Source organism: Elgaria multicarinata, chromosome 12 (assembly GCF_023053635.1).
Source record: "Elgaria multicarinata webbii isolate HBS135686 ecotype San Diego chromosome 12, rElgMul1.1.pri, whole genome shotgun sequence".
Classification (NCBI taxonomy): domain Eukaryota; kingdom Metazoa; phylum Chordata; class Lepidosauria; order Squamata; family Anguidae; genus Elgaria; species Elgaria multicarinata.
This window is the reverse complement of record NC_086182.1, coordinates 1286936-1430016: the sequence shown is the minus strand read 5'-3', so window position 1 is coordinate 1430016 and position 143081 is coordinate 1286936. Positions and strand designations below refer to the sequence as shown.

The 143081-nt window shown below is 46.1% G+C and overlaps 4 protein-coding genes across 6 annotated transcripts; 2 read left to right on the top strand and 2 right to left on the bottom strand.

Annotated features, from left to right (window-relative positions):
* Nucleotides 1–302: 302 nt before the first annotated feature.
* USP39 (ubiquitin specific peptidase 39) lies at nucleotides 303–14931 on the top strand. Its single transcript, XM_063139267.1, has 13 exons — nucleotides 303–573; nucleotides 2671–2740; nucleotides 4356–4450; nucleotides 5706–5842; nucleotides 7042–7194; nucleotides 7425–7650; nucleotides 9572–9649; nucleotides 10571–10638; nucleotides 10970–11158; nucleotides 11774–11916; nucleotides 12653–12788; nucleotides 14047–14133; nucleotides 14485–14931. The coding sequence occupies exons 1-13, from the start codon at nucleotides 348–350 to the stop codon at nucleotides 14533–14535; spliced, it is 1659 nt and encodes a 552-aa protein (XP_062995337.1). The 5' UTR covers nucleotides 303–347; the 3' UTR covers nucleotides 14536–14931.
* Nucleotides 14932–15918: 987 nt separating this feature from the next.
* Nucleotides 15919–29006, bottom strand: SFTPB (surfactant protein B). Its single transcript, XM_063139270.1, has 11 exons — nucleotides 28964–29006; nucleotides 25276–25409; nucleotides 24937–25008; nucleotides 23348–23473; nucleotides 22910–23050; nucleotides 22231–22320; nucleotides 21275–21458; nucleotides 20186–20346; nucleotides 18900–18980; nucleotides 16324–16434; nucleotides 15919–15985 (listed from the first exon to the last, which is right to left on the bottom strand). Exons 1-11 carry the CDS (start codon nucleotides 29004–29006, stop codon nucleotides 15950–15952), a joined length of 1179 nt encoding a protein of 392 aa, XP_062995340.1. The 3' UTR covers nucleotides 15919–15949.
* A 22426-nt stretch (nucleotides 29007–51432) lies between these two features.
* On the top strand, nucleotides 51433–52945 carry PBDC1 (polysaccharide biosynthesis domain containing 1). The gene is made up of 6 exons (XM_063139268.1): nucleotides 51433–51465; nucleotides 51562–51627; nucleotides 51713–51772; nucleotides 51958–52098; nucleotides 52174–52285; nucleotides 52542–52945. Exons 1-6 carry the CDS (start codon nucleotides 51448–51450, stop codon nucleotides 52658–52660), a joined length of 516 nt encoding a protein of 171 aa, XP_062995338.1. The 5' UTR covers nucleotides 51433–51447; the 3' UTR covers nucleotides 52661–52945.
* A 2651-nt stretch (nucleotides 52946–55596) lies between these two features.
* On the bottom strand, nucleotides 55597–138144 carry XPO7 (exportin 7). Of its 3 annotated transcripts, none has more exons than XM_063139263.1 (28): nucleotides 138033–138144; nucleotides 110470–110616; nucleotides 108245–108338; nucleotides 100074–100240; nucleotides 93822–93887; nucleotides 89902–90006; nucleotides 89172–89337; nucleotides 86575–86648; nucleotides 86206–86325; nucleotides 84810–84956; nucleotides 83413–83585; nucleotides 82911–83104; nucleotides 82147–82252; nucleotides 76743–76878; nucleotides 74042–74115; nucleotides 72110–72190; nucleotides 71599–71662; nucleotides 69569–69677; nucleotides 69143–69249; nucleotides 64518–64606; nucleotides 63549–63656; nucleotides 62647–62729; nucleotides 61764–61978; nucleotides 60774–60912; nucleotides 59185–59345; nucleotides 58550–58648; nucleotides 58285–58412; nucleotides 55597–56943 (listed from the first exon to the last, which is right to left on the bottom strand). In XM_063139263.1, exons 1-28 carry the CDS (start codon nucleotides 138048–138050, stop codon nucleotides 56850–56852), a joined length of 3264 nt encoding a protein of 1087 aa, XP_062995333.1. In that variant the 5' UTR covers nucleotides 138051–138144; the 3' UTR covers nucleotides 55597–56849. The 3 variants fall into 3 exon arrangements, with proteins under 3 accessions (XP_062995333.1, XP_062995334.1, XP_062995336.1); XM_063139264.1 differs by having other exon boundaries at nucleotides 71599–71673; nucleotides 72121–72190; XM_063139266.1 differs by lacking the exons at nucleotides 55597–56943; nucleotides 58285–58412 and having other exon boundaries at nucleotides 58560–58648; nucleotides 59185–59280.
* Nucleotides 138145–143081: the final 4937 nt, after the last annotated feature.

The window sequence follows — 143081 nt, the reverse complement described above, 5'->3', positions numbered from 1 at the left end:
AGGGCGGCAGCCCACGGGGGACACGGCCAGTTGCCAGCCACCCGCCAGCAGCGTGCCCGGTTACTCGGAGGTCAGCGGACCGGCTGCCCCCCACGGCGGAAGCGGCCTCGCGCAAAGGGAAGCGTGGAGCTGCGCGCATGCGCGGCAAAGGCCAACCGCCGCCCGCATGCGCCGTGCTCGACATGCCCGCAAAGATGACGCCAGACGCCCGGCCGCTGAGAGTGTACGTCATAGGCCTGCGCTGAAGACGCGGTAGACGCAGCCGCGCTCGCTTCCCACGTGACGACATCGCGATGCGCCAGGAGGCGGTCTACGCGTGCGCGGGCCGTCGTCGGGTCTCCGTGGAGATGTCCGGGCGGCTGAAGCGGGAGCGGGATTCCCGCCCGCCGTCCTTGCGGAGTTCCGTCTCCAGCCGCGCCCAGCCGCAGCCGGGCGGCGCGTCCCGAGGCACGGTGGGCCGCGCCACGTCAGCAGGCCCGGTGCGAGTGAAGCGGGAGCCCGACGACGAGCCCAGGATCAAGCGGGAGCCCGAAGAAGATGGCGGCGACGACGACGACGACGACGAGCCCACCGGTGCGTGCGGGGGCCCGGTAGATGAGGGGCGCGCGTTAGCCTGTGGAACTCACTGCCAGCGGACGCGGTGGCGGCTGCGGGGAAGGGCAAGGAGGGGGAAGCCGCTCCCTGCCGCGGGGGAAAGGCGCGGCCGCTGCTTGGCCTGCAGAAGGCCCCGAGCCCCGTCCCCGGCAGCAAGGATCAGGGCGCGGGGCGGGTCCTCGCCGCCGGAGATCCCGCGGGCAGGCGACCCTCAGGCCCTGCCGGTGCGCTTCCGTTGCGATGCCTGTCCAGCCGCCGGTGCCGGAGCCGCCGGGATTTGGGGTCGTAGCGGTGAAGCTGCGCTTGTATTCCTTTCCATTATTTCTTTAGAACAGCCTTCCTCAACCTGGGGCGCTCCAGATGTGTTGGACTACAACTCCCAGAATGCCCCAGCTGGGAGGTGCAGTCCAACACATCTGGAGCGCTCCAGGTTGAGGAAGGCTGCTTTAGAAGATTGATCTTGAAAGGTGGCTTTCAACTTTATTCACCTGCCTTGCTTTTTTATTTACAGTAGATTCAAATAAGAAGCACACATGCATCTAAACGCACACGATCCAGTAGCTGCTAGTTCCCTGGCCCATGAAGGGAGGCGTTGAGCAAACTCCCTGGCAGCTGCTGCTGCTTTGACCATGAGTGGGCCAGGATCGGGTCCCCCTTCTAGGCCTTAGACAAGTTGCTTTTTTGAACTCAAGAACATAGAAAGCTTCCTCATACTGAATTTGATCAGTGGTCCATCTAGCTCAGTATTATTCATACTGACTGGAAGTAGCGCAAGAGGGTTTTGTCTTTGTAGTCATAGCTGGAGATGCTGGGAATAGAATCAGGGACCTTCTCCATGAAGAGCACCTGCAAGGCCACTGAGCTACAGCCCTGCCCTGGAATGCAGCCACTGAACTGGCCACCATGCAGGGGGGTGGTGTGGGCAAATGTTAGACATTGTATAGCATTTCATAAATTAAAAAGGCAGTTAATGCTTATGCACGTCTCTAAAAATCAACTTTGGATTCCAGGCAATTGTGTGTTAACTAATTTGTCACTTAATCAAGAAGAGTTGTTTCACATTCATTCTCCATTTAGAGCTACACAGTTTTTGTTTTTAAATTATTTAGCTTGTTGACAATCCCAGCTGCCCCATGATTCTGATAAGAAGAGATCCATACTGTGGGATTTCCTTATTGTTAAAACGCAACATATGCTTTCGAATTACACACAGCCCTTTCTTGAGTGGATAAATAGACTCTCTGGGCTTTACCCAGGTTTTTCCCTCCAATGAAAACACAACTAGTAATCCATAGTTTGACTCTGATGAATTAAAAACAATTATATCCTGCATTTTTCCTCTTGCAAGGAATCCAAGGTGACTTACATGGTAATCCTCCTGTCCACTTTATCCACAAAGTCTTTTGAGGTAGGTTAGGCTGAGAGTCAGTGATTGGCCCAAAGTCATCCAGGGAGCTTCATGGCCAAGTGAAGAACAAAGCCTGGTTCTCCCGAGTCACAGTCCAGCACTCTTAACCACTGTGCCATACTGGCTCTTGACTACAATTTAATTGGCTAATGCTTGCATTCCTAGGCAGATGCTGTCCTGAACAGATGTACTTCTGCAGTCATGTATTCAGGACTGGGGTGCCAATTGACCGTTAGTGGAATTTCATCTTCGGCTCCCCCAGGAAGGGATAAGTAGTGGCAACTGCGAGTAGGAGTTCCATTATATAAAACAGGGTTGGGGAAGATCCCTTTCCTTGGAGGCCCTCTTAGAGAAGTTTGCACTGGGCATTCTAAGTGTTCTTTACACGGCTGTGTCTCTTTGGTTTGTTTAAATTTTATCCTGATGCTCTTAGTTTCTTGGTTGTTACTCTGTTGATGTAAAAAACAACTAACAGTGCACCTAGACTTTTCTACTTAGAAGTAAGCCTCGTTGAATTCAATGGGACTTAGTCCCAAGTATGTTATGTGGGTTTACAACTTAAGAAATCTTTAGCAGAGGAAATTATTTGTATTTAATTTACTGCATTCTTTTAAGATATTTCTATGTGATTATTTATAACTTGTTTTTCATCTGCTCACCCATTTCAGTGAAATATGGTCGATTTGACCCAGAGGACCGACGAAGCAGGCACTGCCCATATTTGGATACCATAAACAAGTCAGTATCAAGATGAAATAAAGTGGACAGGGGGTAGGGGAAGCAGTAAATTGATATATTGTAGAAAAGATGCACTTATGCAGCAATTGAAAAAGGATGTTGCTAGTAGCAGAAAGCCAGCTCAGATAAGGTTTTACTCCATAGTACTATAAAATTTCTAGAAATTCTAAAGCCAAGGGAAATAAACTAATTGAGATAATTGGAATATATGAAATATTTATTTCCCAATCGGATCTAAACTTAGTTGTTTACTTTAAAGGCATAAATTGTGGTATAATGATATGTGTGTTGTATATTTATGTGATTTAAGACTAAAATGTCTTAGTTTTATTCAAGTATTAAATCCAAGTGTTAGAACTGCTGCCTAAATGTATTTTAGCTTTTGACAAGGAGTAAAAAAAGAATAGTAAATAGAAAGCATCAACATAATAAAACGAAGCATTTTATTATCTGGACTTAGAAAAATCTCCTCTCTGAAAGTATTAGCTAGAAGCAGAAGAAACAATGCAAAAAGTCAGGACAGCTGTTGATCAGAGCCAACAACGGGATGAGTGTGCACAGCACACAGTGCCCACTTCAAACTGCTTCTAGAAAATACAGGGACTGAAATCTTTACACTGGGTAATATCCAACACATGTCCTACTTAGAGTAGACCCATTGAAATTAAGGTGAATTAAGTTAGTCATTAACTTTAATTCATTTGACTTCTTTTGGATTTTACCCATTATTTTGTAGAGTTATTACAAATCATTTTGAGGGAATAAAGGCTGTCTAAAACAGTATTTTTAAATTTAGGCATTTCATTCAACAGACTAAAAGAGAAAATAGTTGGTGAGCCAAATAGCTGGCTTTTCCAACTTCTCCCAAAATTCCAATTCTTCCATTGAGGGGGAAAGTCTTTGGGGAAGTCCCCACCCCATCCTGCCACCCACCGGCCTTCCCGTCTCTGCTGTTGAACTATTGGAGAGGAGATCCATCTCATTTGAAGCGCTGGGGTTAGAGGGTGGGGTGCAGGAGTCACCTGAAGTTTTTCTGCAAAGCGGATTCTCTCTTCAAATACTTGAAAGGTTGTCACACAGAGGAGAGTCAGGATCTCTCCTCAATCATCCCAGAGTACAGGACATGGAAAATTGGGCTCAAGTTACAGGAAGCCAGATTCCGGCTGGACATCAGGAAAAACTTCCTGACTTTTAGAGCAGTACGACAATGGAACCAGTTACCGAGGGAGGTTGTGGGCTCTCCCACCCTAGAGGCATTCAAGAGGCAGCTGGACAACCGTCTGTCAGGGATGCTTTAGGGTGGATTCCTGCATTGAGCAGGGGGTTGGACTCGATGGCCTTATAGGCCTCTTCCAACTCTACTATTCTATGATTCTGTGGTGACGTCTGAATGTCGATGCAGTAATACTGTTGAAAATTGGTGGGACCATACGTCTGTGGGAACACCATTGCCCTTAGGGAGGCATTCCATTCTTCTAGATGTGCTGTAAGTATCATCTCCTGTGCTAGTCATGTGTAGTGTGCTGCTGGCTTCCTCTCAAACTCCATGGAATAGTGTTGGACTGAGATACCTGGCTGTACGGGGACATTCATTTGGCCATTTTTGCCTTTGTAGGAGCGTTCTAGACTTTGACTTTGAGAAGCTGTGTTCAATCTCGCTTTCACATATCAACGTCTATGCTTGTTTGGTGTGTGGGAAATATTTCCAGGGTGAGTTTACTTCTATGTTTTATTCTTCCTTTTCTGACAAAAATAGTGTAATGTGGGAATGCTGTCCCTGTGGCAAATGATCCTGGGATATCCTAGTTGGAGTTGGTGTCATGTGAAGTAAAGAGCTGGAGTTCTTTATGCAGAATGCTGGGCTGGTGGTGGATGTTTTTGTTCTCCTTACATTGCCAGGAGCCTGCAACCCTAGCACTGGCTGGTCTGTTCAATCCAGTATCTCAAATGCAGCACATTTCCCCATGAAGTCTCTGTTGCCCTTTAGGGTGGCTTCTGACAGCAGAAGTCACAGTTGGTAGTTCTCCCATCAGGGTCTGGACCAGACTGCCCCAATCTCGTGCTCCATAGTATATGGAACTTCAATTGCCATCAGCCTCAGTCAGCTTTGCCAATATAAGGAAAAACTTTCTGACGGCAAGATCTGTACAACAGTGGAAGGTTCTCCCATCTCTGGAGGTTTTTAAGACGAGGCTGGACAGCCACCTCTCAGGGATGGTTGAATTGGTTTTCCTGCACATTGCAGAGGGTTGGACTAGATGATCCTTGTGGTCCCTTCCAACTCCACAGTTCTATGATTCTATGGCTAGGAATGCTGGGAGGTGTAATCCGAAGCATCTGGAGGGCACCAGGCTGGTCTAGATAGATGCTAGTCCTAGCAACTCTTTGCCTTCCAAGCCCGGCTTTTTTTCCACCATCCATTGTGGCTTTTTTATTCTTCCTTCATCCTTCTTGCCTTTGGGCTCTTAGTTTCTTTGCAACCTGACTTAGAAGAAACCTGAGAACCCGAGAGCACAGCCTGCCCCTGCATGAGTTTTTAACCCCAACCAAAATGACAACTTTCCCTTCCCTCATAGATTGCAAGCTATTTAGTTCCCTGAGCAATTAACTATTCCTTGGCCCCGTTCAGACAGCATGCTAAACCATGCTGCTTAACCACAAAATGGTTAATGGAATGCATTCTGTTAACCATTTTGTGGTTAAGCAGCATGGTTTAGCGTGCTGTCTGAACACGGCCCTTGTCTCCACACCAACCCAACCAATCCATTTCACTGTGGCTTCACTGTCATAAGCACAATAGAATACAGAGTACTATATCCATAGTCGTTCTTAAGATTATCCAGGGATGTTCTGGAACCGGCCAGAGAGCTTTGGCTATTGGGTGGTATAGACATTTATTTAATTAAGTGGTTAAATTCATGCCCCCATATTCACGGTATTTGTCTGCCTTCTGTCTCCTCTGCAGGCCGGGGCTTGAAATCTCATGCTTACATTCACAGTGTCCAGTTCAGCCACCATGTCTTCCTCAACCTTCACACCCTGAAGTTCTATTGTCTGCCAGACAACTATGAAATAATTGACTCTTCTCTTGAGGATATTACTGTATGTGGCTTTCCTGGTGAAAGACTGGGGTGGGGGAAGGCACTTGCATGCTGTCTAGGACTATGGCTGTGATCCAGTGAGCCCCAGTCTGCTCATACGCACTGTTGCACGTGCCGTGGGTCTTGTAACCGTGTTTTTGTCTAAAGTGGTATCCCTGTGGTGTTTCCGACTACTCTTCCGCCCCCCACCCCCACGCGCTTCAGAAACTGCTTTGAACTTCTGCGGTTGTTGTGCAGATGCTCCCTAGGCGTTGCAACCCCAGGGTTTATATATAATTCCCTCTGCTCCCCTCCCCCCAGAAAGACTGCAACGAAGAGGAGAGTTTCTGTGTTTGGTGTTCGTTCCATGTTAACCTGGAAGTTTCCTTTCCAGATGAGAAATGTAGTAGTATTTTCTCATTTCCATGCCCTCAACAGTCTTGAAGCTCACAGGGTTATTTGAGTTTTCTTTAATTAGTTTAATTTACAAATGTGTGTGCTATTGCATACCTAATAGCGCAGTTCCTTGAGTATGTAGGAATCACTTCCTTATTTTGGGTGGGCCATTTTGCATCCAAACTAATTCAGAACAATGCTTAAAATAATTTGATATTGTTTTGTTGGCATTCTAAATGTTTTGGGTGCAGAACTCCCGGGCCTTGGGGCACCCCAATCTGCCCTGCAGTGCCTTTTGGGGTTCCTCCAGGGCAAAGGCTTAGGCTCCAAGCCCCCCTCCCCTGGTTGTGTCCCCACAGATCAGAGATCGCAGTGTGGAGGTGGGTGCTTGGCCTCGGCCGCTCTGAGCTCTTCCCAGTCCCGGTGCTCCACAACCCTGCAATGATCCCTGATCTCACTGTTGCTCCTCCTGGCACTGGCTCTCCCCTCCCCCCCTTCAGCATGCTGCGAGGCAGCACGGATCTCTGTTCCTCCTTCCAGTACGGAGAAGAAAGAACAAAAGGGGGAGTCAACCAGGGGGGGGGCGCACCCCCGGCACCATTTGGCTGCAATGAGCTTGGTGGGTGCAGTCTGGCCCCCTGCCCTACCACCGTTCCACACTCTCTATTAAGATTGTCCCGTGAAAAGTAGCTGCTGCTATGCGAAGTGTGACAGCCGGTGCTCAGCTGATGCTCTGATCGCTCCACCGGTCGGCCATGCCGGAATCTTCAGCAGCAGATCCCCCCCCCCTTGCTCATTCCCTCCTTGCTGTCTCCCCCCTTGCAGTATGTTTTGAAGCCCACCTTCACCAAGCAGCACATTGCCAATTTGGACAAGCAGGCCAAACTCTCTCGAGCCTACGATGGCACCACGTACCTGCCAGGCATTGTGGGATTGAACAACATAAAAGCAAACGACTATGCTAATGCAGTTCTCCAGGTATTGTACCATCTTTGAAGTGGGAAGGAGGGTGTAACAGATGGGCTGCAATACTAACAATTCCACAGGTGCTCACAACAATCTCTGACAGATAACAGGAATCCGCTCTGTTATCCAAACTAACTCTGTTAATGCCACTAGAACATTCTTTGAGATTTTTGAAGTGGGAGAGGCTGTACATCAATGAAGTGGGGTGATTTGCCCCTGATCTCTCACGTCTGTGTTCTTAGGCACTCTCTAATGTCCCACCCCTGCGGAATTATTTTCTGGAGGAGGAAAACTACAAAAATATCAAGCGCCCTCCAGGGGACATCATGTTTCTGCTGGTTCAGAGGTTTGGAGAGCTCATGAGGAAGCTGTGGAATCCCCGGAACTTCAAAGCTCACGTCTCTCCCCATGAAATGCTGCAGGCCGTGGTTCTCTGCAGCAAGAAGAACTTCCAGATCACAAAACAAGGTGGGACGTGGGAGGGATTAGTGCGGGAGGGAAGGGGTGCTGCAGAGGCATTGTGCAGCAGCCTTTCTTCTTTTTCTGATCAATACACGTCAGACAGGATAAACCAAAATTATTTCAGGTGGATTCAGTTTTGTTTTTCTATGAAGAAGAATTAGTAAGGGAAAAAATCTTTGGATTCATTTTTAATTTTTTTATTAGAAATATACTTGTAACATTACATCAAAATATGTTGCATAAAATAAAAACATTTGTTGTTAAACAGAGCATTGCTAAATATTCTTAGCTCTTAATAGCTTAACAGGAAATAGAATTTCCTAAATCTTTTTTGTTCTTAGACTTCTATTCCTAATAGCTTAAAAAAGAGAGCTCTCAGGTTTTCCTCAATAGGCCGTTCAGCTGACAGGTTATGCAGGCTTGGTGAGCTTCTAATGATAAGCTTCCCTTTTTTCAGAATATTATCCGCTCTCCCATGAATTGGGTCTCACATCTTAATTAACCTGTTGTTACTAAACATCTCTAAAAAATTAAAACATACAAAAAAGGTTACACTTTCAGGCTAGGTATGATTAATTCTGAACCATACCTTTGAGAAGACAATGCCTTACTCCAGATATGCTAATTAAACCTGTCTGTACATTTTACACATCTGTACAACAAGCTGTTTGATGCATATATCTGATGCCGTATTTTTTGCCCATTAATAAGTGAAAATGTGGAAGTACACTTTTGAACTGGAATAATACTGTCTCGCACCTGTTTGTTACTCAAATAACCCTCAGGGCTTTAAGAGCATTTTTGCTTTGGATACCATCCAGGTCATCTTGACAATTGTTCTTTATGCCACTTATCCAGAATTCATTGTGTGTCTTCCCATTACTACAACTACTACCTTTTACAGTAGTTATTTACATTTTCAAATTCTTAATTATTTATCATGAAACAATTGGCATTGGTGTTCCATAGTAAGTCATCCCGTATTGTTCTGAGAGAGGCTCAATAGCCTTCCCAGCAAGTCCCATAAAGCAAAATTAGCCATTTCCTACAAATCCAGGCCCTTCCACCTTCAGTTTCGTCCTTGTCCTTGACTTTTGACATGCTTGCCCGACTCTGCCCACCCCCAGGCAGGGCTTGTTCCTGTCTTTTGATTCAGGTCCTCATACAGCTGAATGCTTCTGGAGGGGAGTCAGAGAGTAAATTAATAACAAGGGGGAGGGCCAGTTGTTCTGAGTGCTTTGCCCCTTTTTTTGCAAAGTCTCTTCACCATGTGATTGCCCACCTCCTTTGCCGCTTCTGCCCACCTCCTTTGCCCACCTCCTTTGCCGCTTCTGCCCACCTCCTTTGCCCACCTCCTTTGCCGCTTCTGCCCACCTCCTTTGCCGCTTCTGCCCACCTCCTTTGCCCCTTCAGCCCACCTCCTTTGCCCACCTCCTTTGCTGCTTCACCACGCCTCCTTAGCCCACCTCCTTTGCCCACCTCCTTTGCCGCTTCTGCCCACCTCCTTTGCCCACCTCCTTTGCCCCTTCAGCCCACCTCCTTAGCCCACCTCCTTTGCCCACCACCTTTGCCCCTTCAGCCCACCTCCTTAGCCCACCTCCTTTGCCCACCTCCTTTGCCGCTTCTGCCCACCTCCTTTGCCCACCTCCTTTGCCGCTTCTGCCCACCTCCTTTGCCCACCTCCTTTGCCCCTTCAGCCCACCTCCTTAGCCCACCTCCTTTGCCCACCTCCTTTGCCCCTTCAGCCCACCTCCTTTGCCGCTTCTGCCCACCTCCTTTGCCCACCTCCTTTGCTTCTTCACCACACCTCCTTTGCCCACCTCCTTTGCCGCTTCAGCTGCAAAGACTGGGGCCGCGTGCCCTCAAGGGGCTTGGTTCCAGGTGCCTTCGGAAGATCTTGTTTCCTTCATGGCCTCCCTCTTTCCAGGTGATGGGGTCGACTTCCTTTCCTGGTTCTTGAATGCCTTGCACTCTGCTCTTGGCGGGACAAAGAAGAAGAAGAAAAGTAAGTCAGAGATGTCGATGCTTCTGACTTCATTTTCATACTGTGTTTTGGGTATACAGCCTCCCAAACCAGTTCACAAAATTCCTAAAAATAAAATACATTCTCATAAAGTTTTAAACATTGGAATAAAATCCACGCAGATTCAGATTTAAAAGCCTTCAGTAAAAACATGGTATTCTGAAAGCCTTCACCTGGTGGTGAAAAGGTAAACTGGCAGTGTCAGGTGAGCTTCCCTGGGGAGAGCTTTCTGGAGACAGAGTGCGGTCCCAGACCATGTCATGCCTGGCCTCGCCACAGGGGGCAGAGACTTGCTAAATGACCTCCGTGAGGATCTGAATAGGGTGAATTTGTGTAGAAGGCATTCCTTGGGGCATCCTGCTCTTCATTGGCTTAGGACTTAATAGATATGAACGATGATTTTCTGGTATTGAATCTGCCACTTTCGGGCAAAGTCTTGGAGCAGGGAGTAACGTCCCAACTCCGGGTAGTTCTGGATGAACCCGTTGCCTAGATCCATTTCTGCCTGGTTTCTGGTGTGAAAATGCCCTAGTAGATGACCTGTACCTGGGAGATGGGCAGACAGAGTGTGATGGTGTTGATTCCCATGCTAAACAGCATAGTGGGGGGAGGGATCCCCGGGGTGCCGTTGTTTTATGCTGCCTCATAAACAGTTTTACGCTGTATTCTTAATTTTTTTATACTGTTTGGTTTTATATGGTGTATTATTATTATTATTATTATTATTATTATTATTATTATTATCATCATCATCCTGCGAATTATTTCAGACAAATGTTATTTTCACAACATCTGGGATACAGATGATTAAAATAAAAACACGAGTCAAGCACCCTTGGGGGAGTTGTTTGGGCTAAGGATGAAGAATAGTGACCTGTTTTGTTTTGCTGTGTATGTCTGCAGCCATTGTGACGGATGTCTTCCAGGGTTCCATGCGGATTTTCACCAAGAAATTGCCACACCCTGACTTGGTAAGTTTCGTGTAGGGGTTGGATTCTGGTTCTCAAGAACCAGGAGGGGGAGCCTCGGGGTCTTGGCCCCTGCTGTGCCTCCCACTGCAGGGAGGGGCACCGTCTCATCTCATGGGTGACGTCAGACACCTCCAAGCCACCAGGAAGCCCAGTCCTGTGTCTGCCGGGCTGCCAGCGCTGACACCCCCGGGGCCAGCCTGGCCTCCTCCTGGAGCCCTCGGCCAAGCCGTGCCTTCAGCAGTGCTGCTGTCTGCGCGTGGCAAAGGCAGGCCCCCCCGCTGTGGCTCTGCTCTCCTTTGCTAGCGCAGCTCTTGCTCTCTCGCCCTCTCAGCCAGCAGAGGAGAAGGAGCAGCTGCTCCAAAATGACGAGTACCAGGAGAAGATGGTGGAATCCACCTTCATGTACCTGACCCTGGACCTCCCCACAGCCCCCCTATACAAGGATGAGAAGGAGCAGCTCATCATTCCTCAGGTGCCGCTTTTCAACATCCTGGCCAAGTTCAATGGGATCACGGAGAAGGTAATGCTGTCCCTTCTGCCCCCTCTGCTTTTCTCATCTCCGCAACTAAGGGTGGCATCAGGAAGTCATGACTGTGACTGGAAACGACGTGCCGCCGACTCCAAACCTGGCACCGCTTGGCTGCTGCACGTCCTGCCGTGACAAACCTCTCCCCGCCTTCAGGGCCTGCATGTTTGGAAGGCGCGCCATTTGCGACCCGAAGCGAGGGACGCTGGGCAGAATCTCATGGCGCCACGGCAGGTGGTCTTGCAGTGAGCAGCAGCAGACGTGTCTTGTTTGGTCCTTTGGCCGCGCGGACATGCGGCCACCTTCCACGCAGCCTGAGTAGGCGTCCGGATTGCCCCACTTCTGCCCAAGTTGCACAATTGCAATAAGGAGGAAGATGCCCCACGTACCTCCTCCTCAGCACACTGAGCGGCTGTTTGGCGGGCTGGAAGTAGCACGATCTCTTCTGCTGGGGTGGAGAGGGGGGGGTCTGCCTTTCTCCAGCACGGTGGGGAAAGTCTTTGAAAGCCAGGATATGTATCTGGGGCAAGAGTGTGGGCAAAGGCTACCTGGACTAGGCTTCACTTCCCTATGGAAATATATCTTCAGACGATCCTTTCTGTCCTTCAGGAATATAAGACTTACAAGGAGAACTTCCTAAAGCGCTTCCAGCTTACCAAGCTGCCTCCTTACCTCATTTTCTGCATCAAGAGGTTCACCAAGAACAACTTCTTTGTGGAGAAGAACCCTACCATTGTCAACTTCCCCATCACGTAGGTGCCACCTTTCTCTATTGGATATGTATTTGCCCGAGGGCCTTGGTTGGACTGGACCCGTCGTGAGCTTGTGGTTCGGTGTGATGCTAGGTAGACACGTGCCTCGGGGCCGATGTTACTTTTGAAGGCATGTTTGGATAGCTAGATAGATGTTGGCTTCATGTTGGTTCCAACTCCAAAGGCTCCCTGGCTTCCAGGCTTTTTCTAGGAAGCTGCCTAAAACTGAGTCAGAGTGGTGGTCCATCTAGATTAGTATTGTCAACATTGACAAGCAGCAATGTTCCCAAGGGTTTCAGACAGGAGGCACTCTAGCACGGAGACGGAGCCTTCCAAATTTTGGGAGTGAGTTTGATATGAAAATACACATCTAGCTAAAACAGTTCCCAGAGGGGTAGCAGTGCTGCTGTTATCAGGTGCATCTGATGAAATGGACAGTGTCCACAAAAGCTTATAACAGAATAAATTCGTTCATCTTTTGGGTGTGAGGCTGAAGGCAGAGGGGCTCGGTTTGAACACAAATCTGGCCTGGCTCACTGACTTGTCAATGACTCCCTTCTAGATCTCTCTCACTTGCCCTGAGGTTTTGCAGGAGGTGCGCCCAACTGCTCAAGCTGCAAAAGCAGCAGATGGTGATCTTTGGGCAGAGCGCTCAGAGAGGCTCGCTCGGTCTCTGCCTTCTGCAAGGGAGGCTGCAGGTCCTACAGCCTCTGACTTGGCTCCTTTTTCACTGTAGGAATGTGGATCTCCGGGAATACCTGTGTGAGGAAGTGCAGGCGGTACATAAGAACACAACCTATGACCTCGTCGCAAACATTGTGCACGATGGAAAACCTGCTGAAGGGGCCTACAGGATTCATGTGCTGCACCATGTGAGTCCTTGGTGGGCAGAGCTCAGGCCTGCCATTGCTGCCTGCTGCGATCGTGAGTAACACTTGAGGTGTTTCTCAGCACCAGCGCCTCCAAAGGAGTGCCCTGTTTCTTGTTCCACCGGCCTGGTGTGTGCGTGCTCTCCTCTTGGGATTCCTCCTGGTGTTTCCTAGGTCTTCTGTGCCCCACGGTTGCTTTTCAGGCCTCACTGCTCCGTGGCCCATGTGGAGTTTTGCCTGGGCCCAAGTTGGAGCTGCACAGAAATGTGAAGGCCCGGAAAAAGACCAGAAAAATTCGGGGGGAAAAACTTTTTCCCCAGGTTTTTTCTGAAGCCTTTTTTGGCTTTTTCCCTGAAAAATTGAAAAAAATGAAGAAAAACTGGATTATGGGATGTTTTATTTTAGAATGATGGATAAAGTGTTTAAGACAAGGTGTTCAGATATTTACTTCTCCAAATGATTTCTAAAAACTATGTACAGTATCAGATTATTATAATTTCCGTGCACCAAGGACAAGCAAAGTCCTGGGTCCCAAACTGAGACTACAACTCTCAAATGCAAGAGCAGGATGCATTTCTGCCTCTAGGGGGCAGAGACTGAAACTGATAGTAATAGCTGTAGCGCAGAAAATGAGTCTGATTAAATTTCATGCATGTTGCTGAATCTTGGTTCCCCCTTTTTTCTCAGTTCTTTTTATGGGAATGGGGTCTTTATGTCTGCTTGACACTGTGGAGGACGAGGGGAGACATAAACAATGCTCTTTGTTATTAATGTTGGTGGTTTTTTATGTTGTTTTTTTAAATTGTTTTTTGCCTGCTCCTCATAAACTGTCAAAACCAAAGAGGTTCCTTACAGTCCAGGAGCTTGTAGCTCCATTTGTTACCAAAAGAAGTAAAACAAAGTAAAAAAGTAAATTCAATTTGTAATAATTTTTGAATACACTGTACTTTTAATATACCAAATGTAATGATTTTACGCCAAACCAACTTGGACATAATTACATTTTATGTTCCTAAAGTAACAAAGTGACTTTCAATCTGCAAAAAGTGCTAATATTATTTCAATTTTCCCAAAAATTTCTGTTTCCCCCCAAATCCCCCCCCCCCCCGGGGAAAAAACCCATTTTTTCCCCACGGCTTCAAAATTTCCGGAAATTTTACCTCTCAAGAGCCGCAGTGCAGCCCAAGTGAGCAGGAGCACATTGTTCTCTTTGCCAGCCGGTCTTCTGATAGGACTTTCCCTCTTGTCGTGATTCTGGCAGGGCACAGGCAAGTGGTATGAGCTGCAAGACTTGCAAGTGACGGACATCCTCCCCCAGATGATCACGCTCTCTGAAGCGTACATCCAGGTGAGTGTCGGGGGCCTTCAGAGGAGCCGCCTCAGGTCAGCTGAGCGACCCCCACTGGGAACCTCCTCTGCCTTGGGGGAGGCCCAGCAGCGAACTTGCATTTGCGTGAGAGGGTGCCGGGGCGCATGGTAACAGCAAACGCACGGGTGAGGCCCTCTGCGAGTGGAAGCCTTGCCAATCTGGCTGTTGGGATGAACTGCCAAAGTGGGCTGAAAGCAATATGGATGTCAGCGGGATATTTCATTTTTGATGACCATGGGCCTTGGTGCAGTTGCATGGACAGCCAAAAAGGCAAGGCAAAGGAGGCGTTCTCTATTAACAGGGCACCTACTGACCAGTTTCTCTCTCCAGATCTGGAAAAGACGAGACAGCAAAGAAGAGACCAACCAGGAAGGGGCTTGAAAGGCGGAAATGGAAGGCCAGGTCAGGATCAAGGGGGCTGTGGCCGCCCGTCCCCTCTCCTGCAAGCGGAGGGCTCCGATCACGAGCCGCCTGTCGCTGCTTCTGTCCCTTCAGCCGTCCAGTTGGGCACATGCGGACTCCGCCGCCACCCGCATCTTGCCTGTGCTCCCGCTGGAGAAGAGCTTGCAAGATGGCCGGGCAGCCATGTCTTTTTTAGACTTTTCTGGGCATTGTTGACCTCCAGCCCATTTCACCATGGCCTGGTGAAGAAGTCAGTTCAAGCAATCTCCGTGGTGTAGGGGAGATTGGAGGGGGCCCTTGTGGTCTTTCCCCACATATTTTGTTGGACACTTTGGGCTCTACGTCTGCATTAAATGTGTATACTTGGTTTTTTAAGATGGTCTGTCGTTTTTCAACAGCAGCAGCAGCGCCTTTGCTAGCCATGGGGCCGGCATTCAACACATGCTGTCACTTGTTCAGCTCCACTTGATTTGGATGCTATTTTGCTACAAGTTAAACTTGCGTGAGCCTACTAATGGAGTCCCGCCTCAGAAGCCAATCAGAAGAACCGTGTTACTGACGAGAAATGTTTGAAATGATGGTGCTCAAAGACTAATTTGGCCGCCTGGCTGCTTTTGCTGCTGCAGCACCTCATTAGTCAGCCATGCATAAGAGCAGACCAGGAATTTGACCCATCCCCTGCAAGGGATCCCCATGCAGGCATGCGACAACTTCCCTCCCTGCTCACATGTTGCTGTGCCTGGCTTCACACCTGTGCAGTTTCCTTTTCGTTGCCCTCAGCCGTTTGGGGATTGGGACTGTGGTGTGGAGCCAAGAGTCACTGACTCCCCTCCACCTGCCCCCCCCCCACTCCAGCTTTCCTCCTGATGCAGCCCCCATCCTGAAGGTGCCATTTTGACCAGTAAACCTTGGGAAGGTTTTTAGTTGGGAAATGGTGGGAAGGAAAGGGACCGCAGCCCCAGAGGCGCAGTTTCTAAAACAAGCCAAGCCCAGGTGAGGGGATCCTGCAGGGGACGCCCCGCCTCGCCCTTGGCCCCTTCACAGCCTTCTGCTCGTTCTGCGTTACGCCACCATACATGAGGACAAAGTGTGTGTTGGCTCATGCAAGGAAAAGACTCTGTACAACACAGTTTCGGGGTTACCTTTAATAATTGAGAATATGAGCACCTCTTTTAGGTCCGCCTTTGCCAAACTGCAGCCCTCCAGCTGTTTTAGACTTTTAATAACCAACGTTCCTGATGTTGACCGAGCTGGCTGGCCCTGATGGGAGTTGAGGTCTAAAAGGGCATGAGCCGTGGTCTTACACCCCACCCCCAGTCAGCAGGCAGGATCCAAGCATTTGGTGAAAGAGTAGCAGGATTTGTGACCCTTCGGCAGGACCCTCATGGTTTGGCTACAGCCATCCGTGGGCCTGGCAGTGGTGTACAGCCTAGAAGAAGATAACGGGGAGGAGACATTAGATCCCACCCCAAGAGGGTGATGCATGCCCCCTTGGAGGCCTGCTGTAACGCATGGCACTGTTAGTACTGGGGTACTTCAGGGTCTCTGCAACTTTCTGTAGTGGGGCCAAACAGTCTCGGTTTAACTGTCAAATGAGCTGAAGTTGGCCAGCTTGTGGGAAGTAGTGAGGTGGACGGGTTCCATGTGCCCCCAAGGCCTGAAAACTCCCTTTCTCCCTGTTGCCCTCCTTCCTGTCCTCTTGCATAGCTTGCAGATGATACAAGGAGCATGGCTACCACGGAGCCAGCCGGAGTGGACATTTCTCACCTTGCACTGCTCAGCTGCACTTGGGCTGGAGCACCAGTAAGTGGGGCCCTGGGCGCAGGCGGCTGCTGCTGCTGGAAAAGGCTTCTCTGCTGCCATGCAGGCGCCCAGTTCCTGTTGATAAGCACAGGCAGGAATAAGCAGGAGGCAGAGCAGGCTGCTGATTGACCCCGCTGACTTCCTGGGTGGGCGCCTCTGTTGAGACAGGAAGCCTGCAGCTGCTTGCCCCAGACGCTTGCAATGCCTGTGGGTCTATCAAACTGACAAAGGGGTGGGGGCACTGAGGTGATTAAATCAGCGCTAGGTTGCTTCCAGCATCTCCTGAAAACAATCATAGAATAGCAGAGTTGGAAGGGGCCTACAAGGCCATCGAGTCCAACCCCCTGCTCAATGCAGGAATCCACCCTAAAGCATCCCTGACAGAGGGTTGTCCAGCTGCCTCTTGAAGGCCTCTAGGGTGAGAGAGCCCACAACCTCCCTAGGTAACTGGTTCCATTGTCGTACTGCTCTGACAGTCGGGAATTGTTTCCTGATGTCCAGCCAAAATCTGGCTTCCTGTCACTTCAGCCCATTATTCCGTGTCCTGTATTCTGGGATGATCGAAAAGAAATCCCGGCCCTCCTCTGTGTGACAACCTTTCAGGTATTTGAAGAGTGCTATCATGTCTCCGCTCAGCCATCTCTTCTCCAGGCTAAACATGCCCAGTTCTTTCAGTTTTCCTCATAGGGCTTTGTTTCCAGACCCCTAATCATCCTCATTGCTTTCCTCTGAACCCCCTCCAGCTTGTCTGCATCCTTCTTGAAATGTGGTGCCCAGAACTGGACACAATACTCAAGATGAGGCCTAATGAGGGCCGAATAGAAGGGAACTAGCACTTCACACAATTTGGAAGCTATACTTCTATTAATGCATCCCAAAATAGTGTTTGCTTTTTTTGCAGCCATATCACACTGTTGGCTCATATTCAGCTTGTGATCCACACCTGCACCTCCAAGATCCTTCTAATTTGTAGTATTACTGAACCAAGTATCCCCCATCTTGTAACTGCATTTGCTTTCTTTTTCCTAGGTGTAGAACTTGGCATTTATCACTATTAAATTTCCTTCTGTTGTTTTCAGCCCAGCACTGCAGCCTATCAAGATCACCTTGAAGTTCGCTTTTGTCTTCCAGGCTATTTGCTATCCCACTCAATTTTGTGTCATCTGAAAATTTGATAAACATTCCCTGCACCTCCTTGTCCAAGTCCTTAATAAATTTTTTGAAGAGCCCTGAGCCCTGTTGTACCCCGCTTGTTACCTCCCCCCAGTTTGAGAAGGTACCATTGATTAGCACTCTTTGAGTCCAATTCTGTAGCCAATTGTGGATCCATGTAATAGTTTTCCCATCAAGCCCAGTTTTAATTAGTTTGCTGATCAGAATGGCATGGGGTACTTTGTCAAAAGCTTTGCTGAAGTGAAGGTATATTATGTAGTCGGACTGGATGAGGGCCAATAAACTGAGACTCTTGACCATTTGTTTATCAATCTCAAACTGCAATCCTGCCCCCTCAGCTTCTGCTTCACTTTTTCCAGGGGGGCCATAGACCCCCTTTTGGGAGAAGACTGAGCCAAAGTAGGAATTCAGCATTTCAGCCTTTTCCTGTTTGTTATCAATTTGCCATCCTCATTAAGCAGTTGAACCACCACTTCTTTCCTCTGTCTTTTACTATGCACAGACCTGAGGAAAGCTTTTTTGTTGCTTTTAGCCTTCCTCGCTAAGCCTCAGCTCATTCTCAGCTTTAGCCTTCCGGATGCAATTCCTACACTTCTGTGATACCTGTCTGCACTCTTCTTTTGTAGCCTGGCCTTCCTTCCACTTCCTATAGGTGTCCTTTTCTTGTTTTCAGGTCATCTCTAAACTTCTTCTAGGAAGCGTTCTTTGACTGACAGCCAAGATTTTTATTGGCATTTTGTGTGGTGTTTTTCTTTAGTATAATAATGGTGTTTAAATTATTGTATCTTTTACTGTTTTACTTCTTATGTTCACTGCTCCAGAATCTGTTTCAGATATGGAGCTATTTACAAATTTTGTAAATAAATAAATAATAAAATAACTTAAAATCAGGACTCCCCGTTCCTGCAGCTTCCTGAGGTGCGTAGAATAATAACGTCACTGTTGCAGCTGCCTCCACTCAGCTAGCTGTTCCTCTCGTCTTGCATGGATTGCTCTACAATTCTTCTGGGGTTTTTAGTATCTGACAACTTTCCATATCTGAATTTGGTTCTGCTGTCCATCACCTTGAGTACCTTCCAGAAAGTGGCAACAAGTTTGGTCAGCGTAGGAGTAAACAAGGTGGGGCTGCACTGAGGCAGCTGAAGGGCTGAATTTCAGATACCTTCACCGGTTGGCTTGAGTCTGTCCAACAGCTTCTGGACAGGACCCAAGCCAATGAGTGAAGCTGTCTGGAACGTTTTTGCCCCTGGTGTGCATGCGCACATCTGGCCAATCGCCCTTCTCACCAGTAGATGACAAGGGCCCCTCAACAATAAGAAGCCTAGGGCACTCAAGGTGGAGATCCGTCAAGAACAATTCCCTCATACCTGGCACGTAGTCTGGACACTCCAAGGCTTTGTGAGGGTCGTGAACAACTTTGGCTGGTGCTGGTTGATGAAGCTTTTGCACTGCAGAAGGGCAGGGAAAGATCATGTCAGCAGCCTCTAGCCAGTGACCTGGGACTCCGCTTCGTACCTGGCCTACCCAGCCCTCCCCTGGAGGAGTGGCCACCGGGGCACAGCAGGCGTCAGTGCAGCAGCCAGCACAAGCAGAAGTGGTGCTCATTGGCCCCTTCCTGTCTAGGGGAGGGAATCTCACAGTACCTGTTCTGGGTCCGCTTTGAGAGAGAGCCAGTGGCATTGCAAAAAAGCCTGAGTGCCACCGTAACACTTCCTGCAGCGTTAGGTAGCAGAAACTCCTCTGTCTTCTCACTAGCAGCCTGTCTTCCATCTGTGATGGACCATGTGTGTGTAACATGCCTTTGGCGGTGGTTTCCTAAGCCACCCCCACCGACAACCTCCTCCCAGTACATGATGTGCTGTACTTGCGTGCAGCTCCTAAGGAGGTTTTGGGAACGTGGTGGCTCTGCCCTTCTCCCCTTGCTGCCTCTTCTGCTGGGAACTGTTTCCCAGAATGCCTGTAAGGTGTCACCACTCTTGCTGCCTTCACATCCCTCCTCAAAAGCCACCTTGAGCACGACTCCTTTCCCTCCACGTCCTACTGTAAGCCAATGGGAGTGGAGCCATCCATGAACTGGCTCCCGCTCTGTGGACTTCCTGCGACTTAATGCCTGGCTGGCGCGGACCGTTTGTTTTCTGCACTGCTGAAGACATTCTTATTTCAACAAGCCGTCCCTGACTGGCCAGCCATGGTTTTATGGGCATACAGTCGTTATAAGTATTTAAATATTGTCCACCATTCAGGAATCTTGTTAGATGTGGAGCAGTATATACATCCTGTAAATAACAAGTGTGTGTAGCTTATTATTGGTTGGTTGCATTGCTGCAAGCGCCTCGTCCACCTCATCAGGCTGCACTTATAGATTGTAGGCTTATTGAGACGGGATTCTATAAAGCCTATTGCAAGCTAATCATTTCCTGAAGCGTCCCGTTGGTGCCAAAGGTGGAAAGCTCCCTTTCCTTGCTGCCGCTGAGCGCCGGCGCCAAAGGGACCCTTCCTCTCTCCTGCCACAGGGCCACCAACGGAGAGCACCGAGACCTTGGCATGGGGTCTCCTTCGGCCATGCTGGGGCAGGAGCAGAGCGTGAGCTTTGGTGAAGGGGGGGGCGGTCAGGCGGCAGTTCCGGCTCTTCCCCTGCCCTCGGCCTACTTGCCTCCTGCCAGTCCAGAAAGCTGCTGCTGCAGGTGGTGAGCAAGGCGGCCTCCACTTCAGCCCGGCTGCTGTTTGTCTTGAGAGCCGCCTTCGCTCGGCTGGTGATGGCGAGGCAGGCCTGGCAGCCGGGGGTTGGGGCTGGGAATGGGGCCGGAGGAATCTCTGCAGTGGGCGAGAAGCACAAAGCTCTGGTCAGGGGCCAGGAGGGGGCGGGGGGGCGCACGTGGCAGCCCCCCCCTCTGTGGCGCAGTGTGGAGCTTCCTGGCTCCCCACCCCCACCCCCTTAGGCAGCCTGTTCCCTCTCCCTGCCAAAGCTTCAGCCTGAGCAGCCAACCTGCTGCAGCTGCTTGCAACCTCAGCGCCTTTTCCGACCAACGCTTTAACAGGGAGATGAGCCTGGCTGGCTGGGGAGGGGCCTCTCCTCTGAGGTCTGGTCCTCAACCCCAGCAAATGGCGGTATTTATTCCCGGGGCGTCCCCCAGCCATTGCCGCTCCGGGGCTCCCTCTGCCTGTCCTGTGGCTGTGGAGTGCAATAAACTACGCCGCCCCCCCCCCCAACTCTTTTGTGAACCGCTCAGAGAGCTCCGGCTATTGGGCGGTATAGAAATAAATAAATAAATAAATAAATAAATAAATAAATAAATAAATAGCTGACCCTTGTCAGGCTCAACTCCAGGAGTTTGGGGGTGGGGAGAGAGTTCTTTGCAAGTGGCCCAAGGCGACTGGAGGAAATATGGACACAAAGAAGCCACGTGGAGCTCCAGTCAGGACTTGTGGGCCGCCTTTCTCTACTGGAAATCCAAGTACAGAGGGCCTTGTCGGAGCCTGTGTGTATTTACACCCACCAAGGGTCGCACGTGACATTAAATTCTGGAGCAGCCCAGCCCTTTCTGCCTCTGCTGCGTGGGCGTCACCCCCACAGCCCACACTGATTGCCATCTTGGCCTTCATGTTCTCTGAGGAGGCTCTGTGTGTACATGGGAACTGGCAACGGGGGGGGGGGGGAGAGAGGTTCACGAGGCACAGACCCACCCACCCCTGCTGTGCCCGTGCCCAGCCTGCTTCAGGAACGGCTCGGGAAGGGCTCTACCTGGGCCACAGTTCTCCTCAGTAGCACACATGAGCATCATCCCGCATATCAGCTGTGGCCCCAGCTTGCCCATAATCATGTCCACAATGATCACTGTGTATTTCTCCATCAGGCACTGGCACATTCCTGCGATGGCTCCAGGCGTCACGAGGCACAGTTTGGATATGGCTTTGCCAATAGCGGCCTAGGGAAAGAACAGGCAGGTGGGGTGACGTCGGAGATGCCTGCCCAGCATCTGGACTGCTTGGGGCGGAAAGCGACTTGGAAGCTGAATTGACACTGCAGTGCTGGAGAAGTTGCGGGTGGGGTGGGGGGCTCTCAAGGCTTTGTCCACAGCATCCATTCGCTGCAGCCACAAGAACCGCTCTGCTGGATCACAGTAAAGGTCCAACTTGCCCAGCAGCTGGTTTCCAAGTGCCTGCGGGACGCCCCCAGGCAGGGCGTGAAGGGGAGCGTGCTCCCCAGCGACCGGCATTCAGGGGCATTCTGCCTCCACCTGGGGGCTGCACACCCCTCCCTGCCTGCTCTTCCACAAACTTGTCTCCTCCCCCTTCTAAAGCCATCAAAGCCGTGGCCATCACCACCTCTCGTGACAGCAAATGCCAGAGGTTAACTATGCGCTATACGCCAAGTGCTTCCTTTTGGGTGTCCTGAATTTCCGGCAGATCACGTTCCGCTTCAGCTAGTCCACCGCCTGGCACCACGCCGCAGGAGGCAACGGCAGCATCCCTGAGACAGAGGGTGGCCCGGCCTCTGCTGCAGGTGCCTGGGGGAGAGAAGGGCCCCGGCTCTGCAACTGGAACCACCAGACTTGCACGTCCTCCCCATTCATGAGTTCCCGTTCACTGGGGGCAAAGGGCTGCCCTGAACGCTTGCCCTCCAGCCCCCTGGAGGGTCTGTTCTGCCCCCGACTCACACACGGATTGAGGCAGAAGGCGGAGGAACAGGCACGATACCTTGGGGATGGCAGATTCCATCTTGCCTACAAAGGTTCTGCACAGCCAGCACGTGGGCAGTGGGATGGGCAGCTGCTCCCTGGGACTGGCCTGGGGAAAGGAAGAACTGCAAGCGTCGAGCAACAACCATCTCCTGGCTGGAGAAACCCGCCCTAGCAGCCCCGTGAGGCGGCGCGGGCCTGTTCTGTGCAGCGCCGCCACTGTCGCCACCGCCACCACCTTTTATTTGACTCCTCTATGGCAACGATTTATATGCTGCCTTTCAGGAAGCAAATCCCACCAAAGCGGCTTACCATTAACCTAAAAAGAACAACATCGCAATAAACAGGAGTTAACCATCTCAGAAAACAACTACTTAAATAAACCATCCGGCTCCTCCCCACAGGGCAGTTGGTGGAAGATGGCCCTGGGGGGCAGGAAGAGCCCACCTGGGAGGAACAGGGGCCTGGCGCCGCCCTCCCCTCCCCTCCCCTCCCCTGGAATATTCCCCTCAGGAGAGTAGACGGCCCGGGGCAGGTGTGGGAGCACCTGGTGGCTCTCTGGACTCCGCGCCGCTGTCCCTCTCCTCTTGCCCCGGCAGCTGCGCTTCCGCAGGCCCGGTGCCATCCTAGACCGCTGCCTGGGCTCGTGCCTGGCCACAGACTCCCTGGAGTAGACGTGGTTGGAAGGGAGCCCTCACCTGGGCATGGCTGCTGGGCAGGGTGGGAGCCTGGCCCTGGAGCAGCTGCTCCATCACCGGTGCCGGCGCGGCCAAGATGTCCTCGCTCCCCAGTGGGTCAGACGGGCAGAGGCCTAGCTTGCCACAGATCTTGCCGGGGGTCTGAAGGGCAGAAAGGCCAGAGAAATGAGCCGCCCTGGCAGCCCGGGACCTGGGAAGTTCTCCCGCACGAGCCCCACCCAAGGGAATGGGTACTGGGCCAGCGGCTTGTTGCACAGGAGACCTTCTCAGTGGAATGGGCCAGGGGTGTACACTGGCTGCTCCGTTGCCTTCCAAGGAGCCCCTGGCCCCCGCCTGGCCTCCAGAGAGAGAGAGGGAGAGGGAGAGAGAAAGAGAGAGAGAGAGAGAGCAGCCTCCCCCACCCCCCAGCTCCGCCTTGCGGGGGACTGGGCTGCTTACCAGCTGTCCTTCCAGGCTGGTGATGAAGTCAGCATAGTAGGTGTCCACCAGATCCTGGCACCGTGGCACCAGCGTCTGCAAGGGCAAAGCCCTGCACTCCTGCTCCAAGTACTGCTGGATGGAGGTCTGCGCAGGCAGAAGAAAAGCGTGACGCAGCGGGGAGGCAGCGAGGGGAGACGGGGCAGGACCACGCCCCAGCCCTCTCTCCGGGGGTTATTCCTCCAACAGGCCTCCTGAGGGGTCAGGTTGACCACCCCGTTCACAACAGGCCCCACTGCTCCAGGGGCTCCATGCATCCCCCAGATGTGGCCCTTAACGTGCTTTTGACCCATTAAAAAGGCTACGGCTGATGTGTCACGTCGCAGGGTCTGGAGGGGAAAAGGCAACCCCCCTTCAGAGAAATGCAGATCAAGCCCCCGGCAGGAGGGCCAAGCTCCCCTTCCATCTCTCTCACCCAGGAGGGGAGCTCAGGCCTCCAGCACGGCCCCTCGCAACCTGGCTGGTGCTAATGGAAGCTGAAGCCCCAAACATCAGGATGGCAGCAGGTGGGGGAGGGGGAGGGGGAGGGGGAGGCGGATCACCTAAAAGCCTTTCATCCTCATGACTGTAGAGGTATTCCTATCAGGTATATACAGATCTCACGGATTAATTAAAATTCATGTGATTAACCCACTAATGTTTTTTAAACAGAGTACTAGTGAGAGTTATTTTACTATAAGTTTACAAGTTTATAGTTTTGGTTGAAACTATTATTATTTATTATTTATTATTATTATTATTATTAGGGCAGGATATCAATTAAATAAATAATATACTACGATCTTAAACTGCGCAGTAAAAAAACAATCTGGAATTTGAGTAATTATACATAAAGGCCGCATGCTGCATAGGTTCCCAGCTGTGGGAGTTGGAGGAATTGGTGTTTGTTCCGTTCTTCCTGTCTTCCTTGGTTTGGGACCTGGCCTGACAGCTTGGAACTCACACAATACTTCCTAGGGAGCGAGAGGTTGCAGAGGGGAGGAAGGTGAGGAGGCGTCCACCAGATGGACTGTGGACTGGCTAGGAGGCTGTGACGACATCCTGCCAGCCCGCCTCGGGACACACGCCCTTCCCTAATTTGGCACAAATTGTGCATTGCATAAGGACTAGAAACACAGAATGACAGGACGGTGGCACCCACTTTTGCCTTTGACCAAGACATTTCTGATGGGTGGGCCCACTTCCCCACTCCCTCCTGCAGTCTACCCCCGTACAGAGCGTGTGGCAGGCTTGAAAGCCAATACGTAGCCATCCTGACCTCAAGTACATATGTAGTATATGCCTTTATAAGTTGTGTTCTAGAAACCCACTGTGCCTCTATTTCAGATACATGAGTTTATTTTTGCTATGACTGCCTGCTCTAAGGGATGCTGAACTAGTCAGCATTCTAATAACTAAGGTTCGACAGGGGTTAACCTTGTAGTAAGGATGATGCCCCATTTGAAGCCTTTGAAGTTAAACTTCCCCAAGATAAGGCCAGCTGTGTAAGCTCCAACTCTGCAGGCGTGAATTCTGTGAGAAGCTTCTCTCTCTCTGGCTGCATTAATCACCTTAAAGCTTGACTCCTTGGCCATGCGAATGAGGATGGTGGCAAGTTGTTTGCAGTCTGCACAGGTGTCCTCCTGTAAGAAAAACTCAACTGGTCCGTCAGGATTGGGGGCAACCTCAAAAAGCTCTTGTCAGGGCACAGACCAGTGCTGCCCCTCCCCCGCCTTCCCATGCCCCCTCCCCCGTGGGCAGAGAGCCCTGCAGGTCCAGCTGCGGCTTTTCCCAAGCAGCTCCACACCCACCCACAGCGTCTTTCCTCCCCCCCTCCACTCAGCCAGGATGACCACCAAGCCATGGAAGTCCAGGCGTCCTGGCGGAGCGCACACGTAGCAGGTACCTACCTTGGTGGCGCGGTTCCAACCAGCCTCCACGCAGTGTTCCAATGCACCACATTGGATGGCTGTCATGAGGTTATTGCACCAGTACGTAGCACCCTTGATGCATTCGCTCTGGACAGAGATCTTCCTGGCCAGGGCTGGAAAGGGAAGGAGAAGGCCAGGACTTGGACACTGCCCGTACAATGTGACCCGGCCTGAGGTAGACTTGATACAAGGGGAAGGGAGATGTGCCACGCGGCTTGCCAACCCCCGACCGAGGCTGGGCAACGTGGGATGAGGCTTTTTATAGCTTCACCCCAAGCCCTGGTCCAAATCTCCCTTGCGATCCCCCCCCCCAATTCACATTTCCTGACTTTCAGTGGCCCAGGGGACTCAGCCATCGGACAGACGATGACGGGGCTCTTAGGCTGCTGCAAACGGGCCCCCTTGCTGCTACTGGGGTGGGAGGGGGCGTGGGGAAGGCTTCTGTGCCGTGGATGAGATCTGTAAAATATCCAGTGGTTCCTTCGTTCCTTTTAGATGGTTTAACGGCAGTGCAATGTCATACATACAAAGAGTCTAGCACTTACATATCCGAATTAGGATTTCCCCCCCAATGAGAACTAGTATATAAATAATAGGGCTGTGCTCTGCTCCGATTTGGATCCCCGAATTGGGAGCGGAGCGACCTGATCTGCATCTGCTAAGGGTGGATCCGAATCGGGTCGGGGGAGCTGTGGATCGTGGCGAAGTGGATCGCCTCGATCTGGAGCTCTGAACGCAGGTAAGTGGGGGGAGGGGGGCTTACCTGGCGCCACCGGTGGCGGCGCAGTCTGTGTGGCGACGGTGGCGGAGCCAGGTAAGGGGGGAGGGGGCTTATTCACCACCCATTTTGTCCCCACTTACCTGCCTCTGCCACCTGCTGCGGAGGCAAATAAGTGGGGAAGGGGGGCAAAATGCAGGGGGGAATCTCGATCCAACCCTTTGGATCTCGCTCTGGATCTGGTTCCAGAGCGGGTCAGGGGAGGGTCGGATCGACCCAAAGCGGTTCAGGAAGTTTCAGATCGAGCCACGAAGCGGTTCGGGGGGCTGGTGCACAGCCCTAATAAACAGTAATGATAATGATAAATAATAAGACATTATTTAAACCAGTATTTATTGAGGTACCATAGATGCCTGCCCAGAACAGCATAGCAGGATGCAAAACCCTTCTCTGCCCTCCCTCATTTTTATCCAGCTCTGTTTCCGAAGAGCACAGGGCAACTAGCTGCCTCCCCATGATGGAGAGATGGCGATTGGCCAGTAAGCTAAACAGCTGCACGGGGATCGGGGATCGCGCCCAGGGAGGCTCTCGGTACTTTCAGAGCACTTTGGAGTGTTCAAAGAACTTCACAGGCAAGGTCCCTATAAGCCTTACAACAGCCACCACCGCCCCCGCCCCCCCATTGCAAAAGGGGTCAAAGAGGCTAAAGGAAGTTCATACCCAGCCTTCCTGCAAAGTCAGTTTTCATGGAAATTGACAGGGAACCTGCTATTTAGAAATGCCTACAACCGTCACCAAGCCTGCGTCTACATGTATTTTAGCACCAATGAATTGTTAGGCTCAAAAATGAATACAAATGAATAAGAACAGCTATTTTTAAGATCAGAAGGTTTTACTTATGAGCACCTTTCTAAAATAAACAAATGCCTTCTGTAAAACGGTAGATTTACAGATGAGTTCATGCAGACGATAGAAAAATAAAGTATCACAGAAAACTGAAAACAAACCCCTCGGGCGAAACAAATTAGACTAATTCTATGCCTAATTTTCATGAAACCAACCAGGTCAGGATGTGTGCATGTCAGGGGTGAAGTCCGGAGTGTTACCACTTTGGGGGTGGGGGCAAGAGCCACCCTTGACAGGCAAAGATCATCATGACTATTCTGTTATGTTCATATTGTGCTATCAGTGCACATGGTGCTTTAGAGAGTATAAGAGGGCAGGTCCCTGCCCTGAGGAACTTACAATATGAAAAATCAGTGCAGAGCAAAAAAGCAGAGACAGGGGGTAGTAGACAAGAGAAGCAATATGTGGTTGTGCTCAGACTAAGTTATGGGCTCACTCTAGAGATCAACCCCACTTCAGAATTTGGATGAGTGGGGGGGGGGGCTGATTTGAGGTGATCTCTGGGTAGGATATTTATTTATTTATTGTATTTAAATCCCACCTTTTTGCCTCCAAGGAACCCAAGGCGGTGTGCATAATCCTCCTCCTCCTAAATCAGAAGATTGCGGTTGGGAAAGGTTTTTGGGGAAAGGGAAAACTGATTTGGGATGAGAGAGAAAGGGGGTGCCCCTCACAGATAACCCCGCAGGAATGGGCTGTCTGCAGAAAAAAGTTTTCCACTCCCCCCTACCCTGCAGTATTTGGGGATTGAGGTGTTGTGTCAAAGCCTCACAAAAAAAGTGGACTTTAAGGAGGGATGTGAAGGGAGCCAGTGGGAGGGCAGCCCAGAGGTGTTCTGGGTGGGAGGCAGAAGCGGGCCTCCGGATGGCGAGGAGGTCACAGGCAGGCATGTGTTGGGACAGATGAGCCGGGAGGACGGGTAAGGCCAAGTGGGGCCGAGAGCTGGGAGCTACCTATAGTCAGGAAAAGCCCTGCTGGGGCTGTGGATCTGCACTGCGTTGGTTAGATGACACAAGCGCAGGGTCACAGCCACGGTGGGGCTTCCCTGCGACGTCGCGTTTTGAAAAAGTTGGGAATTTACCTTGACTTTTTCAAAGGGAGTGACGTCGAGGCAGCGCTTCTGCCGTGCAACATCGCTCCCGGTGTGCAGACTTTAGGAGGGCCCCCTGCTCAGAGCAGTGGGAGAGGTGGACGACTGGGGCAGCTGAGAGCGAGACAGAGGTGACGGGACCGTGGGGAGAGAATGGAAAGCCGGAGAGGGGAACGTCGCTGTTGCCTTGGCGAGGGAGGACCAGCAAGGGGCCCAGTCTCAAAACAAATTCTTATTCTTGAAACTGTAAATGCTTGTTCTCTTTCAGCCACCACTTCAGGTGATGTTAAAGCACTGCCAAGGAGCAAGTTTTACAACTGAGGTGAGATTTCAGCAGATGGAAAAGGCATGAAAGGCGGCAAGGGCAGACACTCAAGGTGCAATGGATGGGAAGGTCTAAGCAGGAAGGGACAAGGATGCCAGTCGACATCTTTTCTGCATGGCTAAAAGGGGGCTTGACCCATGGGATCCTGCAAACGTCCTCCTGGCTGGATGCCTGCTGTTTGTCTCCTGGCTGGACGCCTGCTGTTTGTCTCCAGATGAGACATAAGCCAGGGCCTCTCCGTTCCTCCTCTCTCTAGTCTCTCTGCACAGTTGAAATTTAGATTTCAAGTTGCTAGGGGCAGGGAACTAGTTTGCTCTTGCTTGGCTACTCTGCAAAGCACCATGTAAATCGATGGCATTGCCTAGGGGCAGGTCATCCGGCTAAGAAGTGAAAACTTCATCGCTACATGCTCCATTCTCTCCCCTGATCCCTTTCTGATCTGGCACAGAAGGTGGGTAGAATTCTGCTTGTCCCTTGGCAGGACAATACAGAAGGCCAGTTCCAGAGGGGTTCTCAGGCACACTGTGCAAAGGGGACTTTTGATAAACGGCATCCACCCTGAGCCTTGGAGCTTGGGGAGCAAGCTCACTTCATTTCTCCCCACCCGCTGCCACCACAAGGTGCTTACCTGGGCCCCCACAGAGCAGGCTGAGCAGAAGCAGCTGCCACATGGTTGTGCATTGATGTGCAAAGACCTCTGACGGAGTCCCTTTTATAGTACTGCTGGACGAGGGTGGGGCTTGCGTGGGGCAAGCACATGCAGTGGGCTCAGCCAGTGGTGGAAGCCTGTGGGGCTCCCACCCAGGCAGAAGCAGCATGTTCCTGGCATCTTGAGTTTCACTTGAGGAGATTTTGGAGAACAGTGTTGCGTGTGTTTGGCAACGGCCTGAGCTATGACATAGTGTGACGATGCAGTGCTGGCTTTGCTGGTGCCCAGACCCGAGTTCCAATTTGCTGCCCATCCCTGCAGCCTCTCCAGTCCTGGGAAATTCTGGGGGGGCATGTTCTCTGGGTGCTTCCATTTTAGCTGGTTAGTCTGGAAAGGGTTTCGCTCACTCCCTTTTATAGAGAACATGTATCCCTTCTCTCTCTCCCACTAAGGAGAGATTGAAACATCCATTTTCTATTCTCATAAAGTGACTTTTCCACACCATTTTCTGGTGGCCCTCAATCTAGCCTGAAGATTGTCTGCAATCCCACGCGCTCTCATCTCGCTGCTCTTCGTAGCATATGAAGTGCAATGCTGATACGTAGCCTAGAATCCTAGAATAGGAGAGTTGGAAGGGGCCTCTAAGGCCATCAAGTCCAACCCCCTGCTCAGCGCAGGAATCCACCTTAAAGCAGCCCCGACAGAGGGCCATCCAGCCTGATGTGGCTGTGGCAGCCTGGGGTGCCCCATCTCAAGCAGGTGGGTGGGTGGGTGGGTGGGTGTGCCACCAACAAAGTCTGGCCTGGCCCAAGTTGTTTTGCTGCCTGAGGTAAGGGGCAGGATGGCTGCCTCACCCTTCCACATACAGGAACTGGTGTTTGAATCTTACTTCAACCCTGGTTCGGGGGCAGCCTCCTCCTCTGCACCTGAAGGCAGCTGGCTAGCTCTGGGGGCACAGGGCGAGCCACGGGGCGGGCACACACTTCTGTCCTCCAGGACCTTGCCATGACTTGCTACCCCTCAGCAGCTGATGCCTGAGGTGGCCACCTCACTCTACTTAATGGTGGGGCTGGCCTTCAACTAAGTGATATAAACCCAAGCTTGAATGTATGTATGTTATAAGGAGAGGCAAAGATCCTGAGATTCTAAATTTTTAGACACAGGGGAAAATGAAACTGACACATTCAGCCATCCCTAATTTCAGGTGAAGTATACGCACATCTTTCAAACGCTATGTGATTTGGGACAGAGGACTATAGGAAGCTGCCCTCTATTGAGCCAGATCCTTGATCCATCCAGCCCAGTATTGTTGACACTGACTGGCAGCAGCAGCTCTCCAGGATTTCAGGCTGGATTCCTTTCCTAGCCCTGCCTGGGAGTGGTGGGATGGATCCTGGGACCTTTGTCATATCAAGCAGGGGGCTGCTGTTAAGCAATAGTCCTTCCCACTGAGCCACGGTACCCCAAAAAGGATGCAGACAAGCTGGAGGGGGTTCAGAGGAGAGCCATGAGGATGATCAGGGGTCTGGAAACAAAGCCCTGTGAGGAGAGAGTGAAAGAACTGGGCATGTTTAGCCTGGAGAAGAGAAGATTGAGGGGAGACATGATAGCACTCTTCAAATACTTCAAAGGTTGTCACACAGAGGAGGGCCAGGATCTCTTCTCCATCAACCTAGAGTGCAGGACATGGAACAATGGGCTCAAGTTACCAGATTCCAGCTGGACATCAGGAAAAACTCCCTGTCAGAGCAGTATGGCAATGGAACCAATGACCTAAGGAGGTCGTGGGCTCTCCCACACTAGAGGCCTTCAAGCTGGACAACCATTTGTCAACTATGCTTTAGGGTGGATTCCTGCATTGAGCAGGGGGTTGGACTTGATGGCCTTATAGGCCCCCTCCAACTCTACTATTCTATGATTCTATGACCTGGGTGCCTGAAGGAATGCCTCTTCCCACATCTACCCACCCATGTGCTGAGACTACTGACCAAGGCCCTCCTCTGGGTCATCCTGCTACCTGACAGGAGAGAGGGCCTTTTCCATAGTGGCTCTCACTCATAGGAACACGCTCCTCAGGGAAGCTTGCCTGGCATCTACTCTGTTATCTTTTTAGTGCCAGTCTTAAACGACATAAATGACTTAAATTACACACACACACGCCAGTCCAGACTTTTAAAGTTCTGTCTCTTTATCTATCTATCTATCTATCTATCTATCTATCTATCTATCTATCTATCTAATGCTAAGGGTGCGTGGCACAATTCCAATGAATAACTTTTTGTTGCTAAGCAACAGAAGATATGAGAAGAACTTCGTGTTGCTAAGCAACAGGATATATAAACACAGCTGATACAGCGGGCATTGGAACGTATCATTGCCAAAGCAGTTCGCATGGAGGCTTCAGGTAAGTCTTGCTGGTCAGTGGGCAGGTGAGTGGGAGAGAGCGGCTGGGAGGGAGCGGGGCAGTGGCTGAGGGGGAGTCCAAGGGACGCTGGTTGGCCTTCTGCCTGGCTTTTCCAGGCGCTCGCTGAAAAGTTTGATACTGAGCAATATTGGCACGCAGATGGGCTGACCAAGTCAAGCTTCAATTAATTAATTAATTAATTAATTCAATACATTTATATCAGGGTGGTCAACTTGTGGGAGTCTGGAAGCTAATTCCACCCCCATGGCCACTAATTTTTGACAATAGTTTTTTCGTTTTTCCCGGGGTGGGTGGGGTTAATGGTAAACCAGACACACAAAACAAGAGAACGAACGAACACCTCAGCCATCTTCAAGGACATTAAACAGCAGACTGGTGTGTAAGCCTGGTGCCCTCCAGGGATCTTGGACTTCAACACCCATCACCCCAGGCAGCATGGCCAATAGTCAGGAATGCTGGGAGTTGCACTTGGAAACATCTGGAGGAAGCCAGATTGGAGAAGGCTGCCATAAAGTCCCCTAGGGAACATAAAAATATATCTAATTATACTATTTTGTTTAAATAACCAAATTATGTAAGAATGAATAAAGATACCAATGTAATAGATTTCTGCAATGCATGTACTGAATACTAGAAAAGTAAGGATCATTCTTCTATGGACAGAAAACATTTATTAAATACATTATAAGATAAATATCATTTACTGAAGTTAACTTGCTACATTGCTTGTATCATAATTTTGAATCCAATAAAGTGCAGATTAGAAAAACAAATTATTTGAAGTGTGCATTATTCTCTCCCTTTTGCCGATGAGGGGGCCATGGCTGAGAGGTTGGCAAAGGCTACCTTCTCAGGTGCTGGCAGGAACCAGAGCTGAAGTGGTGGCCCACTGGCCCACAGTCCACATTCTTAGAGGTCAGGCTGAGTGGGACAATTCCAATCTCCAAGGGGCCACAAGACTTATGCCCTGGGCTGGGTGCTTGTGGCGGGACTCCTTTTACCCCAATGATGCCAACGCTTCAGAGGTAGAAACTGCAGCATTCAACGGGGAGGTTGAACTTGGTGTGGGGGCAGCTCTGCATTCCAGACCCAGGGATGGGCTAACACATACACACACACACACCCTCCACCGCTGCGGCCGCCCCTGCCGCTGCAAACACTGGTTCCAAGCAGGAGTACCTAACTGGGGACTTGGGCCTCCCGTTTAGTTGAGTGGGACACTTGAAACAGACTTATGCAACTGCGTAAACAGCTCCTGAATGGAGCCATTCATCCCTTTGTGGGATGGGTGAGAAGGGCCCTCATCCTGGGAGGAATGTTCCGGGGCTGGGCTGTATTTGCAGAAGGCAGGGGCCCTTTCCCCTCTCGCTATGCCACCAAACTGCTCTCATGCTAGAACTGTGTATGCAATTACAACATCGTTTGTTTGTTTGTTTGTTTTGGTCATAGACCAGCACAGCAGAAAACATCATCACAATAATATTAAAAACCCCAATATACAATAAAATACATACATAAAATACATAAAACATGGCAGTCTCAGCCTAAGTCTAAGGTGCAATACAATTCTTCAACCTCAATTTCCGTTGGCTTATGGCAGCCGCACAAAAACCGGCCACTCTTAGAGTAACCTGAGGATTCCGATCTGATAGAAGATGTTTTATGATTCATCTGATCTACCGGGAGTTCGCTGCAAGATAGAGGTTATAAATGTTTGGCGCAAATCTTGATAAAAGGAACAATACAGCAGAACATGGCCTACTGTTTCCACTTTACCCATCTCACAGGGACATACCCGTTCTTGGTAGGGTATATTTCCAAACCTTCCATCCAAAAGGGCTGAAGGCAGAACGTTAAACCTGGCCAGAGTGAAAGCTTTCCAGAATTTAGGAATATTCAAGTCCACCAGATATTTTGCATAAGCAAATATCCTCCCAATATCTCTAAATTCAGGATACCTTGAAGCCAAACTCAAATGATTTTGCAATTCCATATCCCAAATACGTTGTTGAATTGTCACTTTAGCTTTTTCATAACCAAGAGCAACTAGGGCATTTGGCGAGAAGCCCAGAACTCTCAGTTTTTCATATAGCGTAGTTTTCCATTTTGTCTGGAATGTATCAATTAATGTCAGTGGGGCCTGGCCCGCTGGGGAGAAAATCAGTTTCAGCCAGTAATGAATCCTAAGGATCCATATTCGGGCCTCAATAGAAATTTGCCCTGTCTCTAAACGGACAATTACATTTGGAACACAACTTGGGACTCCCAACACTGAACGCAAAAACTTCGTCTGAGTGACTTCAAAGGGGGCAAAACTTTTGTATGCACACAAGTGTGATCCATATTACATCTGGGAGATGGCCTTCGCCTTGAAAACTTGAATGGCTGAAGGCATATATTGGCCTCCTTTCATATAGAAAAAGCAGAGGAGAGCCTTGATGCTTCTCTGTACATTCTCAATTGCATTTTTAGTTTGCAAACTCCGTAAGCCAGAAGAATGAAATGTTATACCCAAGTATCTAAAGGATGAAACTTGTTCAATGGGATGGTTGTTAATCTGCCATTTATGCTTTAACCTTCTTCTGGAAAAAACTATAACCTTAGATTTAAGATGGTTAATCAACAGTAATTCATTTTTACAATAGAGGTCTAACGCTTTAAAAAGATGTCTTAGTCCTACACTTGTTAAAGAAAGCAGCACAGCATCGTCGGCATACAGAAGTACTGACAAGGGCTTATTTGCCAATTTTGGGGGATGGGAACATACTTCCCTCACACTTTTAACTAATGAATTGATATAGAAATTAAATAGAGTTAAATAGAAATTAAACAAATTGGTGGCCATCACTACATCTTGTGGTAGTGAGTTCCATAATTTAACTCTGCACTGTGTGAAGAACTACTTCCTCTTATTTGTCCTGGATCTCCCACCAATCAGCTTCAGGGGATGACCTCACTGGGTTCTAGTATTTTGAGAGAGGGAGAAACATGTCTCCCCGTCCACATTCTCCACACCAGGCATAATTTTGTACACCTCTTTCATGTCTCCCCTTAGCCTCCTTTTTTCCAAGCTAAACAATCCCATTTGTTGTAACCTCCCAACATAGGGGAGATGCTCCAGCCCCTGAATCATTTTGGGGGGCTTCCACACAGTCTTCGGGGCACCCCGAAAGCGCTTCAGGGTGCCCCGAAACTCCTAGTGTAGCTACCTGGTCAGAAGAGACGGAGGAAGAGGTGGCGGCGTTGGCGGTGGCGAAAAGTTCCCAGGGCTCGGCGGCTTCCTTGCCGCCAAGCCCAACTCCCCGCCGGCCTCCTGCTGCCGGCGAAAGAGCCAACCGGGTTGGAGAGCTCGGCAGAAGAGCCCGCCTTCTTCCGCCGAGCTCTCTAACCCGGTTGGCTCTTTCGCAGCAGGAGGCCGGCGGGGAGTTGGGCTCAGCGGCAAGGAAGCCGCCGAGCCGTGGGAACTTTTCGCCGCCGCCTCCTCTTCCTCCGTCTCTTCTGACCAGGTAGCTACACTAGGAGTTTCGGGGCGCCCTGAAGCGCTTTCGGGGCACCCTGAAGACTGTGTATGGAAGCTCCCTTATTTGCCCTTTTCTGCACTTTTTCCAGCTCTTTAAATTAGGGTGACCCTATGAAAAGGAGGACAGGGCTCCCGTATCTTTAACAGTTGTATTGCAAAGGAAATTTCAGCAGGTGTCATTTGTATATATGGGGAACCTGGGCATGATCTACACTACTGCTTGAAAGCGCTTTATAACAGTTTTGACAACTGTCGGGGCCTAGGACACACTCCATATACGGTTGTCAAAACTGTTAGAAAGCGCTTTAAAGCAGTAGTGTAGATCCGGCCCCGGTGAAATTTCCTCTTCATCACAACAGTTAAAGCTGCAGGTGCCCTGCCCTCTTTTAAATCTGGTCCCTCTAGTGTGGCGCAGAGTGGTAAGCGGCAGTTACTGCAGCTGAAACTCTCCCCACGGCCTGAGTTCGATCCCAGCGGAAGCTGGTTCTCAGGCAGCCGGCTCAGGTCGACTCAGCCTTCCATCCTTCCGAGGTGGGTAAAATGAGTGCCCAGGTAGCTGGGGGGAAAGGTAACTGCGACTGGGGAAGGCAATGGCAAACCACCCCGCTACAAAGTCTGCCAAGAAAACGTTGCGAAAGCAGGCGTCCCTCGAGGAGTCAGCAATGACTCAAGTGCTTGCACGAGAGGTTCCTCTCCTTTCCTTTCCACTCTAGTATAGCTCCTGCACCTTTAACTGTTGTGATGAAGAGGAAATTTCACCAGGTTCCCCATATATACAAATGACACCTGCTGAAATTCCCTTTTCTATGCAACTGTTAAAGATACAGGAGCCCTCTCCTCCTTTTCATAGGGTCACTCTATATAAATATCCTTTTTTAGGTGTGGTGACCAGAACTTACACAGTATTCTAAGTGTGGCCACATCCTATATTTGTAAAAGGGCAGTAGGATACTGGAAGTTTTATTCCCAATTGCTTTTCTTATAATGCCTGACATGGAGTTTGCCCTCTTTACAGTGGCCACACACTGGGTGGACATTTTCATCAAGCTGTCCATCACAATCCTAAGATCTCTCTCTTGTTTGGTTACCGCCAGCTCAGATCCCATTAGGAACGCCTCTCCCGAGGTGAATATACCCGGTCACTACGTTCAACATCTAAGGTCCTCCTCCGGGTGCCTGCTCCGAGAGAGGCTCGGAGTGTGGCAACGAGGGACAGGGCCTTTTCGGTGGTGGCCCCCAGACTGTGGAATGATCTCCCTGATGAGGCTCGCCTGGCACCAACGCTGCTATCTTTCCGGCGCCAGGTTAAGACTTTCCTCTTTCCCAGGCATATGGCGGCACATACTAATTACCCACATGTTTAGTTTTTAATTGGTTTTTAATGCTTTATGTGTGTATGTTCTGTGTTTTAGAGTTTTAAATTTTGTATACTTATTTTTACCTCAATTTTAGAATTTCTGTAAACCCCCCAGAGAGCCCTGGCTATAGGAGCGGTATATAAATGTAATAAATAAATAAATAAATAAATAAATTATAGTTGAAGTTGGGTGTGTGTGTGTGTTTTGCCCCAACGTGCATTACCTTACACTTGCTTACATTGAACCGCATCTGCCATTCGGACGCCCACTCTCCCAGCTTGGAGAGATCCCTTTGGAGCTCTTCACAATCCCTTTGTGTTTTAACAACCTTCAATAATTTGGTGTCATTGACAAACTTGGCCACTTCACTGCTCACTCTTAATTCCAGATCATTTATGAACAGTTTGAAAAGAACTGGTCCCAATACCGATCCCTGTGGGACCCCACTATTTACTTCCCTCCATCAGGAGAATTTACCATTTATTCATACTCTCTGCTTTCTGTTTTCTAACCAGTTATTGATCCACAAGAGGACTTCTCTTATTCCATGACTGCTAAGTTTGTTCAGGAGTCTTTGGTGAAAGACTTGAAAGCAGTTCGAAAATGGTATATGAAATGTGTCATTGGCCCAGAAGTTGTCAGTGCAAACTTTAACTTCCTCAAACAAACAAAACTTAAGTAAGTGGTCAACAGGGTGACCATAAGGGGTGAAAAATATCCTGTTGCTCAAAAATTCCTGAAACTGGCGCATCAACTACACCAAAGCAGGATCTAGCACTATGAAAGCGGTATGAAAGTGGTCAATGTGTCAATGGGCCCCAACAGTTGTCGGTGCACTTCAATACCGGTCTAAAGCAGCAGTGTGGGTTTGGAGGTCTGGGCACTGCTGCAGAGGGAAACGAATGAGCTCCTGCCCTTCCAGTCTAGATAAGCTGGGGGCTCCCGACGGGTGCGCCCATGTTTATGATGGGGGAAAGCATCCGCTTGGGTCTGCGCGCAACACAGCAACTTGCATGACTTGCACCTGTGACAACGAAGAAGCGGGATGCTGCGCCAGGTCAGCAAAGGCTCCAAACTGGCACTGGATGTACTCATCTCTTTGGAAGAATCTATCACAGGGACGGGAAACTGGTTTTGGCCCACAATTCCCAGCATCCCTCACCATTGGGGATGCTGGCTAGGGCTGATGGGAATTGTAGGCCAAAACATCTGCAGGGCCCCTAGTTGCCCACCCCTGATCTAGCAGCACCTCTCTTCCAGTGGGCAGGGTAGGGCAAAGGAGAGTTGGAAGGGGAGGCGGCAGCCTCTGCAGGCAGGCAGAGATTTTTATATCCACGTTGCAGTGACACATTAAGAGGCTAAATTGTAACTGGCTCCGATGGGAATTTTGGATATTGATTCAAGCCATTCCTTCAATTGGAATCCTCCAAGCAAATCCCAGTTCCTTCCACTGCCCTGTTGTGGGAGGAAATTGAGGACTTCCTTGGCCCGGGCTGTTTTCAATGCCAGGGAGCTATGGTGGAATGCCTGAAGTGGACATGCATGGAAGGTATAACTTGGCCAGGTTCAGCAGTCATTTCCTTCACCACGGAGCAAGCAGAAAGAGGTCTTGCCCCGCCTGATAAGGAGAATGTCTTCCAAATCAGAGTGATCCCAGATAAATACAACCTTTTGCCTGGTGCCCACTGCACAGCCTCACTTACAAATGGGTCATGATGCAGTAACAGTTATTAGGATATCGACAGGAAAACTGATGTCCTACAACAAACCAAGCATTTGCATGGAACTCACTACCACAAGATGTAGTGATGGCCACTAATTTGGATGGCTTTTAAATGAGGGGTTAGACAAATTAATGGAGGAGAAGACTATCAATATGCAGATGATACCCAGCTCTTCATCAAACCCAGGTGAGGCGGTGGCTGTTCTGAACCAGCGCTTGGGCACGGTGATGGACTGGATGAGGGCTAACAAACTGAGACTCAATCCAGACAAGACAGAGGTACTGTTAGCGGGTGGTTCATCGGTTTGGCGAGGTGATGTTTGCCCTGTCCTGGACGGGGTTGCACTCTCCCTAAAGGATCGGGTCTGTAGTTTGGGGGTGCTCTTGGATCCAGAACTGTCACTTAAGGCACAGTGGCAAAGAGCACCTTTTATCAGCTTAGGCTGATATACCAACTACGCCCTTATCTGGACAGAGATAGCCTAGCTACAGTTATCCACGCTCTGATAATCTCTCGTTTGGATTTCTGCAATGCGTTATACGTGGGGCTGCCTTTGAAAATGGTCCGGAAACTTCAGCTGGTACAAAACAGGGCAGCCCGTTTACTAATGGGGACTGGCCGGCGTGATCACATCACGCCATTGGCTGACAGTCCAGGTCCGGTACTGGTACTAACATACAAGGCCCTAAACGGCTTGGGGCTAGGTTATTTGAAGGAACGCCTCCTCCCACATGTACCTGCCCAGACATTAAGATCACCCACAGGGGCCCAAAGGAAGTGAGGCAGGGGGCTACTAGGAGGAGGGCCTTCTCTGCTGTGGCACCCCGGCTAAGGAACAAGCTCCCTAGAGAGGTCCGCCTGGCGCCTACACTGTATTCTTTTCGTCGCCAGCTGAAGACCTTTTTATTTTCTCAGTATTTTAACACCTAAATTTAAACTTTGCTGTTTTAATTCTGTATTTTAATCCTATATCAATTTCTGCTGTGTGGTTTTAGCCTGCTTGTGCTTTTTATATTGTATTTTGTATTTGGGTTTTTAGATTGTTGGATGTTTTATTATGTTCTTAATAGTTTTAATTTTTGTGAACTGCCCAGAGAGCTTCGGCTATTGGGTGGTATAAAAATGTAATAAATAAATAAATAAATAAATAAATATCAAGGGCTACTAGTCCTCATGGCTCTTTGCCACCTCCAGTATCAGAGGCACTGTGCCCATGTACATCAGTTGCTAGGGAATATGGGTGGGAGGGTGCTGTTGCACCTGTGTTGCCACTGTGTGAACAGAGTGCTGGACTAGATGGACCCTTGGTCTGACCCAGCAGGGCTCTTCTGATGTTTTCTGCTAGATAGCTTCAGTAACCTAAGTAAGTCCTGAGCTGGCAGATGCTCATTAAAAGATGCTTGCAAGTTAAGATAAACCATGGTTGAGATTTCACTTTCTCTTTTTTAGGTACGGAGGTACCGTAGGGATTGAAGGGCGTGAAGAAGTGGTGGATCCAGAAACATGCGAATAGAACTTCTACAAGATCAGCGCTCCTTCCAAACCCTGTTTCTAAGCTATGCAAACTCATTCCAGTCCCTCCATGTATGGGAACCTGAATAAATCAGTCACTTGCACCTCTCTGTGCACCTCTTGTCTTTCTTGGCATCATTGTCATTGCAAACCCTCCAACAGATGGCCACAGGTACGTTCCTGTGGGCATTTAGCGGGAGTGGCCCCTGACGCCCTCAACAGCAGCTTAGCTGCGTGCCCGCACCGGAAATGCCGGTGGGCCAGCAAGGGGACAGTGCTAGAGGCGGGGAGCTGGGAGGCGGGCGGCAGTGCAACAACAGATGGTAGCAGCAGCAGGAATGCAAGTGTCACTGGCTGCCGCCCTGGCAAGGCAAAGGGGTACATCATGCCTGACAAATGCAGCGTGCCCAGCCCGGGCAGAATGAATAGGCAGCTGCTGCTCGCTGGCTTCCTTGCCTCTTGGAAGACTCCCAAGACTTGAGACTTCCAGGAGAGGCGGGGAAGACAACAAGTCATGGCTGCCTAGCGCTCCATCCCACTGACTCCTGAACTGGCTCAAGAGGCAGCATGATGGAGCACTGGGCCGCTGTTGCTCGCTGGCTTCCGAGAGACAGAGAAGGCAGTGAGCAAGCGGTGGCTGCCCTGCCTCTCCTGGAAGTCTCGCAAGACGCGGGAAGACTTCCAGGAGAAGCTGGGCTGTCGTGACTTCCCTGGATCTTCTTTAAAAATATTAAAAATTAGGGCTGGCCACTGTGAGAACAGAGCTAGTCTAGATAGACCTTTGGTCTGATCCATCATGTTGTAAATCTATTCTTATGCTCTCATGATACTCTGCCTGTTGATCCAAATAGATCCTTACACTGCAGTCCTTAAAACGAAGCATAAGGCCCAGTTCTGTTGAGTGCCCTGCCATGGGAGGATGCCCAGGGCAAGGGAAAGCTGGAAGGTGACCCATCAACCTCTATAAGCAGACAGCAATTTCTGTTGTCACTGCAATCCCCTATTTAGAGATTAACATTGGGATGGCTCTGATCATCATTCTTTATCCTGATCCAAAGATTCCTTCCATCATAACCTTCAAAACAAAGAACAAGGCCCTGTTCCTTCAACTCCCCTGCCCTGGGAGGACAGATAGGGCCAAATTTATGTCAGGGCTTCTTTCAATGACACAGAGTTGCTTTGGAAGAGATGAACTGACCATATAGATGGCTAGTCAGAAGGAAGAGAAACTAGTTCTCAGGATGCAAAATATTTATTTTTTCAAGATGCCCAATGCATTTCGGCCAGTTTTTTTTTAATTCCAAGGCCTTCCTCAGGGGGTTGTTAGAAGGTAGTGTCCTCTAGCAAAGTAATTGCCTCCTGTGGTGATCAGTCACCATAGGTGCCATAGCAGAGCTCCTTAGACAGCCTTCCAAATGTGCTAATCATGCGAGCATTACGAACATAGAAGATTCAACATATGAGCCACCTAATTCTGCCTAGCGAAACGAAACAAATAATGAAACTCCAGTATAGCATATCTCCCCACTAGCATCTTTTACTCAATGTTCCTACATTGCTTTTCAGACAAGAGAATAACTTTGGGTCATTTCAACTTGCACAGTGTCATGTAAAATATCCTTGAATCTTGAATCTAATCTACTTATGAAAAAAAATCATGCTTCAAATCTCTATACCAAGGCTGTACTATGTAGTGGCAGACTTGTTGTTAGTGGGTTCGTATGCCAGCTGAGCAAGAAGCCTCTTCAATATAATTGTTCTTCTGTTAGATTAATGGGAGAAAACAGGTGATGAAAATCTCAATAAATCTGAACTATGCAAAGTCTTTGAGATGCACTTAAAAGGAACTTGCCTGTGAATTTAGCTAAATGCTCTAAAAGTGGTTTTATTTTAGTGTGTTGAACATAGTAATACATGTGATGGGGGTACTTTTGTGTTCGATACAACTGAACTTTACAATTAAGAATTAGAGTATGTCCAGATACTTTTTGCCTATCACCTGACTGGTGATAGCCAGAGGTGCAGCATGAGATACTGCTAGATCCAGAATTCCGCCCACTGAGAAGCTGAGTTCCAAAAGCATTGACTTCCTTTCAGAACTGCTGCGGATTGCACAGTTCTTTTGTGATTCCCTCCCACAATGCCAGTGTGGACGGTGTGAGAAATGCACAACCAAGACATGATCGCAGTGGCACCCTCCTTGTTCCTTAGCAACTGGTATTTAGTGGCAAACTGAATCTGATTCTGAGGGTAATTATCACAGGGTCATCATGACTAATAGCCATTGATAGGATTACTCCTGGGTTGATTAGCTTGAATCGAGGACTGTCTGTAGAATCTAGAAATGGATCTAGAAAATCAACTTCCAAGAGGCTTGCCTAAGGTTATCTAGGGAGTCCTAGGCATTGGTGAAATTTGAACTCAAGACTTTTGCATTCAGGGCGCATATACTAACAAGCCTATTTCTTTATTAACACACACACACCAAATTTACTGCAATACAGGAATCCAAGGTAATATCTCTACCATCTTCTGGACCCTGAAGGCATAACATGTTAGTCTTCCATTCAAACAAAAGGGGTTTCAAGTGATTCTGTTTGAAATATCTCAGCATCTCAGACTAGGCCTTGCTCTCTAGAGATCAAGATGGAGATCACGGACTCTTTGACAGACAGATACAGGGAGTCCGTGAACCACCAACTCTCTTCCCTGCCTAGCTGAATTATTAGCCCTTGGTCTGCTCTTCTGCCTTCTGTAGGGTGACTATATGAAAAGGAAGGACAGGGCTTCTGTAACAATTGTAGAGGAAAGGGAATTTCAGCAGGTGTCATTTGTATGCATAGAGCACCTGGTGGAATTCCCTTGTCATCAAACAGTTCAAGAGCCCTGCCCTCTTTTGTATCTGGTCACTCTAGTATAGCTCCTGCAGCTTTCACTGTTGAGATAAAAAGGGAAATTCCCTTTTCTCTAAAACTATTGAAGATACAGGAGCCCTGGCCTCCTTTCCATATGGTCACCCTACCTTCTGCCATGACACGGTCTTTCATCACCATATCCTACTTTGAATATTCTCCTTGAGCCCACCTCACAAAACCCAGGTTACCATGGGAACAGCAATAAACAGTTTTACATCATTGCAAGTGTGTGGCCTATTCCTTACCGGACATTGGGATGGTAAGTACTGCTGCTGCTTGACTCTCCAGCATTTGGGGAAATTTCCAGAGTCGTGACCTTTTCTAGCATCATGGCAGGTAAGAATTTTTTTCTTAGATGTGGAAGATGGAATGAGGAATAATGTAAGAAAGAATTTCTGTCTGTTGGTTTTATAAACTTTTTTAGATATAAGTGATCAGAATGGCAGTAAACCCACATATCCGAAAATGCAGTCTCATTTCTATCTTGATGAGAGGAAAATTTGATGTTGCTATAGTATTGATCCAGGTTAAAAAGTCAATGAAACTATGTGGATTTGCAAAAATTAAAAAAATATCGTCTATGTATCGTTTATAGAATAGCATTTCCTTATAGAAGGGGTTTTGAGCCGGATGAGAGATAAAATCCTCTTCCAGCCGTGCCATGATTAAATTGGCCGCACTAGGGGCAAAAGGGCTTCCCATGGCAACGCCTCGAATCTGCAGGAATATTTTCCCATCAAACCTAAAATAGTTTTATTCTAATATGATCTCAGTAAGTTCTAATAGGACATAGGTAGGTGGAGAAAGATTATCCCGTTTATTGAGATACCATTCAATAGCATTGTGTGCCTCATCATGGGGAATAGTATCGAGGGAATTGACGTCCAAAATTGCCATAATGGCGTCGGGCGGAATATATTTCCCCTCTATTTTATTGATGAAATCAGAGGTCTCCTTTAAATATGAAGGCATTTGAGCCACGAAGGGGTGCAAGAAATGGTCAACGTATTGGGATAAGCAGGGCCAGTGCTACCATTAGGCCCACTAGGCAGCTGCCTAGGGCGCAGACCTCAGAGGGGCGCCGTACTGACCTTTAAGGGTCACCGTTTTATACAAATTAGCTGTTTTAAGAAAAAACAGAATAAGTTCAAGTTTTGTGCTATTTTTTCCTACAAAACATCTGTTCTTAAAAATCAAAGTTGGCCGTTTGCGGGGGGGGGGGGGAGTGCAAGTAGCTCACCTTGCCTAGGGCGCAAAGTAGTCTGGCACCAGCTATAGATTGTATGTGTAGTGTAGGATGAATTACACACAGAACGCTTGCATAAACTGATGTGTCTTCTTCCCAGCAGAATCCAGAGAAGATTTTAGACTGCCCCGGATCCCTCAGGAGAGAGGAATGTACAACACGGAGGAAAGACCTCTGCCAAGGCCACGTCCTGAGGCGTGGTCACGCCCCCAAACTTGTTTAGCTCCTGAGGAACAACTGCCAATTCCTCAGCCGAGAAAAGTGCCGACCAGACTGCCAAAGTTGGTGGAGGCCTCCTTGCCGAGGCCCCTGAACGAAAGCGAGACCACTTGGCCGAAGCCGATACAGCTCCTTTGGCGAATGCCAGTAGAGAAGCCTGTGCCGCCTCCAACAACGGTACGGAAGCCGGTGCTGCCTCGTGTGCGGACCCCAGAAATCACCACCTTGTGAGTAAACCCAGAATACATGTGTACTCTGAAGCCGGTGACACCCCCAACGCAGAGCCTAGGAACAACTTTGCCAAAGAAGCCACTCCAGGCATCTCTCCGAAAGTTGATGGCGACCTGCGTCGAAAAGACCGCTCCGCCAAAACTGGGAGAGACGCCTTGGCAAAAGTCAGTGGCGACCAATGGACTCAAGCCAGGGCCTTCCAATTGGTCCAGGCCAATGCGGCTTCATAATCCAAAGCCACCGCACAGGTCAGTGACGAGACTACGACATTTGCAAGGATTCGCCAGGATTCCTATTGATAAATCAGGGTTAGGGGGAAGGGGTTGTAGCAAACCATTTTGCTCATACCTTTAAATTTGCTTTCAAAAACGGGTTTTTAATTGTTTGTACATGTTTTTTCAGTGTTGGAAGAAAGGGGATCGCCCTGATCATAGGGATGCAGGGGGCGCTTTCAATTGACACCCACGGGATTGCGGTCTTGTTCCTAATTATTTTGAGTAGTTGCCTCAATTGAAAGGCATCATGGCACAGCCTAAGATTTGGGACACCCAACCCCCCTGGGTTAGTTGGCCGGAGGAGAGTGGCTTGATTGACACGGATGCATTTGCCCTCTCCGCTGCATTTGGATAGAGCTTGTTGCCAACGTTTGAACTCATTTCCAGGAATCTCTACTGGCAAGGTATGAAACAGAGAAGACGGTTTAGGCAACAAAGTCAATTTCAGGGCCGTATTCCTCCCTAGTCAAGATAATTTAAGTTTCTTCCACAGAATCACTTGAAAACCCTTTTCTTTGAATGGAAGACTAACATGCAGTGCGACAGTGGAATCAGCTACCTAGGGAGGTTGTGGGCTCTCCCACACTAGAGGCATTCAAGAGGCAGCTGGACAACCATCTGTCAGGGATGCTTTAGGGTGGATTCCTGCATTGAGCAGGGGGTTGGACTCGATGGCCTTGTAGGCCCCTTCCAACTCTGCTATTCTATGATTCTATGATTCTATGTTATGCCTTCATTTTTCCAGAGTGCCATAGGATTTGTTACATCCAGCTTGGGTCCATCGGTCAGCCCTGGCTTTGCCAGAGACATCTCCACGGCCTTTTCCACGCAGGCCGCCATCGATGTTGGGAGAGATGTCAGGCATGACTTCGGCGGCAAAGTTGTCACTAGGCTCTGCAGACGGGAAGGCACCAGCTTCGGGGTAGACGTGTGGGGTGGCTCTGGCCACCTGGTGATATCTGGGCTCCGCACACGAGGCGGCACCAGCTTCTGTACCGGCGTTGGCATTTGCCAAGGGCCCTGTATTGGCTTCGGCCAAGGGGTCTTTCTTTCAATCACGGGCCTTGGAAGGAGGCCTCCACCACCTTCGGCAGGCTGGTTGGCACTTGTTTCAGCTGAGGAGTTGGCATGGCAGCTAGATGAATTTGGGGAGCGTGCACGGTTCGGGACGTGGCCTAGTTCGGGAACGTGGTCTTGTTTCATCCACTATGTACACTCCACTCTCCTGAGGGCTCCGGGACATTCTCCAATCCTCTCTGGGTTCTGCTGGGAAGAAGACACACAAGTTGATGTCACCATTCTCTGTGTACAACATATATATATATATATATATATATATATATATATATATATAGTTTTTATGTTTTTTGTTCTCCAGTTTGAAATCTGTTGTTGAAAAGCATTCATAAATACGAATAAATCAATACATATTATTGCGATGGTTGTCTCTGCTGCATCTTCTGTTTGGTAGTACCCCTCCTCCTGCAAGAAAGGTGATAGCCCACTTGCGCAAAAACCAAAATACCAGGCGGACATGGAGTCTGAGCACACAGAACAAAAGCCACGTCCCCTGGGGGAAATGAAAGATTTTTGCATGATGGGTCCTTTTGTTGTGCACTAGACCAAGGCCAGATGCTTTAAAAACAGCTGCTGGAGTGCTGCTCAATGCCCAAATGAGCTGGTCTGGGTAGGAGTTTGCAGAGGTTGTGCTGACATAAGAGATTCCTACATTAACAGGGCTCTAATAGTGGAATGTGAAGGAGGGGCCCTAACAGCACTGCATCTTACACCTGGAGAGTCGGGGCTTCCCTTTCTTCAACAGATCAGCTACGGCTTTGCTGTAATATTTGCCAGCTATGACTCTGCAGAAAACAGGATAAACCATAGTGCAGTAGGGTGACCATATTTTGGAAACCAAAAAGGAGGACAACATGGCTGCCCCATGGGGGTGTGCCCACCAACATGTCCAGCCCCCAAGGGGGCGTGCTCACCAGCATGTCCAGCCCCCCAAAAAGGGCGTGCCCACCCAAACATGCCCTTGGTCACAGGTCTGATTTCACAGCACACAATTAAGACAAACCTGTTCTACATAACATCTTAATGTTAAAATCACTGGAATAAAGTATAAGTGAGACATTCAATGTATCTGAAATTAACTTCACTCATTCCTACTTCTGTAGCTTTTGCTGTACGTTGAAGCTTTTGCTATACTGTGTGCTCAGCTACACCAAGCAGGGTATTCCACTATGAAAGCGGTATATAAAAGGCAGGAGCCACACTATTACTTTATAGAGGTATTCAACTGCACTGCAGGAGCTACACGACTGCTTTATAGTGGTACTGAGGTGCACTGACAACTGTTGGGGCCCATGGACACATCTACACCAAGCAGGATATAACACTATGAAAGTGTTATGAAAATGGTATATGGTATGTGTCATGGGCCCCAACAGTTGTCAGTACACTTCAATACTGCTATAAAGCAGTAGTGTGGCTCCTGGCTTTTCTATACCACTTTCAAAGTGGAATATCCTGCTTGGTGTAGATGAGCCCTGTGTGTGATACAGTCTTCCCTTCCCTCAAATATCTTTTCTGTCTGCAAATCCTTCACTGGATGACCATAGTCTAACCTTTCCTAACATTTAACACTGTTTCCCCATCACCTTACTGCATACTGCTACCACTGAAAAAATGAAGCAGTTGACAAGTATACAACAACCAAACAACCAAGCATTCAGAAAGAGTATAAACTACTATTAGCCTTCAAACGTTAGCCAAGGAACAAAATGGATTAAAGCTTGTCTTAGCTTGTTTCAACTTCAACCAGACATAACAGTCAAAAACAACCGAGAAAAAGACACCTACATTGAAATTGCAATACCTAATGACAAAAATGTTGCAGAAAATAAAAATATACACCACTGGATATGGAAGTTAAAGAACTACGGCAACAGGAAAAACTTACAATTATTTGTTAGTCACATCAGTCACCAGCATGACATCGTGGCTGTTTTTACAGAAAACCTTCAGAAATTAGGCCTACCAAAATACATGCACGCCAACATCCAGAAAGCAGCCCTACTTAAAACATGTTCAATAGTCAGGACATTTCTGAATCAGTAAAAGACAACATGACTTGGCAAAGCCCATCGTGTTCATCTAGAAAAACCACCACAAGCAAGAAAAGAGAGATAGATGATGATGATGATGATGAAGAAGATAATGATGATAATAGCAACCCTGTAAATTTTTTAAAAGTTTCTTTAAGAAGGATGAACAATTGTCAGCCACTGTTACAAAATATACGTCATGCCAATTATAGTAAACAAGTTGGAAAGGAAGGTCTATGGGTCTAAAATGCATGATTTAATAGGAACATCACCTCCAAATCATCCCAACTCACAGAAAACTACAGCCACCCCCACTACAAACATGCACATGCATTCATTCAGTCAAACAACCAGGCATCCCATTCAGACATCAATACACTCACACTGCCAGCACACGTGTGCGTGCGCGCACACACACACACACACTCAGCATCACTCACTCCAAAAACACGCATGCACACACGCATGCACACATGCATTCACTCAAAGACCCCATGCACCCCCATATTCTCTCACACACACAAACAAACCCCAGTCTTACCTCCTACTCTATCTTCTCCTCCTCCTGCTTGCCTTTTTTTTTTTTTTTTTTTTTTTTGCTCCTTCTTGCTGCTGGGTCTCACAGAGTTCCCAGCCAGCTGCCGAGATCTCGCCTGAGTTCGGGTGAGATTCAAGATCTCGCCGGGGAAATTTAGGCCTGGGTAAGTTGGGGTTGGGGTTGCTGCAGGCCCAGTAACCACAACCCCGGTATTTTGGGCCCCAAGTCCAGTTCCTCCGGACCCCCAGCTCTCCCAGAGGTTTCCGGGATTTTCTGGAGGGTCTGGGCAGCCTAAGCCAGACCCGAGTCAGAATCTCTTTCTCCTGACTAGCCATGACTCTAGAGGCTTTCAGACAGGAGAGGGGTCTTTCTTCACCCTCCCTGGAGATGCTGGGGTGCTCACCAGTGTGGTGAGGCGCCTGTAAAATCCTAAAGCTCTTCTGCCTGCATAACTCCAGGCTACGATTGTACCCTTTATGTCAGTTTCTCCCTGTGTTTTATTGTGTGTGTTTTTATTGTGGTTTTTTGATCACACCTTTATTCTTATAAGATCACTTTGATATATTTTTCAGCCATTTTGGTTTTTACTTTATACTGCAGTTTTAAACTTTTAAATTGTATCTTACCGTGTTGTATTTTATGGCTTTAATTGTTGTGAACCGCCCAGAGAACTTTGGCTGTTGTGTTATTACAGAAATGTAATAAATAAAACAAAGAAATAAATAACTTAGTAAGTAACTGAATAAATAACCAGTTGTGTTTGAGAATGCACGTGAGCCATCGGAGCACCTCTCTCTCTCTGGCTAGCTTGCTAGTTTCTGCATGCTGAATGACTCTTGCTGCAAACAATGAACCTGGCCTGTGTATTAGTAGCTATGCATTCCAGAAACAGACATCCCTTTGCCTGAAAGGATATGTGATTGTCCTATGATGATTATGTTATTCTCATTCTTATAAGGCTTTAAAAAGTAGGCAGGTAGAGAAAGCAAAAGTTTCACATGCTCTTTGGGCACAATCCTGTCTGGATAGTTTGACAGCCTCCGAATTTGGAGGCTGCCAAGTATCTAATACAGGGCGCAAGGATAGCAGAGGTAGTCTTTGCCTCTGTGCTCCAGCTGCCCTGCATTTTGGCAGCGCCTTGGAGCCAGGAGGAAAGGAGGGTGGGGCAGTCATAGCGTATGTCACACGGCTGCCACCCTGATCCCCTCTCTTCCCGGCCCCAGGGAACACCCCCTTTTCCCCTATCTCCACTCTGTCTATTTATTTTGCATTCATGCTCTTCTTTTTCTCCATGGAGCAAAGAGCGGTTTATAATTAGTTCCTAGGCAGTCCCCTTTCCAGAAAGATGGCAGGCAAAGACTTCCTTAGCTTCAGCAGTAATCTTGGCCTCACTCCCTGCATTGAAATCCATGGATTGGGTTTTCTGTGGTAGAAAGATATTGGGCTGCGTAGAGCTGTCAGTTTGGTCTGTGTGGAAAGTGGGTGGTCTGTAACTGTGGGTGGTTTTAATTTTTGTGAACCGCCCAGAGAGCTTCAGCTATTGGGCGTTATTAAAATGTAATAAATAAATAAAATAAATAAATTTATGTATTATTGTATATGCATGTTACAACTTGGATGTGTGTTTGGGTGTTAATTATAGTGTTATACTTAGTTACCCCTTTGTGATGCTCACCTTGATTATTCCTCTAAAATAGATGATTGGCAACAATACAGATGTGATTGCAATGGCATTTACACCACAACAGAACCTTCCTTTGACTCTCCTTTCATATTCTGACCACAGTGTGGAGATCCTTCTTTTGTGTTCCTTATGAGGCAAGTTGAGGCAGCCAGTTTGGAAGGCATGTTTTGGGCTCGATGAAAGGGTGGCAGAGCAGGAGACGGACCCATCTAATTCACTGGGGTAATACACTGAAAGGCCGTCCTGCTCAAGTTCTGCTGTTTAACCAGAGCTGTGCAAGAGTGGGGAAGACTTTGCCCTGGGATGGAATTCTGTCCCATTTTCTTTGGGCAAGCGATTTGCATTGGTTCCCTATGGGCAAGTATGGTTTCTCTATGGGCAAGTACTGTCCTTTGTTTTAGTATGTCCCGACCAAGGGTCCATCTAGCCCAGCACTCTGTTGCAGAATAAAAACAATATGTGGAAGCATGTTTAGTAATACATGAAGCAGACCCGATGATGATGATGATAATAATGGGACATAAATAAGTCATTACTAACACTGATTAGTATCCAATATTAGTCCTATCTTGACTAGACCCATTGAAGTCTCCTGTATTTCAATGGATTTACTCTACATAGGATTAACAATAGATACTAAGCCATTGATTTCAATGTATCACAATCAAAAGATTGTGGCACCTTAAAAACACTGGGTGCTTTCTCATGAGGCTTTTATTATGCAATAAACAACCCTAATTAACAACCCTTTAGAGAAGATCCAGATGACACCGTTGTCCGTGTATAACACTCATGTTTGCAGGCCAGGAATCTCATCTGCTTCTCACCACACACACACACGCAAACTAAGGAGGAAACGGAGTTCAGAATGGTAGCGTGGGAATCACGGGCCTGGCTCTTGTCGGTGCTTCCACAGCGCGAGGCCGCGGATTCAAGGCAGGGAAGGGCTTCTCAGGGACCGCAGCCTGCCGCGCAGCGCCTCTGCCTCCCCGGACGGGACCATGGAAAACACGTGTCCGCCGCTCTCTGGCCCCGCGACAGCACAAAAAAATGTGGGTTCGAATTATTTTAAACTTGGGATTCCTTTCCAAAAGCCGGAAGCACCAGCAGCCCAGGAGGAGGCCCGGGAGGAGGCCTGTCAGCCGCGCGGCGGGGCCGGGGCCGCAGGTCAAAATTCTCCATATAGAAACCGCATGCAGCAGCAGCAGCAGCAGCAGCAGCAGCAGCGCCTCTTCAGCGCAGGCGCGCCACAGCTGCCCTCCCCGCTTTCCGCCCCTGACCTGGCAGCAGCAGCAGCAGCGCCTCTTCAGCGCAGGCGCGCCACAGCTGCCCTCCCCGCTTTCCGCCCCTGACCTGGCAGCAGCAGCAGCAGCAGCGCCTCTTCAGCGCAGGCGCGCCACAGCTGCCCTCCCCGCTTTCCGCCCCTGACCTGGCAGCAGCAGCAGCAGCAGCGCCTCTTCAGCGCAGGCGCGCCACAGCTGCCCTCCCCGCTTTCCGCCCCTGACCTGGCAGCAGCAGCAGCAGCAGCGCCTCTTCAGCGCAGGCGCGCCACAGCTGCCCTCCCCGCTTTCCGCCCCTGACCTGGCAGCAGCGCCTCTTCAGCGCAGGCGCGCCACAGCTGCCCTCCCCGCTTTCCGAGGGCGGAGCTTCGGGTCGAGCGCGACTCCGCCCAGGCAACTCCGGCGCTTGCGCACCACCCGGCGAAGATGGCGGCGCCCGCGCTGGTGAGAAGGGAGTGGGGAGAAGCCGGCCCGTAGCCATGGCGACGTGTGTCCCCCCCTCCCCCTCTCTCAGCCTACCGCTTCTCTCTTCCCCCGCAGGGCGCCCAGGAAGCCGCCGCCGCCGCCCACATGCTCTCGCTGCCGGCCGAGGCCTTCGGGAACGACGTGAGTGCGTGCGTGCGTGCCCGGGGGGGCAGGGCGAGGCGAGGCCACCCTCGCTCCCGCCCTGCTGACGCGTGTCTCTTTGCAGCCCAACGTGGAGATGGTGTGGGCCGTGAAGGCCTATCAGCACGCCCAGGTCTACTTCAACGTGAGTCTCGTCCCGCCCCCGCCTTGGGTAGTGTTGCGGGTGCCCCCCCCCCCGGCATGGCTTCCTTAGCGTGCGAACTGCGCATGCGCGAGGGGCCCCGCCCACAGGCCCGGATGTAAGCGCGCGCCCCGCCGGGCTCGCGCAGCCCCCTCACCTGCTCTCCCTCCCGGCTTCCGCCTTCGCAGCTCATTTCCTCCGTGGACCCGAAGTTCCTGAAACTGACCAAAGCGGATGACCAGATCTACTCGGACTTCCGGAAGAGATTCAGCGACCTTAAAATCGATGTGCTCGACTCAGAGGATATGAAATCCGGACCTGCCAAAGAGGTGGGCTAGGAAGCGCCCGCTCTGTGTTTGGGGCTCATGGAGTGGGAAGTAACGGCCTCTTCCTCTTCCTTGCAGAAATGGCGTCCGTTCTGCTTACAGTTTGATGGGGTGGTTGAGGACTTTAATTACGGCACTCTCCTGCGGCTGGATTGCAGCAGAGGCTACACCGAGGAGAACACAGTATTTGGTAAGGCCCCATGCATGGATTACCCAGCATGAGTCTACTGCCCAAGGACATGCTCTATCCAGGGAATAGGGCGAATTCTCTGGGTTGACCAGGGATGTGACTGTTCCAGAACTGGATGCAAGGATGGGCTCTTCTGGAGAAACTACCTTTTCACAATCACCCTCTCCTCCCCCTGCCCCGCCCCCTTTTGGGACAGGGTTGATTAGTTGCAATTTGGTGTGAGGTCCGCTTACTCTAACAAAAGTTCTCTCCTCAGCCACCAGGATCCAATTCTTTGCCATTGAAATAGCCCGTAACCGAGAGGGCTACAACAGTGTTGTTTATGACAGTGCCAAGGAAGCCAACTTGGGCACAGAAGTGGTTAGCTCTGGCTAAAGTCTTCTCTCAAGAGACAGGGCAATATATTCAAAAGGAAAAAAAGGACCGTAACTTTACTTCAGCATCAACTCCAGTTGAGCAACGGACTTTTCCTCTTCCACAGCAAGCATAAAAGCACAACTGCAGCTGGAATTGTTTAAGATGCCCAAAGGATTGAAATCATGGATATAATGGTGATGTATTTGTGGGCTCAAGTGTAGCAACCGGTTTTTGTACCTTTTACAGTCTGTAACATTCTAGAAATGAACTCAAATTATTAAAACTTACAAATGAAAATCAGAAGGTGAGTTACTGTTGCAATCTGATTTTTGTACATTCTTTAACTGAAACAAGAACTGCCATTTTAAAAGTAAAGGGATGATCACATCTACTCCCAGCACAAATTACTATGTTAAGTGTGGTTGCAATAAGTACAACAAGCACAATCAAAGCTGTAGTGGTATTAAGAGCTACCTGTAAGACTCTTGTTGGAGCTACAGATTAAGGGATCATAGAATCATAGAATAGCAGAGTTGGAAGGGGCCTACAAGGCCATCGAGTCCAACCCCCTGCTCAATGCAAGAATCCACCCTAAAGCATCCCTGACAGATGGTTGTCCAGCTGCCTCTTGAATGCCTCTAGTGTGGGAGAGCCCACAACCTCCGTAGGTCACTGGTTCCATTGTCGTACTGCTCTAACAGGAAGTTTTTCCTGATGTCCAGCTGGAATCTGGCTTCCTTTAACTTGAGCCCGTTATTCCGTGTCCTGCACTCTGGGAGGATCGAGAAGAGATCCTGGCCCTCCTCTGTGTGACAACTTATTAAGTATTTGGAGAGTGCTATCATGTCTCCCCTCAATCTTCTCTTCTCCAGGCTAAACATGCCCAGTTCTTTCAGTCTCTCTTCATAGGGCTTTGTTTCTAGACCTCTGATCATCCTGGTTGCCCTCTTCTGAACACGCTCCAGCTTGTCTGCATCCTTCTTGAATTGTGGAGCCCAGAACTGGACACAATACTCTAGATGAGGCCTAACCAGGGCCGAATAGAGAGGAACCAGTACCTCACGTGATTTGGAAGCTATACTTCTATTAATGCAGCCCAAAATAGCATTGGCCTTTTTTGCAGCCATATCGCACTGTTGGCTCATGTTCAGCTTGCGATCTACAACAATTCCAAGATCCTTCTCGTTTGTAGTATTGCTGAGCCAAGTGTCCCCCATCTTGTAACTGTGCATTTGGTTTCTATTCCCTAAATGTAGAACTTAGCATTTATCCCTATTAAATTTCATTCTGTTGTTTTCAGCCCAGCACTCCAGCCTATCAAGATCACTTTGAAGTTTGTTTCTGTCTCCCAGGGTATTAGCTATCCCACCCAATTTGGTGTCATCTGCAAATCTGATCAGCGTTCCCCTGCACCTCCTCGTCCAAATCATTAATAAAAATGTTGAAGAGCACTGGGCCCAGGACTGAGCCCTGTGGCACCCCACTCGTTGCCTCTCCCCAGTTTGAGAAGGTTCCATTGATAAGTACTCTTTGATAAGAATTAATAAGTATTCTGTAGCCAACTGTGAATCCACCTAATAGTTGTTCCATCTAGCCCACTTTTAGCTAGTTTGTTCATCAGAATATCATGGGGCACTTTGTCAAAAGCTTTGCTGAAGTCAAGATATATGACGTCCACAGCATTCCCACAGTCCACAAGGGAGGTTATCCTATCAAAAAATGAGATCAAATTAGTCTGACAGGATTTGTTCCTGACAAATCCATGTTGGCTTCTAGTGATCACTGCATTGATTTCAAGGTGTTTACAGATTGACTTCTTTATAATCTCCAAAATTTTCCCAGGGATGGATGTCAGACTGACTGGTCTGTAGTTCCCAGGTACCTCCTTTTTGCCCTTTTTGAAGATAGGGACAACGTTAGCCCTCCTCCAGTTGTCCGGGAGTCTAGGAGTCTCAGGTTACACAGGCACCTCAGAACTTCTTGAAAAGACTTACTTCCAAGTAAAAATACATGGAATCAGGATGTAAATAGGGCGTGCTCTCAAATAAGCATGCAGAGACTTTAACTTTTAGACTGAGAATCTAGGAATTTGGCTTTTCTCAACAAAAAACTGCCAGAACAGTTACCAGGTTCCTATGTTATGAAAAATAAATTCACACACCATACAAGGCTAAGGTGTTGGACTGGGAATCGGGAGATCCAGGTTCTAGTCCCCACTCGGCGGCTTTGGGACAGTCACAGACTCTCAGCCCAACCTACTTCACAGGGATGTTGTTGTGAGGATAACATGGAGAGGAGGAAGATTATGTACCTTGGGTTCCTTGGAGGAAAAAAGGCGGGATATAAATGCAATAATAAATAAATAAACTACAATTTCCAAAGCTGATCTTCCTAGAAAGATCCTATAGCCTGTTTGGTGTAACTGTCCAAATAAAGGACCTCTACAATGAGAGTGCAAGTTGGCCAAAAAGACTACCCTCATCTTGCTCCTTTGGAATGAAAAGTGGTACATCCACCATTGGTGTCCAACGAGTGTGCATACTCTAGTATAGGTGGGAATGGCTGAAAGGGGGAGACTTCATTCAGCGCAGAGCCTTGAACCACGGTCTCCCTCCAGCTCTACTGCCACTTCTCATTTCATTAAGCAGGTTGGCTTTGCCATCCATATTTGACCTGAGGAGGAGCAGCAATCTACAGCTAGTTTTGAAAAGTCATCCACTCTCCCCCCTCCTTTTAAACTGCAACGAGGATGATTGAGATTTTGCATTTTAACTTGGCTGATTCTGTTAAGGGAGCCCAACCCTTCTTACTCTCACTCTGAATTCTATTGTATAGCAAGCTTCAGTACTGCTGGCATGAAATCTCTCTTGTTTCCAGGCACTCACTTTTGTCTCGGTTAGTGCATGCCCCAAACATTAATTTACAACACTCTGACCTGGTTCCACACAGCTCAGTAAGAACCACTGAAATTTATTTGCAGCCACAATGCTTACACTGTATGCAGCAAACACCCTTACAAGTCATCCAGCAATCTGCTCACGCAAAAAGGACCCCACACACAATTGCCAGAGAAAATAAAAAAATAAAAATGAAATTGAGGAGGCGCTATCTGGGAAGAGAAACCAGGACAGGTTAGAGCTGGACTGGGGGTGCACAAAACTAGCAGCAAGAAGGGGGGGGGGAGTACAAGGCAAACCGCATCCCCATTTCCCCCATAAAATTTAAATATCCAAAACATTGCTGCAGCATTAGGGCGAAGAGTGGATTTGTGTTGAACATCATGCTGGGCTTGTCCCGTTGTTAAGATCCTACCCTATACCCAGTCCCATAGTTCTCATATGTGAGTAGTAGAGGGGTTCCAGGGAAATCTGTGGGGCAGGCAATGCACGACAAGACTGTTCATCGTGGCTGCCTTTTGGAAAAGAGAGAAACTAGCTCAGCCCCAAAGAGTTTATTCTCCACACATGTCCCAGCAGCTGAGAAACAAGGAGGTTCACACAAACTAAAAGGAGGGAGCTCGGTGCAATGTGCCAAGAAAGGAGCAAAGACGTACCAACTCAGACTTCCTATGTCTGGCCAGTCGACCAGGCTAGAAAGAGTGTGCCAGTAGACGGGGCAAGGAACATACACTCATGGAACAGCATGAAGCATGGCATGGCTTTGAGTTCCTAACAAGAGGGACAACAGGGGCAGGATGGTACAAGTTAAAGGGATGTATAAGAAAAATATACATTTGGAATTTTACACTTCTTGTGTCTCTCTACACTTGTTACTAAATATAACTCTGCACTTTCACACACCCTCGCCCAGTAGCACGGCAGGTGGCCAGGAGACACAGCTTCCTCACTCACATACAATCCTCACTTCAGCATTGGTGCACTAAACTCTGTAAAAATTTCAGTCACACTTTTTTTTTTAAACTTGAGTCAATATAAACCTTGTTCAAAATGTTATGAAAAAATGTACATGTTTATACAAGGCAGGCTGCGGCAGGACACGGGTTCCTTTCTGACATTCCCAAAGGGAGTTGCTGATCTCCCATCACTCCTCCCCAAGGAAAAAATCCCCTGCCCTGGTGAACTTTTTACACCCCCTCCTCCTGCAGCCTAGCCCCAGAGACCAGCAGGGATCAGAAATGCCCTTTTGTCTTTCCATCGGAAAAGTTAACCTCCCTGGCCCAGGCCAGAGAGAGACTTCTCACGCGATGTCAGCTCATCATGTCGTTGCTGTTTACTCCATAGGTGGAGTTCTTCATAGAGTCATTTACCTCCCGTCGGAATGCAGACAGGTTCTGTGTAAACCTGCCAAGAATGCAAGCCAAAACTGTGTTAGAAAAGGGGCAAACTCCACTCCACAGCCAGGGCATATCTGTTAAATGTTGATTTTGAACAGTACTAATTGTTCCCATAGAATCACTTAAAAGGCTGTCCACAAGTAGATGCTGTATTAGGTCTTCCATGGCTGTTTTCACATAAAGGAAAACAAAATATACTCAAGTTCCTAAACTTTTCTGGAGGACAGTTCGAGAGCATGGTAGTCAAGGTCTGATGAAGTGGACTGGACTTTTCAGGAACATGCGTTCGTGGGTTTTGGTTTCCTGTGGAGATCTTTAGCCCCTACTAGACCAGAATAATTCCCTGCCTTTGCTGACAGAGCTCCATTCCACTTTGTCTTGTCCTTCCCTGGGAGCCCTCCATATGACTTGGCTCATGACTCCCATCATCCCCCATCACTGGTAATGCTGGCTAGGACCAAAACATCTGGAGGGGCACAAATTGGCCATCTCTGCCTTGGATGTTCTTTGAAAATCTGGAATTTGAACACGGCATTTTGCAAAGTATGACTTACTTGGTAGATTCAGAAGGTGGGAGTTGGTTATACACATTCCTTTAAACAGGGCCAGCTACTAACTGCCTGATTTTCTTTGCAAGCCTTTCCGGAAAGGGATTCCACAAGTGTCTGGGACAGGTTTGTCCCATTGATAATTGCTTTTCCAGTGGTGAAAACATTTGCAATGATCCTTCTACGTTGTGTGCACAAAGCTCTTTTCCCAACGCAAGGCTGAATGGCCCAAGTCAGAATCAGCCAGTTACGTTTTATCTTATACATTTTATCTTCTACACAATAGATGAGGTCAAGAATTGTCCCGTCTTAAAAGCTGCTATTTCCTCCTTCCCCCTACCTCCCACAAATATTTTTTCTAAGTTAAGCATCCTCGGTTCTTGTAGTCTGCATCAGAGGATTTGTCCTCAGACCTTGTCAAGATCTTCTACTCAGGGCTACGTTAATTAGGGAATGCTAGTCTGCTTTAATGGAAAGGGAGTGTGGGAGGCCAGAGAGGGAGACGGCTTTAAATACTGTATGCAAGCATTTGTGAGGTGCAACGAGAACAGAATATAGGTGCTTCCCTCACCTAGGGGTTTTTGTGAACGTCACCTGTCCTACACCCATTCGGTGTTTCTGGCCTGCTGGTTTTGTCCAGCAAGAGCACAGGGCCTCAGATGTTCTCCAGTGGCTTAAGGAGAGGAGAACAGAATCCCTGCTGTGGCTTCCTGCGGGGCATTCTGGAGAGTTGCTAGTGGTCTCCAGGGAGACCCCCCCCCCTTTCCCAGTGCTCTCCGTGGTCTAAGAATGATACCGACCTATCACGATTCTTGGTGAGCAAATTGCGCTCAATGCCTTCCATGAGGTTTTCAAAGCAGAGGTGCATAGCTTGCTGTTTCTCTGGAGGCTGGCTGTTCACTATACTGTTCCTTAGATCTGAGAAATACTGAAAAAGGAAGAGAAGGGAGAAGCAAATGCAGTTAGCCATCCAAGAACTGTGGGCTGAAAGAAGCCAGAGCCCTCATATTTAGGACTCCCAACCTACAGTGAGCATAGGACAGAGGGTCCTGAGGAGTGCCTGACCTTTTCATTGAGGAGTATCAAGCCAAGCAGAGGCCGGGACATGGACCACTGGTTCCTGCAGTCCTCAAAGATGATGATATTCAGCACTGTTGACAGCATCTAGAAGGATTGGGCAAGATCAAGCCAGTGGCTACAATTTTTCACAGCTCAGTTTTTGAAATGCATGATTGAATGAATATTTAAGGGGATGTTTCTATTTTATAATGGCAAGGCTCTACTTGAATATAGTTAGTTATGCATAAGTGGCAGGTCTTGATGGGGAGGTGTCCCCCTGCCCCAAGCACATCAGAAGATTGATCCAGCCTGTTCAATGTCACCTGGATGATCACTGCAATGGGGAGGATGAGCTGAAGGCTGCTTTTACGCTGGATTGAGCCACAGGATTTCACACTCATCTTGAGCATGCCCACTTCACCCTCAAGCCTGCACTGAAAGTGTGTGTGTGGCAGTGGGGAAAGGAGGAAAACAAGAGGCAGCTCAGTGTGTCACGGGGAGGTTTGCATGCACTCTCCCTGAAGGGGTTTCTGCTCTTGGGAGGTTGATCTGCTGAGTCTTGGGAAGCTGCAGTATGCTATTGGGAAACCAGGAAAATCAGCCACCATGTCTACAGCCAGCCCTACACCCCCTGGCCTTACCTGCTGGATCATCTCTGGATGCTGCTGCATGATGTGCAGGAATCGATCACTCTCCTGGGTCAGTGGGGCAGTCCTCTTCTTGGTGCTGCGGGAGAGCTGCTTGAAGAGATAGGTGACAATGTGGTCCAAGCAGGAGCAGCAGCCTGTGCAAACCATGGTGTCTACAAGGACAGGAAAAAGGGGCAGAGTGGGATGACATGGGGCCAGGAATGCTTAGAGCCCACCACACCCAGCTGGGCCACTTTCCTTGCTAAAAACCTCAGTGACTGCAGCCATCAAGTCTCCATTGCAGAGCCTGTATAGAGCAGGGGGACAGGTTAATGATCTCCAGGATCCCTTCCAATTCTGATTCTTTTATCCTTGTAATGTACATTAAAGTGAGATTTGCAATAGCACACCTCTATTGTAATCGTTGATGGTCAGTGCTCCTCAAAGCCGACTCAGTGAACATACTGCCCTCTTTTCATGATTACTTGACTACACTTTCAACTCTGGGATTGTGGTTTGGTTTTTTTTAAATCACAGCAAAGATGTGAGTAGTCAGGTGTAGACTTCTGTGAGAGTTGCCTAACTTTCATGGTATGTGCAAGACATAAAAAGGGATGATTTGAAAATGCATTTTTGTGGCCTTGCAAAGTAGGCAGGCACATATAAGTCTGCAGAAGCAACGCTTCAAGAGACGCCTAGAAGTGAACACTGGTGAACAGATCTACGGTGTACGTATTCAATAAAGATGAAGGGAAGGAAGGAGCTGCAAGTGGCTTATCTAAAAGATTACTGCTTGGGTTAAGGGATATTTCAGCAGGTATTAATTTTAGTGCTAAAACTCTGATACAGCCGCAAATTGGGACAGCACCTATGATGGAACCTATGCAAACATTCTATGCTGTATTTACGAGAACGAATTGTACAAACATCAGCTAGTGTGAGACCCCGGCCTCAACTCAAAGTCACAGGTCAGCCAGCTAAGGCAACCAAACCTGGCTGAGAAAGCCAATGGGGACGACACCTCCATGCTGCCGCACCATCCAATACACATGTAGAGGAACTCCCCCAATGTGGTGCCCTCCAGGTGTTTTGGACTACAACTCCCAGCATCCCCGACCATTGGCCATGCTGCCAGGGGATGAGGCGTCCAAAACATCTGGAGGGCACCAGGTTGCGGAAGGTTGATGTAGGGGGGTCCAGACGGCAGCCATCTTTTCCAGAAGCCTCATGCATACATTGACATGAAGAAGCAGCACCAAGAGCTGGGTGCCACTGGCAGAAGAAATCTGACAGTGCCAGGAATGTTGTGCAAAGTATATTAGCAGATGCGTGAATGACGCTTTAGCTGTGCTGCCATGTAGGACTAAAGGGGAAAGTGCCTCTGAATAAGGCAACGTGCACCCCACCTAATTTCAACTACTTTGCTGCCATAAAAGGCAGTGGAGCAACAATTTCCCAGAGCACCTTTCAGTGCCCAGCCATCCCATCCCGCCACCGGCTGTGACTTTTCAGGGCTTCCTTTTGGCGCCTTTACTAATATAATAAATAAATAAATACTATGCTTGAGGACACCTTGAGGTACAGAGAACATACAGACTTACCTAGTGCCGTGAGACCTTCCGAAATGGAAGAAAGAATATACATGATTACATGAGGCTCCAAGCTAGCTATAAAATTCATGTGGTCCTGGGTAAGAACTTCCAGTAGTGAATAATAGGACTGGCTGAGCTTAGGGTAATCCTGCAAACAGATGAGGGTAGGGAGAAAGGGGGTATAAGAGTGTTCAGAGTCATTTTGTGTGTGGGTGAAGGACATATCCTGACACATCCCATAACTGCAAGCTGGGACCCTGGGAGCAGCTCCACAGTCCATATACAACCCTGTTATAAACCTGGTTTCAAAAGAAATGGTTTTCAAAGCACCCCCACCCCATGTTCATTGAAGATACGATGCCTGGCTTGAGAAGAGTCTACCTAGGGACACCATCCTGAATCTCCAACTTCAGAATTCTTAAGATCTCACTTCCCAATGCCATATAACGGGGGGAAAGGGAAGTGAGAGTGACAAGCACGTAACACTTGCGGACCTTCTCCTTCTTCAAGGCTACTTTTTATCTCGCATCCTGAGCAGATGTTCCATGCAGAATGAATGTAGCGGTTTTGACCCCTTGGCAAAGACAAACGCCAACACTCGGCTGCATTGTTATGTTCAGCTGTTCTACCTATACTGCCACTGGGATTCAGTTTGGACTTGAGAGCACAGCCTGATCAAAAACTAAAGAGAGAGGGGAATGCATCAAGCTAGAGGGAATTGACACAGGCTGGACTTCCCAGGCTTTCTGTAATAGACCACATTTGGCAGGCTCCCTATTGCAGCGCTGAGTGTGTCCACTGGATCAGGGCAATGGCTGCTACCAACTCCCAGGAGAAAGACTTGCTGGGACTGAGAAAGTGTAAACCTAATTGGGGCATCTGTGCACATGCACAGTGTAACTAAAATGGTGCCTAAGACAGGATGAGTCTTAAGAGGGGGCCACCTGCTGCAAGGCACAGGGCTCAGGGTTGGCGTAGGAGTTGGACTGCTGGGCTTACCAGAAGGTCACTGTGAGGGATGGAGAGCAGGAGCTTGATGAAGGTTTGCAAGGCATTATCAAGCGCATCGTCCCCGTACAGACGGAAGACCCCGAAGTTGACGTAGCTGCCGCTTAGTGCAGCCTTTAACATGGAGAAGCAGATGGAGATGCCTTTGAGCTTCAAGGCATACACTTGATCCTTCGGAACCTCCCCCAAGGTCAGGATACGGTTTCCTGCAACAGCATTTTTAAAAGCCTCATAGCTCAACACTGCCATTATGTTTTCTCCTTATCTATGTCCCCAAAATATATACATTCTTCTCAGAAGCCTGCTAGAAAAACAAGAACCTTGTAGCAAGCACCAAGTGGGCAAGGTTAATGTCATTCTTTATACAAACACACATTAGTATTTTTAATGTACTCTTGTTTTTGTTATTTTTATTTATTTATTGCATTTCTATACTGCCCAATAACCAAAGCTCTCTGGGTGGTTCACAAAAATATCTTCTTACTATAATGGTAAATTAATATGGCTTGTAATTCCTTGCTGTTCATTATGACATTGGGTCTACTCTGAAATAATAAATAACTATGGAATAACCCAGCACAAGTCTATTCAGAGGGCGCTGTAAACTGGTATAAGTATGGCAAGAGAGTTTTGAGCAGCCCCACACTCAAATGTGCTTGACAGGAGAGGAGCCACTGCCCAGTCTTTGGGCAAGGCCTCGTTTCCTTCATGGTGCTTTGGGGCAATTCTGCTCCTCTGAGGGAGCGCATGATCAGAGCACTCTGCAAACTGTCCCCAACACGCATCCAATGCCGGTGCCTTTGCTCTCCACTGAAACCTAACCCACCCTGAGACTGTGAGGGAGAAAGGGAATGCCTTTTTCTTTGATACCCACCATAGGTAGTTATCATTTTACTGGTCTCCCGGAAGAGCAAGATGCCATTTGGCGAGGAGACATCAAACTGCAGCCGCTGAGATCTGGAAACAAACAACCAAGCAAGAAAGTTGCATCTTGGCTGAGGTACAAAGAAAGTAAAAAACGAAGCGCTGGAACCTGTGAAATCGTAGGGCAGCGGTGTGCCGGAGTTCCTGGGAGACGCCTGCGGAGCCCAGACTGAAATTAAAAGGGTCTCCATGTTCTCAGCTGCTAGCCAATGCAAAAACTGCTTTTGTGAAGCAGATTAAGAATGCATCCAGGTCAGCCTTGAGACTGCAATATTGAGATAACCTAGTCCTGCTGCTTGCACCTCACACCTGGTACCCAGAGGCAGGCTCTCTCTGAACATGAATGCTGTGTTTACATATCATGGCTAATAACTATGGATGAAGAGATACTTCTAGTTTGCCCTGAACTTCATGTCTATCATTGAAAATGACTGACAGGGATCTTTGGAAGCTCTCCTCGGGTGCCTCTGCCCTCCTGGATGGTGACCAGGGAGAGGGCCTTCTTAATTGTGACCTTCCACTTGCTGAACTCTCTCCAGGGAGCCTGACATGGGACTCTCTTTCGCCTCAGGCTTGTGATGTATTTTTTAAATTTCTTATGTGATTTGCTTTTAACGCTGCCCTCTATTATTGTCAACCGTGCTGATTGTTGTTTTACTATTTGATAGTACTATGGAGGTTCTTAATTGAGAAAAAAAAAGGTAAGTTATAGCTGACAGTTAAAACTTCTGCTCATGGCCCCTCCCTGTCATGGCTGCATCTGAAACAGGAATGGGTTATTTCCATCTCTGTGCAACTCAGCTCTGCACATGCCAGCCATAGTGGGTACCAGCAACTCTAAGCCTCTCCTACCTGTTATGCACCAACTCGGCCATCAACTTGAGCACAGGTGTGGTGCAGGCTGGGTCATGGTACCAGAGCTCAACTGCCCGCTGCAAGATTGGCATGTAGGATGGGTAGCTATGAGACAGAAGCTAAGGAGCCATACTGCTTCCAAAATCACTTTATAAACACTGAAGTTGTTTTCCACATAGGGTTGTTCTTAAGCCAACACCATTTAAGGTGGTAACAGCTAAGTTTGGTAGATACCTGCATGGCTGCTCACCACAGATCCCTGGTATCTCCAGATAATAAGCCTGAAAAGTTGTCACACAGAGGAGGGCCAGGATCACTTCTTGATCATCCCAGAATGCAGGACATAGAATAATGGGCTCAAGCTACAGGAAGCCAGATTCCGGCTAGATATCGGGAAAAACTTCCTGACTGTTAGAGCAGTACGGCAATGGAACCAATGATCTAGGGAGGTTGTGGGCTCTCCCACACTAGAGGCATTCAAGAGGCAGCTGGACAGCCATCTGCCAGGTATGCTTTAAGGTGGATTCCTGCATTGAGCAAGGGGTTGGACTCGATGGCCCTCTCCAACTTACTGTTCAATGATTCTATATATTCAGTTTCTTCAATTAAGATTCCAGCAGGTCTCACTGGCATCACGATGCCTTCATGTCTCTAAGAAAGTCTTTTTCAACAGCTCGCTCCAGGAGAGACATGTGACCCTCACAGATGTCAGGGCAGGGGGAATGCTATAGGTGACTCTATATGGACCACATGTACTTCTTGGCCAGCCCTGGGAGATCAGGTGGTCAGTCTTCCCAGGAAGAAAGGAGGTCTGGCAGGGGACTCAATTCACAAGGACCAGCAGGCCAAGAGGCATTTCTTGAGTAGAAGCAGTATCAGGAGGCCCTAGACTTCACCAGGCAGCCTCAAGACCCATCTCCTCACTGAGACAGCAGGAAAGGAGAAGTACATGAGGATTAAGGATACATCCATTCGAAGAGCATCATGAAGCTGGTCTTCGCATTGAAAGCAAAGGCTATTCCCCTCAGGTCTCTCACTAAGCCAACCAATGTTCTCTGTGTAAAGGGAGAGAGAGAGATTAGAGGAAAGATGCACTACTACACTAGATGCAACTAAGTCCTGCAGAGGTGACCCTCTTACCCTGAGGAATGGCAGCGGAGTTTAGCCCAGTGTCTGTTAAACATGGACTTTTCTTTCATTTTTAACTGGGAAGACACCAAGTGCATCGTATGTGTTTCATCAGCCCACAATGATCAGTACACTCTGGAGATTCCCTCCCACCTACATCTACACTCATTGTCTCAATACACACCCTTTACCATCTAGAAAGGCAACTTGCTGTGAATGATCTTGTTAGTGTATGGAGGGTACCCAGGAAGGGTTCTGTCTTCCCACTTGCTCTCAAGGCAGGTCTTATACAAAATAGGCAAACAAAGCATTGATTGGGGGACCCTCCCAATTGTAAGGCATGGCACTGCTGAGACAGCAAGACAAAACAAAACAAAACTGAACAAACAAAAACTGAATAAAAGCTATTAAAACAACTGTAGACAAAAATGTATTATAGGTGGGCAAGCTTGATGCTCCTTCTATGGACAAAGTAACTTCTATAGCACCTTTCAGCTGAAGACTGCATCTGTGGAGACAAATGGGTCTAGCTTGTAATGCTTGGTGAACACTGAGGGAGGTCCAGGTTGCAACCCCACGCTCACCCCGTTACTGCTGAATGTAGTTTGTGCCCATCCACTGCTTAGAATGTGCCACAATCCCAGAGGGAACTTGCACACACGGCATCATACGTATTAAAAAAGATGCAAACCCTGACCCACCTGGCCAACGTTGACTTTGATATATATATATATATATATATATATATATATATATATATATATACACACACACACACACACACACACACACACACACACACACACACACACATATTTACTCGTGGTGGATGAGTAAAAACCTTGGAGCCAGGAAACCAAACTATACTCCAGACATTACCTGAGAGAGGGACATAGAATTGCTCTCCTAATTGCTCTGTTGACATGGAAGATTCACAAAAGTCTTTGATGGAGGCTGCCCCTAGTTCTAAACACCCTCCCAGCAAATGTAATTGCAATTAGGAAGACAGCAGGCACAAGGGAGCTGGCCTGAGAGAAGGGGTGGAGAACACACAGGCCCCCACCCTTTCTCCAGTGCAGCCCCCACTGGGGCAGGAAAGTTTGCCTCCAATTTTCTCTGGCACAACATAATGGAGGCTGAAAAGGACCAAATTTAACTTTAATATAAGCTAAATTTGGTGCTTTTCAGCCTCAGTGTATTGTGCTGTCAAAATTCGGCCGCAAATCCACAATTGCTTTGCCTCCATACTCTAAATTTCAGTGATGAGGCCTCCATGGGGGTCCAGGAGAAAGAAATTGGTGTTTGCCCCCCTCCCTACCACCTTAGAGGCTCAAAGAGTTCCGCACCACTATGTGGAGGTTCCAACATGGGAACCTATTTACTGGTGATGCATTGAGCAATTTGGGTCCCTTCAACATCTAGTAGAGGCCAAGCATTCTGTGGTTCTTTTAGTTCAAGACTGAAGAAAAGAGCTGCTGCCTGCTTTGCGAGCGTGCGGCTCCTGTTCCAAGGGTGCAAGTAGGAAGATCAGAGGCTCCTTAAGGAACCTTCTTCCTCTGGCACCACAGACCATGTGATGGAAGGTTTGGAGGTGGTGACAGCATCCAGGGAGAATGGAACAGGCCATTTCAGCTAGGCCTGAAGATCACAATCTTCTCACAGGGCCATTTGAGCTGGTCTGGAGAGTGGCTGGTGGGAAAGTGTAAAGCAGGTCAGAGCGTGGGGCACTCACTTCTTTGGGAACTCAAAGAAATGCTGTATGTTGCAAGAACTCAACCACATATGCTGCAGGAGTGCCAGACTGTTTCAGAGTCACTTCATACATCCATTACAAGAGATCCAAGTCTTGGCAATTGACTTGATGTGCCATCAGGGATGGAACATGGGCCTCTCCCCACTGGAGCACAGGTTCTGCACAAGGGAGCAGGTCCCAGTTCCTCCTTAATGACCAGTAGAATGCCCCCTCCCCTACAAAGCAGTACTAAATGCAAGTGGTGTCAGTCTGGTTGTCCAGAGCTCCAGCCAGTTTATGCTGTATTCCATTTCTCTTTGTCCATCTTTGTTGTCTATTGTCACCATTCTAGAGGCTCTTTGACACTTTGGTGAGGTTTGACAGTATACTTGGAGATGCACCTTCCAGTGGGCCTGATGTACAATCTAATCCTGCCAGGGGAAAAGCTGCCAGGGGAATCTCGCCCAGAGTTGTGTTTATAAATAAGATCCTGAACCCTTGAATGCTTAAGTCTGTCAATGGCCACCTCTGGAGTGACAGCACGTTGCAGCTTGTCCACCCACTGCTGGAGCACAGTCACAAACCCAACTCAGTGTCTTATCTCAGTCAAAGATGGAGGGCACATGTGGCTATTCTGCATCTTGTCCAGGGCACCATTTATCAAGCACTGTACCATGATCTGAATATCCTGTACACTCTTGTCTGTGGGAGGGACAATGCTGGAAGTATCTTCCAGTTGGGCTACTAGCTAAACCATAGATGTTTTCTCTATGGGTGTGAATACAGCTGGCGCTCAGAACTAGGAAGGACTCAGAATGGGAACTAAGAGATTGCCCACAAAAAAGGCAAACCTGAGAAATCTGTGGTGCTTTGGATGGATTGGAACATGAAGGTGTGCTTGTATGTCTCTCATGATTGAGAGACATAGAGTGTCATCATTTTTTCATGCAGAACCTTCAGATGTTTTGTGTTACAACTCCATTTAATCACACCCAGGATGCTGAAAGGTCAGGGGTTATGGGAAGCGTAGTCCAAAACACCTAGACATTTGACAAATGTGTGTAGGTGCTCAAGATCCAGAATTGCCCTCCAGTCACCATTTTTCTTGGTGGAGCATATGCTGGGGGATTCAAAATGTGTCTCATTAGCTACATCCATTTTCATTATTACAAAATTTGTTTCATTATTTGTTCACTTGGAGCCAGTTTGTTTTTGTTATCCCCATTGAACACAATGGGAGATCTATTGAATCTGTATGTGACTTCAGCATTTTTTTCATTTTAATAGCATGAAATTTGTCAGCATCCGGCTACTAATTCAAGGCCCCAGATTTCCCATTTCATAGGCAATTAAAAGGTGCACAGGCCACATCTGTTCACTCTCTTCCCTTCCTTTTTATATTTCTGTGACATGTACAAGCTCTTCTGGTCTGCTTCAAATGGATTTTCATTCAGAACTCATTTGTTTGAATCCCCATGTTTTTATAATTGAAATTAATGGAGCTCAGTTGTTTGATTTTCATTTGTTTTAAAAACAAATGCACACCATTAGCATTTGCCCAAACATTTCTGAGAACCTGGAACTACTTCTATGATGCTGATGCCAAGGAGATGTTGTCGTGCCTGTGCGTCTAGGGTGACATTTTCTACAAACCGGCAGCTCAGCAAAAAGCCAAACTAACACCTCTCCTTACAGGTGGAAAATTGTACGTTGGATTGTTGCTGGTGCCCCTGCCCCTCCTGACTTTCCCCATGGGCTGGAATTTTGGTTTGTTTCTGGAGGGTTGGGACAAATGAGATTTGGAGACAACACCCTGAAAGAACAAAAGGAGCCGTATACTCATTTTAGAGGTTTGCATTCTTCTTTCTTAGGAAGATAGCATTGCCTTCTGTTTGCACCAAACAGTTTGGTGTCCTGATAAGGATCTGTTGCAATATTAGTCCATGTTTCAGTGCTTTAGCCATAAATTCCTTCTAACCACCACATTTGTTGATAAGGAACAAGCAGAAAAATGGGTGGCATGTAGTCTAGCATCTGCTGCCCATGGCAGTTATAATAGAGACTTGCAAACTCTGGTCCACCCAGGGACCAGATCCTGGAGGAGCAGCAGCAGCACAGGTGTCAAGGCTCTGTTGCTTCCTGAGCTATCAAGTGCCATTGCTGCCCCATCACGCTCACGCAGGAGAAGATGGATGTGCATTCGCTGAGGTCTGCCTGCCCACCTCCCCTGCAATGAAGTGTGCGCTGCCACTCCTTTCAAGCCAAGAATCTGCTAGGAGCATGACGGCTTTGCAATCTTGATCGCTGGCATTCTGCAGCCACACTGAGGCCTTTAGCCAGTGAATAAGAATTCAAACAACACGCGGCAAAAAAGATTATGGCCAGTTCCCTTCCACCCTGGCTAACTAAGCATTGGAAAAGGAGGGAGTAAAAATCCCAGTAGTCAAAACAAAGCAATAAAACCCAGCATGATGGAGGGTACTCCTGAAAAACAACCTGTCTCAAAAGCAGGTGGGACGAGAACTGGGAAGGGTTCAAGTTTGTCCTGCCTTGAGCACAAGTTGGAGATAAAGACCCTTCTCCACCAACAGATACCTGCTCCAGATTCTGGAGGCTGATGATCACTAGAGGGCTGGCTGTTGGGTGGAACTGGCTCTAAGTTGCCTGAAGGCTGGTGAGGGAATGACTGCAAAGTTGGGGTGGTGGTGGTGAATGCTGGAACCTTCCTTACTTTTGCCTCTTGCTCGTTGAACGTGTTGGTGCTGAACATCTGTGCCACAGTCTCAAAAGCAGCCGTGAGGGGCAGCATGAATTGTTCGTACTGATCCTCATCCTCCCCTGGAAGAGAGGCACGAAGGACTATTATCTTCTACAGCCCTGCGCTTTACGACAGACACTCGCCCCACCTGAATGGCCCACCTGAATGGTGGACCTTGGGGTACTAGAAGGGTACACAAGAAGGCGAAGAACAACAACAGCAATGGACAACGCTCAGAACAGGGCCACTGGTTGGGTCTTTTTTCAAGCCTAGCAGATTCTCCTCCTTTACAGAAAGTTTACTAATTTACTTCTCCCACCCTTAACTAAATTAGTTATGATTAGAACATGAAGTGTTCAGCAGCCTTTTTGGGGGGTCTGTAAGAATGGAGTGCAATACCTAGATCCACCATGAGGAGGCGGCCAAGTGCAGTGTAGAAAGTTGTCCGACATCTCATATCACTCAGGTTGGACTGATTGTTAATACCCAAGAATGAAAAGTGCTCACTCTGTCGAAGAACAAAAATCATGTTAAACAAAGAGCAACAGGTCAGGGGGAGTGGGCACTGTGTGTGCCTGGCTCACGGGAAAACTGCTTATCCAGGAGCACATGCCTCCCTGATAAGACCATCACAGAGACAGAAACTCTTATACTTCCAGCCTAGAACTTGCTGTCTGACACAGAACCCTGATAATTCTAGGTGCCCAGTATCTTTGCTTCTGGATGCAAATACAGGGTGTGTGGAATTAAATTGTTGCAAACTGCTCAGGAGCAGTATTGATACAAAATAAATAAATAAATGTAAGAAGCTCCAATAAAATATTTACAATGCACAGGATTTTCACTTTGTTTCCAAGTGTGATATTTTAGATAAGGTTTACAATACTTTAAATTAATGAAATATATCTCCAATGAGCCAACATTTTCATTTTTTAGAATATTTGCTTAATGAGGCTTGCATGATTTGTGGTACTTTAATCAGCCTCTTTTCTTTCTATTTTGAAATAGAATGCCATCAATAAATTCACGAAAATTCCTGAAGCACTGCATGCAAGAGACAAAGCCACAAGTCTACAATGTACAGGAGCCCTGGTTTTGAGCATGGATGACTCAAACTCAAATCCCCATGCAGCCATGAAAGTGGCTTATTCTCTCTTAATCTAGTTGTCTTCAGAGGGTTGTGTGGATGATAAAATGAACAGTAAACAGAAGCTGGCATCTTGGTGAAGCCTGACCTTATGAGTATCATACACCTTACAGCGAGATACCTCCTTTAGCACCTTAGAGAGGGTGCAAAGAGAGCCTCCCAGACTGGCTTCTCCCTACTGGGATCTCCACTACATCTTGGTAAGAGGCAAAGCCCCTTCTGCAGAAGCAGGGGAGGGTAGAATTTATTTAAAGTACATTTCTATCAATGTCAAAACAGTTGTCACACATCCTCCAGTAAAAGAATTTTGCTCCCTCTCCAAATAATTCTGTGCATTCTTCCTTGTGTACAACTTCAGATGCTTTGATGTTCCAGATCAAGAGTTGCTTGAAGTGTGTAAAGGAGAGAGTCATGAGGGCACCTAGGCCATTTTGAGACCAGAAGCTCATGATTGTGGAGGCTAATGGACTCGAAATGATATGGCAGGGAAGGGACAAGGAAAGAGCTGAGCTTGTGAACTGTCACCTGGGGAATGTAAGAATCTCTGGTAAAGCAGGCAAGATTTTACAAAGTGAAAGGAAGTTGGTCTTCTCTCTTTTTCAGGCTACAGACATCCCACACATGACTAGCATAGGTGCAAACAGGTTGGTGAAAACTTTTGTAAGCTAATAATATTAGTGAAGTTGTTGAAAAGGCTGTATTAGCCTAAGCCATTCAAGGATTTCATAAGTGAAAATTTGCAAAGACATCCCAGAGGTCTGGTGCTATAACTTTATTAGGAAGGAGGACGATGTGTTCTGCTCAAGAGTGAAACTGCAGCCTCTTAGCCATTCTGAAGGGCAGCCTGTAACAGTCCATCCTCTGGAATAACACACACATTGCAACCCTAGTAAGGCTGAAGACGTTGGTTGTGGCTTGAGAGAGATGGAGCAGCAGGCCCCAGCAAAGTCTTCCTCTTCCCCCCAAGGTACAACTTCTCCTTCTGCCTTCACTTCCTCAAGTTACTCTCTCCACGTGTCTTTCACTGTCAGCTTGGCAATGCAGAGGCCTGCCATGGCTATCAGAGGCACTGATGCAGGAAAAGCAACAAGGGACAGTACAGCACTAACAGGAGCCTTATGGAGGAGACACACACCATCAGTATTCAGACTAGGCACTGGGAACAAAAACCATCAGGAATGATTCCATCGAAGGAACAGTCCTTTGCAAAAAGAAGGCTTAGAGACCCAGCCCAATACAGGCAAAGTGCCAAAGAGAACTTACTGTGTTGCTGAGAACTTACTGTGTGATTGTTCAGCATGAACTGCACAGCACTTAGTTTCACCAGTTTTCTAACACTGCTGTAGGTAGAAATGATGTTAAGGAAACAGCAAGGCGACCTGGTCAGTCATTAGCCTGGCTAGAAAACCCTGGAAGAATGGGTGGTGATGCTATCTTCAGCGTATGAATATAGAGTCAGTAAAGACAATAAACACTACCTGTCACAGGGTAATATTCTTAGTATTAGCTTGGGAAACTGTAGTAATTATGCTCTGAAAGCGACTGTGGAGTAGCCTACAGTTTGCAGTAGCCAAGCTGGAAAGCGTCCATTTCTCTTGGCAATATGAGAAATTGGTTAAAGGAGGGTGATTTTGAGACTGATGGAAGTTATAATGGGAACAAGCTGGAAATGGGACAGTGGGCACTGAGTAAGGAATCTCAACTCTGCCTGAAAACTGCATGCTTGCAGTGACATATGAGAGTGGTCATTTGGTCATGTCTTCCAACCCAGGGACATCAGCTGAAAAGGATATCCAATGGAGAGGTCGTTGAGCAGCTGCAGTGTCTTGGAAGTGATGGGTTCACACCGCCCCCAGTACTTCAAGTTGGTAATGCTACGAGAGAAATGCACAGAGGTCACAAGACTGCTTTCCTTTCTCTCACCCATCACCGTCCTCCCCTAAATCCACAGACAACACAAGCAAAAAAATACCAGCATCAAGTCACTGTATTTACATTTGGTGGACTAGAAAATCACCCTTCAGATAACCTTCACTCCTTGAATCCCAAAGCTACACTGGCCCAAACGCCCAAACGCAGGCCCTTGGGATTCTCTGGCACTGCGGGGTCAATTTCTGCAGCAAGGGCAAAAGAATCCTGTGGCAGGGGCCGCCTGCACCTCGGCCAGGCAGCAGCTCCACCTTCTACTGTCAGCTGCAGGACCCTTGTAGCCCTTGTGGAGTCCAGAGGCCCTGAATCCGCTGGCCATGAGCCTCATGCTGCATGGCAATGGGACTGCTCCCGAGGGAGAGTGAAGACATTAAAACCCGACCACCTCAGCAGCCCCTGATGTGTCCCGAAGAAGGAGCCCTTCCACGACTTAAGATGAAGCAATACTTCTGGCAGGGGCAGCTCAAGAAAATTTCGCCATCTGTGGAGGAGCAGTGGCTGGTATTTGGGTGCCTGAGTCAGAACATTAGGTTTAATAATAATAATAATAATAATATTTCTTACCCGCCTCTCTGATTGGATCGAGGCGGGGAACAACAACAAGCATGAAATACATAAAGTACTGTTTAAAAACATCCTAAAAGCATCCTAAAAACATACTAAAATATCCTAAAAATTCCACTGGATAGACCTGTTCTGGCTGCACTTTTGTATTGTGGTTTTAAGCTTCCATGTTTTCTTCTGCACCTTGTGGCTTTAATTCTTGTGAACTGCCCAGGGAGCTTTAGCTATTGGGCGGTGTTGAAATGAAATGAAATAAATAAGATCCCATAATCGCCTCTCCCAGCCCCTGCCAGTAAAAATAGAGTAAGGAAGCAGATAAGCAACAATCTGATGCTTTTTTAGTATTACACCCCAAATCAGCTGCCTCTGGCAGCCACACCACTCTTGGCTTAACTGAGAGAGTGCTCTGAAAGAGCGCTATTTCAGTCCGAGGGCCGAATTCCAATCTGGGAAAGGGTTGGGTTTCTCCCTCTTGGAAGGAGCTACTGTGCAGCTTCAACCCATGAAGAAAGAAGTCTGCTGCCATGCTGGCCAAGGAAACTGGCAGCCATGTCAAGGGCCAACCTGGACCATTCTCAGGACCTCACAAGAGCCCTGGTGCTGTATCAGACCTAGGGATCCAGGCAGTCCAGCACTCCGTCCACACAGTGGCCAACCAGCTGTCGACCAGGGACCCTCAAGCAAGACATGGGTGCAACAGCATCCTCCTGCCCATGCTCCCCAGCAACTCGCTGCCTCTTCTCTTCTCTGGGGGTGGGTGGCCACCCAACAGGGCTGGAAGGTCAGTGGCAGCATCAGATGAGCTGGCAACCAAATGGATAATCATAGTGGTGGCCAGCAAGCAGCAGTCCAAGGGAGCACGTGCGCATTTTTGCTGCCGCTTCTCGATTTGCCACGTGTTTGGGAGCTCACTTTGCCTCACGGTAGGGCTGGCCCTGGCGTAAGGAAAAATGGATTTCACCCACAGCCCTCTCTTTTCAGCATTTCCTTAGCAGTTGAACAGCACTCAGTCCTCAAAGTGCCTTTCAATAAGGACAGGCCACCACGGGGAAGATAAGTCTTTTATGGAAGGGAAACAGAGAGCTGGGCATGTGCCTGTTTCCAGCCCCCATAAGCCACACCCAATTTGCAGCCTATAGCCAAGAGGCACGGCTTTACCGTTCTTCTTCAGAAACCAAAGTTCTCTGGCACACTCTGGGGAACCTTAGGTGGCAGCAAACAGGAATACCTACATCTTTCCTATGAAGACACTCAGGACCATGGTCTCATCATTCAGCCCTAGGACCTCTGAGAGCCGGCGATAAAGCTAGAAGTGGAAAACAGAAAATGGAAAATTGAATTTGGAAGAACATGGACTTCAAAAGGGGCAAAAATGAGGCACCTGGAAACTAAAGACCAGTCAGTCTTTAGTTTCCCATCCCTGGGAAAATTTTGGAGCAGATTATAAAGAAGTCCATCTGAAAGCACCTTGAAAATAATGCAGTGATTACAAGAAGACAGCATGGATTTGTCAAGAACAAATCCTGTCAGACTAATTTGATTTCATTTTTTGATCGGGTAAGCTCCCTTGTGGACTGTGGGAATGCTGTGGACGTCATATATCTTGACTTCAGCACAGCTTTTGACAAAGTGCTCCATGATATTCTGATCCGCAAACTAGCTAAAAGTGGGCTAGATGGAACAACTATTAGGTCGGTCCAGTTGGCTACAGAATTAGACTCAAACAGTGCTAATCAATGGTACCTTCTCAAACTGCGGGAAGGTAACAAGCAGGTTAAGGTAGGGCTTAGTTCCGGGCCATTGCTCTTCAACATTTTAATTAATGACTTGGACGAGGAGGTGAAAGGAACACTTATCAGATTTGCAGATGACACAAAATTGGGTGGGATAACTAATACCCTGGAAGACAGAAACAAACTTCAAAGTGATCTTGATATGGTGGCGCGCTGGGCTGAAAACAACCTAATAGCATTTAATAGGAATAAATGCCAAGTTCTACACCTAGGAAAAAGAAACCAAATGAACAGTTACAATATGGGGGATACTTGGCTCAGCAATACTACAAGCGAGAAGGACCTTGGAATTGTTGTAGATCAAAAGCTGAATACATGCCAACAGTGTGATGTGGCTGCACCTGTGTGGTATAATGGCTAAAGTGTTGGACTGGGAGTCGGGAGATCCAGGTTCTAGTCCCCACTCGGCCGTGGAAACCCGCTGGGTGACTCTGGGCCAGTCACAGACTTTCAGCCAAACCCACCTCACAGGGTTGTTGTTGTGAGGATAAAATCGAGAGGAGGAAGAGGATTATGTATGCCGCCATGGGTTCCTTGGTGGAAAACAGTCGGGATATAAATGTAATAATAAATAAATAAATAAATGCTATTTGGGGATGCATTAATAGAAGTATCGTTTCTAAATCGCGCAAGATACTGGTTCCCTCTTCAAATACTTGAAGGGTTGTCACACAGAGGAAGGCCAGGATCTCTTTTCAATCCTCCCAGAGTGCAGGACACGGAAAAATGGGCTCATGTTATGGAAAGCCAGATTCCGGCTAGACATCAGGAAAAACCTCCTGATGGTTAGAGCAGTATGACAATGGAACCAATTCCCTAGGGAAGTTGTGGGCTCTCCCACACTAGAGGCCTTCAAAATGCAGCTGGACAGTCATCTGTCAGGGATTCTTTAAGGTGGATTCCTGCATTGAGCAGGAGGTTGGACTCAATGGCCATATAGGCCCCATTCAGCTCTACTATTCTATGATTGTATGATCCCTGGAGGGGGGAAAAATCTAGCATAAACAATATGCCTTTTGGACTGCATACTGTCTGCAGACTTGCAGCAGCATGCAGACCCAGAAGTGAGCACTAGTATCCCTTGCAGAGTGGCAGAAGAGTCCTAAAAAGTCTGAAAGTCTGAGATACCTCAAGTTGCATCTCTCACCAGCCTTGCAAAATTGCCCATGGGATCCTGACAGGATTCTGAGGGGTTTGATGAGGGCCAACAGGCTGAAGGTGAATCTCAATAAGGTGGAGGCTCTATGGATAGGGGGTTCCGTGCCCAGGAATTAGGCAGGCAACCTACTCTGGCCATGGCTGTGCTCCCCATGAAAAAGCAGGTGTGTCTGCTGTGGGGACTCCTAGGTTCTAAGCTGTCACTGGAGGCTCAAGTGGCTTCAGTGGCAAAGGGGCGCTACACATTCCTCTAGTTGGTTTTCCAGCTACAGCTATCCTTTCACCAAGACAACCTTGCCAGAGAAGCCCAGACTCTGATCAGCTCCTGACTGGATTACTGCAATGCGCTTTATACAAAGGCACTTATAGGTAGTCCAAAAACTGCAGGTGGTGCAGAATGTTGCTGCCTGGGTGTTCGCCAGTGCAGGGACGAGAAAGCTCTGCACTGGCTGCCAGTATGCTATCCGGTTCAATTCCACGTGTTTAGTACTAGTGTACAAACTCCTACATTACTCAGGACATAAGTACTTGAAGAATCGCTTTTGCCAGTACCAACATACCCAAGTTTTAAGATCTGCTGATGGTGTCCATCGGGACCATGGCTGGTGGGGCTTACAAAGCAGGGCATTCTTTGTGGCAGCTCCTCCCTAATTGGACTCGCCCCCCCCCCCTTTGCATTTGCAGTTAAACATACCTGTTTCCCCATGCTTTCAGGAAACAACTACTTCTGCTGCTGGTTGCTGTTGATTTTTACATTTTATTTAAGATTTTAGAATTGTTTTTAATGTTGTTTTACTGAGACTGATAGCTTCCCTGGGCTCTTCTGAGAGAAAGGGTGGGATACAAGAATGATAAACAAATAAAAGTTTCAACAGCCAGAAACACACAAAACAAGCAGCTGCAGATGGAGCATTTCGTGGCTGGAGAGCAGCTCGGCCAGTCTACAGGAAAGCATGGCGGAAGTTTAACAAGAGGGATTCACCTTAGAGGATTTCTGCACCTGGTCTCCAATGTAGATTTTCCGGAACTGCTCAAAGAAGCTCAGCATTGCAAGCTCCAGTTTCTCATTGCCTGCCTGTGCCAGACGTGAGTCTGTCAGATTCATGAGCTGAAGAACCCTGGAGAGACATCAAATCACAGGGGACTGAAGGTCCAGCAACAGCATAGAGGCTCAACAGATAGCCAGCAGGTTCCACAAGGTTAGTGCAGCATCAGCATTCAGTGCAGCCAGAACACACTTTTTACACGAGGTTCAAGGGCTAATTACAGCTCCTGGCCTGAATTCACACCAGGCTAAAATTGTAGTTACTGCAAAGACTGGTCAGCAGAGCAAGATGTGAAGCAGGCAGGCACCAGCCACAAAGCCAGGCACTCTATGGCCATGAGAGAGTCATCACTGGGGGGCAACCCTGGGTCAGGGGCCTTGTCAAGTCAGCTGGCACAGTAAGCAAGGCACACGAACGAGCAGGAGGCACCCATGAACAGTATTCTGGCCTTTGCAGAATGAAAACTACTCAATGAACTTATTATCCTACCCAAAATGTTATGTATGCTTGAGCCGGGGTCTGTGGGCAATCTTATAATCTCATATTGTTCAGAAAGGTATCAGAAAAAAGGATCTTCTTACCTAAAACATCAGGCAAGTGTGCACATCACAATAACCCATCCTGAAAATAAACCACAACTGACCCTTTGCTAACCCATGCCTCTGCTGTCAGATGATCATGCACTCCTTGGTTTGCTCTTGGGCCTCCCGCCTGCATCCCTCTGCCCCCCCCCACTTTTAAGAGTACAATTTTGTTAAATTTGTTCTGTTTCATGAACTCTCAGGCTCCCCACCCCTACCCCACTCTGCATCCCTGCCCAGAATTGTACACAGACTTGTGGAAATGTGCATTACCTAATGCACATTTGCACTGGTGCACATTAATTAATGCACATTAGTTAATGCCAATATACTATAACCCAATACATACAATATATATAACCCAAAGTTTTTTTTAAAAAAGTCTGCACATTAGGAAACTTCACGGTCAACTGCTGCTTGATTAGCACAATTCTCCCATTCGCATGAGTGAGCAGCAGTCACAAACGTGAAGATGAACTGGGCACACAGGTGTTGCCAGCCTGACCTACAGTCAGTGAGAGTTGCAAGGCAGCAAACGGAGCAGTCAGGTTTTCTGCTGCTCTTGCCAAGTGACTCTGTAAGCCTTTTGGCACAAGCCATTGCGCTAGGTCTCCAGCAAAGGAGATCGTTACCTTGTCGTGGTGCTGGAGCTTGAGCACCTCAAGGATGCCAAGAGCTAAACCGTGAAGGGACACCCAAGACGGGAAGGTCATGGTAGAGAGGTCAGACTAAATATGATCCCTGGGGAAGGTAATGGCAACCCACCCCAGTATTCTTGCCGTGAAAACTAAATGGATCAGTACAACCAGAGATATGTCAGTATACCATCGGAAGATGGGACCCCCAGGTCGGAAGATGGTCAAAATGCTACTGGGGAGGAACAGAGGATAAGTTCAACTAGCCTCAGATGTGATGACGCAGCTAGCTCAAAGCCGAAAGGACGGCTAGCGGCCGACGGTGCTGGTGGTGAACGACGAATCTGATGTTCTAAAGATCAACGCACCATAGGAACCTGGAATGTAAGATCTATGAGCCAGGGCAAATTGGATGTGGTTATTGGTGAGATGTCAAGATTAAATATAGATATATTGGGTGTCAGTGAACTGAAATGGACTGGAATGGGCCACTTCACATCAGATCACCACCAGATCTACTACTGTGGACAAGAGGATCACAGAAGAAATGGAGTAGCCTTCATAATTAATAATAAAGTGGCTAAAGCAGTGCTTGGATACAATCCAAAAAACGATAGAATGATCTCAATTCGAATTCAGGGTAAGCCATTTAACATCACAGTGATCCAAATATATGCCCCAACCACAGATGCTGAAGAAGCAGAAGTAGATCAGTTCTATGAGGATCTGCAGCACCTACTGGATAATACACCAAAAAGAGATGTTATTTTCGTTACAGGAGACTGGAACGCTAAGGTGGGCAGTCAAATGACATCTGGAATTACAGGTAATCATGGTCTAGGAGAACAAAATGAAGCGGGACATAGGCTGATAGAATTTTGCCAGGACAACTCACTGTGCATAACAAACACTCTCTTCCAACAACCTAAAAGACGGCTTTATACATGGACTCCACCAGATGGCCGACACCAAAATCAGATTGACTACATCCTTTGCAGCCAAAGGTGGCGGACATCTATACAGACGGTAAAAACAAGACCTGGAGCTGACTGTAGTTCAGATCACGAACTTCTTATTGCACAATTTAGAATCAAACTAAAGAGAATAGGGAAGACCCACAGATCAGTTAGATATGAGCTCACTAATATTCCTAATGAATATGCAGTGGAAGTGAAGAATAGATTTAAGGGACTAGATTTAGTAGATAGGGTCCCGGAAGAACTATGGACAAAAGTTCGCAACATTGTCCAAGAGGTGGCAACAAAAAACGTCCCAAAGAAAAAGAAAACCAAGAAGGCAAGATGGCTGTCTGCTGAGACACTGGAAGTAGCCCAAGAAAGAAGGAAAGCAAAAGGCAACAGTGATAGGGGGAGATATGCCCAATTAAATGCAAAATTCCAAAGGTTAGCCAGAAGAGATAAGGAATTATTTTTAAACAAGCAATGCGCGGAAGTGGAAGAAGACAACAGAATAGGAAGGACAAGAGACCTCTTCCAGAAAATTAGAAACATCGGAGGTAAATTCCAGGCAAAAATGGGTATGATCAAAAACAAAGATGACAAGGACCTAACAGAAACAGAAGAGATCAAGAAAAGGTGGCAAGAATATACGGAAGATCTGTATAGGAAGGATAATAATATCGGGGATAGGTCAGACAGTGTGGTCAGTGAGTTAGAGCCAGACATCCTGAAGAGTGAGGTTGAATGGGCCTTAAGAAGCATTGCTAATAACAAGGCAGCAGGAGACGACGGTATCCCAGCTGAACTGTTTAAAATATTGCAAGATGTTGCTGTCAACGTGATGCATGCCATATGCCAGCAAATTTGGAAAACACAAGAATGGCCATCAGACTGGAAAAAATCAACTTATATCCCCATACCAAAAAAAGGGAAACACTAAAGAATGTTCAAACTATCGGACAGTGGCACTTATTTCACACGCCAGCAAGGTAATGCTCAAGATCCTGCAAGGTAGACTCCAGCAATTCATGGAGCGAGAATTGCCAGATGTACAAGCTGGGTTTAGAAAAGGCAGAGGAACTAGACCAAATTGCCAATATCCGCTGGATAATGGAGAAAGCCAGGGAGTTCCAGAAAAACATCTATTTCTGTTTTATTGACTATTCTAAAGCCTTTGACTGTGTGGATCATAACAAACTGTGGCAAGTTCTTGGTGGTATGGGGATACCAAGTCATCTTGGTTGCCTCCTGAGGAATCTGTATAACGAACAAGTAGCAACGGTAAGAACAGACCATGGAACAATGGACTGGTTTAAGATTGGGAAAGGAGTACGGCAGGGTTGTATACTCTCACCTTACCTATTCAACTTGTATGCAGAACACATCATGCGACGTGCTGGGCTTGACGAATCCAAGGCTGGAGTTAAAATCGCAGGAAGAAACATTAACAATCTCAGATATGCAGATGACACCACTTTGATGGCTGAAAGCGAGGAGGAGCTGAGGAGCCTTATGACGAAGGTGAAAGAAGAAAGTGCAAAAGCTGGGTTGCAGTTAAACCTCAAAAAAACCAAGATTATGGCAACCAGCTTGATTGATAACTGGCAAATAGAGGGAGAAAACGTGGAGGCAGTGACAAACTTTGTATTTCTGAGCGCAAAGATTACTGCAGACGCTGACTGCAGCCAGGAAATCAGAAGCCGTTTACTTCTTGGGAGGAGAGCAATGTCAAATCTTAATAAAATAGTTAAGAGCAGAGACACCACACTGACAACAAAGGTCCGCATAGTTAAAGCAATGGTATTCCCCGTAGTAACCTATGGCTGCGAGAGCTGGACCATAAGGAAGGCTGAGCGAAGGAAGATAGATGCTTTTGAACTGTGGTGTTGGAGGAAAATTCTGAGAGTGCCTTGGACTGCAAGAAGATCAAACCAGTCCATACTCCAGGGAATAAAGCCAGACTGCTCACTTGAGGGAATGGTATTAAAGGCAAAACTGAAGTACTTTGGCCACATAATGAGAAGACAGGATACCCTGGAGAAGAGGCTGATGCTAGGGAAAGTGGAAGGCAAAAGGAGGAGGGGCCGACCAAGGGCAAGATGGATGGAGGATATTCTGGAGGTGACAGACTTGACCTTGGGGGAGCTAGGGGTGGCGACAGCCGACAGAAAGCTCTGGCGTGGGCTGGTCCATGAAGTCACGAAGAGTTGGAAGCGACTGAACGAATAAACAACAAATTGCGCTAGGTTCACATGTCATGACAAGCCGCTCTGAAAGCAAACCACCCTGAACAACAACAAGCCATGGGTTTTCAGGGTGGCTTGTGGGTCATTGACTAATAATGCTGGTGCCATGGTGAAGAAGCCATTCTGAAACGAACAAGGCTGTCGATGTACTGTCATTGTGTTGTGGGAACTAGGTCATCATGCTAGGAAATATGTGAGGGAAAATTGTCTCCTGGTCATGTTTTTACCTTGGAATGCACAACGCTGCCCTCAGATCTTAATGATATAGGGCGGGATACAATTTTCTTAAATAAATAAACAAACTTGTATTTGGCAAGATGAAACCCTACTATACATAAGCAGTCATGAGAAACTTGCAAGGGGTTAGGGTGGTATAAAGCACACCATAACCTCTATCAAGTTGGGTTCAGTTTTGAAGAGCATCATCAGGGCACCATATACTCTAGATTAAAATAATATGTGCAAGAAAAGCTGAATTCTACAGCTTGCATAAATTACACAGATCTCCAGCTTATTCTGTGTTATCTATTGTGCAAGTCATTCCAGCTCCTCTTGGAAAATGTGCCACATGGGCCACATACTTTCAAGGACCAATTTAAAAAAACAAAAGAAAAGAAAACAGATTCACAGGATGGTGAATTCTGTACCCAGAACAGCAGTTTGGACTTGTGCAGTAGTGCCCAGAACAATGTGTGACTGATTCACTCACCCAACCGCTCAATAAAACTTTCCGTGTTGCCTTCCTGATTCTAGCATTTTCAATATGAAGAGAAAAGGTGTGTGGTAATTGAGAAGAGGTGGGGCTGCTATATTTATTTAATTTGAAATTATTTTTAGACTGCCTTTAACGGTAAAACCCTCCCAGGCACCGCCCATCCAGTAATGCCAATGAGAGGCTTTGAAACACGATGGCTCCTACCGGCAAACCAGTTCGCCATCCATTGCATCCTGCTCATCTGTGCTGGCAAATGATACCCGGCCACCAATCACAGCCCCAATGATATAGACAAGCCACGTCAGACGCCCTGAAACCAGAAGAAGCCAGAGTCCTTATCCACAGAAGTCCTTTTCCACAGAGTCCTTATCCACAGAAGTGCATCCCTGAAAAGCTAAGGCTAAGGATTTGAAGGCTTCGTCCCTTTGATGTTGGAAAGGTCCAACTAATGGAGAGGACAGGATTGCCTCGGATCACCACTTGTCCCTGTTCTCCACCGCTCTCCTTTTTTAAAAAAGGAAGGGGAATGAGATTCCACAGGTTTCCTAGGCCAGCTGTTGCACTGATGAACTGTTCTTACAGTTAGAAGGAGTGCATTTACATGGCTGATTTAGTTAGGCCTTTAATTCATCCCCACCCCCACAGAAAACCTTCAACAATATCCAATAGTGACTTTCCCCCCACCCCCCAACCTCTATTTCTTTTCCAAAGCTGAATCTTCACAGCTTCTCCAATCCCTTATGGTCCAAAAGTCCTTTACTGTTTCCATTGCTCTATTTTAGCAAGAATTACAACTTCAAAAATTCACAGCAAATACCTGTGACAAGTCAGCAAAATGGTGTAAAGGTGCAGCACAGTCTTAAAGCAGATTAATGCTGGGTGAAGCAGCAGCACCCATGCAAGGGCACTCATGAATTTTCTGTCCTGTGACAGATGAGTTATGTTGCTGCAATTTTCTGGGCACCCACCTTCCTGTACTGCTACATCCACCGGGATGGCAGTTGCACTCTGCAGCAGCTCCTGGTAGGACTGGGCTGCCTGATCAAACAGCTGCACCAGGAGAGCACAAGTCTTCTCATATTCACAACGCCCAATAGTGGACAGCTGGTCCAGCTGCTGCTGCACCAGACCTGCGTCGTCCAGTGGATCTTCCAAGCCGTCTCTGCACATGAAGGCAGAAAAGATAAAAACGCTGCTCACGGCATACAGATTGAGATGACTTCCCAAAGAGAAAAAAGCACATTTCTGTCTCCTGCCATCTTCCCCTGAATTGTGTCCTCAGACTGTGTGATCTCCGCTTGAGTGCTCTGGAGGGTAACAGTTAAGAGCTGAAAATAGTGGGATAAGCAAGGGCTCCTCACTGGGACCTCAGGAGTCCCAGGAGTAGCAAGGAAATCTCAGGAACCCTGGTGCCATTGGAGAGCCCATGAGGACAAAGGTTCTTCTCCCACACTTCAGGTGCCTCTTTACCTCAATATGATGTGCACAGACTCCAGTCTGGAGGTGATGTAAGCTTTGGTGACTTCAGGCGTGTATGTCTCCAGCATGTGTGGCTCTGTAGCTTTGACGTAAGGAACAGATGCTGCCAGCCGTTGCCATAGGCTTAGGAGATAGTGTACGCTGTTTGGAGCAAATTCCCAGTGCTGCACAAAGGAAAGGAAGGAAGCTGAATACCACTTTTATGCTTGCTAGCACCACCATGTGGGTCTTTGCACAGCATTTGGACGTAATGAAATGGGAACTGTTCAAATACTGAGCAGGTGATCCTCAAAATACATTTAAGCGAGACAAGGCAGACGTATTCTGCCACCTATATGCTTCTAAAGGAAAACTGAAGCTCAGCAATTTGGGCCTTAATCTTCCTTATTTTCCCCCACCCCTGCAAATATATTTTAGAACTTCTGAAATCTCTTCATTGGCTCCCAATTCACTCCAGAATCCAATATAAACTTCTCCTGTTGACCTTCAAAGCTTTTCATGGTCTATCTCCTGCCTATCTCTCCTCTCTCATCTCACACTATTCCCCCGCTCGTGCTCTCCGCTCCTCTGATGCCATGCTTCTCGCCTGCCCAAGGACCTCCACTTCCCTTACTCGGCTTTGTCCTTTTTCTTCTGCTGCCCCTTACGCCTGGAACGCTCTTCCAGAACACTTGAGAACTACCAACTCAATCACAGCTTTTAAAACTCAGCTAAAAACTTTTCTTTTCCCTATAGCTTTTAAATATTGAGTTTGTTCTGACTCTATACTGTTAGCTTCACCCTACCCGGTGCCTGTTTACACTTCCCTGTGCCTGTTTGCATTCTCTTTCCCTCCTTATTGTTTACTGCAACTTTATTAGATTGTAAGCCTATGCGGCAGGGTCTTGCTATTTACTGTGTATAATCTGTACAGCACCATGTACATTGATGGTGCTATATAAATAAATAAATAAATAATAATAATAATAATAATAAAATGAAACTCCTTCATTTTCACTCCGTTTTGTGAAGTGCAATTCTTCTTGAGGGCTCATGAATGCTGGCCACATAACAAAAGGATTTCTTCCAAAATAATGATCCTAACAGAAGTGGCTCTAAGCCTCACTCTTGTCTGAACCCAAGTTAAAAGTGTTTTCTGCTGTTACAATGGAACACTCCAACACAATTCTGCATGATGTGTGTTGATTGGGTACATGTTACTTTAGGTTGCACACCCACAGGAACCTTGAGTGACCAGAATTGCTGCTCAGAGATGCAAGTGCAACCTCCAACCACACTCAGTTCCAACACAATTAGGTCAAGGGTTGCAGGCTCATGGGTGCTGCTACCATGCTGCCATTTCTCCCCCTCCTGTGTAGCAAAGGATCCCAAACAATGCAGCCTCCCACCTGCAAACTGGTCACGGTGAAGTTGGCAATGAGGCGGATGACTTCCGGGTAGTTTTCCACTTTCACCAGCTCCCCCAGCTGGTAATTGCTTTTTAGCCGAGCTAGAAGCCGGCAAAACTCGTGGTAGTTGTTTGGGTCTGACAAGCTCTGAGAAAGAAACAAGTGAATTGATTTGAGTGGCCTGTTCAACTTCTTTTCTCTCTCTCTGTGATTGTTTTTCTTTAGTTGCCATTGTACCAGGATTGTACAAAACTATGGTTATAGGTTTTAATAGACCAATTAAAGTTCTTTGATGAAAAGCTTCAAAACTGCAAAGATGATGAACAGAGAAAAAAGATTGAAAACCTCAAAGAAACAACCAGTAACATGGTTGAATCAATAATGCATTGCGTTGCTGAAGATTGCTAAAGACCAAAGTAATGAGGAGAAGCACGCAGATGGACGTATAAGCACTATGAATCCTGTTGATGCAATAGATCAACCTAGTCTGTTGGAATCTTCTGTGATCAGCACAATGCCTACCCAGACTGTCTTACCTCCAGAACCAGCTCAGCTTTGCAAATCAGAACAACGACCTTCATCCTTGCCTGTTGGACCTGTTGTAGCATTACTTGGAAATCAGACTCCAACACCAAATAGTACCGGAAGTGGCCAGTCAGCACCTAGCAGCAGTTTAACTTCCCCGAGCCATGCCAATCTTTCTCCAAATACAGTTCCAGACTTTTCCTATTCTAGCAGTGAAGGTGAATTTTATGATGCTGATGAATTCTATCAGAGTAGCTCATCCCCCAAAAGAAGTGTTTTTTTTTTAATGGACCCCAGAACTGTTAGAGCAGTATGACAACGGAACCAATGACCTAAGGAGGTTGTGGCCTCTCCCACACTAGAGGCCTTCAAGAGGCAGCTGGACGACCCTCTGTCAGGGATGCTTTAGGGTGGATTCCTGCATTGAGCAGGGGGTTGGACTCGATGGCCTTGTAGGCCCCTTCCAGCTCTGCTATTCTATGACTGTTGTTGTTTAAAATGGATACTGTTTTATACTGTTGTTTTTATATTTTTGATGGTTTAAAATTTTGTATACTTTTTAATGTTCATTGTTTTTCAATTTTGTAAACCGCCCAGAGAGCTTCGGCTATGGGGCGGTATATAAAATAAATAAATAAATACAGTAAAAATGGACTTGACTACACCCTTGTAACCTTTGGACATTCAAAGTTTCCATTTGGTACTTGGCTCCGTGGGCCTTTTAACTGCTCTCCCATATTTTCTGTGTTTTGCTGGACTCACATACCCAAGAGTGAGTTTCAGTGCCCCCACCCCCCGCTGCTGTTTCCAGATACACTTTGTGGCAATGGACACATGGGCCTGTTCCCATCCAAAGTTTTGACAGACTCACCTGGGGGTTTTCCAGTATTCGCTTGACTCCATCAACGAGATGAGACAGGAACTTTGCTCTTTCTGCATTGTTAAACAGGGATCGGCGGACAGAAGCGATTTGCACTAGACATGATAAGACCTAAAGGAAGCAGGGGGAATAGAATGGAGAACCATGAGTTTCTAGGATGAGATAGTCAGTGAGAAAGAAATGCATGTGGGGCATACAAGACTGCGTTAGCAAAGCTTGTGGAAAGACAATGGAAACAAGCAAGTCACCCTTCTTATGATAAGAGGCGGGTGGATCTTCACGGCCTCCCATATGGCGCCCAAACCTATCCACGGAGCTTCCTGAATATCCAGCTCCAATAGCCAGAAATTCCACACTTACCAGAGGTGAAAATGTAGGAGGAATGGAATGGTAGAGGTCAAAAAACAGCTGTAAGGTTGAGGAATCTAGAAATGCTGAAAGAGACACAAACACCACATTACTGTGGCTGCCTGAACCGCCACGATACAAAGAACATGCTGACAAGCAGGACACAGGACACCACTTACGACCACCTCTGGCTCGAAACTCTGATCTGTACAGAGCAGTACACAAGCAAGGAATGTGACTCCTTGTCTTTTATTACTCTGAGGGCCAAACAAGCACATGATGACCCCTTTTAAGCCTTAAAAGCAACTATCCCCCACCCCCATGGCTTTGGAGCGCCATGGCCCCAATCCACATGGCCCCCTGCCCAGCTGTATCATGGCTTGAAGATGCTAGTTTATTTTGACCCTCCATCCATCTCTACAAAACATCAAATGCATGGATTTTAGCTGAAGTATATATTTAACCTGACACCTGAAAAAAAAAGTAAGAGTTAATACTCCTTCAGTATCCCTGCTGCTAAGGCATCTCTCGATTTGCCTTGACTTTTGCTTTAGTTTAAGAAATTTTCTTCACGGTCTCCAACACCTCCCCATGATGCTCCCTACCCCCACTAATTTGCCCACTACAGAAAACCCTTTTTATAAACTGCCTCTTTCTCTAGCCCTCTATCTACCCAAAGCTCACAGGACAGATCCACCAGAGGTGCACATAGGGCGCAATCCTATGGGGATGGCCATAAGCCTCCGGTTTTGGAGGCTCATGGCCATCCAACAGAGAGCGGGAGGTGCAGCAAAGGCAATCTTCATCCTCCACACTTCAGCTAGACGGGCTTTTTCGCCCATCTGGCTGAGCCGTCAGGGAGTGGAATGGAAGAAGGCTGGGAAGGAGGGAGGATTCCTCGTAAGCCGGCCTTCCCTAGACCCCTCCCTGCCCATGGGAATATTCCCTTTACCTTCCCTCCAAGGTCACTTTTGCAACCTGGAGGAGTAGCCAGTATGGTTCTCCCCGTGCTGGCTGCAAGAGAGAGGGGAGCTTGCACTCCTGGGTCCGAGGTCAAAGTGCTGACCCAGAGCTCAGACCCAGGAATCTGAACTATCCTGTGGCTCCGTAGACACTGTCTAGGGTCATAGGATTGCTCTCCTAGGCCATGGCTAGATGAGGGGGTTGTACGGCGACGATCTTGCGATTTTATGATCGTGAGATCATTGCCCTGGTCTACACATGGCGCACGACATCATGGCCACCATTTTAAAAACAACAATGAGTGCACATGCACAAACTGGTGGTGTTTCTTTTTTAAAAAAAATCCTTGCCCACCCCCACCCCACCCCACCCACCCTCTATGGGCAGGAGCTCTGTGCCCCGTGCCCGGCTCCTCACGGTTACTCACGAGGAGCCAGAACAAACCGCGATGCCCGGCCACACGTTCTGCGCTCTCGGGATCATCAGAAGGGTAGGGCGATATCCCAGGGAAAGGGAGAGATCATCCGTCCCTGCTCCTGGGATGCCTTGTGCATCATCTGGACGGCACAGGGACGATCCTGGGCGATCCCCGGGATATCGCCCTGTCTAGCTATGCCCCAAGTGTAGGAAACTAGTGTTTAATGTTAACTATTATTATGTGTTTTAAGGAAGTACAATGTAAAAGTTTCTAGTTTTTACAGTTGCCTGACGATATGGGCAAACAGCTTTCAGAATTCAATACAGATACTATAGAAAGGGTTTAATATTAAGCATCTGTTGCTTAATGAGAGCCAGTGTGGTGCAGTGTTTGGAGTATTTGGCTGAGACTCGGGAGATCTGGGTTCTGATCCCCACTCAGCCATGAAGCTCCCTGGGCAACTCTGGGCTGACTCTCAGCCTAACCTACCTCACAGGGTTGTTGTGAGGATAAAAACAGAGAAGAGGAGGACCATGTAAGTTGCCTTGTTTTCCTTGCAGGGGAGGGGGGAAAGCAGGATATAAATGTAATAATAATGTGGGAGCAACAATTCTGTTTGATGCTGTTTCTGGGGAATAATCTCTTATCTGGCCTGGAATGAGCAACAGCTGAAACATTCTAGCCTGGCTATACCGGTTATGTTGTTGTGTGCCAGATGCCATTTTGAATATTGTTGGTGAAACGCCATCCAACAACTCCTGCTGCCTCAGTTCAGACAACACAGCAAACCACGGCAACATGCCACCGGGGACTGAATATTCAAAATGGCCATTAGCATACACCATAACCCAGCCACAGCGGGCAGCAATGATAGCGCAAAGCCGGACGTTACGTTTCTATAAACACAGAGCATCCAAATCACTTCACATTCTCTTGGAAAAGTCTCTGTGGGCAGCATGCAGATCGCCAGGGACATTTGTGTGCCCCCCCCCACTGCCAGTCACCAGCAGAATCAATGGGTTCTAGTGCAACTTCCAGCAGCAGGGAGGGAGGGGCACAGCCTCCATGGGGTTCTGGGTGGGGTGGGGGCAATGTATCCCCCCCAATCCCTGGTAGTGGCTCATCCTAGCTGAAAGATAAACTCTCACATCTGAGAGAACTGCAAGGCCGGTCCCCGGAAACAGTTTATTTACCAAGCCTAAAAGCTAGGACAGGACAGGGATCGGACCTGATCTCCAGCTGGTTGGGATCTGTACAGTGCAGAGATCGTCAGAAGACTCATCCGTTGATGTACCAATGAAGTCAAAGTTCAGGCAATTGTGTGTGAGCTTGAGGAGCTGCATGAGGAGGCCATGTTGGCTTTCATCATTCAAGTTCAGGTTTTTTCCTGAAGCCTACCAAAAAGAAGAAGAAAATGCCACAAAGGCACCAAGACATCAGTGGAGCACGGAAGCAAAAGGACTCCAGTGGGGTAAGGTGACATGACATTGCAAGGCTCCCCTACCAAAAACATCCTAATGCCTCACTCCTCGCCTAGTAAACTTCAATTTCAATGTTGTGGCAGCAGCTATTTTCCTAAGGAGTATAGCTGGAACTCAGTTTTACTGGGATGTGCTGGGAAGACCAAGCAGGGTGGCACAGATGTATGGGTACCCTAGCTTCCTCATGACTGCCCCAAACCAATCACACAGGAGCCCAATGAAAGGCAAACAAGGTCTAGTAGCCCTTCTGGGCCCCATCTCTTTGCTGTTTCTGTGGTTCCCTTTCAGTTTTTTTTTTTCCACCAATACAACATAACTAATTAAACACTGTTACGCATAGGCTGCAGAGAGAGTGCTTCAAGGCCCTAAATCTATCGTGATCTCTCCTTATCCAGAAGACTGCCGTTTTATTTCCATGGAATTAAGTACAGAAATATTTGCCCAAAGTTCTGGGAGCTGTTCTCATGTCCTTCTTACCTGTTTCAGTAAATTGCATGAGAGTGTGAAAATATCAAACAAAGATGAATCTCGGAATGAAGAGGCTATTTTCCTGTGCTTGGTCAGAGGGTGTGTAGTGTCTGCCTGGAAGGGGGTGGGAGGGGGGGAAGAGGGAGAGATTAACATTAGAACTCAAGTGCATGTTAAGCCAACAAATGCAAGAAGTCAAAGGGACCATGTCAATAAGGGAACAGTAGAGCATCCCACATGCTGCTTTCTGATGGTGAGTTAAACCAAGATGATGCTCTCCAAATACATTACTCTAGGAAAGTGGTCTTCTTACTGCTGTTAACGTTTTCTTTAACTGCTAATAAAACATGCTAACTACCTAGAACACTAATCTAGAAAGCTGTTGAAACTTTTACTGTCTGCTTGTACTGCCAAGCAAAACTGGCTGCGTGAGCAAGTATTCTGGCAATGCCCAAATTCTTCTGCTCTAGTGTGGGCAGATCTGCCACGGGCCGGCTATCTTTGCCTAGGGTGCAGGGTGAGTCATCCACTGCCTGCCTATCAATAGGGTCAAGCAATCCTCCCCCCCCCCCGCTTGGAACGCAGCTACCGATAGCGACTAAACTGGCCCTACCACATTTGTTTTGAGTTCTTGTTTGAACAGAACGATAAATGATACGTGTGCTGCAACACAAAACAATAGCCCAGTGTTCTAAGGTAGGCAACCCTTGTACGGCACTCTAGAAATAGAAGGTAGGCAAGTAGCATGCAGGAACTGAAGCATGGTGTTACTCAGAAACTGCAAGAGAAATGGATTTTTAAGAAGACTGGTAGCAGATACGAATATGGTCTCACCAATACTGGCCCAAGACTGCCTTGAGTACCATTTTTTGGGTAGAAAGGCTGGGTACAAATAAATAAAATAAACAAACAAATTTTGGTATCTACTCAAAATCTAAAATTATTTAAGTACAGAAAATCCAAAATGCACTATCCCAACACATACTAATGAACAAGGGGCACAACCCAGACAGATGGCCTCCTCAAGAACATGCTCTTGTGCAGCTCCTATTTGAGTATCAACGCTTTCTTGTTTAACGCTGCTTTCTTCAGCCACAGCTTTTGAAATACCCTTCCATCTTGGTATACAGAAGATCTCAGGGTGTTGAAGCAGGAAGGATGACGACTGGAGCGCTGATGGTGGAAAACTCGACTTATATCCAACAAGACATGACATAGAGAACATCTTCGTTCCTATGGGGTGGCAATACGTGCAGCGAAGAAAGCTTTCTTCTCTGTGAGCATTGCGTCTGCAAATTCACATCCAGCAGATCTGTTCAGGGTGGAGAGGGGTCTAACTCAGACACCTTCCCCCCTGAACCCGATCTTAGAGCCTTTGGTAGTTCGCTGTGACGCCTTTAACAATAATTTCGCCGATAAAATCTCTTGGATAAGAGCCAACTCAGATGCCGTCATTATAGCAGAAGCTGACAATGGAGTGTCCAGCAACTCTGAGAGTAGAATTACACTGGATCAGTTTCAGTTGGGGAGTACCAAGTACATGGACAAGCTGCTTGGATGAGTGAGGAGAACAACTTGCCCTCTCGATCCCTGTCCTTCTTGGCTGGTCACCCAGGGAGGAGATGCAGTTAGCCAACAACTACAACATTTTATTAACGCATCTCTCAGGGAGGGGAGTTTCCCACCATGTTTGAAAGAAGTGGTGATATGGCCGCTTCTAAAAAAAGCCCTCCCTGGACCTTAATAATTACAGACCAGTATCAAATCTTCCGGTTTTGGGCAAGATGATACAGATTTTCTAGACCCATTTCAAACCAGCTTTACAGCAGGATACGGAGTTGAGATGACTATGGTTGCTTTAGTGGATGATCTTCGTAGGAGTACTGACAGGGGGAGTGTGTCCCTGCTGGTACTTTTGGACGTCTAAGCGGCTTTTGATACCATTGACCATGGTATCCTTCTGGAACACCTGAGGAGATTGGGAATTGCGCGCAATGTGCTTCTTGGGTAGGTTCCAGATGGTGGTGCTTGGGGATAGGGGCTCCTCAAAGGAGCTGTTGTATGGTGTACCACAAGGCGCCATTCTATACCTAATGCTGTTTAACATCTACATGAAACCGCTGGGAGAGATGATCCAGAGGCATGTGGTGGGGTGTATGCTGATGAGACCCAAATATATTTCGCTATGCCTTCAACAACAGCGTCAGCTAAGGACAGCATGTCTCTTCTGAATGAATGCTTGAAGGCAATAATGGGCTGGATTAGGAAAAACAAACTGAAACTGAATCCAGACAAGATGGAGGTGCTTACTGTCAAAGGCCCTAACATGGAGGCATGTCAGCCAGTTCTGGATGGGGCTACACTCCCCCTGAAAGACTTTGCAGCTTGGGGGTGCTTCTGGATCCGTCACTCCAAATGACAGCCCAGATAGATGCGATGGCCAGGAGTGTCTACTACCAGCTTCGGCTGATACACCAGCTGTGCCCCTTCCTAGAGTCGGAAGATCTAAAAACGGTAGAGCACGTGGTGGTAACCTCAAAGCTTGACTTCTGCAATGCGCTGTACACAGGGCTACCTTTGTACCTAGTCCAGAAACTTCAAGTAGTTCAAAATATGGCAGCCAGGTTGGTCAACGGTACATCTAGGGGTGACAATATTACACCAGCTTTATAATCATTTCACTGGCTGCCAATTAGTTTCCGGGCAAAATACAAAGTGTTGGTTATATTACCTTTAAAGCCCTACATGATTTGGGTCCAAGTTACCTATGGGATCGCCTTCTCCCGTACAATCTGCCTCACACACTTAGATCTGGGAAAAATTTACTAGTTAGCCAAAACTAGACTGACAACTGTTACCCAGAGAACCTTCTTTCCTGCCGCTCCCAGACTGTGGAATGGCCTGCCAGGAGAGGTTCACCAACTTAATAGTCTTTATTATTTATTTATTTATTTATTTATTTATTTATATAGCACCATCAATGTACATGGTGCTGTACAGAGTAAAACAGTAAATAGCGAGACCCTGCCACATAGGCTTACATTCTAATAAAACCATAATAAAACAATAAGGAGGGGAAGAGAAAGCAGACAGGCACAGGGTAGGGTAAACAGTTTAAGAAAGCCATAAAGACTGATCTCTTCTGGCAGGCCTACGCAGATGTTTTTTAACATGTCCAACTGTTATTTTAATATTGTATCAGTTTTATGTTTTTAACCAGTTTTAAGCATTTTTTTGTGATTTTCTATTTAAAGGTGTTCCCCGCCTCGATCCAGAGGGAGATATTCTATTCTATTCTATTCTGTTCTGTTCTGTTCTAATAGCAGCATCCACTGCAGATCGTGCAAAGATGCTAAATATAAACCACTGATAGTGACACTGGTTCACTCCCTATGGCGAGCAAGTTACTTAGCCCTACTCCAAATGTAGTCCCACAGGTGTCACCTCAGAAGGCTAAGACTACCGAATGCCTCATCACTCTTGATACAGTAGTAATATTGCTGTGGGGTTTGCATGCTTTTGAGTTTTCACAGAACTCTTCATCATAACTAAGCTGGATGAAAGTTAAGTTGAGTTACTAAAAAAAAAATGGCCAAAGCAGCAGCTGCAGGAACGCAATGATTTCTTGTGATTCGGTAGTGATACTTCCCTCCCCCACTCCCCATATATACTGAAGGAGTGGTGAGGCCTTGGTTGTGACAACTCTCTCTAGATCATTGCTGCTTCAGTCCCTTAATACAAAAATTGCAGCCCTTTGAGTGTCTGGAAAGGGGAGAGGTACAAAAGAAAGCTCACTGAACTCCAGAATGAGGGCCAATTTCTTACCACCAAAACACATGCTGCACAGACAAAAATCAGTGCACAGACACACATCAAAGTGAGAGACAAAAGTTCATAATGGCTTCACTGAGGAAGGCTGTAGCACTTACTTGATTAATTTCGTTTGTTAGCTGAGACAGGATTGTCACTCCTATGATGCAGTGCTCTACACTGTCCTGGAGAAGGAATGGGAAGAGACAGCTTGATTTTTAAAGGGAGTGGTGAGGAGGCATAGCGGCATCACACCACAGAAGCAGAAAAGCCTTTTATCAGCTTAGGGTGATATAGCAACGGCGCCCTTATGTGGACAGAGATGGCCTAGCTACAGTTATCCATGCTCTGATAACTTCTGGTCTGGATCACTGCAATGCGTTATATGTGGGGCTGCCTTTGAAAATGGTCTGGAAACATCAGCTGGTACAAAACAGGGCAGCCCGTTTACTAACAGGGACTGGCCAACGAGACCACATCACGCTAGTCCTTTTCCAGCTTCATTGGCTGCCAGTCCAGGTCTGGGCCCGATTCAAAGTGCTGTTATTAATATTCAAAGTCCTAAACAGCTTGGGGCCAGGCTATCTGAAGGAACGCCTCCTCCCGTATGTACCTGGCTGGACCCCAAGGTTATCCTCAGGGGTCCTTCTCCATGAGCACCTGCCAAAAGACACTTCCGTTGTGTCAGGTGGCTACCAGGAGGAGGGCCTTCTCTGCTGTGGCACCCCAGCTGTGGAATGAGCTCCCTAAAGAGGTTCGCCTGGCATCTACACTATACTCTTTTAGATGCCTTTTTATTTTCTCAACATTTTAACAGCCTATTAACTTGATTTTAACTTTGCTGTTTTAAATCTGTATTTTAAATCTGTATTAAATTCTGCATTGCTGCTCGATTTTATCCTGGCTGTGCATTTATATTGTATGTTATACTGTGCTTTTATACTGTTTTTTTTTTATATTTTGAATGGTTTACATGGTTTTAATTTTTGTAAACCACCCAGAGAGCTTTGGCTATTGGGCAATATAAAAATACAATAAATAAATAAATAAAAGCTCCTTTGGTAGAAATAAAAACAACCATTAATTGTTTTTGTTTCTCAGATGTTTACGTACTCTCTTTTACTGTGTTTTAAAGTTTTAACTTATGATGAATCACCTCAACAGGCAGGATAAAAATATTTTAAAATGAATACAATGAAGTTAGGTCTGACGTGTCTCCCAGCAACCAATAAGCATGTACGCCTACAGGGAGAGGTTGGAATCCAGACCTATAAGCTTTCCGCATCATGCACCAATTAAATAGCCTTGCACTGGAGGCCTACAAAGCCATCGGTTCGGTCTATGGCTACACCTTTGCAGGCAATAAATCCCTTCAGGACTTTAGTCCCGCCCCCAATTCAGGAGTGTTCTTTCCATAACTGTCCTTTTCCCTATTAGGTGAGATCTGGGCTTGACTTAATTAATATGCCAGCATGAGGCACTCTGGCTGCCAATTTGTTTCTGGCCTTAGAAGCCCTACACAGTTTGGGCCCCAAGTATCTCAGGGAGTGTCTCCTTAAGATCTAGTGATGATGTAGTCATCTTAGCTGGAGATTTTAATACGGTTATGGACAACAGGGTAGACAGGTCCAACCCTACTGGGTTTGAAATAAGAAATAATATTACAATTTTAAATAAAATGATAAAAGAAAAAGATTATATTGATGGATGGCGATTAACTAGAATGGGGGAGCCTGGTTACACTTATTATTCTCCAATTCATAAAACTTTTTCTAGGATAGATTATATTTTTGTCTCAAAGGATCTAGCAACAAAAGTGTGTAATACAAGATTAGGGGTAATTAAAATAACTGACCATGAACTGGTAAGTCTTGATTTTAAAGTAAAAAGAGATTATAGGGAAGCGAATAGATGGAAGTTAAATACTAGGATCTTAAAATATGATAAGGTTGTAGAAAAAATGCAGAAAGAAATGTCGGAAATATGGGAAATTAATGAAAAGGGGGGATGCTCACCATCAGTTTTGCGGGACACAATGAAGGCTGTGGTTAGAGGGGTCTGTATTAGAGAAATGTGTAATATAAGGAGGCAACAAGAGGAAATACAGAAAAATTTAGAGGAAGGAATTAAGAAGCTGGAAAAGGAGTATTTGCAAAGCAGAAATAAACAAACCCTGATAGAATTACAAGCAAAAAAGAATTAGAAAATAAGAATTTAGAAGAAGTACAGAAGAATTTGATTTATATGAAAAGAGAGTATTTTGAGAATAATAATAAAAATTCAAAGGTGCTAGCGAGGCTCATGCAAAAGGAAAAGTTAAAGAATTTGATAAGGATGGTGAAAGATAAATTAGGAAAATCATGTAGTATTATGAAAGGGAAAATAAAGATATTTCAGGAATTTTATCAAGGATTATATATAAAAAAGGACACACTGAAGATGAAGATGGAGATATATATAGATAAATATATAAAGAAGGGTCTAACAGGAGAGGATAAAGATTTAATGGAAAAGGGTATATAAAGTGAAATAGAGGAAGCTATTGAGAAATTGAAAGGGGTAAATCTCCCGAGTTAGATGGGTTGGGATCTGAGTATTATAAAACATTTTAAAAAATGTTAGTACTAAAATTATTGAAATTGTATAATGGAATAATAGAAGGAGATAAGATACCACCATCGTGGGAACAATAATTAATTATATTAATTCCAAAGCCGGAAAAGGACTTAACAGTCCCAGATTCCTATAGACCTATTTCTTTAATAAATCAGGATGCAAATTTTTTTTCAGCTATAATGGCAAGGCAGATGAATACTGTCCATGAAGTCACGAAGAGTCGGAAGCGACTTAACGAATAAACAACAAATATTGGGGAGGATCAGTGTGGTTTTGTGGCGGGTAGACAAACTCTTAGTTGGAAGAGTTTTAAATACGGTACAGGAGGTAAAAAAGACAAAGATAAAAGCAGGAATAATAGCATAGGATATATTTAAGGCGTTTGATTGTGTGAGCTGGCAAGCACTAAAGAGGATAATAGAAAAAATGGGATTCGGAGATAGGTTTAAAGGTCTAATTGAACAATTGTATTCACAAAACACAGCATCAGTTGTGATAAACGATGGAGTTACAGAAAAGATATAACTGGCCCGAGGAACTAGACAAGGATGCCCGCTCTCATCGGTCCTATTTGTATTGGTTATAGAACTACTGGCAAACGTGATAAGAGATGATGATAATATCAAGGGAGTAGGATGCAATAAAAAAATAAAAATAAATATGTTCGCAGATGATACACTGTTGACAATTAAGAATCCATTAGAGAAAATGGAAAGAATAAAGTATCATCTGAGTGAGTTTGAAGAAGTTACGGGATTGAGAATAAATTGGACAAAATCAGAAATGATGCTACTTAATTATAGTAAAAAGGAAGGGAAAGATTGGGAAAGTAAAGAGAAGAATATGAGAATTAAAGAAATGATTAAATATTTGGGAATTAAAATTACAAAAAATTTAGAGGATTTAGAAAAGGAGAATTTAAATAATTTGAAAAAAGAAGTTATAGATAAATTAGAAAAATATAAAGGATTAAATTTATCTTGGTTTGGAAGAATAGCTTTAGTAAAAATGAAGATATTACCAAAGGTAAATTTTGTATTTAGAATGTTACCAATAAGAATATCTGAAAAAGAGATAAAAAGTTGGCAAAATATTTTAAATAATTATTGTAATGGGAATAGGAAAGCTAGAATAAGTAAAAAAAGGTGGTATTCAGCACAAAAAAAAGGAGGGTTAGGACTCCCAAGTATAAAATTATATTACGTAGCTAATAGGCTAAGACACATAGTAGAAAGTATGATAAGAGTAGGAGACTTAAGTTGGTTGGAGGATAGAAAAGGAATGGACAAAGAATGGAAATTGGAAAATATATTTTTTAGAGAATATAATAAAAAATGGGGGAAGAAATAGAGAACCCCCTCTTAAAAAATCACTGGGAAATATGGCGGGTATATAGAAAGGATTTACTTCCAAGTATTTCCCCAATAACACCAGTGATAATGTTAGGAAATTTTCCAGGAAATTTAAAAGATAAGTTGGGGAAAATTTTAAGAGAGAGGAATATAATGAAGCTAAAAAATTGGTTAAGGAGGATGAACACTTGAGAAGAATTAGAAGAGGTATTAAAGGAGAAGAATTTAACATGGCTAAATTACTATCAATTAGAACAATGGACGAAGAAATGGTTTTATTTATTTATTTATTTATTTATTTATTTATTACATTTTTTTACCGCCCAATAGCCGAAGCTCTCTGGGCGGTTCAAGGACAATAGAGAGTGTAGAGAAATAACGAAATTTGAGGAGATGATTATAAAAAGAAAAAACTGAGAAAGGAGAAAATAAAATGATAAAAGGTTTAACGAGTGAAATATATAGAATATTGGTTGGGAAGGGGGAGACAGAAAATATGGGTAAGATGGTGTAGGAAACTGATTTGAAGGTACAAATAGGGCAACAGAGTTGGGAGGGAATATGGAGACAAAGAGTGTTGAGAAGTATGTCAGTGAGGATAAAAGAGAACTATTACAAGATTTTATGGAGGTGGTATCTAACCCCGGTGAGATTATATAAAATAAACAAGCTGCACTCAGCAAATTGTTGGAGAGGATGTCAAAAAAAAAGGAACGTATTTACATATGTGGTGGGAATGTGAATTTGTTCAAAAATTGTGGAAAATGGCGTTTAAAGAGATTAAAGAAATTGTTGGAATGGAGATTGAAGAGATACCTACAGTAGCATTGTTATCATTATATGGAGAATTAAATTGTAATAAAGAAACAAAAGAATTGATAACAAATTGGTTAATCATATCTAGGAACTGGAAGGTTCAAGGAGATTATCATGTTGAAGATTGGTATAAAGAGATTTGGGATACTGCTATTAATGATAAATTGACATGTAATGTAAAAGCAAGAAGAGGGATAACAAAAACGAATGAATTTGAGGGAATTTGGAAACAGTTCCTAGAATATGTCTTTTCTAAGGGGAGTGGAAAACCACCTCCAGAAGAAACAATGAGATTCTGGAAACAGGAATGATCCCGGGGTGGGGTGGGGTGGGGGTGGGGGTGCACTTATGTTATATGATGATGTTAAAATATTAAATTAGAAATATTATAAGGTAATTCAATTTTATGTACGTTTTTATTTGTTTTGTATTGATGTATGTTTAAGTTCAATAAAATTTAATAAAATAAAAATAAAAAAAAAGATCTAGTGATGAGGCCAAACAGAAGTCTCCATCGGAAGTGCAAGCTAGGCTGACCTTCAGAAGACGCAAGGCCTTGGGTGCAGCAAGCCCGGGGCTTTGTAATGTCCTCCTACAGGACGCTTGTCTGCCTGCTTCCCCATTATCTTCGAAGAGACAAACTCAAATGCTTCCCCCCCTTTGGAAGCTGATTATTACGATGTTTTATTCTGCCATTTCCATTATTGAATTATTTGTTTTCATTGTCGGTTTTAAAATCATGTGACATTTTAAAAATGTTGTCTCCTGCTTTGAAATCCATTGAAATCACTAGCTTAGGGTGCAATCCTATACATGTTTGGACAGGAAAAAGCCATTAACTCCCAACATTCCCCTGGGAATTGTAAGGCCTTTTCTGTCTAAAGATACATACAATTGTGTCCTTAGTCGGCTTTAAAGGGAGATGAGTCAAATTTTTTCTAAAAGAAGTTTAATATCTAAAAAGCTGTCATGCAGAAGAGGGAGCAGAATGGTTCTCCAGGGCCCCAGACAGCAGGACGAGAACCCAGGGTGGAAGTTTCAGGGAAGGAGATTTCAGCTAAACATCAGGAGAACCTTTCTAACAGCAAGAACTATTTGACAGTGGAACTGAGTGCCTTGGGAGTTAGTAGGATCTCCTTCATTGGACATATTTAAGCAAAGGCTGGGCAGCCATCTGTTCAAGGATTCTGTAGCTGTAACTCTATGATCGATGGAGGACAAGATTATCAAAGGCTAGTGGTCAAGAATGCTATATGCCACCTCCAGGTTCAGAAGCAGGAAAGGGCAACTGCTCCTCTATCTACCTTGTGGGCTTCACGAGAGCATCTGGTTGGCGACTGTGGGAAATAGGATGCCTTGGTCTGATTCAGCAGGGCCACCCTTATGTTCCCCTTATGTGACTAGGGTAGATCAGAGTTTAAACACTTGGATCTGCTGCTGTCATATCCTTTGGTGCTGAGATGCAACGTAGCAATAATGGAAAATGGATGAGGAAGACCAGCCTCTTACTAAGGGCATTACAAGAATCCTCTTGGTGAAACCATTACATAAGCAAAATGGGAAGGGAAGGAAGTGAGGAGGGCCAACCTGTAAAAACCTTGTGATGTCAGTGATGACATTTCTGAAAACATATTCATCCTTCTGACAGTCAAACCAGCCCAGCTTTGTGATCCTGGCATAGAGCTGAATTAGTGCTTGTGTAACAAATGTTGCCAGCTTGGGCCTGGTAGCAAGGTAGTTGAGCACATAGTTTCCTGAAAAACAGAACACAGGAGCACCTAGATGAAGAAAAGTAGTTAGGATGGGAGCTGCAAACTAGAAAGAAACTGGAAATAAAGCAGTAAATAAGGCTAATCCTTAAAACAGAGTTGCTACGTTGGAAGTGGCAAGTTCCTGCATAGAGCAGGGGGTTGGACTCGATGGCCTTGTAGGCCCCTTCCAACTCTGCTATTCTATGATTCAACTACACTGTTGCCTTTCTAGAGAGTCCATTATTAGAAATGGAAGTATAAATACTTCCATTTATAGTGCCCAAGGTAGCCAACAAACAAAAAACAACAAAACCAATAGTTACACCATGTCTTATGTCTACAGCTGTTACACAACATCAAACCAGGAAGTGGAAAGTCACAGTAATTTTTACGCAGACATGCATATGCTACTTGTTGCACAGTGAGTCTGACCCAGAAACCTAGAAGGAATGTCGTATCAGCGTCTTATGTTCTGAGGGGGAGGCCTTGCTTGCCATACCCTGGCTCCTGAGGTTCATTTGGTCATGGTGCAGAACAATGGGGGGGTGTCCTCCATTGTGGTGCCCATCATGTGTGACATCTCCTTACTGAGATCAGGCAGTCTCCTAGCAGAGAGTGCTTCTGCTGATTGCTAAAGACGCATTAGTTTGTGTGGGGGTTTTCCTGACTGCTAACATTACCAGTGACCCCTCAATATTTTATTTGTTTATTTATTAAATTTATATATTGCCCCATAACCAAAACTCTCTGGGCAGTTTACAAAAATTAAAAACAGTGAACATTAAAAACTATACAACATTTAAAACTATCAAAAATATAAAAACAACAGTATAAAACAACAGTATCCATTTAAACAACAACAGTTCTGGGGTCCATTAAAAAACAAACAAACTCAGCATATTTTGTTAAATGCTGTTAAATGCCCGGGAGAAGAGAAAAGGTGCCCAAAAGATAACAATGTTGGCGCCAGGCGAGCCTCATCGGGGAGATCATTACATAATTTATTATTTCTTTATTTATTGCATTTCTATACCACCCAATAGCCGGAGCTCTCTGGGCGGTTCACAAAAATTAAAACCATTCAAAGTATAAAACAACAGTATAAAACCATAATATAAAATACAGTATAAAAGCTCAACCAGATAAAAACAGCAGCAATGCAAAATTAGAAATTTAAAACACCAAGTTAAAATTTATTTATAGACTGTTAAAATGCTGGCAGAATAAAAAGGTCTTCACCTGGCGTCTAAAGGCATATAATGTAGGTGCCAAGCGAACTTCCTTAGGGAGCTCATTCCACAGCCGGGGTGCCACAGCAGAGAAGGCCCTCCTCCTGGTAGCCACCTGCCTCACCCCTGAGGATGACCTTAGGGTCCGGGCAGGTACATATGGGAGGAGGCATCCTTTCAGATAGCCTGGCCACCACTGACAAGGCCCTCTCCCTTGTTGCCATCCTCCAAGCTTCCCTCGGAGTAGGCACTCGGAGGAGGACCTTAGATGTTGAGCGCAGTGTACGGGTAGGTTCATGTCGGGGGAGGTGTTCCATCAGGTATTGTGGTCCCAAGCCATTTTAATTATATATTTTACTTTTCCACTGCTGCTTTATTATATTATGGATTGGTTTTATTGTACGCTGTTATGTTTTTATGTTGTGAACCACTTGAGTATACATATTTTTTAAAAAAATGAAAATCGTATGTATTTGGTTTAAAATAAAAATAAAATACATAACAAAGAAAATTATGAAGGGATGACAGGTGGCTCTGGAAAAATCAAAAACATCCTGCGGTCAGCTCTCCTTTTTTCTATCAGTAGCAGTAACTTCAGAATAGGTATGTTATGGGAAAGCTTGTCCAGGGTGACATGCTGTATTTACATCACATCTGGATAACTGCAATGTGCTAGACTGCTTTTGAAGAGTATTCAGAACTATAAATGGATCAGAACATTACAACCAGGCTGACAGACCATCTCCTCCTGTTTGACACTATTTATTTATTTATTACATTTTTATACCACCCAATAGCCAAAGCTCTCTGGGCGGTTCACAAAAATTAAAACCATAATAAAACAACCAAACAGGTTAAAAGCACAAATACAAAATACAGTATAACCATCTACTGAGATTATTAGAGGATTCTTGTGTGTCCCAGAACAACAAAACAAAACACAGAGGGCAGCAGTTGAACAGAAACAAAACAAAATAATGCTAAAGAACACACAACTGTATGAAACACGTTATTAGTACAAGTCAGATTGTTTCATACAAATCATAGAATCATAGAATAGCAGAGGTGGGAGGGGCCTACAGGGCCATCGAGTCCAACCCCCTGCTCAATGCAGGAATCCACCCTAAAGCAGCCCTGACAGATGGTTGTTCAGCTGCCTCTTGAAGGCCTCTTGTGTGGGAGAGCCCACAAATCAGATAGGCTGTTTTATACGAGTCAGATTACAGGCATCTAGTTTTCGTCCTGTTTGGTCATGCTTTGACTTCGCCAGAAAAACAGTTTCGTTTTTCTGATAAACCGATAAACATATACAAGATACAAATTGAATACCATTCAGTGTTCCATCATTATTTTCAGAAAGCATCAAACGATTCAAAAATATTTTAGTATGTGTTAAAAACTCACTGCCATGAATGAGCAATACCATGGGAGTATAAGAGTTTGCAAACTTTAAATAGTCTTTACGTCCTGCTTTTTTAGTTTAAGCCCTCAAAAGAGGTTTTTCTGTGTGATAAAGGTAGGTTTTAGAAACATAATAAAATAAACACAATGACGGAAGAATAACGAAGGATTCAAACCTCAATCCCCAGCAAGTAATCAAAAATGCTTCAATGGTGGCAAGTACTGCGAACAGGTGTGTTCCTTCTACCTTATTAGGTTATTTTATACATGAATCTTAAAGGTACAGGTAACATTCACTGTATGTAGTAGAAACTGGAATAGCAATGGTGGTACTACTCGTGAGAAAGGACCATCCGTCGACATTACTTTCCAAGAAAGGATGCCAATTCCAAACTAACGTTCAGGCCATATGGTTGTACAATGCCAAGCTTAAAAATCCATTGTGCTTCCTTCCTTAAAAGACGGTTATCATGATTATTCCAGTTGTATTTATGGGGGTAAACTTGAACTTATCGTATCTATGGGAGTTGTCAGTAAAATGCTGTACCAGTGGTGCATCTAAGACTTGATGTTTTAATTTAAAGCGATGTTCTATTATATGTGTTCTCACACGAGAGGTTTCTCCTACATAGAGAAGTCCACATGGACAAATGATAACATAAATAAACCATTTTGTAGTATAATTAGTAAGTGATGTAGCTTAGTCAGTGGTCACGTGGATGTTCAAACGTGTCAGTTTGCAAGGATAATGTACATACAGTACATCCACTGCATTTAAAGTGACCATGAATGGTGCATGCAGTAAAATGGGGCAGATCAGTATCAGAATGGACCAAAAAATCCTGAAGATTTTTTGTTCGTCTGAGTCCATTTATAAATAGAATGAATACTAGAACATCACTCTAAATTAAAACATCTAGTCTTGGATGTACCATTGATACAGCATTTTACTGGCAACTCTCATCGATATGATGAGTTCAAGTTTTTGGTTATTGATTTGGTTATAACCCCATAAATACAACTGGAATAATCATGATAACCTTCTTTTAAGGAAGGAAGCACAATGGATTTTTAAGCTTGGCATTGTACAACCATATGGCCTGAACGTTAGTTTGGAATTGGCATCCTTTCTTGGAAAGTAATGTCGACGGATGGTCCTTTCTCACGAGTAGTACCACCATTGCTATTCCAGTTTGTACTACATACAGTGAATGTTACCTGTACCTTTAAGATTCATGTATAAAATAACCTAATAAGGTAGAAGGAACACACCTATTCACAGTACTTGCTGCCATTGAAGCATTTCGGATTACTTGCTGGGGATTTGAATCCTTCATTATTATTCCGTCGTCGTGTTTATTTTATTATGTTTCTAAAACCTACCTTTATCACACAGAAAAACCTCCTTTTGAGGGCTTAAACTAAAAAAACAAGACGGAAGGACTATTTAAAGTTTGCAAACTCCTATACTCCCATGGTATTGCCTGTTCATGGCAGTGAGTTTTTAACACATATTAAAATATTTTTTGAATCTTTTGATGCTTTCTGAAAATAATGATGGAACACTGAATGGTATTCAATTTGTATCTTGTATATGTTTATTGGTCTTTACAGATAACAGAACTGTTTTTCTGGCGAAGTCAAAACATATGAAAAAACAGGACGAAAACCAGATTCCTGTAATCTGACTTGTATAAAACAATCTGACTTGTACTATAAGGTGTTTCATGCAGTTGTGTGCTCTTTAGCATTGTTTTGTTTTGTTCTTGTGTGTTGCAGCATTCACTTGAGGCCAGTTCAATGGCTGCACTCAGGGTCTGGACTCTCTCTCTGTGGGAGGCTCGTCATGGCCCCAAGAGGAGAACTTAGACCTTTCAACAGCCCGCTGTGACCAATTTGCCCAGCACTTTGCAGACAAAAATGCTTGGATCCACTCTGACTTGGATGCTCTTGTTGATACAGACCCTCTGGCACCCCCTTGTCCAGTATTATTGGATACTTTTCCATTTGCACAGCCCAATGATGTGGACAGGGTCCTTGGAGTGGTGAGAGCCACCACGTGTATACTAGATGCTTGCCCTTCCTGGCTTATAAAAGCAGCCAGAGGGGGACTGGCCAAGTGGGTAAGTGGAATGATCAATGCCTCCCTTCGCCAAGGAAGGGTCCCAGCCTGTTTGAAGGAGGCAGTGGTAAGACCCACATTGAAAAAGCCCTCCTTGGCCCCCACTGTATTGAATAACTACCGGCCAGTCTCCAACATCCCATTTTTGGGCAAGGTATTGGAGCGTGTGGTGGCCTCCCAACTCCAGGGATTCCTGGATGAGATGGATTATCTAGATCCATTTCAATCTGGCTTCAGGCCTGGTTATGGGACAGAAACAGCTTTGGTCGCCTTGGTTCCCTACGCCGGGAACTGGACTGGGGGAGCGTGTCCCTGCTGGTTCTGCTGGACCTCTCAGCAGCGTTGGACCATGGTATCCTTCTGGGCCGCCTTGCTAGGATGGGTCTTGGAGGCACTGTTTTACAGTGGCTCCATTCCCTCCTGGAGGGGCAGACCTAGAAGGTGGTGCTGGGGGACTCCTGTTCGACTCCTTGGCCGTTGGCCTGTGGAGTCCCTCAGGTTTCCGTTTTGTCCCCCATGCTATTTAACGTATACATGAAACCATTGGGAGAGGTTATCCAGAGTTTTGGGGTGTGGTGCCACCAGTACGCTGATGACACCCAACTCTACTACTCCTTTCCACCCAATTCCAAGGAAGCGGTTTCTGCCTGTTAGCAGTAATGGATTGGGTGAAGGCGAACAAATTGAAGCTTAATCCAAACAAGACAGAGGTGCTCCTGGTCAGTCAAAAGGCAGATCAGGGAATAGGGATTCAGCTTGTGTTGGATGGGGCTACACTCCCCCTGAAGACACAGGTCCGCAGCTTGGGTGTACTTCTGGATTCAGCCTTGAGCCTGGATGCCCAGGTTTCGGCGGTGGCCAGGAGTGCATTTGCAGTAAAAGCTAGTGCGCCAGCTGCGCCCGTTCCTAGAGATGTCGGACCTGGCCACGGTGACACATGCCTTAGTTACATCCCGATTGGATTACTGTAATGATGAGTTCTACGTGGGGCTGCCTTTGAAGAGTGTTCGGAAACTCCAGCTGGTTCAAAGAGCTGCAGCCAGAGTGTTGACCGGGGCTAGTTACAGGGAGCCTACGACCCCCCTGTTAAAAAACCAGCTCCACTGGCTTCCAGTCTGTTTCCGGGCACAATTCAAAGTGCTGGTTATGACCTATAAAGCTCTATATGGCTCGGGTCCAGGTTATTTGAAAGAACGTATTCTCCCTTATGAGCCTGCCCGTGCTTTGAGATCTTCTGGAGAAGGCCTTCTTTCAGTCCCACCATCTTCACAACTCGCCTGGTGGGAACATGGGAGAGGGTGTTCTCGGTGGCTGTTCCAGTGCTCTGGAACTCTCTTCCCAGGGAAGCTAGACTGGCTCCCTCCTTGATGTGCTTTCGGAACCAGGCAAAAACTTCTTTGTTCCGGCAGGCCTTTGGAAATAATCTGGGCTTCCATCTATGCAAAGGACTTTTAAAATTGTCATGTATTTTAAATGTTTAATGTTTCAATATTGTTTTTAAATATATTTTTAACTTTTTTAAACTGCTTTGTTAAATAGAGTTTAATAAATATTAAAAAAAATATTGTAATATATTTAATATATTTTTAACTTCTGTATATTTCTTTTCATAGGTTTTAAAATGTATATGTTTTAAATTTTGTAAGGCCATCTTGAGGCTCATTATTGGGCAAAAGGCAGGATACAAATTAATTGTTATCTTTTCGGCGCCAGGTCAAGACTTTTCTCCCAGGCATTTTAACAGCATTTAACAACGTTAAGTTCGTTTTTAATGGACCCCAGAATTGTTGTTTTTAAATGGATACTGTTGTTTTAATACTGTTGTTTTTATGTTTCTGATGGTTTTTTAAAATTTTGTATACTTTTTAATGTTTACCATTTTTAACTGTTGTAAACCGCCCAGAGAGCTTCAGCTATGGGGCGGTATATAAATATAATAAATAAATAATATATTTATTTATTTGTTACACGCCTCTCTCTCTGGATCGAGGTGGTGTACAACTCTAATAAAAACACCATAAAATACATACAACTAATTCAAACGTTTAAAACCAGTGCATCATTAAAAGCAGCATACCATTAAAAAAGGCATCTTAAAATTCAACTGGGTAGGCCTCCCGGAAGAGATCAGTCTCTATGGCTTTCTTAAATTCTGGAAGACTGTTAAGTTGACAAATCTCTCCCGGCAAGCCATTCCACAAACTGGGAATGCCTCTCTAATGCCCTTAAAACCTTCCTTTTTAAGAGAGGTTTTTTTGGCCATAAATGGTTGCTCTTTTTTTGAAATGTTTTTAACTGCTATGGTTGAATTATTTTTCAAATTGTTGTTGTCTGCAGTTTTAGGCCATAGCTAGACGAGGCGATATCCTGGGACGATCCCCGGGACCGTCCCTGTGCGTCCACATAACGCACAGGGGATCCGGGGAGCAGGGAGAGATGATCCCTCCCTTTCCCCAGGACATGGCCCTACCCTTTCAGCCTGCTTTTTCCGTGGTCTCAGGATGATCTTGAGACCGCAGAACATGTGGGCGGACATTGCGGTTACTTGCGAGGAGCTAGGAACCGCACACGGGGCGCCGAGCTCCTCAGGAGCTCTGCATCCATTGGGGGTGGGGGGAGCGAGGATTTTTTTTAAAAAAAACCAAAACCTTACCTTTGAGCACATGAGCACGCCTTCTGTTTCTTTTAAAAAAACAAAATGGCGGACGCAACGTCATCTCCTTCTGAGGCCGTTGCACGCCGCGTGTAAACAGAGGGGGAGATCTCGCAATAAAAATACTGCGAGATCCTCACCCCTCCGTCGTGCCGGGGCCTTAGTGTTTTATAGCTGCTTGACTGTATTTAGTATTGTCATACTGGTTTGAAAATTGTAACGTTATTGTTTTAACTTATGATTTTACCTTCCATGGGCTTGTTGAGGAAAGACAAAGTGTAAACATCCTAAATATAGAAATAAATGAAACAAGGTAAACTCATTCCTCTCCTCACACGACAAAGCAATATTTTAACAAAACACACTGAATCCAATTGTAGTATTGGCACATCACATAAAGAACTAAGATAAGAGAATTGAAGGAGCCATATGTATTAGCATTGTGATTAAACACCTTGTCACTAAATGACTGGTTAAGTTTAAGTTTTGAATTGTTGAAGGCTAACTAATGTTGGGGAAAGGAGGGGAGCACTGTTCATAGTCAAGCAACTGATCTCAATTCTGGCCAAGCGGAACCACCGGGGTTTTTGCTTTCCACTTACGTATGTCTATGCGCTGTTCCAAGGGTAAAGGGTTGTTTGTGCGTGACACTAGCTTCGTAAGGCATGTAGCTGCCAATAACTGGGAGTAAGAGGACTGTAAAACAAACACACAGAAGGCAAAGTGTTAAGCTTCAGGCAAAAAGCAGGAAAAGGTTAAAACTCCAAAGCTACTGTTAATGGTCAAAGAGGTAATTCTGTTTCTAACTCTTGTTGGGTCTGGTGGGTTTCATCCTCAACATCCAACTTTGGAAAGTTTCGCCAAAAGAGGAAGGCAACTTTTTGCTTTAGCCTAAAGATCTATTGTCTAAGCAGGCAAACAATGTCTTACTGGAATAACTTATCTTGTTGAGGACTTGTAAATATCTAGGCTTTAAGAATTGGAGGTACCTATGGAATGGGTGGTCACTCTGCCACTCCTGGTTTACACAGAGTCAAAAAATTCTGGATCCTGGCATGTCAAAACTTTCTGTCCACACCAATTATACTGAACACAGTGGCACTTTAAAGACTAAAGACTTATCTATATTTATAAAAGCCCAGAGGCCTCCTCCAAGCCACTTATGCAAATAGGAGAGAAGGCAGAGGCAGCCTTCGCTCCTATTTGTATGTTCTCTCCTATTTGCACTTATAAGCCAATCCACTGCCTTGGAAGTTCCAAGAAAAATAACTGCCATCTAGGGAAGTTCCAAGATAGAAGGCCAGAGGGCGCCTCCAAGCCACTTCTAGGCTTTGCCCTCTGCTGCCATCTAGTGACGTTTCTCGGAACTGCGGCCTTCTATGGAAGTTCCAAGTTCCGAGAAAGAAAAAGTTTTGTCTCATGAGGGTAAATTTGACAGGAAGGATGGGAAAGAACAGGGGAAGTTGGTTCAAAATTTTAATCCAAGGACAGACATTAGAAAAGGTCGGCGTTTATTTGCCAGAACTGGTATTTACCCATGGACAACTATATGTGGCAATGTTCAGAGTCCGACGGTGTGAGGACAATTGATGGGAAAGAACAGGGGAAGTTGATTAAAAAAATTTAAAAAGTGTATACCAAAAATATTGTATTCAAAGAAGTGCTAACAAAATAAATATACTTGTCGTATGACAGACTTTTTTGCTTATGCTATAATATATTTGTTAGGCTTGAAGGAGCCACAACAAGCCTCTTCGTGTTTCTTAAAATCTATGATTCCAAAATTATCAATGAAAAGTAAAAAGAAATAAAACAGCATAAAAATGGATATGTAATGGTACTTACTGATGCAACTTGAATTCTGACGTATCCCTGGAACTATTATTGAACTATTCCAGCTGGTTATAAATTAAATCCAACCTATGTAGACTAGTAGTCTCCTCAAACTTTGTTTGAAAGAACAAAGTATCAAAACCCATATAAAAAGGAGCTGGCCACTTAATTCAATCATGGATTTTTTCAAGCATATCTTAAGGATGTTAATATAGATGTAGGTAAGGCTCAGTTTATACCTTAAGATCAGGAGATATTTTAATGCAATCAGATATGGCAAAGTTGGATATAAATTATATGATTGTGGTTATGAATGATACTTTGACTATTCTTTCCAATTTTCAGTTCAAGAAAATTTTTACATTCCATTTTCAGTTGAGGTCCTTTAAGGTTGAGGACAGTCATGATAGGAGAATTCTATATTCCTCTTAGAAACTACCTATCTACCTGGTGAAAGAATCAAGCAGGATCTGCTTGTACTGACCTCTGTACAATATTTGATAAAAATGCTTAAGGCTATCTATTGAACGGAGAGGATGATTGGATGACTCAACAAAAATGTCATTCTTTTAGCATTTATACAAACATTGCAATGGCAAGTGATGTAAATTTTAGCGATTCACACATATACTGATGTCATGACAAGCTTGCAACTTTAATTTTTTGTTCTTATGACTTTATTTCATTATTATTATGGCCTAAATAAAACTGCTGCCTTTTACTCATTACTACTGCCCTCTATATTGAATTTAAATTGCCAGCTCCCCTTTCACTACAGAATTGTGGGGCAATCCCAAACAATTCTATAAGGAAAGGAGATATGGCAATTCAAATATAGCGTGGAGAGAACTGGGCCTTATAATGAGAACACAGCATTTTTATTTAGACTGTGAGCCATAACAAAATGAGACATAATCACAAGGCCCAATCTCCCCTCCCTCATTTGCAGAACCCTCTATTCAGATCATGTTCTTTTGACTGGAAGCTGACATACACTCCCTCTTTCAAGAAGAAGCTGGCACTTGTTCAGGCAGTCCGGGCTATTGGTAAACTCAACCAAGGCTTTCTCTGCCTGGAGCCGCGTTGTGGTGTCAGTTGTCTCATACAGTTGCTTGCACAGGTTCTCTAGCTGGGCTAGACTCTGTAAAAAAACAAAAGAGAACAATTTTTTTAAAAAAATTATATGGGATTATCACTTTCAGGCTCTTCTATTAGGTGCCCTTGCTAGGAAAAGCAGAGATCTACCAGACCTGGAGAAGTTAACATAGAGCCTCCAGTTTTCTGCCACTATTATTACAAATTCTTCTTGGAAAATAGAAGACTACTACTATGCTGTCACTTTCTATGAAGCAAACATCAATATTCCACCCTTCCTACTCCAACGCTCTGGATGGCCACAGCAAGTCACAGAGCAGCCTGGAAGTTACCCAGTTTTCAGTCTTGCATGAGAAAGGTGAATTCCTAAACATCACCACATGCTCTTTTCTGTGACCAGGATTCCCAATGCTCAAGCCACTCAGTTCCTTTCTGTACTGCTATTAATCCTGATTATATGCTTGAATACATGATCTCACATTGAACCTAAGTAAAACTATATATTTAATTTGAACACTTCAACTGCCTAGGTCTCCCAGCAATGAAACACTGGCGATCAACTTATTTAGGCTGGCCAATATCAGATTAGATTTACATGCTCACTTCCCAATTGCCAATTGCCAGCCAACAGAGATATGTGGTCAGGGCAACTAAAGGGCGGGGATTATTTCACACCATGACTGAACAATATTAGGCTCTTGAGCCAAGATAAAAGTAGTGTTGAGCATCAAAGGATCCCTGTACGTAATAGATAAGGACTAAAGCAAGAGACAACTTGCATGAAAGCACTGAAGTGCTAGTTGAAATTTCTCAGTACAACAATCCCAAACAAGATGTATCAAGTACTCCGTCTCCTCTTACCGTATTATAGAAATCTGCCTCATTCACTCTGCTCAAAGAAGATGCTACACAATAAGCCTTACAGAAGCAGTACGATTCCGAGCATCATTAGTTATGTAGTATTCATGATGACTATATGTTACCTCCAGTATCAGAGGAAACATCCATCTAAATACCAGTTACTGAGGGGAAAAGAGCCACAGTGACGAGTTGAGACACTGGAGGTTGGGATATTGCTGCCATTGGCAGTTAGTGATTATGTAACTCTTGGACTGGGTTCGGACGTCATGATGAGCCACAATGGCTTATTTAAACCATCATGGGGTATCGTGTCATTTGTTTGGATTTTTTAAACCCACGATGGCTTATTTGGCCAAAATAACCCACAGTCTTCAGAGTGGGTTATTTAGCCCATTATTATTATTATTATTATTATTATTATTATTATTATTATTATTATTATTATCCTGCCTTTTGCTCAATACTGGGCCTCAAGGCAGCTGTTGTGGGTTATCATGTTGTCTGGTGGTCACTGTGGGTTATTTTGGTCACCTGAAGAGTTGTGAAGCAGGACCAGTTCAGATCACTGCCATTCTGCTGGTCGCAGGCTTTAGTGTTATTGTTAAAGCAACTAAGCCAGCTGTGTCTAGGGGGTGAAATACGCAATTTGGGAACTGAAGTGTCCATGTCAGCAATGTCTATGGTGGTGGGGAGATGCTCAATTCCATTAAAGCGCTATACTGGGAACTGAAGCATCTCTGCCAGCACCTGGGATTTTCCCTCCCCTGGAAGTAATTGTGCAGGATTTATTGGATGCCAATTGACTAGGGGAGGCTGTGTATGAAGTTTGGTACCAATCCTGCAAATTTCCAAGGATTTCTTTGTGCCACCCCCTTTTTGGTGAACCCAGGATTTTGCTCCTCCCAGTGTAATTGTGCAGGGTTTTGAAGATGGATTTGGTGCCTCCCCACTGACCCCTGCTACAATGTAATGAACGGATGAAGACAGCACTACTGCCCGTGCAGGAGGACTGCAATGGGACAAGGGGTGGGGGAAGGGCTGGGTTAGGCACAGTAGCTTATTACCCAGTCATGCGGTGGGGCATCACGGACTATTTCCAAAATAAATTACTGTGAGTAGCTTATTAACCCATCCGAATGCAGCCACAATGTCCAGAATAGGGTGATCTGCCATGAGGAAGGTCAGGGCTGTCGCACAGTGGCAAAGCGCATGTGTTGCATGCAGAAGGTCCCAGGTTCAATCCCAGGCATCTCCACATAGGGCTACGACAGGATCCTGCCTGAATCCCTTAAAAATATTTAAGACAAAGTGTTTGTGTATTGTTACGGAGCCTTTACCCCCACAAATGATTTCTAAAAACTATGTAATAAGAAGACTTTTATTACATAGTTTTTAGAAATCAGACCAGAGATGTAAAATTTCTGGAAATGTTGGAAGTCAAGCAGGGAAATGGGTTTTTTTAATGCTCCCTGTAAGATTCCCAGCATAGTTATTTCTTCCATTCCTTATTCAAATTATTGATCTAATGTTCTTTAATGAAAGACATATAGTGATGCTCCAAATCATGCTCCGCTTCCCAACCAATGAGTAGAGCCAGCATATCACAATATGGAAGAAAATGTGCATTCCTGACAGTCTGGGTTTTACAGATACAAAAGAACAGGATGTCATTTTTAGTAGGAAGGTAGGGTACAGATCAAATATAAATAAAATATAGAACACTGACAGTTTTAATAAATGTCTCAATTACATCTCACCACTAGGAATTCAGTAGCCTAGTTTTCATGGTGTAGGGGACTGACTGACACCACTGGATACAACCTTTCAAAATGAATAAAAAAATAAACTGTTCATTAACGGACACGATTTACAAAAGTAAATAAAATGTCACTTTTCACACAATAGGTTGAGATTATTTAATAATTCTTAAATTAAATATGGTTGCTCACAATTCCAAGTGGAGTCTTTTCCAGCTAAATAAAATCTCAACAGCTTTTCCTTCAGATCAGATTTCCTTAAGTGCCACCCCACAAACAGGAACAGGTTTAGGAATTTCCCTGAACTTTCTTACAAACAGGGACAGATGCTGTACAGTCGTCTTCCTCTGCCTCCAGTTCTTCCTGCTGCTTCTGGCAACATGATGATTCAGATGCTTTAGGGGGCTACTTGCTGAGTTCCCTCTAAACAGGAACCTAAAACACATAACTTGCTTTGCTCCTAAAATTATCATGTTTGGTATATTACACTTAAAAGTATAGTTATTCAGACAATTATTATAAATGTATTGAGTTTTAAATGTTTTAATTTCAATGATTTTTAATGATTTTAAACACAAACGAAGTTATACATAATGCAATTTATGTTCCTTCCCAACCTAGAGACCTCCGGATGTTTTGGGCTACTGTGCTGAGCATTCCTGACCATAGGCCATGCTGCCTGAAGCAGATGGAAGCTGAAATCCAGAACATCTGGAAGGTTGTCCCAAAACAACAAAGAGGCTTTATATCTGTAAAAAGAGCTAGAAAAAAATGTGTTGCTTATTCCCCCTTTTCCCCCCAACTAGAAAAAAATTATTTCACCCCCACCCCCACACACCATTGTTTCAATATTTCTGGAAAGTTTACATCTCTATTTTGAGCCAATGTGATTATTTTTAATAGGGAAAGTATTTATTGGGAGCAATAATTATATGTGAAAGACTGGACATTCCTCAGCCACCTCCTAAATAAGCACAAGGAACCCAAACCAAGAGAACTTGTCTGAAATTTTCTTCACCATTGAATTCCTTTTCAAAAGCAATTTATTTTCTATCAAACTGAATGAGAATGGTAAAAATAATGTGTGAGAATTTTTCTGCACAGCACTAGAATAAATTATATGCTTACATTTAATATACTAAACATCATATTTTTTTGAGAGAACCAAGTGATACGTTTTAGATTCCTATGTTATGTCAGACCAAGTTCTGCAAGTAGTCCCTGCAACATCTGAATCATCCTAGAAGCCACAAAAAGCAAGCAGAGCTGGAGGTAGATCTGTGTTGCGCGGCACCTCTGGCTCTTGTGCCATGGTATGAATGGCGACTAGAAGTCGGCTGTGGGTAAGATGGTCCCGGCTCAGGGAGGAGGGTCATGTGGAGGGTCGCAAGAGAGCGGCTCAGTACGCGGAACTGCTTGCTGAGCTGGCAGGACATATTCTGTCGACACTGGCGACTCACGAATCTCACAAGTGGGACTGACAGGTTCGGTGACGGGCTTGGTAACTGGGGAGGCGACGGCATTGGCGTGTTAGGCCGGTCTTGAAGAGTAGGAGGGTGCGGCTATTGGCGCACATCCTTATCCTTTTTAGATTTCATTTTCTTTCTGCTCTCGTCAGTGGCCAATTTATGCTCCCTTTCCCATTTTGTCAGCTTTTTTGCTGCTGAGACAGTGAGCGACTTAGCGCCCGGGGGAAAGTCGGTCTGCCCCATGGTGAAGGACGCCGGGCGATTAGCCGAAGTTGAGGCCTGCGGTAAGGATTCGCCAACCGCTTCAAGGGCCTTTTCCCAGAGTATCACCTTAAGGCGGTCGGATCTGTTGCGGCGTACCTGCTTCGATAGTTTCATGCAATGCATGCAGGCCTCAACTACGTGCCTCGCCAAGGCAGAGCAGGCAGAGTGAATGTCCGTCGGGAAATGGAATTTACTACTGCATCAAGAGCACTTCTTGAAAAGGGCTCTCTGTGCCACAGACATTAGTGAGAAGAAAACAAGTTTTAGAAAGGGGAATTTTAAAATAATAATAAAATTATTATTATTTTGGAGAAAAAGAGTTGAGAAAACGAAGGTTGAAGAGAAGTAGCAGAAGAAGATTAGAAGAAAAAAATCCTCAGCTTTCTAATTTGTTTGTGTCTTTCTCTCCCAACGTGCTGGCACCAGCGGCGGTCGAAAGAGAACGGAGGACCAAGATGGGACCCCGTGAGCATGCGCAGTAGGGTGGTGGGCAGGGCTCCCACGGAAAATACGTCCTCAGCTATCGAAGTTCCTGATACCAGCTCCCGCGCAGGCGCAGAAGCCCCTAATGTGTGATGCACAGAGACCACGATGAAGAAGTAGTGACAGCTTGCAGTTGTAGAATTACAGTCACTGGATGTAAAAAAAAATGTACCAGAACAAGCCCAGAGACACAGGGTTTATAAACTAAAACCAAACTGTAAAGAACACACATTTTCTTCACACCTTGTGACATCTTGGGAAACAGAGCATAACTTGGGGCATCCCTAAATGTGCACCAGTAAAACATATATTAGATCAATAATTTTAAGAAGGATGGAAGAAATAACTATGCTGGGAAGATCACAGAGACAATTCCACCCATTGTTTCAAAATTTCCATAAATTGTACATCTCTAACCTTACATAAAAGTTTATTATATGGAAATAATCTTGGGCAAATAAACACCTTGTATTAAAACATTCCATACTTCTTTCCAAAAGGCAATATTTCATAATCCAAAATTGTTCCATTTTTCTAATGGAAAAACAAAAAAACATACACCCATTCCACCAGCCCCACTCCCAAAATTTTTCCACTTTATTCACGTGCCTTTACATTTCTATGAGAAACAGACAAAATTACAATTGTGTGTCAAGAGTTCTGTACCTATCCCTTATGGATAATTTCCATGAATTTTTTTAATATTACCATACATTCGGCAGCCATCTGGTCTTTAACCGGTTTCATGTATCCTGAAACTGTGAAGAAAGCTCCAAAGATGAATCTATCTGGCAACTCTCCAAAAGGACAGCTGTCAATAAGCACATGTTCAGAACTCACGAGAAACAGGACAAAAGCAGATTCCTGAATCCATGGGGACATTCTAAGGCTGAGCACCCCATCCTTCATCTGAGCATCATGAATAGGTGAGTGATGAACATCTGGAAACTAACTTATTTAGATCTTTGAATATTAGGAAGTGCTTCACAAATCTTAGTAGTCCAACCCCGTTAGGTGAGTATTACCTTCAAATCACAGACGGTAGGGACTGATAAATAGTGGCTTGTCTAGTGTGTTCATAGCAGGGGCAAGATGGAGGCTCAGCCTATTATTGTTATGTTATTTCTTTTCTCGCTCGTGGCATTTTTTTTCTAGATGGGCTTTGCCAGGTCATGCTGTCTGTTTCCTGACAATTGTTTCCTGACAATTGAGCATGTTTTAAGTATGACTGCTTTCTTGATGTTAGTAAGGATGTATTTTGGTAGACCCAGTTTCTGAAGTTTTTCTGTATAGTTTTCTGATGTGATGTATGCATCATTTCCCATTACAAAAAGCAGTTTTGAAGCTACTTACACGCACACAAATACAGAAATCCTTAATTTAACAGCAAACCTCCCAAAACCATGATCAGCACAATAATAAAAATAAAAATAAAAACTAAGAAAATAAAATCTAAATACAATACAATATGAAATGTGTTAATACACAATCTACAAACGTAGAAGGGGAGGAAATACACCATGAGCATATGATGAAACATAACAGCCAGGCAAATAGGCCTAAGAGCCATAACAAAAAATGCACACACCAGACACATCTGGGAAGGGACACCATGTATAGGTGTTTCTATGCAAATACTGGAAGGCTATGAGCCAAAATGGGAGAGTTGGAGAGCCTGGAGAACCTAGATACAGTGGGCATTATGGAAACCTGATTGAATGGAGAAAACCAGTGGGATATGGTCACCTCTGGTGTAAGGACAGGGAAGGGAGTACTGGTGTTGCTCTGAATGTCAAAGAGGGCATGGTGTCAAGCAGACTAGAAAACCTAAAAGCGGCATGTTCCGCAGCAACTGGTGCACACAGGCTTATTGCCTCGAATACTGGAGATAGCAGTAAATTCCTGGAGGAGAAGGCTACGTGTTATCTCCAGAATCAGAGGCAGAAAGCCTACATATACCAGTTGCTGGGGAACATGGGTGGAAAGGTGCGGTTGCACCATGTCCTGCTTGTTCATCCCTGGCCGATGGCTAGTTGGCCACTGTGTGAACAAAGTACTAGATGAGATGGACCCTTGGTCTGATCCAGCATGGCATTTCTTATGTTCTTCCACTAAAGTGCCATGGGTGACAATACTGGCCTCCAAAACTAATTAAGTACTATGAAGATGCTATTGTCCCCCAGAACAAAAAATGAATAACTTCTCCATGGAGTAGGGATAGACAACACTGGAGTGGGGACAGTGAGTGGGTTGTGTGAATGCACAGATGACCACACAAAGAACCAGTGTTACAGGTAAGCAACCTCTCATTCTTCTTCATGGTCTCTGTGCGTCACACATATGGGCGAGTAACAAGCTGACTTACCAGTGGAGGGTCAGTGTTCATTGGAGAAGCGAAGACAATACTACTCTGCAAAAAGGGCAGTCCTTCCTCACTTTAACATCTAGTCTATAGTGCTTCACGAAGGTTGACAGTTGGGCCCAAGTTGCCGTTCTACAGAGTTCTGGTAAGGGGACGCCTCTGTCAAATGCAATTGAGGATGCCATGCTCCTGACTGAATGATCATGTATTGGCCCCGAGAGCTGTAAGCTTTATATGCCAGTAGGATTGTCTGCACAACCCATGCCATTAGTCTTTGGGAAGAAATGGGTTGGCCCTTCTTCTTTCCCCCATAGCACATTAATAGTCTGGGAGATTGTCTGAAGGCCTCCATTTCTGTTTAATGGAACACCATTGTCCTTCGGACATCTAAGGAGTGTAATGTCTTTTCCAGGGTGAAGATGGTAAGGGCTGGTAATATTATATCCTGGTTAAAGAAGACACAACCTTTGGAGGGTGATGGCAGGCCTCAATACTACTTTGTCCTTGTGAAAGATTGCATAAGGTGTGTCAATCCGTAAAGCACAAAGCTCACTGGATCTTCGAGCTGAAGTGACAGCTACAAGAAATGCCACCTTCCATGAAAGGAAGCACAAATCAGCTGATGCCATGGGTTCAAAAGGCTTCAATGTCAGGGCTTTGAGGGCCACTGACAGGCTCTATCCTGGTATTGAGGTTTGGGTAGGAGGGGCCAGGTTCTTAACTCCTTTAAGAAAACGGCAAACCAGCGGTTGCGAAAAAACTAAAAATCCCTCAGAAGGTGTGTTTGTCCGAAATTGCTGCTAAATAAAGCTTCAAGGATGAGAGTTTCAAACCTTTGTCAAAGAGTGAATTGCCCATTTCCTTTCATATGAAGCCCTAGTTGATGGCTTCTGTGCTGCCTGTAATACAGATTGTACATGTGGTGAGACATTACATCATTGGAAGAATTCTCCATGCTGTTAGATGTAGCGTGTGTAGGTTGGGATGTCTTATTTGCCCTCAATCCCAAGTGATCAGATCTGGATGAATTGGAAGTCTGAGGTAATTGTTCCTTCCCTTCCATAGAAGTGGGGCAAACCTTGGCCACCATGGTGTGAGCAGTATGCAGTTCGTGTCCTTTGCCACTATCCTGTTGAGTAACGGAAAGGGTGGAAACAGATAACAAAAGTCCTGGTCTAGTTCCTGATCCTAGTGATTTCCGGCTCAATCTGGACTGGCTGCAGAAACGATGACAGACTGTGTTTGTTTGTGTAGCAAACAAATCTATCAACGGGATCTCCCATCAATCGAATAGCCGTTCCACCACTTTGGGGTGGAGCTGCCATTCGTGGTTGTTGGAATGAGTGCAGTTCAGCTTGTCTGCTAAGGTATTCTCCATCCCAGCAATGTGTGTAGCAATCAATGTGATTCCCCTTGGAATGCACCAGTTGTAGAGATCTAGGGTGATGCAATTCAGTGACTGAGGTTGTGTCCACTCTTGTTTGTTTAGATAGGCTATCACCATGGTGCTGTCTGAGACCCCTTGAACCAGTTAATGTTGCAGGACTGTCTCAAAAGCCTGGACTGCTTTCTGTACCGCCAACATCACTAAGCAATTGATATGCAGCGTTTCCTTTCTTGTTGACCATGTGCCTTGTATCCAAAGGGTGCCACAATGGTCTCCCCACCCTAGGAGAGAAGCGTCCATCATTAGTATTGATCATGGATGAGAAGGTATGAATGATAACAGGCCTTTTGATAAGTTTGCTCATATTGTCCACCAATGCAGGGAGTGTAGTACCATGCCCAGTATGCACAGGAGGACCCGACGAGCATCGAGAGTGGGATCGAAAGCATTCAGAAACCAAAGTTGTAGCGGCCTTATGCGCAGTCGGGCCCATTTGACCATTGCAATGGTGGCCATCAATCCTAAGAGTGTTTGGATAGTTATAGCAATCGCCCTGCGCGTGGCCCGAGTGCCTGCCTTCTTTATCAGTTGGCGACGAATGAGGTTTTTGAGACCAACCTTGTAAGCATTCTACAATGACCGAGTTAGGAGCTGGGTGAGTAAATATAAATTCAACATCCTTCTCCTGAACTCGATACATTCCCTCCAATCATTTTGATGTAGGGATTGCTGTACTGTGTTCAGTAGCGTTGGGAAGTACAGGTTGGAAATGGGGGTTGTAGTCTCAGTCAAATATAGGATCTTTTATTTTCTGTACCAGATGTTGAGTCTCAAGACCCAGAGACTGCGCCATCCTACTAATTTGTTCTGAGAAATGCCTCAAGTCCTCTGAAGGTGAGACCCCATCTGAGTTCCCTATTGCCACATCTGGTGATGAAATGGAGCAGGCTACTGACGAAACAGACGCAGAATCTGAAGGATAATCCCCTCCATCCAAATGTCGTGAATGGGAATCATGTGCTGGTGGCAAAGTTGGGGGTGTCGGTGGTACTAGATGAGCTGTTGGAGGTAATAGTATTTTTGTGAACCGCCCAGAGAGCTCCGGCTATTGGGCGGTATAGAAATGTAATAAATAAATAAATAAATAAATAAATTCCTCCATAGTGATAGGTTGTATTGTTGTTGAACATGCCTGGATTGCAAGAGGGGCAGTTCTGTTTTCTCTCACGACCTGAGATGTTCCAGTAATTGGGTGTGAATGGGTCGTGGAAGGTGTGCAAGTCGGTTGATGTGTATCTCTCAGCTACGGTCAATGTCTTCTTCTGCTGAAATAATTAGGGTCGTCCTCTGGTCCCAACCTCCAGTCAGTCCAGCATCTTTGTCTAGGAGGTGACCAGTCCAATTGTCTATCCCAGTCAGATTTGGGTGATCTAGAGCCTTCTCTGCAATCTGATGGATGTCGGTATCACTCTCGTTGGTACTATCCATAGTAAGAGGAGTAGTTGGATGCCGGGGACCTATCTCAGTACCCAAATTCCTCCCTATGATGGTTATTCCTTGGGCGAAATTGATGGAATCTGTTAGGTTTCTGCTGTTTCCACTGTTGTTGGTGCAGGTTGAATTTAGGTGCCTTGTCATTGTATTGTCGTGGTTTTTAATACTGCTGAGGTTGAGTCCACCGCCAGTGTTTGTAAGGAGGCTGTTGGAACTAAGTCGATAGGCCCATTTTCCTTGCAGTGGTCTTCGCTTTTTGGATTGCCTCCATAGACTCATTGGTAGATGCACTGAACATCAAAAGGGAGGTCTTCTCAGTAGCTTTCAACTATATGGAGGATGAGACTGGAAGACAGTCTGCAGAGGAAGAATTACAGGGGACACCATGCAACAGTGAATAAGAGGCAGAAGGTCAGTTGACCAAGGGCTCATCTACACCAAGCAGATATTCCACTACAAAAGCGGTTTGAAAGCAGTATATAAAAAGCAGGAGCCACACTACTGCTTTATAGTGACATTGAAGTGCACTGCAGGATTTACACTACTGCTTTATAGTGGTACTGAAGTGCACTGATGACTGTTGGGACCCATGACACATATCATATACTACTTTCATAGTATTATATCCTGCTTGGTGTAGATGTCTCATGGGCCCCAACAGTTGTCAGTGCACTTCATTACCACTATAAAGCAGTAGTGTAGATCCTGCAGTGCACTTCAATGTCACTATAAAGCAGTAGTGTGGCTCCTGCTTTTTATATACTGCTTTCATACCACTTTCATAGTGGAATATTCTGCTTGGTGTAGATGAGCCCCAAGAAGAAGAGAAGAGTAGTAATTGTGGCAGACTCCTTGCTGCGTGGGATTGAAACCCAACTATGTCGTGGAGACCCATGGATTTGCTGTCTCCCTGGAGCACAGATTAGAGATGTGACTGAAGGGTTGCCAAAGCTCATAAAGTCCACTGACACATACCCTTTTCTTTTCATGGATGTGGGAACAAATGATGTCGCCAAGCGGAGCTACAAAGAAATGATGTCAGACTTTGAAGCTCTGGGAAGGAAATTCAAGAACTTTAAGGGCCCAGATACTTTTCTTATCCATCCTCCCAGTTCATGGAAGAGGATTAGAAAGGGAAAGAAAAATACTCTGGGTGAATGACTGGCTATGAAGGTGGTGCCAATGTGAGAGTTTTGGATTCTGGGACCATGGGCTACGCTACTTGGAAGATGGACTGGTGGCAAGGGATGGGTTGCACCTCACAAGGCCTGGAAAGAATTTGTTTGTCCACAGCATGAAGAACTTGATCAGGAGGGCTTTAAACTTAATTTTACGGGGGCAGGAGTTGTAAATTTCAAGGGAACAATGGAAGGCCCATGCACCATAACACAGAAAACAGCTCCAATAGTGCCCCCAAATAGTGTCCTCAACAATGTAGGAACAAAGCCAGACTATAAAGCACATGGTCTTTGATGTCTACATACTAACAACCCCCAGAGTATGGGAAACAAACAGAACAAACTTGAACTCTTAATACATGAAGGCAAATACGACTTGATAGGTATAACTGAAACTTGGTGGGATGACTCCCATGACTGGAATATAGCAATTGACAGATATAACTTGTTCAAAAAGAACAGAAAAAATAGAAAGGGAGGCAGAGTTGCACTATATGTTAAAAATATTTATCCCTGCACAGAAATACAGGAGGATGAGCCTGGGAGCCCGATCAAGAGCATCTAGATTAAAACAAATGGGGCAAGGAATAAAAGGTGCATGATAGTCAGAGTTTACTACTGACCACTTAATCAAGGAGAAGAGGATGAAACTTTTGAAAAGAAAATTGCTAGTGTTTCAAGGAAGTGTGATGTAGTAGTGATGGGGGACTTCAATTATCCCTATATCTGTTGGGTGACAAATTCTGCCAAAAGTGGCCCTTCCAAGAAATTCCTGACATGTGTAGGTGATAACTTTCTCCTGCAGAAAGTGGAGGGAGGAAGGAACTACAGGATCGGTTGTCCTTGACTTGACACTGACCAATACGGACGACTTAGTGGATAAAGTGGCAGTTACAGGAACTTCGGGGAAAAGTGACCATGTCATACTTGAATTCTTGATTTTAAAGGAAGCAAAAGCTGAATGTAGCCATACATGTACGCTGGATTTTAGGAAAGCTGATTTTAATAAACTCAGAACTATGATATGTAAGCTCCCATGGCAAGTAGCCCTAAAGAGAAAAGGAGACCAAGATGGGTGGGAGGTTTTAAAAAAGGAAATTTTAAGAGCACAATTACAAACAATTACAACAAGGAAAAAAGATAGAACACAACAGAAGAAACCAATGTGGCTTCACAAAAAGCTTAGAGATGACCTGAAAACAAAAAGGGATACATATAGGAAGTGGAAGGAAGGCCAGGCTACAAAAGAAGAGTACAGACAGGTGGCGCAGAAGTGCTGAAAAGGCGTCAGGAGGGCTAAAACTCAGAATGAGCTGAGATTAGCGAGGGATGCTAAAAGCAACAAAAAAGCTGAGAATGAGCTGAGACTAGCAATAAAAAGGCTTTTTTCAGATAAATGAATAGTGAAAGACAGAGGAAAGATTTTTTTTTAATTTTTTTATTACATTTCTATACCGCCCAATAGCCGAAGCTCTCTGGGCGGTTCACAAAAATGGTGGTTCAACTGCTTAATGAGGATGGCAAATTTATAACAGAAGACAAAGAAAAGTCCAAAGTGCTCAATTCCTACTTTGATTCAATCTTCTCTCAAAAGTGGGTCTATGACTGCCCTGGAAAAAGTGAAGCACAAGTTGAGGGGGCAGGATTGCAGTTTGAGATTGATAAACAAATGGTCAAGGACCACCTAATTTCTTTGAACGAGTTCAAATCTCAAGGGCCCAATGAGCTGCATCCTAGAGTCATGAAGGACTCTCAGAACCACTGTCTATTATCTTTGCAAAATCATGCAAGACAGGTGAGGTGCCGGACGACTATTGTCCCTATCTTCAAAAAGGGCAAAAAGGAGGAACCTGGGAACTACAGACCAGTCAGTCTGACATCCATCCCTGGGAAATTTTTGGAGTGGATTATAAAGAAATCAATCTGTAAGCACCTTTAAAATAATGCAGTGATTACTATAAGCTAGCATGGATTTGTCAGGAACGAATCCTGTCAGACTAATTTGATCTCATTTTTTGATCGGGTAACCTCCCTTGTGGACTGTGGGAATGCTGTGGACGTCATATATCTTGACTTCAGCAAAGCTTTTGACAAAGTGCCACATGATATTTTGATTAATAAATTATCGAAAGCTGTGCTAGATGGAACAACTATTAGGTGGATCCACAGTTGGCTACAGAATCAGACTCAATGAGTGCTTATCAACGGTACCTTCTCAAACAAGTGGGGTACAGCAAGGCTCAGTCCTGGGCCCGGTGCTCTTCAACATTTTTATTAATGATTTGGACAAGGAGGTGCAGGGAACACTTATCAAATTTGAAGAGATGACACAAAATTGGGTGGGATAGCTAATACCCTGGAAGACAGAAACAAACTTCAAAGTGATTTTGATATGGTGGAGCGCTGGGCTGAAAACAACAGAAAGAAATTTAATAAGGATAAATGCCAAGTTCCACACCTAGGAAAAACAAACCAAATGCAGTTACAAGATGGGGGATACTTGACTCAGCAATACTACAAACGAGAAGGACCTTGGAATTGTTGTAGATCACAAGCTGAATATGAACCAACACTGTGATGTAGCTACAAAAAAAGCAAATGCTATTTTGGGCTGCATTAATAAAAGTATAGCTTTCAAATCACACGAGGTACTGGTTCCCCTCTATTCAGCACTGGTTAAGTCTCATCTTGAGTACTGTGTCCAGGTCTAGGCTCCACGCTTTAAGAAGGACGCAGACAAGCTGGATCGTGTTCAGAGGAGGGCAACGAGGATGGTCAGGGGTCTAGAAACAAACCCTTTGAAGAGAGACTGAAAGAAATGAGCATGTTTAGTCTGGAGAAGATTAAGAGGAGACATGATAGCTCTCTTCAAATACTTTAAAGGTTGTCACACAGAGGAGGGCCAGGATCTCTTCTCGATCATCCCAGAGTACAGGACACTGAATAATGGGCTCAAGTTACAGAAAGCCAGATTCCAGCTGGACATCAGGAAAAACTTCCTGACTATTAGAGCAGTACGACAATGGAACCAATTGCCTAGGAAGGTTTGGGCTCTCCCACACCAGAGGCCAAGAGGCAGCTGGACAGCCATGTGTCAGGTATGGTTTAAGGTAGATTCCTGCAATGAGCATGGGGATGGACTCGATGGCCTTGTAGGTCCCTTCCAACTCTACTATTCTATAGAATCATAATAGTATTATGTTCCTAAAGTAGTGAAGTGACTTTAGACTAAAGAATGCTAAAATAAATAACTACTCCTTTTTTTCCAATTTTCCTCAAAATTTGCAGTTCTTGGGAAAAAACTTGTTTTGTCATTGCTCCAGAAATTTTACATCTCTGTTATTATTATTATTATTATTTATTTATTTATATAGCACCATCTATGTACCCTGTTCTTCCCTCTACATTCCTGTTTGCAATATTTCATGCATCTGATAAAGAAGTCAGCAATCCACGAAAGCTTATGCCTTAAAAATTAAGAAAATAACATTCCCTCCACTGCCAGTTTTCCAACATTTTTGTTTTCTTCCAAAAAAACTGAACAGCTTTGGATTATGGAATACTTTCTTTTAGAAAGTAAAACAATAGGTGTGTTCGACAACACTTTAGTTCACTCCACGGATGACTATTTGTGTGCCTCACTCCGTGGGTACTCCGTGGAGTAGTAGTCCCTCCCTGCTCCGCCCTCACCACCAAATGGCAGTGCTGGTTCCTGCTTAACTTATTGGGGCGTCGCCATTCCATGGGGAGGGATGGAGCAGGGAGGAGAGACACAGCGCCCAGAGATGTGCCATAGCCGTTGTGACAGCAGAGCATCGCTTCCCTGTCACTGCAGGCGATGCGGCTGCTGATCCTCACTGTGGCGGCCGCGCAATTAAAGGTGAAGGGGACATCGCTTGGTGCTGACGCCTCTTTCATGGGAGGCTGGATCTCACACCCTAACATGTGAGGAGTCCGTTCCTCAGTCTCTTGTTCCTGCAGCGGCAGTGTGTGGAGAAACACCCACTGCACAAGCAAGAGGCTGTGGAACGGTCTCCTCACATGTCAGGGCGCAAGATCCAGCCTCTGGTGAAGGACGTCTCAGTGCTGAGTGCCACCATCCCTGTAAGGGGATCACATGGCTTGGCGTCAACGCATCTTCCACCATCAAGACCATGGCAACAGGAAAGTGGGAAGCTATAGCAACGCTGCCCCTTCCCTGTTGCCATGGCCCTGAAGGGGAAGAAGGGGCGCTGCATGGAATGATCCCTCCTGCAGCTATGATGAGGACAGCACCATCAGAGATGGCTACCGAAGCACTTCCTGGGACGGGACTATTTCCCATGCTGATAAGAGGCACGCTGGGCAAGAGCGCTGCCGCTCTTGCTTCGCAACTCTGTATACACAGGAAATGATCGATAGAGCCCGCCACATGACACGATAATCAATCGTTGTGCAGAGAAACAACTGTGCAAACTATTAGTTATATCCATTGGTTATTTCTGGAAAATAGCTAACCAGACAACACTATAATGGGAGACTATTTAAGCAACGGTTGCTTAAATAGCCCACTGTTGACTTAACATGTTGTCTGAACTGCGCCAATGTGTTTATTTATTTATTTATTACATTTATATACTGCCCCACAGCTGAAGCTCTCTGGGCAGTTTACAAAAGTTAAAAACAGTCAACATTAAAAACAAATATACAGAAATTTAAAACCATCAAAAGCATAAAAACAGCAATATCCATTTAAAACAACTAATCTTGGGGCAGTTAAAGAAGCCTCAGCATATGTTGTTAACTGCCTGGGAGAAGAGAAAAGTCTTAACCTGGCGCTGAAAAGATAACAATGTTGGTGCCAGGTGAGCCTCCTGGTCATTCCATCATTGGGGGGGCACCACTGAAAAGGCCCTCTCCCTTGTTTCTATCCTCTGAGCTTCCCTCGGAGTAGGCACTCAGAGGAGGATGTTAGATGTTGAGCGTAGTATACAGGTAAGTTCATGTCGGGAGAGGCATTCAGTCAGGTATTGTGGTCCCAAGCCATGTAAGGCTTTATGGATTAAAACCAGCACTTTCAATCAGGCTCGGAAATGTACAGGCAGCCAATGCAAGCGGGCCAGAGTCAGTCTTATATGTTCGAACCTTCTGGTTCCGGTTATCAATCTGGCCACTGCATTTTACACAAGCTGCAGCTTCCAAACCATCTTCAAAGGCAGCACCACATAGAACGCATTGCAGTAATCTAATTCGTAGGTAACCATAGCATGGACAACTGAAGCTAGGTTATCCCTGTCCAGATAGGGGCGTAGTCTGGCCTCCAACCGAAGTTGGTAGAAGGCACTCCGTGCCACCGAGGCCACCTGAGCCTTAAGGGACAGAGGTGGTTCTAGGAGAATGCCCATGCTACGAACCTGCTCCTTCAGGGCAAGTGCAACCCCATCCAGAACAGGTTGAACAACCACTACCCAGTCAGAAGAACCATCCACTAGCAGCATCTCAGTCTGGATTGAGTTTCAGTTTACTAGCCCTCATCCAGTCCATTGTCGCAGCCAGGCACCGGTTCAGCATATCCACAGCCTCACCTGATGAAGATGAAAAGGAGAAATAGAGCTGTGTGTCATCAGCGTACTGATGACAACGCACTCCAAAATTCCAGATGACCGCACCCAACGGTTTCATGTAAATGTTAAACAACATGGGGGACAAAACTGACCCCTGTGGAACCCCATACTGGAAAATCCACGGGACTAAGCAATGTTCCCCAAGCACCAACTTCTGAAGCCAACCAGCCAAGTAGGAGCAGAACCACTGCAATGCAGTACCTCCCACTCCCAACTCAGCCAGTCGCCCCAGAAGGATACTGTCACGACACAGGCCTCACACTCCAAATCCTTGACGCAAACTCTCCTCAAGCCAAGTGCCTCCACGTGAACAACCTGAGGGTAGGGTAAAACACAACCTTTCCCTCATATGAGAGGGTAAAGGCTAGAATCTGAAAAGGTTTTACTGTGTATGTAATAAGATGAAGGTTATATATAAGGTGTTTACGATAGTAACTATAGAGCAGGTGATAAAGCCAAGCAGACACGTGGTTTGAGGTAACGAAACAAAATAAAATGTTTATTTTTGTTTAACAGATCTTAGTTACTTCAAATTCAAGTTAACCTGCTTAATCTACTAGTTTTAATAAAAACAGTAATCTTAAATCTCTTAAATTCTTATCTCCTTTCACTCTCCACACCACTGACAATCCTAACGGACACGCCCCACTCCCAACCAACTAACCAACCATTTATACTCCCCCTGCTTTCACAGCATCATCAGCCACGCCCACTCAGTCCAACATTCTATACTCACTAGACATACCAATCCAGACATATGTAAGGGAACAGAATCCCTTACAACAGTAATGACACAGATATCATGGTCAATGGTATTGAAAGCCACTGACAGATCAAGGAGAATCAACAGAGTCACACTCCCTCTATCTTTCTCCCAACACAGGTCATCATACAAAGCGACCAAGGCTGTTTCCGTGCCAAAACCAGGCCTGAAACCCAACTGAAATGGATCCAGATAATCAGTCTCATCCAAGAGTATCTGGAGCTGGCCCACAACCACCCGATTGAGGACCTTGCCCAGGAATGGAACATTCGCCACCAGCCTGTAGTTACTAAGATTTTCCGGGTCCAAGGAAGTTTTCTTCAGGAGTGGTCTCACTACTTCCTTGGCCCAGCCAGCTGTTCCATCTCTGCTAGCTTTTATTAGCCAAGAGGGACAAGGATCCAATATGGAGGTGGTTGCATGAACCTTGTCAACATCCTTGAGCTGTACCAACTGAAACTCATCCAAGAAAACTGGACAAGGCTGTGCTCTGGGTACCTCACAAGATTCACCTGCTATAACTCTGGAGTCTAAGTCCTGGCGGATGCAAAAGGTTTTATTCTGGAAGCGCCTAGCAAACTCATTACAGCGGGCCTGAGATGGTTCTACCATGTCCTTGGGGCCAGCGTGTAATATCCCCCAGACAACTCTGAAAAGCTCCACTGGGCAGAAGATTGATGATTTGATAGTGGCAGCAAGGTATTGGTTTTTTGCTGCCCTCACTGCCCCTGAATATGCCTTACTGTGGGCACTCACCAGAGCTTGACTGCATCCACTAGGAGTTCGTCTCCATCTGCCCTCAAGCCATCTCCTATTTTGTTTCATCGCTCTGAGCTCTGCGATATACCATGGAGCTGTCTCTGGGGGCGGACCATCTTAATAGGTCCCCCACCCTTGCACAGGGGAAAAGCTGCTGTAAGTCTAAACCTCAGCAAGCAGTGATCTGATAAAGGGACTGATGTGAGGTCCCCCACTTTCAAATCACCATCTCCATGTCCAGTTGTGAAAAACAGGTCAAGAGTATGGCCTGCTACATGTGCTGGGCCGATGACATGTTGGGACAGGCCCATGGTTGTCATGGAGACCATGAAATCCTGAGCTGCCCCGGATAAGGTGGCCTCAGCATGAATGTTGACATCCCCCAGAACCAACATCTGGGGAAACTCAGCAGTGCAGCTGAGACCACCTCCGTCAGCTCACCTAGAGAGTCTGTTGAGCAGCAGGATGGGCGGCACACCAACAGAATCCCTAATTCATCCCGCTGACCCAACACAAGGTGCAAACACTACAGACCAGTAGTCACATGGACAGGGAGCCTGCAGAGGGAGATGGAATTCCTATAGACCACAGCAACCACTCCCTCCCTAGCCCTCAGGTCTACCCTGATGCTGAACCAAGTACCCCGGTGGGCATAGCTGGGAGAGACTAACTCCTCCCTGCTCACCTACCCAGGTCTCAGTCACACATGCCATATCGGCTGCCTCATCCAGAATTAAATCATGAATGAGGGAGGTCTTGTTATGCACTGATCTGGCATTTAAAAGCAACATCCAGAGGCCTGAGGCCTGGCTGATAGAGCAACCAACAAACCTGCGGGTGTGCCTAACAAGGCACAGCCATTAACTGTCTGGGCCACGTTCCCCTTACTTGGCAAGTCCTTCTCACAACACCATATCTCCTTCTACCCGTCACTACACTAATTGGGTCCCCCTCAGATCTCCCTCCCGGCTCTGTATTCCCCCTCTCAGGCACATAGTTTAAGACCCTCAGAAAAAAGAAAGAAAAAAAGAAAAAGAAAAAAGAGCAGCAGCAAGAGGCAGACAGGGCACAGCAGCAGGTGGCTCTCCCCCTGCCCTGGGCGGTGGCAGTGTTCCCTTCTCCTGCAGCCACTGGCTCTCCCAGGGCACCTCAGCAAGCTGTGCCCAAGGAGGGGCACAGGTGGAGAATGTGAGCAGCAGCTGGCAAAGTACCTGGGGACCCAAAGTACCTGCAGGCCACAGCCTTTACTCCCCGCAATTATTTCTAAAAAAAATGTAATAAGAGTAGAGATTTAAAATGTCTGGAAATAATGAAGCTATTGGGGGGGGGGGATTCCTAGCATTATAGAATCACAGAATTGTTGAGTCAGAAGGGATCACAAGGGTCATCTCTTCCAACCCTCTGCAATGTGCAGGAAAACCATCCCATGAGAGGTGGCTGTCCAGCCTCTTCTTAAAAACCTCTAGAGATAGAGAATCCACATCCTCCATATGTAGACTGTTCCTACTGTTGTACAGATCTTACCATCAGGAAGTTTTTCCTTATATTTAATCAGAATCTAGGTAGCTGTAACTTATTCCCATTATTTTAGGTCCTAATTCCTGTGGCCATGGGAAATAGTTCTTGACCATCCTCCCTGTGGAACCCTTTTATGTACCTGAACACTGCTAACATATCTCCCCTCAGTCTTCTTTTCTCCAGACTGAACATCCCAAGTTCCTTCAGCCTGTCCTCAAGCCCCGGTATCATCTTATAGAAATGCAATAAATAAATAAAATAAATAAATACATCTTGTTGCCCTCCTCTGAACCCATTCTTTCTTCCATTCCTTATTACAATTATTGATCTAATGTATCTTTTACTGATAGATATTTAGGGATGCTCCGAGTCATGTTCAGTTTCCCAGCATGTGCGTAGATGAGTACTCCAGGCCTTATCATAACCCACCCCACATTTACTCTAAATGTTACAGAAAGTATTAGCTTGTAAATATTTACTTTAAATTGTTGGAGATGTTTTGTATATTCTGTTTTCCAGAACTTAATGAAAGGAATATAGACTCAGTCAATTGCTTGTGCAGTAACCATTGTCCAGCATCATGTTTGCCAGTGTTGTGCTGGCATCACAAGCTCACCAAGCACAGCCATGTGGACAGGAGCCCTTGCACTTTCAACAGGCATGACCACAGCAACCTACTGAAGAGCACAAAGCTAGAAGGAAAGAAGGGCAGAGCAAGGGTGTGGCAAGAGGATGGCTGAGGGCAGCTCTTCTTTGTAGTACTTTTTGGACCACCAGAGAACCTACAGTTTGATAAAACTTTCAACGTGGGACTAGAACTGTCAGGCAGCACAGCAGAACATGTGGACCACCATGGCCTCCTACTGCTGATTGTGTGGGGTAGTCAGCTTCTGATGGCTCAAAAGTTGTGCATATAAAGTTTCTAGAAACTTTGAAGTTACTCTCCCCCTGCCCAGAAATGGGGGGGGGGGATGGAAAAATGCACAACTACTTTTTAAAGTCCTCTTTACACATCTAAAGTTAAGGTTGTTACTTTGGAACATAAACTGTATTATGGATAACTAGACAGGGTTGATTAAAAATATATTTTTAAAATTTAAATTGGATTTATTTCAATTGGATTTCAAAATTTTCTCAAAACAATTAGTAAAAAAGGAGCCTAGGTCAAAGATTTAATCATGAATACTAATTATACAACTTCTAATTATATTCTATGAATGTTAACAGCAGCTTATGGAGATGAGAGATAACCTGATCAGTTCTATTCTGCATTATAGGTGGTGTACAGAAGTGCATGCTCTCTCTCTCTCTCTAAAGTACAAAGATAGGGAAGGGCTGCGTTCTGACAACACAATAGTCAATGATGGGTTAATAGTCAACTCCATGGATGATTATCGAGGGGGTACTCCCCACATGACATGATTACAATCAACCGTGGTGTGGATTAAGGCTAGCGTTGAGTTGATTATTAGTCATTGGTGTGTTTGATTGACATATCCCTTGTTCTCTCTCCCCATCTCAGTCCTCCTGCTGATATCCCATCAGCCATTGCGAGTTCTGTTGGCTGGATCTGAGCAGCAACCACTGCTTTGGTCACTCTTGCCAGAGAACTCTGTAGTTGCCAAAAATAAGTAACTGCGTGCAAAGAAATAGTCAACAGTATCTAACACGTGACACAATAACCAACAGTTATTCAAAAATAATCAACTCTGCACAGCATTGGTTATTTGCGTTGGTTATTTCAGCTGAATAACCATGGTGTGAAAAAGTCCTGACAAACGACGCAATAACCAACCATTGACTATTTAACCCATCTTTGGTTATTGTGTCATCCAAACCTAATCAAGGTCAAGGAATAGAGAATTTGGGAAGATGGAGATCTGAACAAGGAGGAGAAGTCTAGGGATAGGGAAGGGAACAGAAAGTGAAACCAAAAGTGAACAGAAGATATTATTATTATTATTATTATTGTTATTGTTATTGTTATTATTATTATTATTATTATTATTATTATACATTTATATACTGCCCCATACCCAAAACTCTCTGGCAATTTACAAAGATTAAAACATTGAACATTAAAAACAAGTATACAAAATTTTAAAACCATAAAAACCATAGAAAATAGACAATATCCAGTTAAAGCAACTATTCTGGTGTCAGTTTAAAAAATCAGCATATGTTGTTAAATGCCTGGGAGAAGAGAAAAGTCTTGATCTGGCGCCAAAAAGATAACAATGTTGGCGCCAGGCGAGCCTTGTCAGGAAGATCGTTCCATAATTGAGGAGCCACCGCTGAAAAGTCCCTCTCCCTTGTTGCCATCCTCCAAGCTTTCCTCGGAGTAGGCACCTAGAGGAGGACCTTAGATATTGAGCATAGTGTATGGGTAGGTTCATGTCGGAAGAGGCATTCCATCAAGTATTGTTGTCCCAAGGCATGTAAGGCTTTATACTTTTATACGTTAAAACCAGCACCTTGATTCAGGCTCGGAAATGTACAGGCAGCCAATGGAAGAGGGCCAGAGTCGGTCTTATATGGTTCCAGTTATCTATCTGGCCACTGCATTTTGCACAAGCTGCAGCTTCTGAACCATCTTCAAAGGCAGCCCCATGTAGAGCGCATTGCAGTAATCTATTTTGGAGGTTACCAGAGAATAGACAACTGAAGCCAGGTTATCCCCAGATAAGGGGCATAGCTGGGCCACCGGTAGAAGGCACTCCGTGCCAGCGAGGCCACCTGAGCCTCAAGTGACAGAGATAGTTCTGGGAGAACCCCGAAGCTACAAACCTGGTCCTTCAGATTCATGCAGTCCTGACTCCTGAGGAACAGAAGAAACAACTATGCTAGCAATGCCATAGAGAAGATTTTTTTAAAAAAAAAATCTTTCCCCTTCCCCGTAATGGTTTCAGGACTTCCAGAAAATGTATTCTCTCTATTTTTTTAAAAAAAAGTTTTCCTATTACATAGAACTCATTTTGAGGGAATAAAGGATACTGTGACAATATAATAAACCCATCTCTTAAACATTCTATTCATCACTCTCTGAAAGAAAATATTTCATAATCTAAAAGTGTTCCATTTGGGTGGGGGGAAATAAAAAGGTCCATGGGCAAAAATGGAAAACCATGGGGGAGGGGTGATCTAATTTTTTCCAGGCCTTCCCAGCTCTATGTGCAGGACTGCATTAGAGGGTAACATTTAAGAACCAACACACTGCTAGATCTGCTAGAAATCTGCTAGATCTCTCAGCATGGAGCACGACGTCTTCTTGACTAGGAATGGGGAACTATGAGCTGAATCCAGTCTACTACTAGGCCAATGAGCCTTTGCATACACCCCACCTCCAAAAGGGGAGGGGGTGGGAGAGCAACTGAGCTCCTTGCTACTGAAGCTCAGTTTATTCTACCTTCACGAACCCTGACTGAGGAAGGGAATGGGGAAGCAAAGCCAGCTCATGAAGCGTCTCCTTGAGGTAGGGGCTGAGTCATGCGATGGTGAGCAGTGGGCATCATGGACTCAGCCAGTGCCTCAAGGAGTCACTCCTTAAAGTGCTGGCTCTGTCCTATGTGTGTGCATGTGGGAGGAGGCATATGGCATGGTGTGTGAGAGAGAATGGGGGCAAGCACACTGGAGGGGACATGTGGGGATGGCTACATTCACTGCTGGCATGTGGCCCATGATGCTCTTGGCTGGAGGCAATTCGACCCTTTGCCCAAAGTAGGTTCCCTATTCCTGGTCAAGTCTGAGCGATTACCATAAGGCAGGACCATCCACGTCCTCCATTTTGATCTACCTATCTAAATGAGATCACAGTAGCATGCTGCAAGCTGAGAGCAAGCACTCAGCTGTCAGGCATCTCTAGAACAAAAACTATGGACATGCTACATAGTAAGGCAAAACCCTCCGCCATCACTACCTAATCTGACTGGGGAGAATGGGTGCTACCAGATGAAGAGCTCCTATAACTGAGAATCAAAAGTCATCTCTTACTCCTTAGCAGATTTTCCTGGTAAGAAAAAAAGACAGAAGAAGGAAAACAAGGGAAGACTACAAATTAAAGATTTTCTTGTCTGCATGCCCCCTAAAATTCTGTGAATTAGGTGGTGCAACAGTACAATAAAAGTCTCATCTGAAAGAATATGTCCAAATAGGATAACCAAGCAATTCCAAACCAGCCAATATCCAGCTATGCCACTCAAGTAAAGGAACCTGTGTGAGCTTCAGCTATTGGGTGGTATAAAAATGCAATAAATAAATAAATAATCCCACAAAGAAGAGAAACAGGGCAAGAGTCAGCTGAGTATTTCAACCAGCCACTGCTTGTTCTATATAGAAGAGTACTAAAAGCAGCAAGTTCCTGAAGGCCAACTTTAAGACACAAGGAAGAATTGCTACTCTACCTGGAAGTGTAAAAGCTGCAATTCTTTGGATCAGAGCCAAAGTTTTGAAGGGTTGTCCAAACAAACAGTGAAAAACACAAACCCTGCAAACCTCTAGACATTGTTGGATTCTATCATGCCTGACTTTGGCCATGCTGGATGGACTGATGGGAGTTGGAGTCCAACAACATATGGAGGGGTACAAATTCCCCACCCCTGATTTATTTCATTTATTTATTTAAAACATTTGTATCCTGCCCTATATAACTAGGATCTCTATCATGCCTGACTTTGGCCATGCTGGATGGACTGATGGGAGTTGGAGTCCAACAACATATGGAGGGGTACAAATTCCCCACCCCTGATTTATTTCATTTATTTATTTAAAACATTTGTATCCTGCCCTATATAACTAGGATCTCAGGGTGGCGTACAGATAAAATCATACAATATAAAACAATAACTATACAGGTTGTTTCTTGCTCCATGGTTAGAATGTGATGCAAGACACCTGTTCACGTGCAAAGAACTTCTATTCTTTCACACACATGCACAATTAGTTCTTCACCTGAGTCAATATTATGCAGAACCTATTTTAAATTGGGAGTGGTATATAAATACTGTAAATAAATAGCTGTGGCGAAAATCTGGCAACACAAATACAATTCTTACCACTGATATATAACTTTTTTGATCCAATGCAAGGTTGGCTACTGTGTGAACAGAGTGCTGGACTATATGGATCCTTGGTCTGATCCAGCAGGGCTCTTCTGATATTCTTATGACCATAGGGTAGGAGTGGGCAGAAGGTAGAGATCCCTAGATGTTTTGGATTTCAACCCCAGAAGCCCCTGCCAGCATGGCCAGTGGTCAAGAATGCTATGAGTTGAAGTTCAAAACATCAAAAGACCTACTCACTCTGCCACAGGACATCCATACATCCTCTAATGAAACCTGTTTATCCCATTACTGGGATGCGGGCTAAGGGGCAGAGCAATCCCCATACACAAGGTCTGACAATAACTGCTTGAATAGTCACCTGTGGCAAGCAGGATCTGTTTTTAAGTCTGGAAGCTTTTGTAAATGGAAAGAGTTGCTTCTTTTCAGATGACTTATTTACTACATTTCTATCCCACCTTTCTTCCATTTTGGAATTTATTCAGTTCCCTGGCCTTCCCTCCAGACTAGCATAGCTTCAGCAAGGTGGCTGCCTAATGTGCTTTCGAATGATGCTCTGGGAATAACATATACTTATGCAAACAAGAGATCCAGTACTTTTTTTTTTTTTACGCTCATAACTTTTCTTGACTTACTTAGTACAAGGACACCATACACAGAAACTGGTCAAACTGAGCCACTATGATCAAAATAATAAGATTCTATCTTGAACAACATGGGGACAGAGCGAGTCAGATAATAAATTCCTCGGAGAGCTTGCAACCCTTCAGTGGAGCAGTGCCTGCGATTCTCTTTTTCACATCTGGTATACTTCATAAGAGGTCATTCAAAAGGCTTGCTGCATTACTTGGAATTTGTTTGAACTATCAACCCAATTACCTACTGGTACTTTTGCCATTATCGAAATGGGAAGGACCTTAGCTTGGTGGCAGAAGCACATGCTTTGCATGCAGAAAATCCCAATCTCAATACCAGGCATCTCTGGGTTTAGGGAGCTGGTGATAGGAAATATTTCTACCTGAGCCCCTAGCGAGCTTCTGCCAGTCATCACGCTGGACAAATAGTCCTACCTGCAATGAGGTAGGTTCCTATGTTCCAAATATTGGTAAAAAAAAAAATGCTGCTATGAAAACTGAGAAACATCTGAGAAAGAGGTCTGTTTTTAAAAACAATAAAAGTAACACATTTCTATAGTGAGGTAACATCCCCAATGATTCTGTTGGAAAGATTAAATTTAAACTTGCCCTGAAGTTAATCAGACCACTACTAATTTATATGAATGGCAAAACTAAAGACACAGATTCTTTTTAGTGGGTGGGCCACTTTCATGCATTGCCATAGACAGGCCTTTGCATTTCCATCATGCATTTGGCCCTTTTCTAAGCGATTGTAAGACCAAGGGGTGGGGAATGGCATGCATACACCTCCATGGGTATCAGGAAGTTGTGTTGCCTAGGAGGCATGCTGACAATGCATTTCCAAACACACATTACAGAAAAGATACATCAACTTGCGGAGGGCAGCTGGGGGGGGGGGGGGGATCTGTTCCTGCAATACGTGAAGAGGCTCCCAAAGTGACCATTTCAGCTCGAAGAGCTTCCTAACTGCTGCTGCTGCCCACAGCCACATGATGAGCAAATAACCAGCTCACCCTTGTGGCTCATGAGCGCACCAACAACAAAACAAGTTGCGTGGAGAATAACACGGCCAAGGCCACTCGCTGCACAACATCCACCACAATAGTCCCCCTCAGCCGCCGCCGCTTCTTATCTGCCTTATGACAGAACCCCAGTAACGCCGCTCACAGACAAAAGGCCGGGAAGACCACGCTGGTCTAAGGGAAGCTCCCCCGCAGGGATCGGCCTCCTTCGGCATTCTCAGCGGAGCGGAGGACGCGCAGAGCGGGGCCAACGCCGCCTCCCGCGGCCAACTAGCCCCCGGGCGCCTTGCTCCCGGCTTGGTGCCCCGCCAGGCGCTCGATCTCCGGCTGCTCAGCACCACTCACACGCCAAGCTTGCAAGCGGGAAAGAGGAACCGGGCCGGCAACTCGGGGGCCAGGCGCCCCCGGCCCCGCTTCGCCCGCCGGCTGGGAAACGTCTTCCGCTCTCCCTCCGTCCTGCCGCGCGCCTCCCCGAGAGTAACGGGCCCATTCTGCTCGGCCACCCCGCGGCCGCGGGAGAGCCCCTCGGGCGCCTGGACGGAGCCCAGCAGGCCCGCCGCCACCTCCGCGCGGGGCTCCCGCCTGCGCCACGCCGGCAGAGGCCAAGGAGCGCCAGTACGCGGCTGCCGGCGGGGACCAGGCCCACCTCCCGCGGCCGGAGGCGGCGCCGGTCCGCCGGATGAGCGGGCGGTGTGTCGCGCGCTGCAGCGCCGTGGCGGCGTCCCGGGGCGGACAGGTGAGCTGGGGGCCCAGCCTCGCTCGGGCGGCGGCTCCGCTTGGCCGGCGCCGAGACGCGCGCCGGCCGGGGCGCCTGAGGCGCGGGCGGGAGGCGCCCCTCGCTGCTCACCTGCACATGATCCGCCATTTTGCTCCATTCATGTTCTGCTCCCTCCGCGGCGGCCGCCTCCTTCCCCCTCCCGCTGGCGACCCAGCCAGGGCTGCCGCGCCTGCGCGCTAACGCCGGCCTCCTCGCGCACTCGCCGTAAGCGGCCCTATACGGCAGGCTGGAGCCGCCGCCGCCGCCGCCGCATGGGTTTGGAGAATGGCGCGGCTTGCTGTGGTGGCGTAAGAGGGCCGGTCGCGCAGCAGTGACGTTGACACACGCGCGGAAGGGAAGGGATGGGGGAGTCGGGCTTTGTTTACATGGCTCTTAAAGGGGCCGCGCGACATTGACATGTGTGGGGCAGGCGGGGATGGGGCCCAGCGCCGCGACCGTGTTTACAGCAGCCGAGGGACACTGGGGTGCGCTTCTGCCCGTGGCGCAGAGGAAGCAGGGGCAGAAACCTGCCGCTGCCTTCAGTCACAGCATCAGCTAAGGATAGTGTGTCTCCTCTGAATGCTCCAATGCTTGGAGGTGGTGATGGGCTGGAGGAGGAAAAACAAACTTTCTGGGCTGTGGCCCCCCGGCTGTGGAACGAGCTCCCCAGAGACGTCCGCCTGGCGCTTACGCTGTATTCTTTTCGTCGCCAGCTGAAGACCTTTTCATTCTCTCAGTATTTTAACACCTAAATTTAAACTTTGCTGTTTTAATTCTGTATTTTAATCCTATATCAACTTCTGCTGTGTGGTTTTATCCTGGTTGTGCTTTTTATATTGTATTTTGTATTTGGGTTTCTAAATTGTTGGATGTTTGATTATGTTCTTAATGGTTTAAATTTTTGTGAACCGCCCAGAGAGCTTTGGCTATTGGGCAGTATAAAAATGTAATAAATAAATAAATAAAATAAAATAAAATAAATAAACTGAAGCTGAATCCAGACAAAACAGAAGTGCTTGCTGTCAAGGGCTTTGACCTAGGTTTGGAGGTGTGTCAAGCAGTTCTGGATGGGGCTACACTTCCCCTGAAAGACTATGTTCGCAGTTAGGGGGTGCTCCTGGATCCGTTGCCAGATAGACACAATGGCCAGGAGTGCCTACTATCAGCTTCGGCTGATATGCCAGCTGCGCTCCTTCCTAGAGTCAGAAGACCTAAAGATGGTTGTGCACACTGGTAACCTCAAGGCTTGACTTCTGCAATGCGCTCTACATAGGGCTACCATTGTACCTAGTTCGGAAACTTCAACTAGAAGCAGGAGGGAGGGGAGGCAAAATTTACTCTGATCCCTTTCAGAAATGAGTCATTAAAATATATAATGAGAAATATCCTGGTTTTCTTCCCCACAGATGTACTGGTGAATTAAAAGGAATATTTCTGCAGCTCCCATCCAGTATTGCTGAGGGCAGTTGCTCAAACCTGAGATAATTAAATGCTCTCCTCAGTGAAGAGTTACTTGGATTATCTAAATACTGTTTAAAACCATTTTGTCATTGTGTTAGAAGGAGTAGGTTTTTACATTTGTCATAGTATTCTGTCTTAGTGAATTATTTATAACACCCCAAAAATAATTAACTGAAAAAATGTAAATAGAAATCATGTGAACACTTCTTGACCACCATAAGTCTATGTGGCAGAATCTAATTGTAACTGCTCAACATTTGGGAAGAGTGAAAATAGAACAATAGCTAACATTTAGTAAATACAATTGTGTGTCAACTGTCAGCAAGTGAACTGTATTGCATGTCAACTTTAAAATATTGTGATAGTGTTAAACATGACTGCATGACTACATGACTGTTCATCGATGTTGTAAGCCATTCTATATCAGCTATTAAAAACTAAAAATACTGAAATAAAATGTTGGAGTCTAATATACAAATATTAATAATTAAGTGAGTTGTACAATCTATTTTCAGAGAGTCGTGTATATGATGTTCACACATGAAGTGTCTTGTTTGTACAGTGATCTGCTTATGCTTTTGTTTCTGACCTTTTTGGTAAGATTTCAACAACAGGAAGCAGACATGTGCTGCATGGTTTTCAGAAAGAGAGGAAAGGCGGTGGTGGTGGCAGCGGTGGGTGGGGAGAAAGCGAGTCATTGAGAGGCAGTGAATGCACAACACACCAGTAGAGAAGCAGGGAGCAGAGCAGGAACAAACAGCGAGAGGGCTGGGCAAAGAGAGCCTGACAGTGTGCTGGATATCCAACCCATTGCACGAGAATGGAAGAGGCAGTGGTGAAGAAGGGCTTACTCTACTTGCAGCAGCAGCAGACTTTTGGAAAGGTAAGGCCCAAGGGTGCTTGAGTTACAGCTTTTGCGTTGAATCCCACCATGGCATACTTCAGCGGGAAGTCTTCTTTTGGTCTCAGATCCATGCTGGTCATGGGGATTTTTCATCTTCTGGAAGCAGCATTCCCCAGTCTTTCTGAACAGCACACTGTCCACCTTCTTGATCTTGCCAAATTGTTAAATTTTCCTTGTTGCAATTCTTACCATAACATAATTGTTCTTATGTCCAGACAACGTTGTTACGAATATCTTCCCCCTAAACATGTGCCAGTTCCTTGAGTTGGGTTGAGTTGAGCACAGGGCTAACAGTGCATGTACATGCACACTCTTCCCCCAATAATGTGAACTTGAACAATTACTCTGCAGTGAATTATGTTGAAATCCATGGGACATGCTTGCTTAGGTCATAGCCTTACGACAGGTGTTCGTGCAATTGTCTGGGCCTATATGCAGGCCCCTTGAGATGCTGCTGAGCTCCAATCCAGTTGTCCCACCACTTACAATGGCCAGTGCCTGAGAGCACTAGCTAAAGCAGGGAAAAGCAGCTGGCCCAGCTCAAGGAGGAGCTAGAAAAGTAAGCCAGATTCCCAGCGAACAGGGAGCGAGCTAACAGGAAGAGCAAACAGGAGTTTGGCAGGGGGAGTGTAGGGGAAGAGGAGACCAAGGAAAGGGGAACAAGAGAAGCCTCAAGGAAACCCAGGAGGCTGCCAATTCAAAGAGGCCGTGTGCTTGCCATGTGCTCCTGAGTGCTGAGTGAGAGGTCGGTGTTTATAATTGCTGCAGGAGCTGAAGGGGGAGTGGCCTGATTGTCAGTTGGTCTCAGCAATCAGTGCCTAATTGCTGTTGATTGTTGTTGGCCTTTCAGTGACCTCATTCTGGTTGCTGACTTGGAGCTGAGCAGAAGCAGGGAAAAGCAGCTGGCCCAGCTCAAGGAGGAGCTAGAAAAGTAAGCCAGATTCCCAGGGAGCGAGCGAACAGGAAGAGCAAACAGGAGTTTGGCAGGGGGAGTTCGGCAGGGGAGGCCAAGGGGGAGGCCTCTAAAAAATAATAATAATAATAATAATAATAAATAAATAAAATAAAAATAAAAAAGAGGTGGGGGGAAAAAGAAAAGCATAAAGAGAAAAAAAACCCCCACAAAACCACCACCAAACAAAAGCAAAAAAACCCCCAAAAGATTACTTTCCCTTAAGACATCCTCATATAGTTGTGTACCTTCAGAGAGGACACAACAAAGCAAAGGCAATTCTACTATAATCAAAAAGGGAAAAAACAAAAGCAGAAATCGACATTATGGATGGAAAGGAGTCCCTAGAGGTAGTGACCTGCAAAGGGTGTGCAATGTTCGTGTTTCTGCCTGAGCTCAACATGGCGTACACCTGCAACAAGTGCAAGCTGGTGGCACTTTTGGAAGAAAAAGTGAGAGGACTTGAGCAGCGAGTGTCCACCCTCCAAGGAATAAGAGAAGTCGAGGAGTTCTTAGACCGAACGGTGGAACTGCAACAGCAACAAGAAGCACATGAGATTGAAGAACAACAGCCAGCTGAAGCAGAAGTGGAGTATGCTGAGGGGAGGAAAGCCAATGAAGAGGAAACTCCCTGGAAAAGAGTGACAGTTAGAAGAGGAATTAGAGGGCGTTCTGCACCGGTGGAGCCATTGGAGTTAAGCAACCGCTTTCAGCTTCTGGAGAATGAGACTGAAGGACAGTTTGCAGAGGAAGAAGTACAGGAGGCACCATGCAACAGTGACCAAGAGACAGAAGGTAGGTCAACCAAGAAGAAGCGAAGAGTAGTCGTTGTGGGAGACTCCCTGCTGCGTGGGATTGAAACCCAAGTATGTCGTGAAGACCCATGGACTCGCCAGGTGTGCTGTCTCCCTGGAGCACAGATTAGAGATGTGACTGAAGAGTTACCGAAGCTCATAAAGCCCACGGACACATACCCCTTTCTTCTCATCCATGTGGGAACAAATGATGTCGCCAAGCAGAGCTACAAAGAAATCATTTCAGACTTTGAAGTTCTGGGAAGGAAACTGAAGAACTTTGGGGCCCAGGTAGTTTTCTCATCCATCCTCCCGGTTCTTGGAAGAGGATTAGAAAGGGAAAGAAAAATACTCCGGATGAACGACTGGCTTCGAAAGTGGTGCCGTCGTGAGAGTTTTGGATTCTGGGACCACGGGCTACGCTACTTGGAACATGGACTGCTGGCAAGGGATGGGTTGCACCTCACAAGGGCTGGAAAGAATGAGTTCGGCCACAGCATGAAGAACTTCATCAGGAGGGCTTTAAACTGAATCTTGCGGGGGTGGGAGATGTAAATTTTGAGGCAACAATGGATGAAGGCCAATGCACCACAGTACAGAGAACAGCTCCAACAGAGTCCCAAAATAGTGTCTGCAACAAGGTAGGAACAAAGCCAGACTATAAAACACATGGTCTTCGATGTCTATATACTAATGCCCAGAGCATGGGAAACAAACAGAATGAACTTGAACTCTTATTACATGAAGGCAAATACGACTTGATAGGTATAACTGAAACTTGGTGGGATGACTCCCATGACTGGAATATAGCAATTGAAGGATATAACTTGTTCAAAAAGAACAGAAGAAATAGAAAGGGAGGTGGAGTTGCACTATATGTTAAAAATACCTATCCCTGCACAGAAATACAGGCGGATGAGATTGGGAGCCCCGTCGAGAGCGTCTGGATTAAAATAAATGGGGCTAGGAATAAAAAGAATATGATAATCGGAGTCTACTACCGACCACCCAATCAAGGAGAAGACGAG

Excerpts from the sequence above, each read along its gene's own strand:
- PBDC1 (XM_063139268.1), top strand. Across the intron at positions 51,628-51,712 it reads CCGAGGCCTTCGGGAACGAC|CCCAACGTGGAGATGGTGTG; the intron begins GTGAGTGCGTGC and ends GTCTCTTTGCAG. Across the intron at positions 51,773-51,957 it reads ACGCCCAGGTCTACTTCAAC|CTCATTTCCTCCGTGGACCC; the intron begins GTGAGTCTCGTC and ends CCGCCTTCGCAG.
- USP39 (XM_063139267.1), top strand. The coding sequence starts at position 348 with ATGTCCGGGCGGCTGAAGCGGGAGCGGGATTCCCGCCCGCCGTCCTTG. Across the intron at positions 11,917-12,652 it reads ATTGTCAACTTCCCCATCAC|GAATGTGGATCTCCGGGAAT; the intron begins GTAGGTGCCACC and ends TTTTCACTGTAG. Across the intron at positions 14,134-14,484 it reads TCTCTGAAGCGTACATCCAG|ATCTGGAAAAGACGAGACAG; the intron begins GTGAGTGTCGGG and ends TTCTCTCTCCAG.
- SFTPB (XM_063139270.1), bottom strand. The coding sequence starts at position 29,006 with ATGTGGCAGCTGCTTCTGCTCAGCCTGCTCTGTGGGGGCCCAG. Across the intron at positions 25,410-28,963 it reads CCTGCTCTGTGGGGGCCCAG|CCCTGGCCAGGAAGATCTCT; the intron begins GTAAGCACCTTG and ends TTCCCTTTCCAG. Across the intron at positions 22,321-22,909 it reads TGCCCAGCAGCCATGCCCAG|GCCAGTCCCAGGGAGCAGCT; the intron begins GTGAGGGCTCCC and ends TCCTTTCCCCAG.
- XPO7 (XM_063139263.1), bottom strand. Across the intron at positions 86,326-86,574 it reads CTCCTACATTTTCACCTCTG|GTCTTATCATGTCTAGTGCA; the intron begins GTAAGTGTGGAA and ends TGCTTCCTTTAG. Across the intron at positions 76,879-82,146 it reads GATGGCGAACTGGTTTGCCG|GGTTCTTCAGCTCATGAATC; the intron begins GTAGGAGCCATC and ends ATGTCTCTCCAG.